Source organism: Mesoplodon mirus (genome assembly GCF_964341445.2).
Source record: "Mesoplodon mirus genome assembly, chromosome: 5".
Classification (NCBI taxonomy): Eukaryota; Metazoa; Chordata; class Mammalia; order Artiodactyla; family Ziphiidae; genus Mesoplodon; species Mesoplodon mirus.
This window is the reverse complement of record NC_138980.1, coordinates 15,765,299-15,909,477: the sequence shown is the minus strand read 5'-3', so window position 1 is coordinate 15,909,477 and position 144,179 is coordinate 15,765,299. Positions and strand designations below refer to the sequence as shown.

The following is a 144,179-nucleotide window of genomic DNA, read 5'->3' as shown; positions in this document are numbered from 1 at the left end:
TCGCGGTGCGCGGGCCTCTCACTATTGCGGCCTCTCTTGTTGCGGAGCACAGGCTCCAGACGCGCAGGCTCAGTAGTTGTGGCTCACGGGCCCAGTTGCTCCGCGGCATGTGGGATCTTCCCATACCAGGGCTCAAACCCGTGTCCCCTGCATTAGCAGGCAGATTCTCAACCACTGCGCCACCAGGGAAGCCCCATAACAAATTTTAAACAATAAAGAAAAACACGAAGAAGAAAATTAAAATCACCTCTTTTCCCACCACCCAGAAATAATATTAGAATTAGAATGTGAATGTGTTTCCTTCCAGTCATTTTTCTGTGCAGATATCTGTGCTTTCAGGGTGTCTGTCTTTCTCTTTCATGGTTTTTCTTTTATTCTTAAAACCACCATCTTCTTAAATCATTTTAAAAGTATGTATGAGCTACATACTTATGATTATAAAAATGTCACATTATTGTACAAGTATTATTTATCAGTGTATGCACATGCATACACATTTACATATACACCCACATACTTTTAAATACTTTTAAACTGTATATGTGCATATACAGTTCTGTGTTCATATACCTAGATGTTTGCTAGGTACTTGCATACATATCTACTCAGGTTCTCACCAAAAAGAAATATGTTTAAATGGATAAGAAAATAATACTGTGAGTAGAACAAATATGAAACCTTAAATAGAAATGTCAGGAAGTTATAGATCCCTGGGTAATGTATGAATCATCAGGGGGTGGATTGATATTTTTAGGCCAAAAGTTGACCAAAGAAGTTTACCACATCTTTAACTTCATGCTCTTAATTCCACTACACAAAATAATTTAAAGATACATTTTTTTAATGTATGTACATTACTCTCTTTCTAATTGTCCTAGTATCTCATAGTACTAAAATACACATCCTCTTAATTTGTTCTATGTGATGACTCTGCCCTATAGTTGATTGTTTTTCTTGTGTAATTTGTACACTGTGATTTCTGTGGGAGTATTATGTGCCCTAGGTTGAAGAAATGTCTTTGAAAACAAGTTTTATATTTGCTCTTTTTTGCTCCTGACTTTCCGATAGTCAAGACCAGTTTCTACAGTGTTTTCTTGGCTTGGGCTTCCTGTACTAATTGGATAGTATAAATTTAATCTCCACTCACTCACATGGTACAAGCTTGAGATTTCAAATTCTCCAGGGATACTTATGCATTTCCACCCAGAACCTGAAGTCGAGACCACATTTTGGTTGAGGTTTCTCCAGCTCCCTCCTATGGAGGGCTATGGCAGTCAGGAAAGGCAGGGTTATGCTTGGTAATAAACAAGCCCAAACTGTTTGTGGCTTAACATAACAACAAAGGTTTATTTCTTACTTATTCGCCATATCCATCAGGGATCAGCTGGGAATTCTGTGTCCTCATTCAGAGACCCAGGCTGATGGAATAGCCATCCCCAGTCTGGACAACCTGCACAGGCATTTAAATACTCTGGAAATATTTGATGAGCGATATAAGCAACCACTATAAAGGAAACGCCTTGCTGAGTTTCCTGCTTCATTAAGGCATCTCAGTTCTACCTGCCACCACATTCATGTCAAGCCCATGTCTCCTGTCCCAGTGGGGATTTCCCTTTATTTATTTTAAGCTCAGCTAAGTGTTTTTAATACCTTTGTTTTATATTATCCAGCACTTCTAGATGTTTCTGTTCATTGTGGTGCGGATGGAGAAGTGTCAGCTCAGTTTGCCATGTTGCCAGAATCAGAAAAATTTTTATCATGTCTCCTAGACTGGGAGTGTGCTGTTTTGTAACCCTCTTTCATCTAACAACAGATTATCATGATTTTCCCATAACCTTATATATTCTTCAGGAGTCCAATTTTCGACATTCTGCAGTAGTCTTTGAATGTACCACCATTTATTTAACCAATCCCATCTTCTTGGACACCTAGGTTGTTTCCAGTTTCTTCCTATTAACATTAGGGAGGCAATGAACATACTTATATGCAGGAGTGACTTTCAAAATATTTAACAACTGGGATGGTCTGGGCTTGGGCACCAACGAGTTGGAGTGCACAGTAGTCACAAATGTCTGGTTTGGCAGCACTGTGTATCCCCACTGTGTGTACATTTACCTTTGCACACACCCTGTGATTTCCCCTGGATACATTCTAAGAAGCAGCATTTCTGGGTGGCCCAAAGGATAAGGGAACCCTTTAAGACTTTGACATCTCCTTCTAAATGTCTCCAGCCTCATTCTCACTCTAGAAGAGATTCTAGAAGAATCTCCATTTTCCATTCTCACAGCTGCTCATCTCGTAATAGGTCAAAAAAGCGCTGGGATGGAATTTCTCACCAGAAACTCCCTAGTCAGCTGGGCTTGTGGTTCCCTATCAGAGGCTGATAATGCTCATGACCGATGGGGTATCCAAGGTCCCTGCAGGAAGCCCGAGGGAGGGAGATTGGAGATGTGAGCATCCAGTGAGTAAGTGCACCTCTGCCTCAACAGGGAGGGGTTGTGGGTCTGGAGGGGGTCCCAGCAGCAGACATGTCAGCTGCCCTGGGCTAAGAGCATCGTCGCTGATGTCTGGGCTCAAATCAGCTCCACAGCCAGCTGTGTGACTTTGAGTACGTCCATCCTCATGAGCCTCTGTTCTCTCATCTGTACTTTAGGGATGCCGCCTCCCAGGGTTGCCATGAAACATACATCAATCAAAATGATGTGCACGTCTCCCAGGCCTGGCACCTTGCAGCCAAGCTAAAGAAATGGTAGGGATGAGGTGGAGGTTGGTGGTAGCAGCTCTGCTGATGTGTGCAGACAGACTTGTGAGCTCCCATTTCTTTTCTCCTGCAGGCTGAAGAAGGAGGACACCTTCAGAAGGGAAGGAGACCAGGAAACCCGGACTAACCCAGAGAGGAGATCATGAGGTACACAGTACAAATCTTCCCACTCAGGAGCCACAGCACCTTGTGTTTCTACACAAGCATCTGTCCTTACCACGGCCTGCAAGGTCCCCCACATTCCAGCCCCTCCTCCCCCTCTGAGCCCAAGTCCTACCACTCTGCCCACCCTGCACCACCCCAGCCTTCCTGTAGTGCTTTGAGCACTCAAGAACCCTCCAGCCTCAGGGCCTTTGCACTTGCTGTTCTCCCCACCTGGAATGCTTTTCTGAATCTTTACAGGGTTCAGTCCCTTGCTTCATACAGGCCTCAGCTCACATGTCACCTCCTTAGAAAGGCCTGCCCTGGTCACTTCATCTGTAATGGCAGCCTGCCCCCTGCTGCCATCCTGTCCTTCCTTGTCTCTATTCCCTCACCCCATTTGTTTTTCTTTCTAGCACTTATCCTTACTTAAAATTATTTCGTACATTTCTTTCTTGCTTGCTTAATGCATCTCACCTCACAAATAAAATATAAGCCCCTCGGGGGCAGAGACTTTGCTTTGTTCACTGCTGTATCCCCAGAACTCAGAGCAGTGCCTGGCGCGTGGTAGATGCTGAACAAATACCGATCCCCTTTCATATGAGTGATTCCCTTTCCTTCAGTCCCAGTTTGGCCACTTCATAGCAGTGTGACCTTAGGCAAGTCACTTCTCCTCTCTGCCTCTCAGTTTTCTCATCCATACCATGGGGTTAACTAGCCATTATACATGGCGCAGCTGGACGGCCACAACACTAAGGTTGCAGAAAGGCCTGGTGCTGAGGAGACCAGCTACCGCGTGCCCCTCCCAATGCAGATCCTCTAGGAATAGGTGACGCGGGTCACTTCAGAAGGCTTTAGCTTAGCTCCCCCTGACTGGGGAGGGAACCGGCCTGGAGGGGCTGCCACTGGGTGAGGCGCTTCCCACTTCTTACCCCATCATCCCACCCTGCTCTCCAGCTGGGCTTTTTGCACAGGCTCCTTCAGGCCCCATGAATAATAGATGATGTGTGGGTCCCTTTCAGAGCCTCTCATAATCCCTGGGGAAAAAAGAAGTCTTTCTCTGTCTTGTTTTGATCCCCTGTCTTGGCCTCCCTCTCTGCACATGAGTCACCCTGTATTAATCCTGCAGCTTATCTGGGCGGGTGGCCCAGAAGCCTCACCTTGGAGTCCCAGAGGCAGGGCTGGGGAAAAGAGCCTCCTAAGAGTGTGGGTGGCCAGTGGGCAGATCAGGCCCAGGAGTGGTGCTCCCAGGCTGGCCTGGATCATTCTAGAAGCAATTCTAGCCCAACCGTCAGACACCAGGCAGAATCCCCATTCCTTCCCAGGAGGAAGCCTGTAGCTACTCTGAGGGCAAGCATGTGCCCAGGGAATGGACCATCTGTGGCCCCACTGGGAACCATGCACACTTCTTGGGCACTGGCCATGGGCAGGCATCACGCTGGACACTTCACATATCTCATCTTGTTTCTTCCTCTTGAACCTCTGGAGAGGTAGGGGTGGTTGGTCTCATTATACAGGTGAGGAGGCAACAGAGAGGTGAACTTGCCTAGGGTCACACAGCCCGCAAATGGTAGGTCTCTCTGCCTCTGCATCCACTTTCTTCCTATGACTCCAGAGAGACAACACCAAGAATTCAGGGTGAGCTTCTGGGATTTGCCCACCCGGGAGTAACCAGAAGCCTATCAGACAAGAGTGTGGAGCCACATCGGACTAGAAAGGGCCAAGCCCACCAGCATAATGAAAAGACATCCCAGGGGCGACCCCCCATGGCGCACACCCCACTCATCTCCACTTAGGAGCATTTACTCACCATCCCGCCCACCGCCCCCACCCTCCCCAACCCCCCCCCCCCCGCATGGATGTGACCTTCGGTGCAACAATTACGGCACTAAGCTGAGCACTCCCCTGGGAATTAACATCTTACATTCTACTGTCAGCCGGGCCACAGAGCTTCTGTGTGATCCAGGCAAGTCATGACTTTCTTGTTTCCTCGTTCGTGAAATAACGGCTCTTGTTCTTTGTTGGGAAATCCAGGTTCTAGAAGCTAGGATGCTCCTAGGTGATCTTTAAAGCACTGTGGTAGTTACACATCTTCCAGGACACATAGCCCAGCTCCCGTGTATGGACACGGGCACCTCAGTCCTCACCTATGTTCTACTGAAACTCACTCCGTCTTCCAACCTTGCAGGTGTGAGTGAAGGGTGAGCGTTGCTATAGCCTTCAGGGCACAGCATCCTCCCCAACCCTTGGTCTATGTGGCAGTCAGGGAAGTTGGCTGACCCCACGCCAGGGTTGACCTATGAGTGGCCTGGCCACTTAACTGCCCATGGATCAGCTGGCCTGACTGGCTCAGGGGAGGGCCTGGGACCCAAGATGACCTGTCAAGAATGAATCTCAAGGTTTTCCTGGAAACGCTAGACTAACTGCTTGTCCTTCTCTGCATGATGTGAATGAAGAAAGATTTAACTCTGGGCACTGCTGGCAGCCATCTTTAGACCACAGATGGAAGGTCTGCTTGATGCAGATGCCTTATGGAAGCAGCCAACCCACGAAGTAGATACGGAGAAACCCAAAAGTCCTGGATTGAACTACCCTTGGCTGTTCAATTACATGAGCTTTTTTTTCTGTCACATGCAACCAAAAGCATCCTAATGGATACTGACACACAGCAGAGGACCAATAAACGTTTATCAAATTGAAGTTTGTTTCAGAGTTCAGCACCATGATCTGATGCACAGTAGGGCCCTTGGTTTAAGAAAATATATCCTGAGGCTGATTGAGAACCCACTATATGCCGGGTACAGAGCATGGTCCGTCAGGTAAGAAAGTGAAGGCCCGAGAGGAGACTTGTCTCCAAATGCAGAGCTGGGTAGCGAGAGCCTTGGGTCCTAGTTGATCTGATTATTAATTCCACAGAAGTAGGGTAAGAGGGTAGTCCTATTTCCTGTGGTCAAGAGGCTTACTTCATATCTCAGTGCTCTCTTTTTCCCTCCTGGAAGCTGCCTCCAGACTGGCCTCTTCTGTCCGGGAGGTCGCTGGACAAGCTCAGATCTCCTGGGCCATCCCTCCCACCAGAGCGGCTCTGACAGGCCACTCCCCCTCAGACACCGACTAGCCTCCCTTCTGAGGCACCATTAAGAACAGAGGCAGAGTTCAGGATATCTGATATGGTGCCCAAGTGCCCAGGCGGAGATTGAAGTGCAGGGGCCCTTGCAAACACCTGCTGTGCACCAGGCAGCGGGAAAACAAGGAACAGGACAAAGGCAGGGCTGCCTCATGGGGCAAAGTCTAGTGACATCAAACAACAGTTACCCAATGTGCACAGCCGGCTCCAGGCATGCTTAATAACCCTACACACACATGTACACACAAGTACACACATACACAAATGTACACACAGTACACATACACATATGTATACACACAGTACACACACAAGTATGCACACACACATATATACACACGTGTACACAGTACACAACAATGAAATAGACAGTTTTGTGAGTACAAATAACTAGATAGCAATGCAGGGGAGAAGCTCTGTAAGGATCCACATCAAACTGCTAACAGTGGTTGCTGGAGATGAGGGTTGTCCAAAAGGACTTGAGCCTCCTCTATAGTGTTCATCCCCGGAGGAGAATGTATTCTTGTTTGATCTGTGCTCCTAAAAATTAATTTAGAAAAAAAGATCAAATCTGGGAACATAGTTAACTCATGATAACTGCCTTTTTCTGGTAAAAGCATCCAGGGTGCTGACCACTTGTCTCAAGACAAAGAGTAGAAGAAACACACAAGGGGGAGGGGACAGGCTCAACTGAAGGAGGAAGCCCAGAGGCCCCACCTCTCCCCACCTCTAATCACGCCTGGGATCGAGCACCCCCATCAGCCTGGCCCCCAGGGCTCGGGAATTTCCCGGAAGCCTGAGACATCCTGAGAAAACACATCTTCTCACGGCCTTTGGGCAAGTGGAGTTGGGTGAGTGTCTTTTAATTAGCATTTTCATCATTTTTCTGTATTTTACAAAATCCAACACATGATGGGGGTGGCAGGGGTGAGGCTTCAGAGAGGAGAGGTCAGGGTTTTACTAGGTCTGATACCCAGAAGAGAAATGTTTTCTGGACAAATCTAACCCCGGGGTCAAACAAACTTTTGACGATAATTTTAAAAATATTTTGTATTCCATGTTTGAATGACACAAGTAATATATGAGAAGATTCTCTTAAAAATTAAAACCGTCCTGATGAAGTTGAGGTTCCCTCTGCCCTACACTCCCCATCCAGTCCCTTCTGGAAAGTGACCATCCTACACGACTTGATGAATGCCCTTCCAGCACTTTCTTGAGGCCTTCATATATATATATATATATATATATATATGGACCTATTGACATGTGTCGTCCTGGCTTGGCTTTGTTTTTTAATAATTAGTAACATGCTGTACATATTCTTCTGCAGCTTTTTTTTTTCTTAACAAGTCTTAGAGATGTAAGTCAGTTCACACACATCTTTTTTGTTCTTTTTAAATACCACAAAGAACCTAGGTGTTGAGGTGGCATACATTATTTAACTATTTAACACAGTGATTATTTAAAACAAAACAAAAAATGTGTGTCAATTTATAAAGTAAAGAAAACTACGCCTCTCCCACCACCACACGTAACTCTGAACTTCAGTTTCCTCATCTATAAAATGGAGGCATCAGCCTACGTGATCTCTGTGGGCATTTGTGATTTGAAACATTTTCTCTGTCCCCTGTGGATGCCCTCACTGGGGGGTCCGCCTGCGGCACCTGGTTTCCTCTTCAACCATGGCTTTCCTGGGGTCTGTATGTGAGTCAGCCCTCCCCTCGCCCAGCCCCTGGCTTGCACCGGCCCCCCTGACCGACCTCTCAGGTTTGCTCCAGCTCCTCTGACAAGCCTGTGACAAGAGAACGCACACAGAGCGCCTGTAGCTGCCTTAAAATAGTAGGTTTGTCTCACCCCCATGCTCCTCCAAAGCAGTCACTCTTGGTTTTGTCTGGAACTGTCTGGAAATGGAGAAAATGGGCCCCCGTACACTGTCTCCAACTCTCAGAAGCTGGAGGCTTCAGGCAAAGGACCAATCCTTTACACCAAGGGTCCTTTCTGATCAGTGCAGAGGAGTGGGGGGCTCAGGCAGAAGCGGGAGGCTAGAGTGGACTTAACGGCATGCCCCACTTCGGCAGGGCGATGGCCAGCCCTCCCCTTGTCCTGGCTGCCCCCGAAGAGGGCTGCCCTCCTGAGGGACCCAGGTGGGGTCTGCCTCTGCACAGCTCTGTTCCCCATAAGACAACACCTGTGTGTTGTAAGTGCTTTTCATCCATAAGCTCATTTAGTGATGCAAAGACCCTATGAGGTAGGTTCTGCTATCATCCCCATCTGGCACATGAGGAGACTGAGGTCAGTACCCCAGGTAAGCACAGCTACTCAGTGGCAGAGCCAGGCCCAGGCAGCCTGTTTTCCAAACCATGACACTACAACTCGCTATGATCTCACCCTTTTGGAGGGGATGGGAGGAACTTTTCATATTGAGGGTGCTAGTAATAAGAGGACTTACCTCAGGGTGTATAATGGAAAAGTCATTTATGGAGCCAAGGAGACATGAGTTCCAACTGTATGCTCTTTCTCACCCCGGGACCTTTGCACATGCTATTTCCTGTGTCTGGAATATTCTTTCCATCCTACCCACCCTTCTGCTTATCCTCCTTTTACCTAACTCTTCCCATGGCTGATCCTTGGGAGGCTTATAGACCAGAGCTGGGCATAAAATGTTCAGCCAAGAGACTGGCGCATAGTAGGTCTTCAGTAAACAAAAGGCAGGCCTGAAGGAGTTATGATGAGGCACCACTAAGGACATGGAAGCGAGAGGGCTTTGTACCTGGGAGTGTACCGAGCAGGCAAAGGCACTTGGCTGCCTCCCCCACCCCACCCCCATGCTTCTGAGAGCCCTCTTTCCAAGGTGGTGAGAATAGAGACTAACTGCCACCTCCCTGAGCCATTTCACAGAAAAATTACTGCCAAACCTCCCAGCTCCTTAGCAGGGCCCAGGCTGCTCTGAGTTCTCCATGTTGTGGTTGCCATGGCAGCCAAGTGGGTTCTCACCTGCCCCAGCATCCTGTTAACTTCATTGATTCTCTCTGTATTCTCTGAGGCTACTCTGTGCCAAGGCCTGTGCCAGACCCGGGGCACACAGAGGAAATAAGACATTCCTGAGTCCAGAGAGAGCCCATTAGGAAGGAGCCTTGAAGGAGAAGATTGGTGACTTGACTGCACACACACACACACACACAGACATACAGAGAGGCATGCACATACACACTCTAGAACCTTGAGCACGAGCAAATGAAAAATCAAGGCATTCACAAGCTTGTGGGGGGCAGGGGAAGAGACATACACAGATTATGAAGTGATGCTCTGATTGTGATTTACAGGCCATAGGAGGACAACCCCTTGGGTGGGGGGCACCATGGTAGCCGCTGTTGTGTCCCAGCTGTATTAGTTATCTACTGCCGCATAATAAATTACCCCCAAACTAAGCAGCCTCAAACAAGAAACACTGATTACCTCCCACAGTTTCTAAGGGTCAGGAACCCAGGAGCAGCTGAGCTGGGTGGCCCTGGCTCTGGGTCTCTCATGGGGTTGCAGTCAAGCTGTCAGCAGGGCCGCAGTCTCTGGAGGGACTGGAGTGTCTGCTCCAAGCACACGCACGTGGCTGTTGGCTGGAGGCTTCAGCTCTTGGTCGTGTGAGCCTCTCCTCAAGGCTGCTCATGACAGAGCTTCTTCCAGCACAAGTGATCCAAAAGGAGGGTGTGCACGAGTGATCCACAGAGCAGCCAAGAGAGAAACCACAGTTTTCTATAACCCAGTCTCAGAAGTGTCATGCCACCTCTTCTGCCCTGTGCTATAGGTCACACGGACCAGCCAGCACAATGGAGGAGGAGACTACACAAGATATGAATGCCAGCAGGTGAGATCACTGGGGCCACCTTGGAGGCTGACTGCCACACTAGGTAATAACCTTTCTTCCTCCCTTGCTAATAAAACCCCAGTTTCAATCACGATCCTTCCTTATCTCCAAAGAGAGAATCTGATTGATTTGAGTTTATCAGGTAATCCCATATTCCTCATCTGGAAGTGGTTCAGAACATGCAGTTGATCCAATCCAGGCCAAGGGGACCTGAGGGACTCTTGAGAAAGCTTTTGCCCCCTGCTACAAGAAAGAAATGATCACATCTTCTCCAAATGTCATATGCAGATTTGTCTGGAGATGTGGCAGCCATTTTGCAACCCTGAGGAGGGTCATCACCATCAGTGAGATGGTAGAGAGGGAAAACCTAGTTGTGCCTAAATTAACCAACTCTGGAACTGTCTTATCTCTAGACTACTCGTTAAATGAAATGATGTTTCTCATTGCTTCAGCACCTTTTTATTGAGTGTTCTGTTTTGTTCCACCGAAAAAGTACACCAATAGAAACAGGCACCTTGCCAAACATTGGGAACTCAGGCAGGCTTCTGAGAGGAAGTGCCTCGATGAATGATTAGGAAGTCACCAGATTAACCAGTGGGAGAAAGCATTCTAGACAGTGGGAAGAACATGACAAACGCCCGGAGGTCATGGGGTCACCTTCCAGTTTTTATTTGTGTTTGAAATGTTTCCTAATAGAAAATATGTTTTAAAGCTCTCTAAAGAACCTCATGAGAAAGATATTCTAATGTCCATTTCACAGATGACGATGAAACACAGAGAAGTTCAGTTACTTGTCCAAAGTCACACAGCTAATTTGGCAACAGAGCTAGTATTCAAAACCAGGTCAGCGTGACTCCAGAACCCAGACTCTGTCTACAACACCAGTCACTAGGAAAAAAATGACAAGACAATAAAAAATCTGTGCAGATGTTCACAGAAATATATGTTTAGTCAAACAACTGAAAAATAACAGTTTTAAGAAGCCCGAGATGAAGTATAAGTAGAAGGAAAACATTTCCTTTCAATCATCAGTCTGGTGGAGGGGGAGAAGCCCTGCTCCTTTTCCTCGAGCCTGGTTCTCTTTCTCTTCCTCCGGGGTTTCAGAGGGTAGTAATAAACAATAATAGCAATAAATGGGTCCTATCTTGCCAACAAAGCTGACCCTTCTCTCCGAGTCTCCCAGAGACCCCCAGACAGGCCTGGGCACAGCACTGACCCTCCACAAAGGCTTCCAATTTGGTACTGGATGGAGAATGGGGGGACACATCATGGTTCCTCAATGTCCAACAGCTGGGGTTCAGATCCAGCTTGCCCCCTCCTAGCTGTGTAAACTTGGGCAAGTCACTCTCTCCCTCTGACCCTGGCAGGGCCCTTAGCACATTGTTGGGCAGGTAGGACTCACTGGAGAAGTGTTTCCTCTCCATCCCCAAGCAAGCCTTGCCCAGTAACATTAAGCATTAATCCAGCCCCCTGAGTGAAACCATCATAAACTGTGAATGAGTGAAAACCGACTTACTAAGCCTGGAGTTGAATCATGCCCTGCGCCTTCCGCATCCATGAGGGCTCACAGAGCAGAAGGCAGATGAATGGGCTGAGTATGCATCTTTGACTACGCAATTCTAGCATCTCTAAGCACGGCACTGCCACCAGACGACTCCCCTTTCACATGGAGGGTAAGGAAGGGGCTCACCTGTGTACCTGGGCACGGTCTCTCTAGAAGACTGGGTCCCCAGCGGGGTGCCTGGAATGGGCGTGGCAGTTCCAGCCAGAGAGAGCTTGGAGTGACTGGGCTGTCTGACCACCCATTTCAGATGAAGAAGCAGTCGACTGAGAAACAAATTAGAATCTGATGGGCTTGTCTGTCACCCAGGACTCTTGTCTGTCCACTCAAGGATGCTTTTAAGAGAGGTGACAAAGCCCTCTGGTGGCGAGTAAGCCACCTGCTGGAAGAAGTCCTCCCAGAGCACTTGGGGAATAAGAAAGCAGTGGCTGCCCCCATGTGGCAGGAGTCAGGAAGACAGGACTCTTGATTAAAGAGCCAAAAACCCCAACAGGCCCCAGCTGACATGACAGCCAGTGAAAGCTACCTTTTAATGAGCACCTACTATGTGCCGGGCTCTTTTCATGAGCCTTCTCATTTAATCCTCACCATAATCCTTCAAGGGCCCATTCAGAACACTGAGGCTTTAAAAGAGGTTTGCTGCTCCGGCCAGGGTCATTCAGTTACTCAGTAGGAGAACCAGGGTCAAACCCAGGCCCAAGAGCCCCAAAGCCCAGGTGCTATTTGCCAGATGGGGAAGAGAGAGGAAAAGGATGAAAATAACTTTTTTTTTTTTTTTGTGGTACGTGGGCCTCTCACTGTCGCGGCCTCTCCCGTTGTGGAGCACAGGCTCCGGACACGCAGGCTCAGCGGCCATGGCTCACGGGCCCAGCCGCTCCGCGGCATGTGGGATCCTCCCGGACCGGGGCACGAACCCGTGTCCCCTGCATCGGCAGGCGGACTCTCAACCACTGCGCCACCAGGGAAGCCCCGAAAATAACATTTATTGAGCGTCATCTGTGTCCCAGGCAGTGTGGCTCCCTGGTGATAAGAGCCACCAATACTTAAACTAAGTGCTTACTATGCGTCCAGTGTGTTCTGTTCTAGGGGCATTCCCCAAGCCAGGCCATTTCACCTTCACAATAGCCCTGGGAAGTAAGTTCTATTCGTATTTCCAGTTTATAAATGAGGCCCCAGAGAGGATACGTACCCAGGGGTGCACAGAGGTTAAGCTGGGCTCGGAGCCCAGGCAGTCTGGAGGCACAGCCTGTGTATATAACAGCTCTACTGTGCAGCCTCTCAGATGAGCGCTCTCTGTATCCGTCTGAGCAGGGAAAACTCGATGGCCATCACCCTTGGTGAAGATAATATGGGCCAGATTGCTTCATTGTACCCTAGTCCTCTTGTAATTGATAAGTGTAGGACAGCTCTGCAAGATCATGTGACAGCTCTGTTCAACAACATTTCATGCATGGGTTTTAACCTTCACTCATGATCTTTGCCTGAAATCAATTATTGGTTGCAAAATGGTGATTTTATACTTCTTTTATCCCTTCTAAATGTATTAGTTGATACTCTAAAAGACAGCTCTCTTTCCTCTTCTTCAATGTCATTATAAATTCATGGATTTTAAAAATTCAATATATTATAATCTATTCCCATTGCTTTTCTTTTTGATATTTAAATCTGTGCCTGAATTGACCAGTGGGAGCCCCTTCAAGCAGACTCCTGTGTCCTTTTTGTCCTTTCCTCTTGTCCTCATTGGTCTTTATGCTCCAGACTTACCTTGTACTCTCCTTACCTTGTACTCTCCTTGCCCCAACCCAGGAATCTGCCATTTGGTCAAAGAGTTCCTTTTGGTGAGGAATGGTATTTAGAAACCAACACCTAGGGGATAGATGTGCTCACTGCTGCTTTACTTCAGTTTTAGTTATTAGTTTATGATGATTGTCCCTATTCAAGTCCAACACCGCAGGTTTCTTTGGCACTTTCCCCCATTCTTATTTGCATCTTCCTTCTTCCAGAGTACGAACTCTGGCTCACAGTAACATCAATATATAACTCTGTTTCACGGTACACACAGACTACTACACCAATATCACTAGCAACAACAACTAAAACTCTACTAAGTAAAGGTCATGATTTATTTGAAGTTCTTTTCATCCTTAAAATGTATCCAATGGGGCTTCCCTGCTGGCGCAGTGGTTGAGAGTCCGCCTGCCGATGCAGGGGACACGGGTTCGTGCCCCGGTCCGGGAAGATCCCACATGCCGCGGAGCGGCTGGGCCCGTGAGCCATGGCTGCTGAGCCTGCGCGTCCGGAGCCTGTGCTCCGCAACGGGAGAGGCCACAACAGTGAGGGGCCCGCGTACTGCAAAAAAAAAAAAAAAAAAAGACAAGAAATACCAAGTGCTGGTGAGGATGTGGAAAAAGGGGAACCCTTGTACACTGTTGGTAGAAATGTAATTTGGTGCAGCCCCTATGGAAAACAAAATGAAGTTTCCTCAAAGAATTAAAAATAGGGACTTCCCTAGCAAACCAGCGGTTGGGACTCTGCTTCCACAGCAGGGGGTGAGGGTTCAATCCCTGGTCAGTGGAACTAGGATCCTGCATGCCGTGTGGTCCAGCCAAAAAGTTAAAAGAAAAATTAAAAGTAGAACTACCATACGATCCAGCAATTCTACTTCTGGGTATTTATTGGAAGGAAATGAAAATACTAACTAAAAAAGATAAATGCACCCACATGTTCACTGCATCATTATTTACAATAGCCAAGACACGAAATAACATAAGGGTCCATTGATGGTTCAATGGATAAAGAAAATGTAGTATACATATGTGTATGCATGTATATAGATATACACTGGAATATTATTCAGCCATGAAAACAAAGAAATCTTGCTGTTTGCGATAACGTGAATGGACCTTGAGGGCATTATGCTATGTGAACTAAGTCAGAGAAAGACAAATGCTGTATGATCGCACTTATATGTGGAATCAAAAAACAACAAAGAACAAAACATAAATACAGAGAAGAGATTGCTGGTTTCCAGAGGCAGGGTTCTGGCGAGGGAGCAAAAACGGGTGAAGGGGGTCAAAATTATCTTAAAATTTCCAGTTATAAGATAAATAAATCATGGGGATATAATGCAGAGCATGGTGACTATAGTTAATAATACTGTATTGTATACTCGAAAGTTGCTAAGAGAGTAGATCTTAAAAGTTCTCACCACCAGAAAAAAATTGTAATTATGTGTGGTGATGGTTGTTAACTAGACTTATTGTAGTGATCATTTGCAATATATACAAATATCAAATCATTATGTTGTACACCTGAAACCAGTATGATGTTATATGTCAATTATATCTCAATTAAAAAATGCATCTTGGAAACTACTCCATATCAGTTCCTAGAGATCCTCCTCAATCTATTTGAAAAAGTAATGTTTAATTACACAAGCAATAATGGCTGTCTTCTGGTTTTTTAAAAGCTGGACCTTGTATGTAAAGCTGAAGGCTCTCTCAAGACCCCTCCAGTCCCCACACCCCCGTGCAGCCCTCCCCAGAGTTTGGTGTTCATCCTCCCAGATCTTTCCCCACACATGTGTGCAGCCATATGCACACTTGGAGAAGGTTTCTTTATGTAGATAATAAACATCACTCTGCAGACAAGTTTTCTTGACTCAGCAGTGCATGGGGATTCAGCCATGTCACTAGGGAGCGTTCCCCCTTTCCTACCCAAAGAACTTCATCAGCCCTTGAAGGCCCAGCTCAAATGTCACCCCCTCTAAAAGCCTGCCACAGCACAGCAAGACTGAAGACATCCTTCCTACCCCTGGGCTCCCACTGCCCGTGGCTTAGCTTGACTTTATCCTGATAACTATAAAACACGTACAATCTGTGACACACAGCAAGCCCATAGCACAATTGTAGACACATAGCAGGTGGTATGAGAGCTCCTGAGAACAAGGCCCATGTCTTCGTTCAATATTCTTTCAACAAACATGAACTGTGGACCTACTATGTGCCAGGCCCTGGAATGGGCACTGGGCAGAGAGAGAAAAAAGGGCAGGTGCAGCCCGTTGGTCAATTTCGAATGCAGTATGAGGTAGTGGTTAATAGCATGGATTCTGCAGCCAGCTGCCTGAGTTTGGATCCTGCCTCGGCCACTTATAAGCTGTGTGACCTAGCTGATTCCATTTTTATTTAAAATTCTGGTATTTTATTCATCATAGATTTTTTTCTGCATTAATTTTGGTTTCTTTAAATATTGCATTTACATAGTACTTATTACTTATCTTGATTACTGAGGGTCTTTTGCCCCCCACCCCTTTAAACTATGCATCTGAGGCAAGTGCCTCACTCAGCTCACCCTAGTCCCAGCTCTGCCTCGTGAAAAGATTTAATTCCTTTGTGCCTTAGTTTCTTCATCTGGAAAATGGGAATAACAATAGCACTTCCCTCTCAGTGTTGCTGTGAGGATTAAATAAGCTAATATATGCACAGAACTTATGCCAGAGCTCAGCAAGTGTTAGGTAAATATTAACTGTCATGTGACCATAGTGCCAGGCACATGGGAACACACGGTTAATGTTGGCTAATAAATGAATACAATAGCTACCGCATGCTCGATATTTAATTCAGCCCCTCTTACAATCTTCATATCAAACGGGGGTTTTCCACAGTCCTCTGGAATATGTAATGTGTTCAGCGCTTCTCTCGCCCTGCAAAGATTTGTTTCAAATGTGATCTTACAGTTCTTTTCTAAAGGGTTAAAAGGTCTTCCCTCCAACCATCTCAGCATTCTTGAAAAACTCCATTCATCTTTGTCCATGATCATCTCTTAGTTTTCCTGCAGCAAGCTCTCCTCGGCTCCAGGACCCCTCCCCGGACCTGAGTCACTAATGCATCTCAATTGTCTGTCATCATTGCCTTCATGACCTTGCTCCCCGTTTGCGTTCAAGATACTAATTCATGAAGGACATTTACAAAACTGTTCTTCCATTGTCTGTCTTCTGTCAGAGCAAAAACCCAAGGAGTGCCCGGGGAAGCCCTGCCTCTCTCATTACTTATGATCTTTCAACTCACAGCCATCCATCTTCAACTCTTCCTTCTGTTTACGCCAGCCCCTTCCTGCACTAGCTGGCTTTTAAATGCAACTCAATTATTAATCTTTCTCTAATTGAATTGTTCCTTTTGCCTTTCTTACTCCATACATAGTCATTCTTTCCCCCCACTTTCCATATTATCTCTACTTGCTTTCTGTTCAGAATCGTGATGTTCTAGGCCCAACTCTATTTTCTGGTTTCCCAGCCTGTTCAAATTCAAAGCAATCAATATTGATCTCCATTTCTGTTTAGTACTTCCTGATTGTCCCCAGTGCCACTCAATGCATCCATTTGGAAAGCCTCTATCTTCCGGAATCCATTTCCCTTTTACTAATTAAGTTCACGATAAGGGCCACAGTCAAAACCACTGTGGTTCTGGCTCCACTCCCAGGAGGCTCTTCTACCCTGGCCTTTGTCCCCAGGTCCTCCCGCACCTCTCCATGCCTACAGAAAACTCCACTGTCTGTCCTTAACTCTGCTGAGAAAAGAAAATGGCCCTGGAGGCGGGGAAACTGGGGCCCCCCTAACCCCTGGGACACAGGCAGAAATGCCAACTGATTCTTCATCACAGTAAAAGCACATTTATTGATTTCCCCCTGGGTCCAAGATCTATTCAGGAGAACGTTTTTTGGTTTTGTTTTTTCCATTTCTAAGTAGTTTGGGTTTTTTCCTTTAGTTTAAACTTGTGTTATTCACATCTCATTTTATTGCTTTGTGAGCAAAGGGTATGGACAATACACTTTCTGCCTTTTGTGTTTAAAATAACTGTCCTTACTGGCTTCAAATAGGATCCATTTTTGTGCTTGGTCCATGGGCACAGTAAAAAAATTTATATTTTTTGCAAAGGACAAGATTTGGTGTGTCCATGAACTCCACTATCATTCTAATGGTAACAGTAGTATGAGCCACCATCCACTCAGAGCTTGCTGTGTGCCAGGCTCTGTGCTGAGCCCTTTCTAAGAATTTTCTCATTTAATCCCCCCAGGATCCTACAAGAAATGTCTCTTTTTTTGTTGTTGTTATTATTTTGTTTGTTTTGGGGTCTTTTTGTGTTTTTTTAAAATAATTTATTTTGCTTTTTAATTTTTTTATTGAAGTATAGTCGATTTACAATGTGTTAGTTTCAGCTGTACAGCAAAGTGATTCGGTTATACATGTATATATGTATATATTCTTTTTAAAAATTATTTTCCAGGGCTCCCCTGGTGGCGCAGTGGTTGAGAGTCCACCTGCCGATGCAGGGGACATGGGTTCGTGCCCCGGTCCCAGGAGATCCCACAGGCCGCGGAGCGGCTGGGCCCGTGAGCCATGGCCGCTGAGCCTGCGCGTCTGGAGCCTGTGCTCCGCAACGGGAGAGGCCACAACAGTGAGAGGCCTGCGTACCACAAAAAAAAAAAAAAAATTCTTTTCCATTAAAGTTTATTACAAGATATTGACTATAATTCCCTGTGCTCTACAGTAGGTCCTTGTTTTTTTTCTATTTTACACACAGTAGTCTGCATCTGCTAATCCCAAACTCCCAATTTATCCCTCTCCCCCTTCCCCTTTGGTGACCATAAGTTTGTTTTCTATGTCTGTTTCTGTTTTTTGAATAAGTTCATTTGTACTATCTTTTAGATTCCACATATAAATGATATAATATTTGTCTAAGAAATGTCTCTGTGATCCTCATCTCACCAATGAGGAAACTAAGGCTTAGAGAGGTTCGATACCTTGTGTAAAGGCACATCACCAGAGACGTGGAGCTGGGGTTCAAATTTAAGTCTGATTCCTACGTTTGGGTTCAATTATGATTAAAGTCTTCTGTATCAGGGATTCAAGGAGCTCCTGGCTGGTGGACTGAGCCCCTCAGATACATGTAAAATACTAACCTACCTCCAGATGTGCATTTTTCTGGAGCAAGAGTTCATCGAGCTCATTAGATTCTCCAAAAAGTCAAGAACTGATTCTCTGTGTCTCTATGTGGTTTTTACCTATTTGACCTACCAAAGAATGAGATGGGTGTTTAGACCTGCCCATCTCCTCTTGGGTTTCTTTTTTCTTTTTTTCCTTCTATTCTGCTTTATCTATTTTTTGCTGCAATGTTTTCCAGCACATCCAGGCTGACGATTCATATCATTAATTCAAATTGTAGCTCTTTCTCAACATAAAATGACTCTCTACAACTAAATAACGAGTTCTGGAATCCAAGTTTACTGCTTGCCAGTTATGTGACCTTAGAGCATACATTTCCCTTCTCTGAGCTTTAGCTCTATAAAGTGGGGACCCCCATACCTGCCATGGGGACCCTGGTTAGACTCAGCAGAGACCCCCCCCCAAGCCCATAAGGCCAGAAACACGTGCCTATGACTTTCTGTTTCCTCTCTGTGGACATCCCTTCCTCCCTGACGTAAGCTGGTAGCAGGCTCCGGGCTTCCTTGCCTCCTGGGAGATTTAAAGCAGGGCTTTTCCCTTCCAAACCTGAGCCCCCTGAGGAGAACAGGGTTTGAAGAAGAGGGTGAAAAAGGAAGAAGCAGGCCTGCTGGACGACAGCTAACAGCTGGCCTCTTGCTCCCGGCCAGGTTGTGCCAGTCTGTCCTGAACATACACAGTTTCCCAGAATGTCAGTGTCAGATAAGGACTCCTTGTGACGGTGATGGAGCAGAACAAAAAGTGAACACTCCTCCATCACACCCAAGCAGAGGTGAAAACAGCCAGCCTCAAGCCACCCCCACATGAGCAAACATCCCCCTCCTGCCTGACCCGAGTGACTGCTGCTCCATTTCTCCTGCCTCCTAGGTTAAAAGTACTGCCTGATCATCCAATTACCCCTGCTTCCTGACAGCACCCAACCTAGAACCAACCCTGGTTCTTCGAGCCCTCCCTTACACCCTCCAGCACAGACCCCAACCCCCTGACAAGCCCCTCCTCGTGCTCTCTCCTACAGATGCCCCAGCTCCCCATGGTGTGTGTCCCTCTTAAAGAGGCAGGTAACACACCCACAGGTGTGTCTTCCTACAGGTCTGTTCTGGGGTGCTTGGCTGGTGGGCATGAACAAGGAATTTCCCCCAGGACAAAAGGAGCCGTCCCCAGGCTTGGGAGGCGCAGGAGGGTCTGTAGATCTGAGAGCAGAAGGGAGCTGTGCCTGCTCCCGGACTGCACCTTGACGAGGACCCTGGAATTACCAGGGACGCTGGACCCCAAGCTTCCCCAGGGATCCCGTGCCCGTAGCAGGGTGTGGACCTGCCGTGCAGGAGACATGAAGGGACCATATGGGCCAGATCCAAGGGTGACTCGGCATGAATGGCTGGACATGATGAATGGAAAGAAAGCTACTGGGGCTTCACTCAGTGTGAAATCCTGTTAGAACCTTGGGAGGGGTTACCCCAAGAGTGGCTGAGCAGTTTGGAGGCAGGGTCAAAAATTAAGCTGATTTAAGAAAATTAAGAAATGATGTCGTTCTCGGACACCTACATCTGTGACCTGAGTTTCACACCTACTACAAGTAAAAAGAGGGATTAAAGGGACACTGGTGTGTATTAAGTAACTACAGGACAGAGATGCAGTGGGGCTTCTGGAAGGGTCTGACCCTGGCCTGAAAGGAAGCCAGGACTCTGTGTTCACCTCCCATTTCTGCGTCTCTCCACAGGTCTGTCTGATTCTTTTCTCTCTGCCATTTCACATGATCCACAATTCAGTCCCTGTGGCAAGAGGTGCCACTTCGCAGTTTCCAGACAGACCCCTCTCTCCCAGTCTGGGACCCTGGGAAAACAGAGCCCGAGGCCAAGGCAAGCACTTTGCTGGAGACGGGGATTCAGGGACGCTAGGAGCCAAGCAGGAAGCGACCTGATTGTATCCCCCCAGCTGTCTTCAAAACCACTGCAGCCTCCCTCCCTATCATCCTGGCTGTATCTCGGGAACACCTATACCTCTGTCTCTCAAGGTAAGCTTTGTAGGGTCTTTTGAGGCTCCCACCACTACTGAGACCCTTTTCTGCCCAGTCTCTGGCATTGGTCTCTTTGTGACTCTCCTTCAGAACCCCTGCTCTGAAGGTCCACCCCTCAGTCTCTTTCTGGTGGGAGTAACCAGGCACAGAGCCCTCAGAGGTCCCTTGTCCTGAGGAAGGGGGCTTTCAGGTAGCTCTAGCCCAGTTCCCTTCCCAGTGTGTGTCCTGCCAGGTTCTGGAAGTGGAGGCCATTGCCTCCTGAGCCCTGTCGCTTGGATCCGTTGTTCATAACACACCTTACCTTCTGACGTGCTGTACAATTGCCTTAGTTCTTATGCTTATTGCTTTTTAAAATTTTAAAATTACTTATTTATTTATTTTTGGTTGCATTGGGTCTTGGTTGCTGCACGCAGGCTTTCTCTAGCTGTGGCCAGCGGGGGCTACTCTTCGCTGCGGTGCGCAGGCTTCTCATTGCGGTGGCTTCTCTTGTTGAGGAGCATGGGCTGTAGGTGCTCGGGCTTCAGAAGTTGTGGCGCACAGGCTTGGTTGCTCCACGGCATGTGGGATCTTCCCGGACCAGGGCTTGAACCCGTGTCCCCTGCATTGGCAGGTGGATTCTTAGCCACTGTGCCACCAGGGAAGCCCCGTTTATTGCTTTTTGTTTGCCTTCCTTGCTAGAACATGAACGCCACAGGAAAAAGGATATTCCCCTATTCAGTTGACTGATGTATTCTAAGCACCTTGTACCGTGCCTAGCACATATTAGGGACTTAATAAACATCTGTTTGTATAAGTGATAAATACTTGCATACAAGTGATAGAAAAATACTAGTGAATACATAACTGGGCTCCCTGAGCTACCTGCCCTTTGGGGTCATGCTCTGATACACTTTATCTGAGTAGTCAAGGCTGAATCATAACCTTCATATCCGTTGGAACAAACTTATAGGGTAACTAATCACGTAGATTCATCTTGGAATGTTGGGTGTGGGAAGCACTGGGGATGATTAAACAGTCATTGTTGCTCCTATGGGTTGGTGGGGGCTTGGTGGGGGCGAGGGCGGAGTTGGGGGGGTGGTGACTGCAGTGGTGCCTTGGCGGCCATGACAGGCTGCCACCTTGTGGCTAAGTGAGGAAATGCACCCAATCTGACTTTGGGAAGCAGCTCAATTGCAGGTGACCTCTACTTTTTTAACACACTTAGTCTTTGCAAGTTTCTCCAGGCTCTGTGAACAAGATGAGAGTCACCAGGCCTGGTCCCTTCAGAGGCCTCTTGAGTATGTGCTCACTGATCTGAAATGTTAAGCCCAAACCTTTTTTGTGATCAACATGATCTTTCACACACTCATGCATTCATCCATCCATTCATCCACCCATTCATCGTTCATTCATTCATTCAACAAAGATTTGCTGAACAGTTAGGAGGGGTCAGACACTGTGGGAAAGAAGAGGTCCTGCCCTTCCTGTGGAGAAGACAGCCATTCATTAGTCAGCAACTATTTACTCAGAGCCTGCTGGCACCGTGTTGGCGTTGGTGGATAATAACTAATGAGACAGACTGAACTGCCCTCATAGAGCCAACCTTCTAGTTGAAGATAAATGAAAGGATGATGTGAGATCATAAAAAATATATATATTGGTCTCTGCCTGCGGCTTCTGGCACAGAGCTCCTAAAACCCTTGTAAATTCCTAAGTGATAAGAACACTACAAGCATCTTTTGTTCTAATGAGGCTATTCTGGATGGTCTCCTGAATGGCTCCTGGTTGGGGGCTGGTCACCAGAAAGACCAAGCCATCATGATTAGAAGCTTAGAATTTTCAGCCCCACTCCAATCTTCCAGAGAGGACAGAGGGGCTGGAAATGGAGTATAACTTATCATGGGGACTTCCCTGATGGTCCAGTGGTTGGGACTCCGTGCTCCCAATGCAGGGGGCCCGGGTTCGATCCCTGGTCAGGGAACTAGATCCCACATGCCGCAACTAAGGATCCTGCATGCTGCAACTAAGGATCCTGCATGCTGCAACTAAGGATTCTGCATGCCTCATTGAAGATCCTGCATGTGGCAACAAAGATCCCGCCTGCTGCAACTAAGACTTGGGCACAGCCAAATAAATAAATAAATATTTTAAAAATGATAATAATAACTTATCATGCCTACATGAGGAAGCCTCCATAAAATTACAATTGTAGGGAGTTCTTTGAGCTTCCAAGTTGGTGAACACATCCACACCAGGAGGGCGATCCAGCCCAGCTCCATGGGGACAGAAGCTCCTCTGCACAGGACCCTCCCAGACTTTGTCCTGTGTATCTCTTCATCTGGCTGTTCATCTGTATTCTTTTTTTTTTTTCCTGGTCTTATTGAGATAAAATTGACATACAGCACTGTCTAAGTTTAAGGTGTACAGCATGATGATTTGACTTACATACATCATGAAATGACTACAACAATAAGTTTAGTGAGCCTCCATCATTTCATATAGATATGGAATTAAAGAAATAGAAAAAAAATATTTTTCCTTGTGATGAGAACTCAGGATTTACTCTCTTAATTTTCATACATAACATACAGCATTGTTCATTGTATTTATCATGTTGTACATTACATCCTTAGTATTTAGTTTTCTCATAACTGGAAGGTTACAACCTTGTCTACCTTCATCCAATTCTCTTTACCCACCCCCAATCCTGATAACCACAAATCTGATCTCTTTTTCTATGAGTTTGTTTGTTTTTGAAGTACAAAAATTACAACACTGTGTTAGTTCCTGTTACACAGCATAGTGATTTGATATTTCTATACGTTTCAAAGTGATCATCGTGATAAGTCTACTTATGATCTGTCACCATACAAGGGTATAATATAATTATTAACTATATTCCCCCCATGACTCATTTATTTTGCAACTGGAAGTTTGTGCTTCTTTTTTTTTTTTTTTTTTTTTTTTTTGCGGTACGCGGGCCTCTCACTGCTGTGGCCTCTCCCGTTGCGGAGCACAGGCTCCGGACGCGCAGGCTCAGCGGCCATGGCTCACGGGCCCAGCTGCTCCGCGGCATGTGGGATCTTCCCGGACTGGGGCACGAACCCGTGTCCCCTGCATTGGCAGGCGGACTCTCAACCACTGCGCCACCAGGGAAGCCCAGTTTGTGCTTCTTAATCTCCCTCACCTATTTCTCTCCTCTCCCTTCCTCTGTGTTCTTTATCATATCCTTTAATAAACTGGTAGACATAAATAAGCATTTCTGTGAGTTCTGTGAGCCACTCTAGCGAGCTAATTGAACCTGAGGAGCGGGTCATGGGTAGCCTGGGGGCCTACTACTTACAATTGGTGTCTGAAGTGGGATGGGAGCAACCTTGTGGGACTGAGCCCTTAACCTGTGGGATCTGATACTATCTCCAGGTAGATAGTGTCCGAATTGAGTTAAATTATAGGACACCCAGCTGGTGTCACAGAGAATTGCTTGATGGGGCAGGGGGGAAACCTCCAGATATTTGGTGACCAGAAGTGAAGTGTTCTGTGTGAGTAGTAAAGGAGACACACAGGAGAGAAACAGTTGTAGGAGGGAAGAACTTTCTTAATACAGATGACAATGGTGATAAGTGCTGTGAAGGAAATACACGTGGGAGAGATATGAGGGGGGCTACTTAAGGAAGAACCACCAAAGAGATGACATTTAAACTAAAGCCTGAAAGACAGGAATGGGCCAGTTGAAGGAAAAGCATTCCAGGAGGAGGGAACAGCATGTGCAAAGTAGTGAGTGTTCTAGGAATGGAGAGAAGGCCAGAATGGGTGGAGGGAGTGTGCCAGGGGAGGGGCATGAGATGAGGGGAGGAGGTCAGCAGAGGCCAGATCCTGCTGGTCCTTGAGGTCTGGGATGAGGACTTGGCTTTTATAGATATTATCTAACTGGCCTTTTCTAAAGACCCATCTAGCTGGGGATAGAGGATGGCTTTACAGGGTGTCTTTGTCCTTTTGGGCTTCTGTAGCAGAATGTTATAGACTGGCTGGCTTATTTAAAAAAAAAAAAAAAATTTACTTCTCACAGTTCTGGAGGCTGGGAATTCCAAGATCAAGGTGCTAATTTAGAGTCTGGTCAGGGCCTACTTCCTGTTCATAAATGCCTGTCTTTTCACTGTGTCCTCACATAGCAGAAGGGACAAGGGAGCTCTCTGGAGTCTTATTTATTTATTTACTTATGAAATATTACATTTAATAATAAAAGAATTAGGAGCCCTTTATAGCTCATATACATCTAGATACAATGTAGTAACATAATGTTTCACTGTTAATTTTTGCAGCCTTGAAATTTTTGTTTTCACTGGGACTCCTTATTTTCAGTCTCTGAAGTTTTTGCCTTTGTATATTTACTGTAAATAATGAGCTCATGAATAAATGCAAACTGATGTTTTCTTTACATTTAAATTTATAAAAATGTTCCTTCATAAGCTTCCTTTTACATATATCTCATGACTTTTTGACTTTACACAATTTTTTTTAATTGAAGTGTAGTTAATTTATAATGTTGTGTTAGCTTCAAGTATACAGCAAAGTGATTCAGTTATACATATATATATTCTTTTTCAGATCCTTTTCCATTATAGGTTATTACAAGATATTGAATATAGTTCCCTGTGCTATACAGTAGATCTTTGTTGTTTACCTGTTTTATATCTAAGTGTGTGTATGTTAATTCCAGGGTCTCTTTTAGAGGGCACTAATCCCATTCATGAGGTCTCTACTCTCATGACCTAATCACCTCCAAGAGACCTCCCACCTCCAAATACCATCATATTAGGGATTTGATTTCAACATGAATTTTGGGAGGACACAAACATTCAGTATATAGCAGAGAGACACCTATTAATGGAGGGGAGTGGATACAAACATTTAGAAGCCACCAGCCCTTCTTCAAGGGGGCTCTGGCTTCAGTGGAAAGAACACAGGTCAAGCAGCCCAGTCATTCTGAGTTCACATCCCAGCTTCACCACCTTTCCATGCTATGACTCTTGGCACCTCCTCTAAGCTTGGTTTTCTCACATGAAAATGGGGAAAATAATTCTCACACTGCAGATTTTTTGGGCAAATTAGGGAAATGGATATGGAATGCTTGGTGCTATACATAACACTTGGTACGTGCTGGATAAAAGTTACATTACCACACACACAACTCTTCAAAAAGTAGGGAAAAGAGCTATATGCACAATTTATAAACACAAAATAGGGTGAGATGAAAGCAGTACTGAAAGGACCAGGTCATGGCGGCCTTGAATGCCAACCTAAAGCACAGGAACATCTGTGAGCAGTGGGAGCCTGTGGGGGGTTCTGAGCAGGGGAGCATCATGAACAGAGCTTCCTTTTCAGCGCAAGATCATTTTGGCTTCCAAGAAAGAGGAAGAAGATGGGAGGTGGGAGGAAGGAACTCATGATTGCCTTCTTGGCCCTGAGGTAACTTCACTCAACCTCTTCCCCACTCCTGGAGGCTCTGCCCTGCCGCATGGGCACCTGGAATTTTGCTTTAAGGCCTGCTTCCTTACAACCTATGACCTATTCCACAGGACCACATGTGCTTGGCCACTCGGTATTCGCAGGCGTGGCCGTGTTAATTACGAGCCTCTTGCCGTGCCAGCCAATCAGACAGCAGTTGGGGGTGGGGTGGGGAGGAGTCTCTTGCCAAGGCTCCTGCTTTGTCCTGGAAAGAATCCTGGTGCCTTCTCAGAGGCGGTTGACGGAGAGAAGCAGAAAAGGAGCAGGCCTCAGCTTCCTGTGCCTGGCTGTCCATCCTGGAAACTTGGGATTTGGGAAAGGTGCAGCCTGCCAGCCAGGCAGACACTAAAAATCACAAAAAGACCAGAACTTAATTCACGCTGATGGACTCAATGCTCCTCGAATGTGTAGCCCTCCTCCCAAATAAACCTGCCATATGGAATTCTGCGGTCCACTGGCTCTAGCATTGATTTTCTATGGTCTGTAGGTCTCAGACTTGCAAAGTGCACTTCTGAAACAGGAATTTAGAAGGATAAAGTCAGCTAAAGCAGCGGATTTACCATCTTCTCTACCCTGTCTGCTTCACACCACAATCAGGGAGAATGCCAGTGTTCCCAGAAGCAGTGTGGATAGAATGGAGCTTGGTGTGAAGACGTCTCTGGGGCACGGGTAGGGACAAAACAAGCCCAGCCTGGAGTTCTGATTAACCAGGCAGGTGAGGACTGAGTTTCGAGTTAAGGAGGTGGAGATGGGTTCATTCATCCTACAAGCATTTCCTCAGGGCCCCTCTGTGCTAGTCTGTGCCGATGCTGGGGAGATTTGAGACAAATAAGACCCATTCCAGCTCCTTGGGAGCTCAGAGTCTGGCAAAGTCATCAGTTACAGCCCAGTGTGATGGCTGCAACAAAACACAGTGTTAGTGAGGGAAGGAAGTGATATCTGGGAGGCAGAGGTTCCTGGAAGAAGTGACATTCAGGCAGGGCTTTGAAGGCTGAATAAGAGGTCACCAGCAGAGAAGGTGGGGAAATAAATAGCTTATGCCAAGGCATGTTGGTAGGAAAAAACAGAATATGTTTTCTTCTGGAGATGACAAGTCATTTCTATTGTTGGGACATGGGGAAAATGGAGACAACTGCTGGCAGGTGAGGTTGGGATATGCAGTCAGGGGCTAAAAAGAGGGTCCGGACTGGGAAGAGTGAATGTAGGTCAAGGCAGAGTCAGAATTAAAATTAGCTTTGGGATTTGGATGCAGGTTAAAAGGAGATATTTAGGGGTAACAGATTGGCTGGTAGCAAAGTAACAAAAATACACGTGCTTTACCTGTGTTATCTCATTTAGAGCTCAGAACAAGCCTATGTGGTCAGCGGCTATTATCCCATCTTACAGATGCGGAGATGGAGGTACAGGCAGGTCGACTTGTCCAAGGTCTCACACTTGGTAAGTGGTGGTTGCCAGGGGCTTAGGGAGGGCGAATGGAGAGTTCGTGTTTAAGGGGTACAGAATTTTAGTCTGGGAAGATCAAAAAATTCCTGGAGATGGTTGGTGGTAATGGTTGCACAACAGTGTGAATGCACTTAATGCTGCAGAACTGTACACTTACAAATGGTTAAAGTGGTAAATTTCATGTCATGTATATTTCACTACAATAGAAAAAAAGAAAAGAAAAAGGAAGGATGTGGAAAGATGCAGGTATTGTATCTGCGCTACGGGCAGGTTGGGGGAAGGTTAGTCTCCCCTGGCCAGGTCTGCCACAACGCAAGAGGTGAACACACTCGGGAGGGCTGGGGACTGGCTCTGCTGCTCAGGGTGCGACTTGGGGACAGGTCTCATTGCCTTTCTGGGAAAACCAAGGAAGCCGGCTGATTCACAGACTTCCTCTAGCGTCTGCCCTCTGTGGTTCTGCCTTATTAGGAGGGCTTGGCTCATGCAGAGGATTGAGGCAATAGGCACAGAAAAGCCAGGCCTTCAACATACTGGACATTTCCACACTCTTGGACTTGCAATTATGATTCAGAAGAAGGTGCCTTACAGGAGTTATATAAATGAGGGTCCCAGCATGAAAGAAATGCCACCCACAAACTGGGTCACAAAGGAAAGTTTATTAAAGAGTCCATTTATAAAGGTGTGGGCAGGGCTTGGGGAACCAAAGATGGAGGGTGCAGTATTGGCAGGACTGTTACCACCCTTAGAGGGAGCCCTGAGAGAGCCGGTATGGGGAAGGTGCCTTTGGCAGGGACAACCCAGCAGGAAGGAAGCTTGGGAAGTGAATACCCAGATCTCTCTCTTCTCCTGCCCTCAGTCTCCTGCCAAGGACCCCCACTAACCAAGCCCAGCAGGAAGCCAGAGGACAGGAAACCCATCAGTGAAATCCATACCGGCCAGCCTCCAGAACCAGAGCAAGGTAAAACCTGGCAAGAAAGTCAGAGGGGCAAGTAGTGGGGCAGATCCAAACGGAATCAGCACCACACTCTCCAGCGGCCTGGCCAGGGCTGCTGAAAAGCGTCCTCTCTGGATGACTCCCACCCTCTTTCAAAGACTGACCTTGGACCCAGGGTGGTAAGGGGCACTGGGCTCTTTCAGGCCTGGAGGGGAGCTGTGTGGTTTGTTGGAAAGAGCCCTGCTTACTGCTTATTAGTGTGAGAACACTGGCCAGGGGCCTAAACCTCCTATCCATGCATTATGTGTACACTCATTCAGATGTTGGCTCAGCCAGTACCACCTGAAAATGACTCAGTGCCCAGCCAGGGCTGTAGGAGGCACTGGATAAAGAAATGTGGAGCAGCTCTGGCCACCCTTAGTTTTTTTTATTTTTATTTTTGTGGTACACGGGCCTCTCACTGCTGTGGCCTCTCCCGTTGCAGAGCACAGGCTCCAGACGCGCAGGCTCAGCGGCCATGGCTCACGGGCCTAGCCGCTCAGCGGCATGTGGGATCTTCCCGGACCGGGGCACGAACCCGTGTCCCCTGCATCGGCAGGCGGACTCTCAACCACTGCGCCACCAGGGAAGCCCCCAACCTTAGTTTTAACTTGTGAAATATGCCTCGAGCCAGCCAGTGATGGGGTCCCTCCCCCAGCTCTGTGACTCCAGAGGCTGCTCTCAGTCATCTCCTCTGTCATATGGGTCAACCACCTTCCCCCGACCCCCCACCACCGCAGTTGTCCTGAGAATTCAAAGAGAAAATTTCAAAGAAAAGCAGGAGGCACTGCAGCTGGCATGGAGCGAGTGCTCCACATTTGGGAATGTGGCCTTGTTAACAGGCATCCACTGCCCCTCACTCATTCACCACCCTCTTACCCTGTTTTGCTGCCACTGTTGTCATTATATCATACTTGCATTTGTTGGGGGGCGGAGGGGGGCGGCTTTTCTTGCTCCTCCCTGAATCCCCATGGCTTGGGGCTGAGTTTACAACCGCCAACATTTATAGTGCCACCGACGTCACATGCACTTAATCCTGAGGACAGCCCTGGTTGGTAGGCTGTAGCACTAGGGCCATTTTACAGATGAAGAAATTGAGCCCAGAGAGCTTAAGCCACTTGCCCAAGGTCACAGAGTCGATTAGCAGCAGAGCCGGAGTTTGAACCCTGGAGTCTGGCCCTCACATCCGGCGCCAGACCGCGGGTATCAGAAGGAGTGAGTGCGGGAATGAATCCACCGGTCAATCAATCAGTGATCGCACGGCGGATGCACGCCCGTCCCCTCCCCCAGCCGCGGGGGCTCGCCGCCGGGACAAAGGCCCTGCCGAGGCCGGACGTGGGTCAGCCGGGTCCGCGCTCCGGGGGCGGGCGTGGGGGCCGGGCCCTTTAAGGGGGGGCGGGCCAACGACGCGGAGGGCGGGCCGGGGGGCGGGCCGGGGGCGGGCGGCGGCGGGGCCGGAGGGCGCGCGGAGCGAAGGGCGGCGGCGGCGGCTCGTGCTCGGACCGGGCTCTGGATCCCGCTCGGCCCCCGGATCCCGCTCGGCCGGCTGTTCCCGGCCCGGTGCGGTGCGCCCCAGCACCCCGCGTTCCCCGCACCCGCACTCGGCCCCGCGGAGGAGAGGCCATGCCGCCGCGGCGCAGCATCGTGGAGGTGAAGGTGCTGGACGTGCAGAAGCGGCGGGTGCCCAACAAGCATTATGTGAGTGCCGCGCGACCCCCACGCCCCCTTGAGCCCGTGCCCCGTCGGGGGCGACCTAGAACCCCCACGGCTCTGAAAACTTCTGCCTCCTGTTCTTTCTCCCCCACCTCCCCTCCTCTCCCCTCTCGGCACTGCTGCTGCGCGGCCCGGGTCTCTCCCGGCTCCTCCCTCTCTCCCCCTCCCCCTCCTCTCTTTTGCCCTGTTCCGCTCCTCCACCGTGTCCTCCCGCCTCGTCCCCGCCTCGTCTCTTTGCCGCCCCTCTCCCCTTCTCCGTCTGCTCCTTGTCCCCCCCACTCCCGTCCTGCCCATCCGTGGAAAAGTCTGGCCGGTGTAGGGGACAGAGAGACACAGAGAGGCGCCTGTTCTCAGGCCGCCCGTCCTGTCCCTCCTTGTCTGGAGGCGCTTAGACCCGCAGTGCCCAGCCACAGGTAGCCCCAGCAGGGATCGCCAAGTTGGCTCCGTCCTTTTGGAGGAGCCAGCCGGAGCGATAGAGATCTCTGAGAATGGATCCTTTGAGTTCCTGCACCATTAAAAAGTTTTTTTTAAAAAAGAAAAAAATCCCTGCCCCTTCTCTCCAATAACTTCTGTTTTAAAATGTATGAAAGTTTTCTCCTGGTATCTCCCTGGCAAAACGGGAATCTTGTTTAGAGCTGGCGGGGACTTGAAAAAATGGGCCAGTAGCCTCATTTTGCAGATGGGACCCTCAGATGGGCTGAGGCGCAGGGAGGCTTCAGGTTCTGGAACAAGGCGGAGCTGCATTCGGTTTCCCCTGCCTCTGGAAGGTGTACCTGGGGTAGATGGTGACCCGCCAGATGGGAAGTGGGTTCCACACCAGCCTAGGAGCTGAATCTGGGGGTTCACGGGGCCCTTGGACCACCTCAGAGGTTCTGGGTAGAGGGATAATGGGGCTGTGGGGTGTTGGGCCCAGGTGAGGCCTTGGGGAGGCCTCTCTGCAGGAGGGAAGGGGGCTATGGTGTCTCTGGTGGTGAGAAGGGAGCAGTGGCAGCGCCTAGCTGCAGAGAAGTTAACCAGGAAGGAAAAAAGAGCAAGAGGGAGGGAAAAAAAATCCTAACAAAGAAGTATAGAACAATAAAGAGCAAGGGGCGTTGGCTGGCTAAATTCAGCCTCTTGACCTCCCTGCAAGTCGTCTTTGGATCTCTTTTCTTAAGAGGCTCGTTCTTATAAAGCAGATCTACATGCCTTACACGAATAGTCTATACAATTCTGAAAGGAGATAGCGGGGAATCCACTCTGCACTCCCTACGAGAAAGGGTGTGCTGTGTGAGCCTGTATTGTTATTGGCTGGGCAACCAGTTATTCAGGCCTTAGCCAGGCGGTGGGAAGCTATTTCCTGGACCTGTGGCATCTTTAAATAGAGTGAAGTTTCCCTTGATTCCAGAGCTGGGCTAAATTGTCTCCCCCGCACCCCCTTTCTTTTTAACTGTTTCAAATGCTGCCAAATCTTGGTTTCTTGTTTGAGCCTGTTGAATGTATAACTGAGTTGCCTCTTTGCTATGAAGATAGTTTTTACCAACATGGCAGACAGGAGGAAGTCTGAAATTCCCCATGCTGCCTCCCACCGGATCTGTGAGCTGGGAACACCAGAATACATACAGCCTCCAAGAAATGGGCATCATCATCCACTCTCTCCTGTCCTCTCTCGTCACATGACTATCAGGCACAGGTTCTTAAGCCCATTTGACAGATGAGGAAACTAAGGCTCAGAAAGATGAGGTCCTATGCCTGAGGTCACAGTCAGGGCCAGAACAGGAATGTAAATCCAAGTATGTTCGACCCCAAAAAGTGTTACTCCACCAGGTCACACCACTTTGCAGATTTCATACCCCATAGTTTCCCTACACAAAGTCCTCTTAAAAACTGGGAATTTTGCCATCATTTGTGATCACTCTGAGGCTTTTCATTCTGTTTAGATCCCTCCCTGCCAGTTTTTTGGAGGTGCGGCCGCTTTGAGGGGCATCTCTGTAAGCCTTCAACCACTTTTTAGGGGCTCTTTCAGACAAGTCTCTAAATATTAACATGGATTTGGGTTTAAATCTTGGCGTCCAGCTTGCTGTGTGGCCTCTCTGACCCTCAGTTTCCTCATCTGTAAAATGGGGGTAATGGTGCCCACTTCCTAGGAGGAGGGCTCTTGTGACTGACAGGGTTGACATTCCATAACCGTTAGATGCCTGCCTCCCTGCCCTGTGGTATCCATGTTACTCTGACTGGGAACATGCCAAAGTCACATGAGGAGGGATTTCACCAAGAATTTATTTTTCTGCGTGTGGGTTTAGGCACTCCTGTGATTCAAGGGAGCCCCCTCCCTTCTAGCCAGCCTTTTGTGTTCATCAGATGAATAGGGGCAATGGGTTGAACTGAAGCCTGAGTCATCATCCACAGGAACAGAGAAAGTTAAGTGCTGTGTTGGCAGGAAACCCATCAGCAACTGCCAGTGACCCCTGCTCCTGTTCTCCAACCATACCTGCCCCTGCCACTCTAGAAAGAATGGGCATGGGGGGTAGCTGTTGGCATGGGCCTGGACTTTCTTCCCATTTGGTATATCCTCCTCTCTGAAGTTGGCCCAGCCACTCTGGAGAGATGGCATGAGCAGAGGAGTTGGACAGCCTTGGGCTCGGCCACTTCCTGCTGTGTGACCTTGAGCTGGTCAATTTACCTCTCCAAGCTGCTTCTATAATCTGCAAATTGTAAATAGTGCTGCGTCCCTCTAGGACAGAATTTCTCAGCCTCAACACTGTTGATATTTTGGGCCAGATCGTTCTTCGTTGTGGGGGGCCGTCCTGTGCATGGTAGAATGTTCAGCAGCATCTCTGGTTTCTACCCCCTAGGTACCACTATCATCCCCCTCCCTAACTGTGACAACCAAAAATGTCTCCACACATTTCCCCCAGGAGGGCAAAATCACACACACCCTGACTTCTAACCGCCCTGCCCCAACCACTGCACGAGATCATACAAGTTAGTTACAGAGGCTTCCCACCACCTGCTCCCTATTTACAGCTACTTCAGCCTCCACCTGTCTCATTACTCAGTTGCCTGGGAGCGAACAGGTCACAGGTGCTATAGATGTCGTTGGAGAGCTTCACCAGGATCTCAGGGCTGCCCATCAAGGCTGGGCCACTTGTTCCACCTTAAATGGCATCTTCTCCATGATTAGGGCAGCATCTTCATCACGCCTGGCCCCAGCCTCCTTCACCTGTGGGCAGAGACATCATCAGTGGGCCCAAGGGTAGAGCCGTAGGCCACATCTGGAGAATGCAGGGGCAGAAGCTCCCAGGGCCTCTGAGATCCCCATGGGTGGGTAGGGATTATTGTTGACCGTAATATCAACGGTTTTATCATCTGGAGAGAGCTTCCCTGGAGCCACTGCACTCTTGTCTGTTGGCCTTTCTCTGCCTGCATCTTTCCTTCCGTGGAGCCTAGGGCTTTCTAAATGAATGGAAAGGGGACTTTCAAGTGTGACACCCTGGGAGACCCTCCCCAGCTAGGTTATCTTCCAACTTGAGGGGAGGAGGAAGTGCTCCCTGTAGGTTTGGCAGGGTTTTTTTGGATCGCCCCATTTCCAGCACTGGAGAGGGAGGTACAGAAGCCTTGGGGTTAGAAAAACGTCTCCCTTAGCAGGAGCCAGGAAATACTGGCTTGCTCTGTCTTAAGATCTTTAGATGTTAAGAAGAGCAAGATGGGGGCTTCCCTGGTGGCGCAGTGATTGAGAGTCCGCCTGCCGATGCAGGGGACGCAGGTTCGTGCCCCGGTCCGGGAAGATCCCACATGCCGCGGAGCAACTGGGCCCGTGAGCCATGGCCACTGAGCCTGCGCGTCCGGAGCCTGTGCTCCGCAATGGGAGAGGCCACAACACTGAGAGGCCCACGTACCGCAAAAAAAAAAAAAAGAAAAAAGAAGAATAGCAAGATGCTAGAAGTAGTTATAGAAGCAGTAATCTTAACAGCTGAAATTTAATCCATTGTTGTGGGCTGGGCACTGGATTAAGCTCTCTGTGTATTTAGTCATCACAACAGCCCTTTAAAATAGGTACTTTCCCGTTACACTAATACACGATTTCAAATATACAGATACATAGAATAAGTTAAATATCTGTCAATCTACCATCCAGCTGTCAGATCTTTACCTTTTGCCCTATTCATTTCAAAGCATTTTTATTTTTATTTTTTAAGAAATGAAATATTGCACATGCAAAGCCCCCTGTGCACCCACTCCAACAATCACCACCCCCCGAAATAAAAACAGTATCCTACATTTGGTGCTTGTCATTCCCATGCACATTTTAAAAATAGACCAATAGATGTGATTTTTTTATTCAGTAGCTTTACTGAGGTGTGATTTACATACCATAAATTCACCCATTGTAAGTGTACAGTTGGCTGATTTCTTTAAATAAATGTATGGAGCTGTGCAGCCATCATCACAATCCAGTTTTATAACATTTCCATCACCCCCATAAAGATCCCTTGTGCCCTGTGGCAATCAGTCCCCTTCCCAGCTAGGCCTCATGTACCTTTTAATGTTTTTACCTTTTCAGCAGTCCCCAAGATCTTGTATTGAAAGTTTTAAAACTACACAACATGACACTTTTGAGATCTATGTTCGTACATGTAGCTTCAGTTCATTTTAACTGCTGCTTCATATTCCACTTATGAATATACCCCTGTTTATTTGAGCTCCTGTAGGAGATTTTTAGGATACTTTCTTGTAGCTGCTTTCTTGCACATACAACTGAGGCGGGATTGCTGGCGCTTGGGGTTTGTGCATTTTCACCTGTGCATTTAACGTCCCTGGGAGCAGTGTCTGTGGGTCTCTTTGCTCTGGCCCCTCGCTAACACTCCGAATTGTCAGACTTTTTAGTGGGTACGGAATAGTATCTCATGGCAGTGCTTGTTTGCATTTCCCTGCTTGCTAGTAAAGTTACATATCTTTTCACACCTTTGTCAGCCTTTTGAGCTTCCTCTTCTGTGAATTAATTGCCTGTTTTATCTTTTGCCCCTTTTTTGGGTATATTGAGCTATTGGTTTTCTATTCATTTATAGGATTTATTTATACACTCAGATAGGTACTTCAGATAGTTACGTTAGTGTTCTCGTTTTCCCCTTGAGACTGGAGGCTCAGAGAAGCACAGGCACATGCCTGAGGTCACACAGCAAAGAGTGGCAGCGTGGGGATTGGTGTAGGTGTATGCGGCAGCCCTGTGATCCCACCCCTGAGCCAGGTGACCTTGGGTGGGTCATTTAAGCCTCCAGCCACAGTTTCTCCATCCTGGCCCTTCCCTCATCTCACTGTTCATTCACTCAGCCTGGACTGATGAAGCACAAGCTGCCACCAACCCTTAGTCATTCTCACCCCAGGGAAGCTCTGGGTTGATTGTGCCTCTGGAGTGATGGGTTGGCAGGCCCTGTGCTGCTGGCCTTGAAACCTCCCTCTCCACCTGCCAGACTCTAAGAGCAACGGGTCTCTCCTCTGAGCAACTGACTTTTGCAGGATGGGTCACGCCCTTATTAGGCATTATTATCAACATTCTTGTTTCAGTCTGTGGGAGACCTCTGGCTGGCAGGCTCAGTGGTCTGGAACAAACTGAATCTGCTGCCCAAATTAGCTGCATTCTGTTTTCCAGCCTGCCCCATCCCCTGCTGCCCCCAGCATCCCAGCCATCCTGGCATCCTGTTTTGCAGAAACATGCATGGCAGGCCAACAAACTTGAGTGGAAAGAACTTGGGTATCAGAGACAAACATTCAAGTTCTGCATGGTCTTGGGTGACTGACTCAACCCCCAGCCTTAGTTTCTGTATCTGGAAAATGAGGACAGTGTCACCCTTCCAAGATGATTGTGTGCTTGTTTAGATAATGTATGCATTCATCCTATTCTCCGTCCCTCCTGCTGAGGGATAAGTGCCAGCTCCTAGCACATTTCTTATGGACGCACCATTACTTCATGAAGAAAGGACCTGGATTTGAGTTGTCTTCATGAGCTCCTGGGCTGGGTGGCCTTGCAGACAAGCTCCCCAAGGGTCTGTAAAATGGGAGCGGTAATAGTGCTTACCTACAGGTATAGGGCACTTCTCACACACTGCTGAGCCTGATGCCTTCTGTATAAAGGGCACTCAATCAGTGGTAGTCATGAAAACTAGCATTAACGATAGTAATAGCCATGCTCCACATCTCTGCCTCTCTCCTGCCTCCTGCCCTAGGGGCCTGCTATTTGTTTCCCATACTTTTTCATTCATGAGGCACTTCTGGGGTGGGGCCCCAGGCGGGACACCCTGCTGCCCTGGGACAGGCCCGTGAGCAAGGCAGAGCCCGCCTACCTCCTCTACAGGTGGTTCTTGTCCTGCACCCTGTCTGCGTCACACAGAGGTAGTACCCTCAGTAGGCGTTAAGGCCCCTCGGCTAGGTTTTTTTTTTTTAATGGCTCTTGCTTTCTTCTGACTGAAAAATGATGGACCTTGTCACCTGTGCTATGCCATCCTGTTCCCTCTGGTCCATGGTTGCAAGGAGCCAGGCCTCTCACCTCACCTGCCGGGTCATCCTCAGCCTGGGCTCTTACACTCTAGGCTCTTGCAGTTGTCTCAAGATCAAAGCGGGTGGGACCATCATATCTTAAGAGTTACTTAAATGTCCCTTTAGTTCAGACTTTGAATCTGTGCCATTCCTTGCTTCTGGTAAGCAGGGAAAGTACACCAAACAGCATGCGTTCAGATCCCTGCCCTGCCACCTACCAACAGTGTGACCTCAGACAAATTACTTACCCTTCTGTACCTCACCTGTAAAATGGGAATAATGATAGTTCCAATCTCATAGGGCTGATGTGAGGATTAAATGGGCCTGGCATAGAGTAAGGGCTCAATAACTATGAGCTGTATTAGGAGTGTACAAAGATAGTATCATTTATGGTAGTAGAAGTTGGGGGCCACTTAAACACACATCTGTAGAGAACAAGATAAATAAAACATACTATATCCACGAGCTAGAATACCATCGAGATGGCAAAAATTCCATCTTCTGTCATGCGAATATGAAATAGTAAAAGCTGGTGGCAAAACAACGTGCTCAGGTTGGCTCGCACCTGGTTACAAGTGAAGGCGTCTGTGAAAGCACAGAAACATAGCTGATAAAGTATATGTCACTTTTTTTTTTTTTTTTTTTTTTTGGCTCATCTGTGCATTGCATTTCTCTATTTTCCAAATGTTCTGTGGGGAACACATATTCCTGTTTTTAGTAAAACTAAAAAAAAACAGTGAATGCTCATTTTAAAAGAGAAGCAGTGCCAGGCCGTGGCGGCTCCAGCCAGGTTCCCACATCCCCACCACCTCATCCTGTCCTGAAGCAGCAGAATTCTCCAGCTCCTCCAAGAGCCTGTCCTCCCCAGATAGATGCTGGCCTCCGAGACTCTCCCCCAACTCCTGCCACGGAACCAGGGCTCTGGATGTGGCTTTCCAGTCCTCCAGCCCAAGAAGTGGCAAGAGATGAGTTTAAAATACCACGAGGGGAGGAAGGCCTGAGCAGATGCTTTTCTGGTTGAAATGCTCCTTGCTCAGTGGCCTGGCCCTCCCTCCTGTGGTGCTTATATCTGAATAGGTTGGAAAGACTTGCAGGCCGGAGTTCAGCAATCTGCACCCTGAGGTCATTCAGGTTAGAGCTGTGCCCCACTCCCCTGGGCAGATCATCCAACCGCTTGTCACCCACCCGGAGGTGCACGGGCGTCGGCAAGCGGCAGAGTTACCACACTGCCAAAAAAGGCTTAGGGGACCACTCCATGCATGGTACTACTTCTCTTCTGGGACACTCATATCCTGTTGCAAATCATGCGTGCTTTTTTCCTTGGAGAAAGAGCTCTGATAGGGTGAATGGCCTTGCTTGGTGTGACTCAGTTTTCTCCTTCCCCTGGGAGGCCAAGGCCAGCCGCAGGTCACTGCAGCTGCAGGAAAGGGAACCGCTAGATGAGCATCCTGTCGGCCTGGTGGGCGCAAGTGATGAGGCGTGAACATCCTTGGCCCAAGGAGAGAATATGAGGCTTCTTCAGTAGGCCGCATGGCCGGAGGGTTGTGAGCATGGCTTCTGCGCCCAGCAACTGGGCTCTGGTCTGAAGTTTGAATTTCAGAGAAACATGTAATATTTGGGACCTACTGTCATCCTCTCGCTGTTGGCCCTAAGCCTTCTCTTCTGGGAAGTGGGCAGCTTTGGTGGGGAAATTAAATGACCTTTTGTGCGGAATGCCTGAGAGGATGCCGCTGGGGCAGCCGTCCTTGCAGCTTCCTGGCCCCGGGGTACTGCCCAGAAACTGAGGCCCTGTGGTCCCTTCCACAGAGCCCTTGCCAGGGGGGTCATCCAGATCCTGGGTGGCAGAGCTGGCATCCCTGGCCCCTGCCGGGACATGGGGACTAGCTGACGTGATAGACTTGGGAGGCCCGGTGTCTCCTGCCAGGGGGCCAGTGGGCAGGGGCTGGTGTGGCTCACTCCTCAGGGACTCTGCCAGGGGCCTGCAAGCCCGAGCCTTGCTGCAAGCCATCCTTCTTCTGCCCCGTTATCCAAACTACAGGGCATTCTCTCCTCATACGTGCTGGCCCAGGTGCAGGCCTGCAGGCGGGCAATGAGCCCAAGCCCAGGGCCTTCTTTAAATGGTGAACGGAGAAGGGACCAGAGGTGCATCTGTCATGCGTGCGTGTGTGAGTGTGTGTGCACGCGCACGCCCGCACACAGAGCTCTCCCGCCTGCTTTTGCAGGCGTCTCCCCGGCCATCCCAAAACTTAGGGCTGCTAGATTTACCAAATGAAAATAGGATGCCCAGTGAAGTCTGAATTTCAGATAAACATGTAATATTTGGGACCTACTTATACTAAAAAATTATTCATTGTTTATTTGAAATTCAAATTTCCTGGGGCATCCTGTGCTTTATCTGGCAATGCTGCTGAGACTACCACTTTCAATAAAACAACAACCAAGAAACCTTCGTACTTTGTAATACTGGTAATGTTTCTTGAGAATTCACTGAACAAAGGTAAGTCCCTTTAGGGGCCAGGCACTTTTGAGCACAGGGATGATACACAGATATGCAAAGCGGGGATTCAGACCTCAAGGAGGTCAGTGTCCTGAGAGACAGGTAGATGGCCTTTCAGGGCTAGCCTGGAACTTGGGAATGAGCAGAGGCCTGTGCCTTAGGGTTTGGGGGAAGTTGGACTTGGAGAAGGCAACTCAGTGCAGGTGACCCAAGGCTGATCACAAAGCATGGGAGGGATGCTGTCAAGTAGAGAAGGGTAAAGGAATTTTAGGCAGACAGAACAGGAGGGAAAGGAAGCTGAAACCCTGGCATGTGGCGTGTTTGAAAAAAGCAGGAGAGATTTGAGTAATAGAGATGGAGCTTGACAGGTGGCTGGGGGCCCCAAGGATCTGGGGGCTTCTGACTGGGCCAAGCCTCGTGGGGGACCTAAAATCCCACAAGCCGCGTGGCGTGGCATAAATACATACATACATACATACATACATAAGAAAGCATAGACTCTACCCTCAAGAAGGCCACGCCTTCCCCCCACACACGAACACACACGTAGCTGGGTGGCCAGGGCTCAGGATCAGAGGTATCCACGATGGAAGTGGTTGGGAGGAACTGGGACTCAGGGGCACTCCCCCGGCTTGATGGGCTGGGGGAGCACCTTTCACAGGAGAGTGGAGGGGGCAGACACAGACAGACCTGGGAGAGAGAGAGCACCTGTCCACAGGAGGACTGTGCAGACAGTGAAGATAAACTTAGGGAGGGAGGGATGGGAAATATTAAAGAGGTCTACGATAGCCAGTAGGAATTCTGAAATTTGGGAGGGATTAAATAACTCCAAATTTGTTTTGTTCTCAAGACTTAACAATCATTTATTGTTGTTATTATTATTGAATAGCTATCGTTTATTTGAGTGCTTACTGTGCGCTCCAGGCTTTTCATGCTTTATGTCACTGGATCTGAGCAGTTCTGTGAGGTAAGGAGTATTAGGATGCTTGGGCTGCCAGTGACAGAAATGAACCTAACGAACTTAAGCCATAGGAAATGTATTGGAAAGATGGCTCTGGCAGAACGTGGCTCAGCCCCCAGTCACAGAAAGGACAAGGAGTTGAAACTGCTTGTGGGCTTCAGAGCATCAGCAGAAGCAGGAACCTGCTCCATCCCTCAGTCCCTTTGGCCACGCAAGAGTCCAGTTCCAGGAGGAGAGGATCTGATTGGCCCAGCCAAATCACCTGACCATCCTTTGGTCAGGCAAGGGCAGGATACTGTGATCCACAGTCCCACTGAAATTGCCAATAGTTGTAGGAGATTCAGAGCACTGTTGCTGGAAGAAGGGGGCATGGAGCCTGGACAGGTGGAAACAGCAGATGCCTGCTACATAGGTACTGTTATCAGCCCATTTCACAAATGTGGAAACTGAGACTTAGAAAGATGAAGTACTTTGCCCAGGATGACACTCGGCTCTGCTGCCTATCATTGAATATAAAGAAGGGTATAGTCAACTCACCCCCTAGATTTGAAGGGAAACGTTGCCTTAAGGCACATAAGAATAATATCTTCTACTCTGCTTAATTAAGCAGAATTGCATGGACCCCCTGCCTACTGCACTGGCCAAGAGAGCCAGAAACCCACTCAGTGGCGTCACCATTTCCTCCTCCCCAGCCAAGGTGTGAATCAGCAGCCTGTGGCTTCAGGGCACGATTGGCTGCCAGTCAATTGCACAGATGTGGATTTGTTGTGTGCCCTGGGCCAGGCCTGGCCCCAAGCCGAAGAGAGGCCGAGATGACCAGGCAGCCTTTGTCCTTACAGAGGTCACCATCTGTTTGGAACACGTCACCACGGCATAAGGGCTGTGGTGGGGCCTGCAGTGGGGCTCTGGGGACAGGGCGGGGGTCTGAAGCCTGGACTGCCCATTCCCCATTCCCTGCTGGACCAGAGAGGTGGCGCTCTGAGCTGGGGTCAAGAGGAGGTGGGTGCTCTGGAACAGGGAGAGCCAACTGGCAGAGTTTTTAATATGGGTAGAATTCAGAGGGTCCTTGAACTTGGAAGGGGGAAGAGTACATCTTTATTCTCACTAACCTCCAATAGCGGTTTAGCATTGCCTTCCATTATGAATGAAGGCCGCAACCCCCAGTGATATCAGTAAGACCTGTAGCTTTGTCACCAGTAGAAATTCACAGATATTTTCATGTCACTTTACAGTTGTTGCATTTATCCTCATCACTGCTTCAGAACTGTGATGTTATTCGACCCACTGCTGGATTGTTGTTATTTATTACATTAGTAAAAGTGTACATATGTTCATAATTTTATTTTTTGAAACATTTTTATTACAGGTCAGTATTTCATTTGGAATGCTATGTGCTTTAATTTAGTCATTTTTAAATAATTTTGAGAAGGGGACCATAGATTTCATCAGATTGCCAAAGGGCTCCGTGGCACAAAAAAAAAAAGGGTGAAAAACTTCTGGGTAGAAGTTTAAGAGCTTGGACTTGGAAATTAAGCATGGATTTGACCTGGCTTTGCCGGTGACCAGCAGAGTGTGTGACCTTAGTAAGTGGCTTCACTTCTCTGTGCCTCAGTTTCTTCATCTGTAAATTGAGGGTAAGAATAGTACCTACTGTGGGTTATTTTATGTAAAGGGTTTAAAGCAGTGCCTGGCACATAAAAGTACTGAATGAATAGTTACCTGTTAGTCTTATATTATCTTTACCATCATCATCTTTACCATTCCCTGACTAGTGATGCGCTTTTTTAATAAGCAACCTCGAATGATGTGACACAGGTCATCTGGAATGACCACACCTTGAGAAACATACTCTAAATGGACTAGTCCAGGATGCACCCCCCGCCTAAGATTTAAAAGCAGTCTTCCCCAGAGATTTGTATATTTGGATGTTTAGCAGTGTGGTAATTAAAATAATACTGAAAATGTTTATCATTGGAGGCATGATTAAATAAATGGACTACTAAGGATCCTTTAAAACTTTTGCTGAAAGAATTTTTAATGAACGGGGAAATGCTCACCATATAACACAGGTGAAAAAGATCATGTATATATACAATGTGATCTTAATTTCATAAACTACTTCAACATATAGAAAAAGGGTCTGGGAAGAAGTATAACCAAAGCTTCGTCTCTGGTGGTAGAAATGTGGATGCTTGTTAAGACCTCAGCCTCTGCCGTCAGACTTTATTACCAACTCTACGGAACAGGTTACTTCACATGCTGGGTCTTACTTTCCACCACTGCTGGGTGGAAACAGTAATACAGTGTAGCTTCATAGGAAACACATCAAGACCATTGGTGGTTGTGAGCCGTTCCATTGTTTTACATTGTATTATATGTCTATGTATTATCCCAGGTTTCTCTAGAGAGGAGAGGACGGTGTGGGACAGCAGAGTCAGGAAAGCTTCCTGGAGGTAGAGGGAGAAAGAGGGGACCCTGCTTCCCGTGTTCCCTTTATTCCTGTCTCATAGACTTGTGTATGAAGCGCAGGAAGCTGGCAGAAAAGTCCACATAGGGGTTCACATCAAGGCCGGGAGGAATAGTCTCTGCCAGATGAGGAGCCCGGCAGGGCATGGGTACAGGGGTGGCCAAGGAACCCACAGAACCTGACCATCAGGACCACATACGATTTCATGTGGGAAAAGGGGCTACTTGGCTGTACAAAGTTTGGAACCCACTTCTGCAGCCCCCCTACTTTATCTGGTGGAGGAATCCCTACTCCCCTTCTGATACCCCTAATAGATGGCTGTCCCCAGGGTTTGAGAGCTCAGTCCTTCTACATTCTCATCTAGTTCTTTTCTCCTCTTTCTTCATGTCCCCAAGCCCAGTGGGACAGGAAGACGAAGCTGCATTTATACAGAGGGGGCAGTTGTTTAGGGAGTATCCTAGAAATCCTAGTTGACCCCTTTCTGCCTGTCACCCAACCAGGGCACTCAGCTTTGATGCTGAGGTTCCTAGTGGACCAAGCCCATCATGGTGCTCATACATTGGATATGACTCTGTTGACGCGTCTCCTCCTCTCCCACCAGACCCTGAATCCCTCATAGTCTAAGGACAGGTGCCAAGTGTGTTCCTTGAATGAAACCATAACTTCTTGGGCTCTCTCCATCCCTGGGTCCCATGATTCTAGGATGATGGCCATTGATGATATCCTTCAGCTGACTCAGAATTGGATTCCTTGTGATGACCCCCCACTGACACCAGACGGAGCATTGTATCATAGTAGTTAAGGCACAGGCTTTGGAGGCAGCCAGACCTGGATGTAAATCCTGGCTTTGTCACTTTCTACCAGTGTGTCACTTAAGCTCTCAGAACCTCAGTATCTTCATCTGTAAATGGAGGAGTCATCCCAGTTCCTGACACATAGTAAACACTCAAGAGAAAAGTAACATTCTCAGTCTAGTCCAGTGGACATAGATATAATATTATAACCCCTTGGGATGCTACTAGGTTGAACCATATGAAATTGTCAATTTTTGACTTAACAAGTGGCAATTTCACTTAGTTCAACCTAATGATCTGGGTTTGATTTGGGCCTAAGGAAGTTACTTTTGCATGGAAGGGGGTAAAGGGCCACCGCTGTACCAGGTATCTTACAGACATTATCCCATTTACACTTTACAACAGCCGTGAGAGACAGGTAATACTATTCTAGTCATCCCCTGGTATCCATGGGGGATTTGTTCCAAGGCCTCTTATGGATACCAAAATCCACAGATGCTCAAGTCCCTAGTATACAATGGCGTAGTATTTGCATATAACCTTTGCGCATCCTCTCCAATACTTTAAATCATCTCTAGGTTACTTATAATACCTAATACAATGTAAATGCTATGTAAATAGCTGTAAGTACAACGTAAATGCTATGTAAGTAGTTGCTGGGTCACAGCAAATTCAAGTTTTGCTTTTTAGAACTTTCTGGATTTTTTTTTTTTTTTAATCTGAGCTTGGTTGAATCCTTGGGTGCCAAGAGCTGACTGTATTAGCATCCCCATTTACCAAATGGGGAAACTGAGGCTCCTAAGTAGCTTGCTCAAGGAAGTGGTGTAGCCAGGATTGGAACCCAGGTCAATCCAACTGAACGTCTGTGCTCTTTGCATTGCTGCTGTCTTGAGACTGGGCTGCCTGTTCCACATAGTGTGGCTAGAGAGTTCGCAGCATTCTCTTGGGCCTCCTCGCCCAGGAGCTGGCAGCTGTAGCCTGAAACTCCCCGAGACGCTGCCTGTGGAACCCCACATTTCTCGTTCTGGTTTAGACAGTCAGCTTCTGCAGTTTTCTTCTGCTGTGTCTTTGGCTTTGGTTGGGGGACTGGAAGGGGCATTCTGGAGTCAAACAAACCTGGGTTCAAGTTCTGGCATCCTCCACAAACAGCTGTGTGGCTTTGGACCGGCCCCCTGACCCCTTTGAACATCAGTTTACTATGGTGTGAAATGGGATGGATGGTAAGCTTCACTCCATAGGGTTTCTGAGAGCAGAGTGCTGGGGATTTCACAAGTGCTCATTAGTGTTGGTCCTCAGCTGGAGAACTCCTATGCATCCCTCAAGATCCAGAGCAGTTATTTTTTCATCTGGAAAGCCTCTCCAGGTGCCACCAGCAGAATTAGCCCTCATCCCCTCTGTGCTCCAACAGCAGCTGTAAAGCGCTTCTTAGAGGGCCTGTGGCCTATGAGAAGACTCTACTACTGTCTTTTCTGTTGAGGACCTACTGTGTGCCAGGCACTGTGCTGGGCCCTTTAGGTGTGAACCAAGACCCATCTGACCACATATGTCAGGCTTTTTTCACCATGTCCCACAGCCCTGGTTTATTTTATTTTATTTTATTTTTTGGCCACGCCACGTGGCATGCGGTATCTTAGTTCCCCGACCAGGGATCAAACCGTACTCCCTGCAGTGGAATCGCAGAGTCTTAACCACTGGACCACCAGGGAAGTCCCCCATGGCCCTGGTTTAGATCTTAGCTCTGTCACATGCTGGCTGTGTGACCTCGTGTGAGCCAGTGTCACCACATCCCGTGACGTAACATAAATGAAGGACTTAGCATAGTGCCCAATCAGCCCAATAAACGTGGCTCATTTTGATTCTTTTTCATTACTCAGACAGCTTTACTCCTACTGCCTGTGTGCCTTGCGCATAGTGGGTGCTCTCGTTGGCTGCCCAGTTCTCCCCCTAGGGAACCTGCTAACACAGGAGAGGCCCTCTCTCGGCTCCATTTCCTGCATTGCCCCGGGCTCCTCTGAGGCCTGGCAGCCTGGGAGATCTCCACGAGCCCTCAGTGCCTGCCTTGGAGGCTTTCCTAGAAAGCTAGCCTTCAGGTTGGTTTCGGCCGAGCCTGGCTCCAGCTGCCAGCACCTCTGCTTGCCATTGGAAAGTTCCCCGTGCCGCTTCGGGCCAGATGTGTGCAAGGCTGTGAGTTGGCAGCCAGAGGCCCCGGGCTGGCGCTGCACACCCAGTCCAGCAAGTGTTTCCACCAGCTCTGTGTCTCCATCTAGAAGAACGGAGGTGCTGCACCCGGCCGGCCCTGCAACTGGGTCATGCTGCTTGCCATCTGGATGAGACTCCGGCAGTCATGGAAAGATGGGCTCCAGGGAGAGGCAGTTGATTGGATTTCACAGAGCGACATTCGTGACTTTTCCCTTTAACTTAGTTCACCTCAAAAGATTTGAGTTGGCCGGCCTGAGCCACCAGGGCCTCACCTCTGTAATGGGGTTATCAGTGATTGCACTCAAAGCTTCCTGTAAGTCAGGCCATGTGCCAAGCTCCTGTCCAGCATTAGCCTGTTGAATCCTTAGCCAACCCTATGAAGTAGGTACGACTATTCTCTCCATTTTACAGACGAGAAAATAGAGGCTCGGAGCCATGAAATGACTTGTAAAGTCTCACAGCAGCTTTAAGCTATAGAGCCGAGAATCATACCTGGGTACCCTAAAGCCAGTGCCTACCTTCTTTTTTTTTTTTTTAATGACACTAAGGAGTGCTTGTTATTTTTAATTTTTGACTTACACGTGTGCAGGAAAATTCCCTTTTTTGGTATAGCATTCCATGAGCTTTTACACATGCGTAGGTTCTCATAACCACCACCCGAAACAGGATGCGGCATAATTCCATCGCCTCCTAAGAATTCCCTCGGGCTGCCCTGACTCTCACATGGTATGGGTTGCAGCCTCCACCTGCAGTTGGAGTTGCTCCTGCGCTGTTCTCTTTTCCTTCATCGCCTGTCCAGAGAGGTCTTGGGGTGAAACATGGACTTCTCTCCCAGGGCTGGGCCCTGTGCCTGCATTCTTCTCTGTAACAAAGCTGGTTCTGTTTCCAGCACCCTTGGCAGTTGAGCTGTTCACTCAGCCATTCCAAGAGCATTGTTACCCCAGACTCAGAGAGTCTTGAGTGAGGTCACCTTGATTTATGGGCGTGTGGCCCTGTCTTGGCTTTTTGTCTGTCTGCCCGCCTGTTGGTCTCTCACCAGGCAGTTCCTGAGAGCCCCGTGTCACAAGCACTGGACAGATTGTGGTGAATGAGACAGACCTGGCCCCTGCCCCTTGAGGGCTCCCAGGGGAGTGGGGTGACAGTCACGTGAACAGAACAGCACACCCAGAGGACTGTGCTGAGCGACGGCAGCCCTAGTGGCTGTGGGAACCCAGAGAAAGGAGGCCAGACCCAGACTGGGGGTCTCCAGTAAGGCTTCCAAGAGGAGGCAGCCTCTAAGCTGACACCTAGGAAGTGAAGAGTTGCTACCAAGGTGAACGGAGAGAAGATCCTCCCTTCAGAGGCAATGGCAGGTGCAGGGGCCAGAGGCAAGGGAGCACCTGGCCGGGTGCCCCGACACGCCTTTGTTGTCTTCCTCCACTACGCTGAAAGCTCCAGGTGGACAGGGGCTTCTGTCTTCCTCATTCACAGCCATATCCCCAGCCCTCGGAAGGGAGCCTGGTACACAGTAGGTGCTCTTGTCTGCATTTGCTGAATGAATGAATGAACGAACTGAGGTGTTTGAAGCAGAGGAGAGACACGATTCAATTTGTGCTTTAGAGAGACCGACCCTGTCTCCCACCTACTGGCCTGGCACCCCTCTGCCCCCAGGTACAGTCTGAGACCTCAGCTCCACCACCCACCTGAGTGGGCTGGGGACAAGGAGCATCTTCTCTGCCACTCACACCACAAGCACTTGTCTTTGGGCCCCATGCCAAGCAATCACTTAATTGAAAAGAGAAAAATTGGCAGCCGGCCACCCCTGGAGTGTCACTTGCTGTGGCCCCTGAGCTTGGTGATTCCTGATGCTGACTCGGGACAGGAAAGCTCTGGCCTGGGACCAGGAGAGCCGAGGCCTGGCCTTGGGGATCTGGAAGGAGGAAAAGGGACTTCAGAGGCTGAAGGAGCTGGGCTTGGAACTGAAGTCGCTTACTTCCCAACTGCGTGACCTCAGGCGTGGTGGCATCCTGGGTTTCCACCTCCCCAACCTGAGGGCGGACGCTGCTTCCTGCCAGGTGTTTCATGATGTTGGTAAACCTTGCATAGGGCCAGCGCATAGCAGCAGGCTCCCCAGCGTGGTTGCTGATGTTATCTCGGCCCCCCCCCCACCTTGGTCCTGCCCCACTCTGACATCCTAGGTTTCAAAGGCATCATGACACTCAGGTGGCATTCCTCCAGGAGTAAACTTAATGTACCTTCTTCAAAAAGATCAATATGCGTGTCTCAGCACTTCCGGTGGCGATGCTGCTCTGGGGTATTAGGAAATCAAACACACTACGGGTGTTGCAATTCCAAAAAGAGGTTGGGAGTGCTGACCTACATAGGCCAGATGCTGGGCAGACAGCTGGAGAGAGCTGACAGATTGGAACCAAAGGGAACGTGTGGTCTCCACGGGGAACAGCAGAATCATGTTTCCCATTCGTTAAGCCGGTGGAGCCCATCCAACTGCCTCTGCCCTCTCCTCACTCTCCCCCTCTCCTTGCTCTCTCCCACTCTCCTCCACCCTTCTCTCTTTCTCTCCCTCCCTCCTACCCCCCCACCCCCACCCCAGACTGTGTCCTCCACCGTAAGCCTGGGCAGCAGATAGCCAACGAGGTGGATCTGGAGCCCAGCCAGTCATTACCAAGCTGCTCCCAGGAACCCCCAACCCAGAAACCCAGCCAGTGTGAGAGCTTTATTGGGGTGGCCGGGGAGGTCACACTTAACCTTTTAAAGCTGGTTTCTTAAACCAGGGTTTATAGGCTCTTGGACTCCCTCGGACATATTCCCAGGAACCCTCTCTGCAAGAAGTGGGTTCATCTAGATCTCGAAACTAACACTGCTGCTTGATTTCAGGGCTGCACGTGTTTTTATATTTAATGAAGGTTGCTCTGGCTGCAGTGCAGGACAGCTTTAGTTATCCTGGGCTAAGGACTTGCTGCAGAAAATGTGTGATCTGTGAGCAGAAGCCATAGCCCCTCAGTATGCTGCGTGAGAGACAGAGTTATTTCTCCCTCTGGCTAAAAAAGGCTCTGCTGTTTCTCAGGTCTGAGAAACAGCATTCTGGAGTGGAACTCCTCAGCACCTCCCAAGAGGAGCCCTAGGTCTGGTTCCAACTCTCCTCCTTGCACGCTGTGTGGCCTTGGCAAGTCCCTTCCCCTCTCTGACCTCATAACCCCAACTGTAAAATGAGGGACGGTCTAGAGCAGGGTTTTTGTATATTTTAAAGTCTTGGAACCCCCTGCTGTGGGCTTGAAGCAGGCAAAGGAGGACTGTGGGCAATGGAGGAGCCCAGGCCCTGTCTAAAGTCTCCGCTGATGGTTGCCTTGTGGCAGTGCGGACCACAAGGTCTGGCGATTGGGCCTGCAGGCTGCCAGGTTACACCCTCTTCCATATATAGAAGAGCTAAAAGTGGCAGTGCCTAGTGGAAACCAGGATGGAGAACTCAGAGACCGACCCACCTCACCAGGAGCCTGGGGCTTCTTGCAGGACAATTTGACCGCTGGCCTAATCACCTAAGAACACTCCAGATTTAAAGTCCTCTGGGGGAGTCATTGTGCAGGAGGCTCAGAGGGGCATGAGGAGCTTGCAAGGAAATTTGGATACTGCCATGGAAGTAGAAAGAGTCCATAGCTAAGAGTGGAACCCTTAGTGAGTCGCTACACCCCTCGGTCCCTTTGTGTTTTGTTTTTGTTTTTTTTTTTAAACAGGACGAGACAAGGTGTAGTAAGTGTCAGAAGTCAGGAAGGGCTTTACAGAGGAGATGCTTTTTTTTTTTTTTTTTTTTTAAGAAGATGTTGAGGGTAGGAGTTTATTAATTTATTTATTTTGGCTGTGTTGGGTCTTCATTTCTGTGCGAGGGCTTTCTCTAGTTGTGGCAAGCGGGGGCCACTCTTCATCGCGGTGCGCGGGCCTCTCACTATCACGGCCTCTCTTGTTGCGGAGCACAGGCTCCAGATGCGCAGGCTCAGTAGTTGTGGCTCACGGGCCCAGTTGCTCCGCGACATGTGGGATCCTCCCAGACCAGGGCTCAAACCCGTGTCCCCTGCATTAGCGGGCAGATTCTCAACCACTGCGCCACCAGGGAAGGCCCCCTTGGTCCCTTTGTTAAATGGAGGGGTTGCTCTAGAATCAGGGATGTGTGCCGTACACATCCTCCCAGTCCCAGGTGCCCAGGGCAGACATTGCTAATGGAGCACGGAGCTCTGTCTTGCTGATGTTCCTTTCTCACAGCCCTTGCAGGAAAACAGCCCCAACTCTCTCTGTCCCACTGGTGCCCTCTCTTTAGATGTTTTCTTTGATCTCCCAGGTCATTCCAGGTTCCCCACCAGCACTGTAGAGCCAGGAGAGGGCTTCCAACTTGAGAAATGAGGGCTTGTTGGCCTGTAAACAACAGAGCTCCAGACAGAGTGAGAACGGCTAGGAGTTCACTGAAACAGCGCCGCCCTCAATGTTGATCATCCTACCGGCACCATCACAACGTTTGGCATAGCCACAAACCCCCTGTACTACATATTCTTAATTCAGTATTCTTCAAATTGACTCACTTCTTTACTTCATTTATTTTTAAAGGGAAACTTTAGCTGTCCACCATAAATGGAAAACCAGCAGCCCTCGCTAGAAATAGAAGGAAACTAAATAGAAAGGAAAAATAAAATCAGTGTTAAAGTTCCTCCTGGCAACTGTCGCCTGCCGTGAGGTCTTCTGTCCTTTCTTCAGGAAATGGAGACCAGCAAGTGTTGGAAGGGGTGTTGAAAAGCCACGATTGCCAACTTTCTGAGCCAGTCAGGGCGGGAAAGGAATGGCAGAGACTAACTTTCTCACTATGGGATTCCCTACAGTTTAGTGCCGAGCCCTGAATCACCTAAAACCAGCTGGTATGCCCGAGCTCCTGCATACCTTGAGACAGTGATCTAAGGACCATCACTTTGAAAAGCGCTTGGACCAGACCCTCCCCCAGATTTAAACCTCTGGCCACTGCAACCCAGATCAAAATGTAATCACTTTGTCATGTGACTAGTGCAGAAGCCACACCCCTTCTAATTAATATCAGCGGGGAATTACAGCTAGATTCTTTGCCAGCCCTAGAAACCCCACCATAGAGATTTGCAAAGCAAAGTGAGATTGGAGGACATTCCCCTGTGCCTCAGGGATCTTATTCACTGGGCAAAAACACCTTCTCATGTTCTCTAGTTCACGTGATGAAAGCATATGAGATCACAGTGCTCCCGAGGTGGGGCAACAGCTGTTTCATATCATCCTGCCCTGGGGATGGCATATCGATGGAGTTCTGGGGCCTTTCCAAGAGTTGCAGCCATGGGCAGAGGTGTGGGCCAGCGGGTCTGCAGGGATAAGGCATGTCAGTTAAGCAGAGCTGCCTGGAGCTCGCCTGTTTCTGTTACTTAGCCATGCCCAGGCCTGGCTCCAGGTGTTGTTCAAGGGCCTCTAAGCTTTGTTCTGTTTTAAATCTTTATTCATGGATGACCTGACCTTAGAAATGGAACATAAATTTCTGTGTGTCTAGTGGGGTCCCTCCAGGCCCTGGGAGCCCACACTCCATTGGGCTGGGTTGGACCTGCCAAAGGAGGTGACTGCGGAGGAGTTAGGAAGCATTTATGGAACATTGTCCCTCAAATCCCAGCCACAGGCAGAGATTCTAACCAACACAGATTCCATTTCTGGAGCTGTAAAAAAAATACCTCATTCGATCTTTGCCTGTGAGGTAGGAAGGCTGAGTGTCCTTATCCCCATTTTTCAGAGAACATAAAGGCGCAAAGGGGCAAAAGACTTTCCCGAACTTAAGAGTGAGGTCACGGCTGAGACACCCTCTGCCGACTCCCAGCTTCCTCCCGTCCCACACTCCCACCTCTGTCATCGGCTGTACCTGCACCCAGGAGGTGCTCCGTGATCTGGAAGGATGTTCCAGAGGAACGGCCCTGGGACTGAGCTGAGATAGTGAGGGAAGATGGGGTTCAACCTTGGTGTTCCAGGCAAGAGAGTGTGTCACAGACACATTTCTTCCTGTTCTCCTAGGAAAGTGACTTTTTCGTTCTGATTATAAAAGAAAATACACAGTAGAAAATCTGGAGAATACAAGAAAGCTTCAAGAAGAGAATTTTTAAAGTCTTAACATATTCCTACCAACCCAGAGCAAACCATATATATACATGTTTATATATATATATATATATATGTATGTATATATCAGTGGTTTATATACATACACACACACTTTACATACAGTATAGTCAATCCACATTATTTGCCGATTCCGTATTTGGGAATTTGCCTACTTGCTAAAATTTATTTCTAATCCAACATCAATACTTGTAGTGTTTTCCCGGTCGCTTGCAGTTGTGGGCATGTGCGTGGCAGCAAAAACTGTGTGGCCTGAGGTGCATGTTCCCAGCTGGGGTTGAACAAGGCAACCTCTGCCTCTTGTTCCAGCTCTTATACTCTGAACAACTGTCTTTTTCATGGTCTCTTTATTGCCACATTTTATACATTCTCGTGCTTTTTTGGGTCATTTCGCTGTTTAACGTGGCCTCAAACCTAGTGCTAAAGGGCTGTCTAGTGTTCCTAAGCTCAGGCTGTGATGTGTCTTTTGGAGGTGTTAAGTAAGCTTCGTTCAGGCATGAGTTACAGTGCCACTGGCCATGAGTTCAAGCTTAATGAATCAACAATATACATTAAATAAGGTGTCATTAAACAGAAACATACAGCAAGGCTGTGTATTGATCAGTGGATGAAAATGTTGTGATCAGAGGCTCACAGGACCCCAGCCCTCATTTCCCCTGGGAGCTTTGGTTCTGTATTCACTGTAATACACAAATGAAATATACACAAGCACACACATACACTTATATACTGTATACATAACTGTTTTGAGATTAGATTATGTTGTTTTAGACTGTTCTTTTACCTAAGATAATGCCTGAACTTTCCCCTATATCACAGAATTCTTTTAGTTGCACACTGCAAGCTTGCGAGGATTTGGGGGAGACCAAGACCCAGTCATCTGCCCACCTCGACCCCAAGCACCGTGGCGTGGCTGACTTAAAGGAAGTTTAGAAACCCAGGACTTCTGGCCCTGGTGACACAGAGGCCCTGTGAGAAACCCGGACCTGAGGAGTCTAGACTTTGCAAATCACGCAGGCCCTGATGCTGAGGTTGTGTAAGAAGGGATTTTGCTGGTGGCTAGTTCCGGTTTCAGGCCTCCTCCGTGGCCCTCGGACACCAGTGTGGCCTCTGTGCTTGCTCATTCCCAGAGGGAGGGGTTGTGGTGAAGCAGGACAGGGGCCAGAGAGGGCTTGACCTCCTAGCATCTTCGTGTCTTCCTCATTTTTTTCCCACAAAGTACAGATTTTCCGTTGTGCTCAGAGCTGGGCATACAGCATTCAGTGTATGTACAAGACAAGCATGGTTCCTGCTGTCAGCATTTGCTGTAAAGTGTAGTCGACTTTGTGATGGGGCAGTAGGTGCCAAGGGGACATGCACCAGGGAGACCCAACCTAACATTGGTGGGGCGGGAGCAGTCAGGGAGGACTTTCTGGAGGAGGTAGCACTTGAGCTATGCCCTAGGAGTAGACTTGTAGTCATCCCACATTCTGGATTTATCTGATTGTTTCCTTACGTGTCATTTAGTTTGCTTCTCTCCCTCGTGTACTTCGTATGAAGTGGAACTTAGGTCAAGAGACTTGAGATTCATGTTAAATATTTTGGTGACAATACTTGACAGAAGGTTTTGTATACTTCCTGTTGCGTCACCTCAGGGTCTAATTATCCCTCTTATTGGTCATGCTAGGTTTGATCACCTATTACAGTTGTGGTCGCCAGATCTTTCCATTGAAAAGGGACATTTTTCCCTTTGCTGCGAGACTAATCCCTGGGGTGATGTCTTCACCCCATATGACTCTTCTTTTCTCCAACAGCCTTTCACCTCATGGTTCAGCATCCATCAAGGATCTTTCCAGAGTGGCTATGCCATCTTGTTTTCCCCCCAGCAATGTCTGAGAGTTCCAGTGGTCCCACATTTTTGTCAGTATTTTTTTTTATCTTAGCCATTCTAATGGATGTGTGGTGATCCTTCATCATGGTTTTAATTTGCCTTTCTCTAATGGCTAATGATGTTGAATATCTTCTCATGCACTTATTTGCCATCCATATATCCTCTTTTTTTAAAAAATAAATAAATTTATTTATTTATTTATTTTTGACTGCACTGGGTCTTCGTTGCTGCATACGGTGTTTCTCTAGTTGTGGCGAGCGGGGGCTACTCTTTGTTGCAGTGTGCGGGCTCTAGGTTCGCAGGCTTCAGTAGTTGTGGCACGTGGGCTCAGCAGTTGTGGCTCGCAGGCTCTAGGTGGAGGCTCAGTAGTTGTGGCACACAGGCTGAGTTGCTCTGTGGCATGTGGGATCTTCCCGGACCAGGGCTTGAACCCGTGACCCCTGCATTGGCAGGCGGATTCTTAACCACTGTGCCACCGGGGAGGTCCCCACGTATCCTCTTTGATGAAGTGTCTATTCTGATCTTTTGTCTATCATGTAATTGGGTTGGTTGTTTCCTTACTGTTGAGTTGTGTTTTTTTGTTTTTTTTTTAATATATTCTGGGTATAAGTTCTTCTTCAGATATGCAGCATGTGTTTTGAGGGCTACACCAGGGAGAAAGTTATAAGTGTCACCTCCAGGGAGCATGACATGTACTATGTAAATCTCTGAAGGAAATCTGCTTATTTATTTATTTACTTATTTATTTAAATTGTGATAAAATATGCATAATATAAATTTTACCATTTCAACCTTTTTTTTTTTTTTTTTTTTGCGATACGCGGGCCTCTCACTGTTGTGGCCTCTCCCATTGCAGAGAACAGGCTCCGGATGCACAGGCTCAGCGGCCATGGCTCACGGGCCCAGCCACTCCGCAGCATGTGGGATCTTCCCGGACCTGGGCACAAACCCGTGTCCCCTGCATTGGCAGGCGGACTCCCAACCACTGCGCCACCAGGGAAGCCCCATTTCAACCATTTTTAAGTGTACAGTTCAGTAGCGTTAAGTACATTCACATTGTTATGCAGCCATCACCACCATCCATCTCCACAACTCTTCATCTTCCCAAACCCATTAAGCACTAACTCCCCATTCCCCTTTCCCCAGCCTCTGGCAACCACCATTCTACTTTCTGTCTCTATGAATTTGACTACGCTAACTACCTAGTATAAGTGGAATCACACAGTATGTGTCTTTTTGTGACTGGTCTTTTTCATTTAGCATAATGTCCTCAAGGTTCATCCATGTTGTAGCATATGTCAGAATTTCCTTTTTTAAGGCTGAATAATATTACACATTTTGCTTATCCATTCATCTATCAGTGGACACTTGGGTTGTTTCTGCCTTTTGGCTATTGTGACTAATGCTGCTACGAAAAAGTCTGCTTTTAATTCCTTAACACCAGGCCACTGAGTATTAACTGGGTTTGGGATATAATCCAAAAGCCAAGGTCAGATGTGTTAGGAATGCTTTGGTTGCAAGTAACAAAAACTAACTCATACTGACTTTAAATAAGAAAAAAGGTTTGGGCTTCTGTGTGTGGAATGTCCAGGATGCTGGGTCCAGGGGTTCAAGCAGTGTCACAGGACATGCCACTTTTCTCTCCCTCTGAGCTCTGCTTGCTTCTGTGCCTTCTACGTCTTAAATCACGGTGTAGAGTTCTCCCAGCTCGCCACTGCAGTGGGGAAAAGGGTCTCTTTCCTGATCATGCCATCAGAAGTCCCAGAATTGAGTCTCATCATCCTGGCTTGGGTGACGTGCCCATCCCTGAACCATTGTTGGGATCAGGGACTGGTAGATTCTGGTTGGCCAGGCTTGGGACACATGATACTCCCTATCACAAAGACTAGGGGAGGGAGAAAGGTGACCCTCCAAGGGAAATCAGGGGCTATTACCAAAAGGAGAGAAGAGGTACCAGATGAGGAGGAATACCGGATACCTGCCATGAGGGAAAAACGAACTGCACAGCTCATGTGTGCCGGGCATTGGCAAAGCCCTATGTACCTTAGTTATTGCAGTGAGTCCTCAGGGGAGATTGTTGTCCTCATTTTAGAGAGAAGGACACTGTGGCCAGAGAGATTGGTACCTTGTGAGTTTCACCCAACAGCAGGGCTGGCATTAGAACCCAGTGCATGGGCTCTTTCACCAGCCCCCAAACCGTGGGCAAGGCCAAAGCCCTACGTTGGGACAATTCTCATCAAAAAGTTAGATCTGTGCCTAAAAATGCAGGCATTGTGCTCAGAGGTTGATTCCAATAAACTAATTAGATCTGCTACAGAGTTCTTGTACCATAGGGACAGAACTTTAAAAATTGTAAACAAGGGCTTCCTTTGTGGCACAGCGGTTAAGAATCCGCCTGCCAATGCAGGGGACATGGGATCGAGCCCTGGTCCAGGAAGATCCCACATGCTACAGAGCAACTAAACCCATGCGCCACAACTACTGAGCCTGTGCTCTAGAGCCTGTGAGCCACAGCTACTGAGCATGTGTGCTACAACTACTGAAGCACGCCTAGAGCCCGTGCTCCACAACAAGAGAAGCCACTGCAACAAGAAGCCCACGCACCGCAACAAAGAGTAGCCCCCGCTTGCTGCAACTAGAGAAAGCCCACGTGCAGCAACAAAGACCCAACTCAGCCAAAAATAAATAAATAAATATATATTGAGAGATTGGGATTGACATATATATACTAATATGTATAAAATGGATAACTAATAAGAACCTGCTGTATAAAAAATAAATAAAATTCTAAAATGCTGGATAAATAAAATTTTATAAAAATTAAAAGAAAACTACAAAATATTACTGATAGAAATGAAAGAACACCTAAATAGAGTGATACACCTAAAAAAATAAATAAATATAACTAACTAAATAAATAAATTTATCTTTCTAAAATTGTAAACAAGAGATCAAGAATGAATTATGTAAGCAGAATTTTTTTTTCTGTTTATGGGTGTATGCTTTGGGTTGGTTTTAAAATCTTTGATGATCTTTTATTTTTTTCTTGTTTTTAATCCACATTGGCATTGTCCTTCACAGATAGTCATACAGACTTTGTTTATACATCCCCCAGGATGGGGACCTTTGGTAAGGTATTTTCTGGGGCTCCATTTACCCATCTGGAAGGTGGGGCCATTGGGTTGGCTGAGTTCCGTGGTCCCTTTCAGATATGGAAAAGCCCGCTTGCTAGTTTCCCTGCCCCTTTTCACAACCATTTTCTACACAGCAGCCAGAGGCATATAGATGGATATTTTTTTTAAAACATACATTAAATTATGTCAAACGCCTCCTCCCCAGGCCCCTGCACCCCTCAAAACTTCAATAGAATAAAAATCCCTCACCGTGGCCTGTAAGCCCTGTAAGACCCTCGTGATGCAGCTGCTGCTCCTCCAGGCCACATCCCCTTCCCTGACAGCTCTGTCCTGCCATAACGGTCTTCCGGTTCCTCAAACATTCCAAGCATTTTCCAGCCTGTGTGTCTTCATTTGTACTTTTCATTCTGTCTGGAATACACTTTCCTCAGCTCTTCCCCAAGCCAGCTCCTCATCCTTCAGGTCTCAGTTCAAAGGCTGCTTCCTCATAGGGACCTTCCCTTCCAAGAACACCCACCGCCACCATCCCCATCCTGCGCTACCACAGCAGGCTTTGGGGTCCTTCCTAGCACTTACTGTAACTTAAATTATATACATATTTCCTCATCTGCTGGTTTATTGCCCATCTTCCCACTGTTCAAGGGCAGGGTCCGAGGCTGTCCTGCTGCTCCTTGTAACCCAGCACCTAGCAGAGGGCCTGGTACACAAGAGGTGTTTAATAAATGTTGTAGAGTGAATGAAGGAACGAGAGCCATTCTAAATTGACATGCTGGAGCCTTGGTTAAGCAGAATTGATGTTTTCTTTCTCTCTCTCTCTCTCTCTCTCTCTCTCTCTCTTTCTCTTTTTCTTTCTTTCTCTTTGTTGCTGCACGTGGGCTTTTCTCTAGTTGCGGCTAGTGGAGGCTACTCTTCGTTGCAGTGCGCGGACTTCTCCTTGTGGCGGCTTCTCTTGTTGCAGAGCACGGACTCTAGGCGCGCGGGCTCAGTAGTTGTGGCGCACGGGCTTAGTTGCTCCACGGCATGTGAGATCTTCTTGGACGAGGGCTCGAACCCCTGTCCCCTGCATTGGCAGGCGGATTTTTAACCACTGCACCACCAGGGATTCCCCTGTTTTCTTTTAAATAAGACTAGTGACTATTCAGCTGGCTTTGGAGACAGCTCTTCCTGTCGTAAAATCACTTTTCCAGGGTGACTCTGCCTCCCAAAGGGTGCCCTGCCCTGTCTTTTGGCTCTGAGGTACCCAGGACTAGTGGGTACAAACAAGGCGGGGGAGGCGGGGTACCTGAATCCCTGGTGTTGAAATAGTCTGTCTTTCTGAACTGGGGCCGGATAGACACTGGGGACTCAGAGTGAAGGGTACTAAGATTTCTTGAACTTTTCCTCTCTGCCAGGCAAGGAGCTCAGAGCTTTACCTCCGATAATCATCACAATTCTATGTAAGATGGGCTCGATGACCCCATTTTACAGATGGAAACTGAGGCCCTGGGGGTTAGGAAATTCCGTGAGTCTAGAGTCCAAATGCCTTCCTTCCTGCCTTGCTTCGCTGAAATGAAATAGATGTTGGATTTAGAGTGGTTGTTCCTGGTGAACCCCTTAGCTGGGCATTCAAGGGCACCTCCCATCTTGTCTTGATTTGTCTTTACGTTTTTCATCTCTTCTCACCTGGAAAATCTTCTCCCATAAGTCCCTGGTGTTCACAATGGGCTCTGGCTCTGGCCCCCCGTAGCTCCTCCTTTTCCTGTTTTGAGTGAAGGTATCCTAGGAAGAACTCATTTGGGAAGAGACTTTGTCTAAAACCACTTTGGAAACCACTGCTGAGCTTGTCTTTGCTCCACCATCATCCCTCACCCCCGACGGTCTCTTCTTTCCTCTCCTGCTGTCTAGATCTACATGTCCTTCAAGGTACACCATGATGACTTCAAGCTTCCGAGATCTCTCCCACCCCCCTTCCAGCATCCATCAGGACTAAATTACATGTGTCAGAAACCCAACTTAAACTGGCTTCAGAAATAATCCCAGAGTGTGGGTGTTGCCCAGGATTTACTGGCTCAGGAAACTGGAAAGACAAGGAGTAGATTGAGCTACAGGCAAAGCTGGACCTAAGGGTCAGACTGTGTCATCAGGAATCTACTGATACTGGCCTCATTCTCAGGCAGGCTCCTCCCAAGCAATGGTGAGATGGCCCCCTGGCATCTCCACGTTGCATCCTAACAGCCTAGCAACCTCAAAGAAAGAGAGCTTATCTTTCTCAGGGGTCAGAGCAGAAGTTCCAGGGCTGATTCTTACTGGCTTTGATTGGCCCGGCGTGGGTCATGTGCTCACTCCTCAACCAATCACTGTGGACAGTGGTACCCACCTTGGTGTCTAAGGGACTGTGTTGAGGTAGGGAAGGAGGCTCCCAGGAGAAAAGTCAAGGCTCTCTGGTTGAAAGAAAGGTTAATCAGTACCGGGCAAAAAATAAGAGACGTCCACTGCGCACATGTTACTTATCTTCACTTATGCACGTGCTGTCTCTGCAGCTCACCCTCCACTCACAGAGGCAGGGGCCCTGCCTGTGTACCCCCATGGCCTTTTTAACAACACCTAGCCCCTCGTGTTTATACAGCATTTCTCTGTTTCCAGACAGCTTTCACATATGTATGTTTTAAGTGTCAGAATTACCCTGTAACCACAGATAATTTGTGCAAGCCAGGAATGGATGTGCTGATCCCTTATCCCCTGAGTATCCAGGTGGTGTCCAGGGCCACCAGAGCCCCCAGCCAGATGCTGTGACCTCCTGCTGCCACCTTGGTTTGCCCGAATTTGTTGTCAATGTATTATTTTCTGTGTGTGCTGTGACCTGTGACAGAGATTGAAAACATGGCCCTGTGGTTTATAAAGTGGCTCTCCAACCTCCGTCTTAATCGAATCCTCACACTATCCTGGGAGGCAGCGGAAACATGCTGTTAACCCAGTTTACAGATGGAGAAACTATCATGCAGAGGGAAAGGATGACTCAGCCCAGGCCCTAACTGGAGAAAATGGCGTGATGGCTTAGCTTATGAGAAATAGAAGAGAGCTAAGAGCCGCAGGTTGCTGTGCCTTCTGACAAGTCAAAGTTTTAAGAATGATGCTGACAAAGTAGCCAGCCCCGTGGCTCTCTGAATTGACTGGGGAGTAAGAAATCGTGAAAGTAACAGCATCTTCTGAGATGAGCAGGGTGCTTATGCTTTCCTATACTTGATTTCATGTAATCCTTTGCACAGCTCTCAGAGGTGGGGTTATTAGACCCATTTTATTGAAGAGGAAGCTGGGGCTCAGAGAGAGCAAGTAACCCATCCAAGTCATACCGCTGGTCAGGGGCAGAGCTGAGATTCAAACCCAGGTCTTTCTGACTGTGAACTGCTTTGGTCTTGAGTCCTGGAGATGGAAAGACCCCCTTGGTGTTAACGCCTGTCTCCATCCCTCTCTGCAGGTCTACATCATCCGTGTCACGTGGTCCAGCGGCTCCACGGAGGCCATTTATCGGCGCTACAGCAAATTCTTTGATCTCCAGGTAAGGATTTGGGGTCTCCGGTGAGCTGCAAGGTGGGAAAGAGTTTATTTGGACTTACTTTCCACTTTGACTTCAGAGCCACAGTGTTCTTGTTTAAAATGATGTCTGTGCACTCACCTCAGCAGCACATATACTAAAATTGGAATGATGTAGAGAAGATTAGCCTGGCCCCTGTGCAGGGGTGACACGCAAATTTGAGGAGCGTTCTATATTTTTCAAAAAAGGGTCCATCACTTTGGGGACATAAGTAATGGGCTGTATTGCTTTATGCTTTGATATTCAATATTGTCCAAATAAAAGAAAGGCTCCTGTTGACTGCTCTAGAACGGAGGCTAATCTGGAGATTGTTTCTGTTGGCTTTGAAGTGCAGATCTTGAACGTGTGTAATCGTGTTTGCTGGTGAGTTCAGTTGTTGAGTGTGTTCAGACCTCGTGGACCTGTTCTGCTCTCAAGACAGACCCACGTCTGTTGCCTCACCTTGGCCTCCTCTCCCCATCAGGCTCCTTGCTCAGCTCCTAAAATGCCTGCTGTGCTCTGAGGGCACCGTGCTCGCCTTCTCCTCTCCTCTCCTCTGAGGCCTTTGCATTAACTCTTCCTCACCTGGAATACCTCCTGCACCCTCCAACCCCCTCGTTGTCTCATCTTCTGGGAAGCCTGGTCCGACTTCATTCCCTGGCCAGCGAAGGCCACCTCTTCTGCACCCCACAGCTCTGCATCCCTCTGTCCTGACTCTGTATTGAAGTCGTCTGCCTGTCCCCCTCTAAACTAGGACTCTGATGGACAGGAACCACATCTTCACTATCCTCTCTTTCCTTCATGTTTTATTCAAGGACACTGTATGTATCCAGTCAATGTTTGGTGAATGAATGAATGAATGAATGAATGAACGAACAAACAAACGAAGGAATGAACTATAACCCCCCTGAGCACCACCAGTCTCACAGGGAGCCTATGTGGACAGCTCTGTGTAAGCCCCTCCCCAGGAGGGTAAAAGATCTCTAATCCATGGGTCAGCAGCATTATCCTGACGTCCCCAAAGGCCAGCAACTCAAAGCAAGTGTGTCATGAAAAGTCAAAGTGCCTGATATGACGTAACAAAGTTCTTTAGAAAACATAGACCTCAGGAGGAGATGGGAACTTGCCCGGCTTCCTGAATCCATGAGTGTTCCCTGCCACTTGGTGAGGGGCTCACATACCTCACAGGCCAATGTAAGGCCTCATCGAGATGACTGTCTTCTTTCCCTCTGCGTACCAGTTAGGATCCTTTGGTTGCAAGGGACAGAAACCCAACTCAAACTGGCCTAAGTAGATGGGGGGATTTAGGGGGCTGGTGTGACAGAATGTCCTGGGAGAAGGAAACTGGCAGGCTTCAGGTGAAGCTTGATACAGGGTTCTCCTGTGTCCTCTCACCCAGCTTCTTCCTCTTGTTCTGAATTCCCAGTTCCCTGATGTTGGCTTTATCCTCAGATCCCACATGGTTGCAAAATGCTCTGGGCTCACACTTAGCAGGAAAGAGTGAAAGGTCACTTTGCAGGAGTGCCAGCAAACACAGTGTTGTGTTTCATAGGCTCATCTCGAAGCCAGTCAGTATAGCTGAGCAATGTGATGGCCAGTGGGCTTATCCGGTCCCTGCTCTGCCCCTCAGTCAGGGGGTGGGGACTGAGACCTGGAGAGAACAGCTGTGATCCGATGCAGAGACGGCATTGTGGGGACATCAGGAGACAGCCCGGGTCCTCCACACACCAGCCTGTCTTTCTGCCTTCCATGTTCTCTCTGGAGGTGATATTAACCACCGTCATCCTTGGTTGAACAGACCTAATCTGTTCCTAAAAATGTCAAGTAGAGAATTTTCAGAGCCTGTGCTCCAATATTTTATTTTATTTATTTATTTTTATTTTTATTTATTTATTTTTTTTTTTGCGGTACACGGGCCTCTCACTGTTGTGGCCTCTCCAGTTGTGGAGCACAGGCTCCGGACGCGCAGGCTCAGCGGCCACGGCTCACGGGCCCAGCCGCTCCGCGGCATGTGGGATCTTCCCGGACCGGGGCACGAACCCGTGTCCCCTGCATGGGCAGGCGTACTCTCAACCACTGCGCCACCAGGGAAGCCCTGGGCTATATTTTAAAAGGGGGAGGGGAGATAATAATGTGCCCCTAACCTGTTTTCCCCAGTATCACCAATCTACATTATAAATTGCCAAGAGTCATTGCATACTGGACAGTAGTTGACACCAGTTACGTAATTACTTAATATGTAATGAACTCATAAGTGACGTTTTGTGTTCACCATGCAACAAACCAAACAGTATCATATACCAATGATATTTTTCTTCTGGTCCGCAGCAAACATGTACCAAATGTCAATACCCAAAGAGGCTCTATGTTAAAGATGTTAAGATACCATCTAAAAGGGACTTGGCAGGAGCAGACACGGGCATGGGCGGGGGAAGGGCTGACCCTGGAGGAAAGGCAGGAAAGATGAAAGCAGTAATGCCAACACCTCCGAACGTGGTCCTGCATGAGAAAGACAGAGATCCATACCCTCTTGCTCAGACGCAAGAGTGATTTATGTAGATCCATTTCGGCAGGTCTTTAGAACGTGGGTATTGGGTAAATATTTTTGCAAGTTGCTAGACTGATTTTTCATGCACCGAGGGTCTATGTTACAGGGGCAGTGGTGCTACCTATATTTTTGCTTTCCAAGGCCTCTTGCCTGCCTGATGCTTCCAAGAAGGAACAGGGGGGACAGAGATGAGTGACATGGGTGATTGCTAGCCTAGGGATTATTGGCATCCACAGAGCAGACACCCACTCAGCTAGCTTAGGCAGAGAGAAGTGGGGGTGGACTGATGAGAGGAGGCCAGTGTGCCCCCATGGAAACCAGAGCCAGGAGTACAGCCGGCCTCACAGGGGCCCGGAACCAGCAACAGAATGACCCACCGGAAGCCTGGCAGCTCCCGGGCCGTGTGTCACGTGGCCACAAGCTCTCCCATCGAACCTGCTCCCTTTCCCGCCAGCCCCTCTGGACCAGCTTCTTCCACTGGCCCGTTGGCCCGCATACCCCAGACAGCACCTTCAGTCCCCAAGTTGAAGTGCCCTTCCCTGTGTCGAGGCACTGGAGTTGGTGGGTTCAGCTCCAGTCTCTGGGAGAGAGCATCTGAGTGTCAGCATCCTGGGTCAGAGTCCACCCCCCGCCCTGCCCCCAGCCTGCTAGCTGTGGCCAGAGGGGTGGGGCGGGTGGGAGAGCATCATCTAGAGGAGGAGGTTCAGTGAGCAGAGGGTGGGGGGAGGCCCTGGTGGCGCGGATGGAAATGTCCACTGCTGCCCTTGGCAGCCTATGGGCCAGGCAGCGTGTGGGGAACTTGACTGTGTTACCGAGGTCCCTATTCCAGCCTCGCCCAGGGCTTCAGACCTTGACTTCTGGGGTTAGGCAAACCTGGGTTCATTCACATCTCAGCTTTGCCTTTTCAGGTCTCAGCGCAGTGTCACCGCTGTATGTTTCTGAGCCCCAGTGTCCCCATCCACATGCTGTATTAAGAGTGAAAGCACTTTGCTCCCACCTGTTGTGACAACTCAGTCAGTTGTGCCTTTGCTCAGTAAGCGTTAGCTGTCATCTGCTGTCATTCTGCTCCCGTGGGATCTGCCCAAGGTGACATTGTTTGGGAACGTGTTTGAGCCAGGGTTGGATCACAAGGCATCCTGGTCTGAAGCCTGCATTCCCTCCTCTCTCCTGTTCTAACTCAACTTTCTTATTTCTACCAGAACTTAAAAGTGAGGTTTCCTTCCCTCCAACCCCAGCATAATTAGTAAGAATTGGAGGTTTGCTGCAACATAAATAGCTGCCTTAGACTCCCCTCCTGTAACAAAGTCTTCTAAAGACAGGGCTTAAGCCAGCTTTAAAGAGTCCCAGATGGGCAACTGGAGTGGGAGAGTCCTGGAATTCCAGAGGGTCCTGCTGTCCTGGAAATGGCCTGCCCCGCCCTCCAGCCCCACACCTGAGAGAGCGAAGCTGGAAGAGGGCTGATCCCAAGGACCAGGCAAAGGAGGCTGGCCCGCGTGGGGCTGCGACACCCTGAAGTTGGATGATTTCATGATTCCCCCCTCCCCTCCCTCCCTGTCTGGCGAGTAGCCTTGGCTTTTGCAGCAGTAACTTGGCTCAGAGTATGGGGAGGGTCAAGCTTTCGTGGAGGAACAGCTCGGCCAGTGTGGCGTAATGGAAACAGCAGACGACTCAGTCAGGAGACTTGGGGCCCAGCCACCTGTTCTGTGTGGCCATGGGCACACCCCTTAACCCCTCTGTGCCTGATTGTGATTTCTTCATCGGTAACATGGGGGTGATGATAAGGAAACAGCTGGCATTCCTGAGGTACTGCCTGCTCAGCATCAAGATGTAGTGACTCATTTAATCCTCATGTCAAGCTTATCAAATGATACAGATGAAGAAACCCAGGCTCAGAAAGGTTAAGTCATTTGCCCAAGGCCACACAGCTGATGAGCATTAGAACTCAGATTTGAAGCTGGGCAGGCAACACCAGGGTCCACAGTCTTGGTCACTCTGCTGTGCAGTGCTACTCTTACAAGTGGCTACTTCACAAGGCTCCGTTGGAGTTAAAAGTGATGATGTGTGTTCAGAAGAGGCAAATCCATAGAGACAGAAAGCAGATTAGTGGTTGCCAGGAGCTGGGGGAGGGGGAAAGGAGAAGAGACTGTTAATGGGAATTGGGTGTCTTTTTAGGGTGATGAAAATGTTCTGGAATTAGATAGTGGTCATGGTTGCACAACCTTGGGAATATACTAAAACACACTGAATTGAACACTTTAAAAGGGTGCATTTTATGGTATGTGAAGTATATCTCAATTTCTTTTGGTAAAAAAGTGATGACGTGTGTGAGAGCAGTTTTTGGGCTGTCGAGCCCTGAGCTAATGTCAGCTGTTGGGATTATTGATAGGCGTGGGTTGCTGCTAGGAATTGGCATGAAGATTAGAGCAGGCGGTGATGCCAGTTTAATAGAGTGGTTAAGACCCTGGGCTTTTATCCAAATGCTGCCACTTCCTGGCCATGAGACCTTGTTTTAGTCAGAAGTGTTTTAGTTGCAAATGACAGAAACCCAGTCCATATGGATTATTCGAAAATTACATTGATTAGCTAAATGGAACTGAGAAGACTAAGGGTACTTGGCTTCAGGTATGGCTGGATCTAGGGGCCACAGGGTCAACCAGGACCTGCCTTTCTCCACTTCTTGGTCTCCTCTGTGTCCAGGCAGGGTGTTGTCTGGTATGGTGGCAGCCACAGCTCCCTGCTGTATCCAGTGGTCAGCTCAGTGACTTCAGGGAAAAAGAGAACACCCCAACGGTTTCAGCACAAGTCTCATTGGTTCATCTTGGGTAATGGCCAGGCCAGTCAGGGCCAGCCCAGGAACTGGAGTAGAATCAGCATCACATCCATGCTGACTAATAGAGGAGTAGGAGATTCCCCAGAGGAAATCAGAGACGTGCTGCCAAAGAAGGGAAAATAACCTGTAGATGACAAAAAAGTCAATGTCCCCTCTGGTGGGGGCAGGACACTCAGGCAGAGGAAGCAGTCTGCAGAGAGGCCGCTGGGGTAGAAGGAAGGAGCATGACTCAGGCTCCTTCATGGGAAGAGAAACTCACAGGCACCAGCAAGAAGGTCCCCTTTCTGACAGATCACCTTCTGATACGATTTCCCAACTCCCTTGTCTTAGGAAAACTGGACTCTGATAGTCTGGCCCACCCCTACTGGTTAACATCTGGCAACGTGTCTCACTCACGTGAGGGCACAGGCGGTAGAGCCCTGGGCTTGGAGTGGGAAGACCTGGCGTCAGGTCCCAGCCCTCTGTCTCACTGGCTGTGTGGCCTTGGGCAGGGCCCTCAGGCTCTCTGAACCTCCCTTTCCGCCCTCATCTGGGCACACTCTGGAGAGTCCATCAGAGTGTAACAGAGGGAGCTGGCCTCCGAACAGGGCACTGGGCGGGGACAGGAATGCCTGGAGAGCTGAGGGCAGCGCCTAGCGGAAATGTGGTTGGTTGAGTGATGTCATAACAATATCGGCGACTGTTTACTAAAATGCACTAGATGTCCATTTATACGCCATCTCATTTAGTCCTCAGTTAGAAGCCTGAAGTCAGTGTTGTGTCCACGTCACAGAAGGGGGAAAGGGAAGCTCAGAGCGGCAGAGTCACGTGCCTAAAAAGGAGCATGGCTGGACTCGGGCCCAGGCGTGGGTGAGTCTGAAGCCTGTGCTCCTGCCTCCTGAAGGTCCAGGATTGCCTTCGAATCTGTCTACTCTTAGAGTTCTGTCCTCTGAAGACAGCTGCCCTCTGAAGGCCCATTCGGCACCTCCCTGTGAGATGCAGGCATAGTCTATCCTGCAGAGGACTGCTCTGAGCAGAACACGAGCCCTGCACAGACACGCCTCGGATGTGTGACGGGTCCATGTGACCTTTGCCCTCTGAGTGTTCCCACTAGTTCATTGCATCCCCCAGGCCAAGGGTCATGGTCATCCCTGGAGCCAGGGCTTCCCTCACAGAGGGCACAGTGAAATGTTTGCAAGTGTTCAAAGAGTGTCCCCTGTGCCAGCCAGGGAACTCAGGCAGGGCTTGCTTCCTGGAGGAGGTGACGTCTGAGCAGGGTCTTGATAATGAGTAAGGAGTTGCCCCACTGACAGGATGGGGGAGGGCATCCCACACAGAGGAAACCATGTGTGCAAAGGTGCAGAAGTGTGAGAGAGCAGGACTGTGAGCTGGGCATCTTGCAGAATTCCGACAGCGGGGGTGGGGCGAGGGGGATGCACAGAGCCAGCTGGGTCACCCTGCCCGGCAGGGAGTTCTTGAGAGAAGCAGCAATGACATGTGTCCTGTAAGCAGGAACACTCCATGCTTAGGGGGCTGCTTCCAGGCACGGGGGCTTTCCGGGGGATCCGTTTCCCAAATGCAGCACATCATAGAGCTGAAGGCAAGCCGGAGGCGGCATCTTGATCTGTGCCTTTGTTTTTCCCCAGAGAAGGGAACCGCGGAGACAGGAGAGGCTGTCCCAGGTCACACAGCAAACATCATTTGTTTCCAGTTTCTGTTGAGATAGAACTGGCCTGTCCCCCTTCTGAGAGTTTCGTAGCCCCAGGTGCACTTAATGAGCTTTGGGGACTGTCTGCCCAGAAGCCCCCAGGCTCCACCGCAGAAGCCAAGGGGAAGGGAGTGTTTTCTCCTGTCTTTTCTGGGAGCAGGTGTAGGAGGGCTGAAGTTCTCACTCCCTAGGCGGGCCTTGCCCAGCTGGGAAGACATCCCAGCGAGCTCCTAGTCAACACCTGGCCTAGGATTACACCAACCATCTATACCCAAATACTGCCTTTGCTGGACCCTAAGACACACTCTTTTCCCCAGACATTGTCTTCTGAAATTGGGGTGTGCCTCCCGCATGTTTTATATGCTTAATGGAATATTTGTTCCCTTCCATCTGAAAAGCCGTTGCCATATTGATGGTATAGAGCTGAGAAAATATGGTAGCTGCCTTTTTTCCCACACAGCACAGTCATCCCTTGGTATCCCTGGGGGAATTGGTTCTAGCACCACCCCCTTCACGCCCCCCACCCAACAGGTCCCAAAATCTGACGATGCTCAAGTCCCTCATGTTAAATGGCATAGTATTTGCTTATATCATCCTCCTGTATACTTTAAATCATCTCTAGATTACTTATAATACCTAATACGATGTAAGTGCTATGTAAATACAAGGTAAATGCTATGTAAATGCTATGTAAATAGTTGCCAGCCATGGCAGAATCAAGTTTTGCTTTTTTGGAACTTTCTGGAAGTTCCTCCCCCCCGAATATTTTTGATCTGCCATTGGTTGAATCTGCAGATATGGAACCCAAGGATATGGAGGGGCCAACTGCAATTCTTTATTTGGAAAACAGAAAGAGGCAAGGTGTGTTGGTCAGTTGCGTCTAAGGCCCAATGCAGGTCCTGTTGCCGCCACCTGGAACATCATTTCTCCTCTCCTAGACAATGGCTGACCAAACCAGTTAACCACTTTTTCATTCATTTGTTCATCCATTGATTCATTCATTCTTTGCATAAATATATCCCAAGTGCCTACCACGTACCAGTGAGGCGGGCAGGGCAGGCCACAGGGCAGCCCAGTAAGGGGGTCGGGCTGAGAACATGCTGCCCTGACTGAGAGGGACGGCGAGGAGGAAAGAAGTGGACGGACAAGGAGGGGCGGCAGGCTCCAAGGGGCGTGTCCAGGGGTGTGCCGACATTTAGACAGAGCAGCTCATCCAGGGGACAGAGTCCCCAGAGACAGTCAGCCACGTGCTGTAGAGCAGGCCCAGGTATGTTGTCGGGTCCTGCTCCGAGAACCACACGACTCCCCTCGAGCCTGCAGCTGCCCACGATGGTCACCCCGGCCCTTCTGCACTGCCTGCTCTTGCTCTTCTGGGACGCGAGGCCTTTGTCATAGTGAGGGAGTGAATCCCTCCCAAGTCCAGTCTGCCGCTAACACAAACCACGTGTGGACCTCCACGCCAGCCTCCACGGTATTTTCCTTGGACAGCCTGTCTCCTCTCCCTCCACCACAAGCTGTGTCTTAAAAACTGCTGATGGAGGGTTCTCTCGTTCCCCTTGTGATGTGGCAGCTTGACGTGGCTCCCCCTCCCTTCCTGCCCCCCAAGACTGACTCACTTGCCTCCTCAATTTTCAGTGCTCCGTACCCTCAGCCCAACTTCCTTTTATTATCTGGGGGGAGGGGTGTGGACTTTACAGTTTCCAAAGATACTGTCTGCAGTTGGACTTTGCCCGGCATGCCTCTGGTCCTGCTGCTGCAGACATCCCGGGTCTGGGGGTCCCTACAGAGGGTCTGGAATGCCACCCATGTCTGTTTCAAAGCCTGTGAGTGCCAAGTGTGACAGTTCCCTGGATAGAAGCAGCTTGTGGCCTGTGAACCCAGACACACTAAGACCAAAAACAAAATAGCTCGCAGGCCTCTGATCACCTGTCCTTGCGAATAGCAGTCATACAGATTGCAGTTACCATTGACGGGATGATAAAATGAAATAAAGCTAGATATGGCTAAGAGAGGAGAATGAGTCCAGCCCTGTGCCACTAGTCACGTGAGGCTATTTAAATGTAAATTTAGGTTAATTAAAATTAAATAAAATTAAAACTTCAGCTCCTCGGTCGCAGGAGCAACATTTCAAGTGCTCAGTAGCCATCCAAGGGCTGGTGGCTGCCATAAGGGACAGCACAGATATAGAACATCTCCATCATCGTAGAAAGTTCTATTGGAAAGCCCAGCTCTGGCCACTGAGGAGACCTGGGTAGTCGGAGGAATTTTACCAACCTTAAAACACAGCCTCATTGTGGAATATTATTCAGCCTTAAAAAGGAAGGAAATTCCAGCACATATTATGAAACGGGTGAACCTTGAAGACATTATTCTAAGTGAAATAAGCCATACACGAAGGACAAATACTTATATGCAGTGCCAAGAATAGTCAGATTTATAGAGATAGAAAGTAGGATGGTGGTTGCCAAGGGCTGGAGGAGAGGAATGGGGAGTTAGTGTTTAATGGATATAGAGTTTCAGTGTGGGATGATGTAGAGGTTCTGGAGATGGAGGGTGGTGGTGGTTGCACAACTATGTACTTAATGCCGCTAAATTATACACTTAAAATGGTTGAAATGATCGATTTTATGTTATGTATACTCAACACAAAAACACACACACAGTCTCATTAAATACTGAAAATTTTCCCCCAATAATTCTCAGAATAACATGCATTGTGGGCAGAGTGCAAGGAGAGGGCATTTCTTGTTAAGCACCCAGTGCATCCCCACATACAGTTCACATACAACATTCATTTACACAACCACCCTGCCCGGCAGGCTGTGTCTGTCATTCTGCAAGTGGTGAATCAGACTCATCAGGCGAGGTCTCTCGCCAAGGACACACAGCTGGCCTGAGGAATCATTAGGATTAAACCCCAGGGCTGTCTGGTCCCCAGGGGTGATGTCTGTGGTTAGAGTTTGCAACGTTAAACCCACGTCTGCTGCCTCCAATTAATAACACTTGGGGGACACTTCAGCTCTTTGAGCTCCGCTTATTTGGATAGAAGCAAGTGAGGACACAGGATGAGAGAGTAACTCTAAGACAGAGCTGTGAAGACCACAGGGAAATACAGTACTGGGCAGGGCTTCTTTAGCCGGTGTGTGCACATTCAGATAGGGGCTCAGCAGGAACCTGGGAGAGCCCATATAAGCGGGGTACAGTGGACAGATTACTGGGGTATACCTTTAAAAAAAAACTAGTTCCCCTGAATGGTGTTCCAACATTGTCTTCACAAATAAAACTGAGAAGGAAAAAAAAAAGATAGTGTTAGGCCAAACCTATAAATCTCTAAAAAGATGCTGCAGCTAAGATTGATTATCACCCTGCTTTTAAAAAAGAAGCATGCTGTTTGCCTGTGCATGGAATAGGAAACTTAGCTGGTCTCAGGCTGATTTTTCATGTTCATGTGACACTCCGAAGCTGCCTAAGAGAGTGATCTTAGGGGAAAAGAATGGGATTTAGATTAAGATACTTGAACTGGCTGGACCACCACTTAGCTGTGTGACCTCAAGCAGTTCATTGTGTCCTGCTCCCCAGTTTCGCCATCTGTGACATGGGAGTTGTTCATTGCTTTCACAGGATTATTATGAAGGACAGATAAAATCATATGTCTGAAAAGGATTAACTGTAAACAGTCAAACCAGTTAGTAGTGGTTACTAATTATTCTTTAATATTAGTAATGTGAATATTATTAATCGGAGGTACTCAGCAAACATGTGAAGCTGCCCCCACCCCCAGATTTCACTCAGGTGCATTCATTAGTCTAGCCAATTTTTATTGAGTGCCTACTATGTACCAGCATTGAAAAGCTCCTGGATTCAAAAAGGAAGCCTCCCTTTCCAGCAAGGCCCACTGTGACCTCACCAGCTGCTAAATGATGGTGAACCAAGCATTTCCCCATCACCGCACAGCACAGAATAGGGGCCAATTGGAAATCACAAATAAAACCACAGCCTCATGGGCAGCCCTTTAGGGTTGCCAGCCAAGCTGAGTCTGACCCTCCTACGCAGGGGTGTCACATAAAACAGTGCTAAGGAGGCAGGGAGCTCCAGCCTGGATAAATGGCCCTGTTTCCTGAGCGCTGGGGAGCAATCCTTTTTTTTTTTTTTTTTTTTTTTTTGCGGTACACGGGCCTCTCACTGTCGTGGCCTCTCCCGTTGCGGAGCACAGGCTCTGTACACGCAGGCTCAGTGGCCATGGCTCACGGGCCCAGCCGCTCCGCGGCATGTGGGATCTTCCTGGACCGGGGCACGAACCCGTGTCCCCTGCATCGGCAGGCGGACTCTCAACCACTGCGCCACCAGGGAAGACCAGCAATCCTTTTTAATTGCCTTGGTAGCATCTCAGAGGCGGGTGATGCAATGGCAGAGAAGCCGTGGGCTTCTGTCTCTGGCCCTGCCCCTTGCTGGCTGCAGGCCCATGGCAGATTTCTTCACTCCTCTGGACTTCAGTTCCCTGGATAATAATGTCCACCTTGAATGGGGTATTCTGCAGATTTTGTGAGAGGATATGTCTAAAGAATCTAACCCGTGCTTGGCATGTAAACTTATTTTTCTTCTTTCCCACTTCAGGTCTCTCCTCCCTCCCCCTACACTATAGCTGTGCTTACTTCTCCAAGCTATTCGAAGCTGCTTTTATGCTGCTATCAGAGGGATACATCTTTTTTTTTTAATTGAAGTATAGCTGATTTACAATGTTATGTTAGTTTTAGATGTATAACATAGTGATTCAGTATTTTTGTAGGTTATACTCCACTATAGCTTATTACAAGGTAATGGATATAATTCCCTGTGCTGTACAATATATCCTTGTTACTTATCTATTTTATACATAGTAGTTACTGTCTGTTAATCCTATACCCCTAATTTGTCACTCCTCCCTTCCCTTTCGCCTTTGGTAGCTACAAGTTTGTTTTCTATGTCTGTGAGTCTGTTTCTGTTTTGTGTAAACATTCATTTGTATTATTTTTTAGATTCCACATATAAGTGATACCATATAGTATTTGTCTTTCTATGACTTACTTCACTAAGCATAATAATCTCTAGGTGCATCCATGTTGCTGCAGATGGCAGAATTTCATTCTTTATGGCTGAGTAATATTCCATTGTATGTATGTATGTGTGTGTGTATACATATATGTGTATACACACACACACACCACATCTTTTTTTTTTTTCCTCTCATGAATTTGTTTTTCTTTTTATTGCTTCTTAATCCAGGTGTCTATTGATGGGCATTTGGATTGCTTCCATGTCTTTGCTATTGTAAATAGTGCTGCTGTGAACGTTGGGGCACATGTATCTTCTTCAATATATATCCAGGAGTGGGATTGCTGGATCATATGGTAGTTCTATTTTTAGATTCTTGAGGAACCTCCATACATGGTGGCTGCATCAATTTACATTCCCACCAACAGTGCACAAGGGTTCCCTTTTCTCCACATCCAGAGGGACACATCTTGAGTGCCAGGGTGACTTTCTCCTTGAGGTAAAATGATGGGCAGGCCTCTCACATTCAGCCATCACTCCAGGAGGCTCAGGACTCCCTTTTCTTCTGCTTGAATCCTGGGCCCATATACTAATCAGGATGGGTTACGATATGCTGCTATGACAACTAGCCTCACTGTACACCGGGTTTATTTCTCACTAGGGCTACATGTCCATCAGAGATCGTTGGGGGCTCTGGACCGTTACTGGCAGAGAAGCCACACTCTGGAGCATGGCCATCACATGGCAGATGGAAATGAAGAGTGGTGAATCAAGCACCACTCCTAACTCTTCCATCCCAAAGTGAGCCATGTCTCTCCTGCTCACATTTAATTGGCCACGTCCCACTTCAAGGGGGTGGGGACATACAAATCTACCAAGCGCTCAGAAGAAGAGCCAGAAATCTGGTGACAGCATTAATGACCACACAGCCCAGCTTTAATCTGTAAAGCCATGTTGGCAGTTGGTATCATTACGGCCAACTAAGGATGAGGCCCGAGGTATGTCACTTCCCCCGACCGCAAGTAGCAGATCCTGGTGACTTTGTATATCCAGTCAGCTACTTCACATTTTTTCCTTAAAATGTCAGAGAGGCATTTATTGTCATCAGAAAACATGAAAGATTTTCGTTTTGGGGCCCCATCCCTGTGCTTCCTCTAGCCCCACAGCAAGCCTGCACCTACCTCTCTAGATGCTTCCTACACCACCCTGCAATGACCATTTTACTTTTCAGTCTCTCTCTAGACACTGAATCTTTTCATCGCTGCACCCCATGTGCCTGACACAGAGCCAGGCATGGAGCTGAGCCAGCCTGGGGAATTCTTAGTGGGGCGGGGGAGTGTCATGATCTCGCAGGTATAGAACTAACCAGGTTAATTGAGTCTCCGTAGTTTGTTCCTGAACACAGCCTGGCAGTTCTTAGGAAACAGGATAACCTGCCGTCTGTGGAATTCTAGGGGCTCTGGGGGTGTTGTTCACGCTTCAGGTCCTGTGGCTGGAGTGCCTGGGGAAACTGAGAATGGACTCTCCCGGCTCTGAGCCTTCACTAGTCTGGCAGCTGTGGACCTAGAGAATTGTTTGCATGGATATCCTAGGTCCAGTTGACACTGCCTTCCCCACTAGTTTGGAAAGCTGAACAAAGTGAGCTTGTATATATCGAATCACACAGTTCACATAATTCCTTTAAAACGTCAGAGATGCATTTATCATATTTTTTTGTTATTCTCCCCATTTAGATGCAGATGTTGGACAAATTTCCCATGGAAGGAGGACAGAAGGACCCCAAACAGCGGATCATTCCCTTTCTTCCGGGTAAGTGAGACACATGCTCTCAGATGGGGCCTCTGGGCTCCCAACACAGCTCTCAGATCTCTCCCCTCCTCCTCCCTGAGGCATTGTCCCAGTGACCAGACCTTAGTCATTTGTTGAAATCAGTGCCTAAGAATATGGGCTTTGGAGTTAGATGCTATGCTGTTTACCAGCTGCTTGACCTTAGGCAAGACACTTCACTTCTGGGATCCTTGGTTTCTCCCATCTCTAAAATGAGAATAATTCAAGGTCATACAGTTTGTGTAGTGAGTGGCATCTATTATAATGGCTACTGTATTTGTTTTCTTTCTTTCTTTTTTATAAATTGGGGTATAGTTGTTTTAGTTTCTACCGTACAACAAAGTGGAGTTCCCTGTGCTATACAGCAGGTTATTAGTTATCTATTTTATGCATGTCAGTGTATATATGTCAATCCCAATCTCCCAATTCATCCCAGCCACCCCCCACCCCCTGTATTTGTTTTCTGTTGTGCATAACAAATTACCACCCATTTAGCAGCTTAAAACGATACCCATTTATTATTTCACAGCTCTGTTGGTTGGAAGTCCAGACAGGCTCAGCTGGGTTCTCTGTTTAGGGTCTTAAAAGACCGAAGTCAAGATCTTGGCTGGACTGGGCACTTACCTGGAGGTTCTGGGGAAGAGTCTACTTCCAACCTCATTCAGGCTGTTGACAGAATTCAGTTCCTTGCAGCTGTAGAACAGAGATACCTGTTTCCTTCCTGGCTGTCTGTTGGGGACCCCCCTCAGCTTCCAGAAGCTACCTGTATTCCTCATCCATCTTCAAGCTGGCAACAGGGCACTGAATCTCTCTCCTGTGCTTGGAATCTCTGACTTCCCCTCCTGCCACCAGCTGGAGAAAGCTGTCTGCTTTTAAAGGCTCCTGTGATTACCTTGTACCCCCTTGGCTAATCCAGGATAATCTCCCTCTCTTGAAATGAATGGAGGCATATCATATAACATGATCCCAGGAGTGAGATTCCATTGTATTCACAGGCTCTGAGATTAAGGTGGGACATCTTTGGGGAGCCATTTAAGAAATTCTGCCTGCCTGCATACCCGCCTGAGTGGGCCAAGCACCTTCTGAGTGTCAGGCACTGTGGAGGAGTTAATGCAACCATGGCTGGTCCCTGCTCTCAAGACATTCAGTTTCCCTTTCCCCCTGAAAAAAATTCTTACCAAAGGGATAACATCAAGGCTTCAACTCAAAAAACTGGTTACCCAAACCAATGTTATAGCTTCAAGTAATAATAGCTACCATTCATCAGATCTCTACTGTGGGCCAGGAGCTGGGCTAAGTGCTTTACATTCATTAGCTTGTTTAATCCTTAGAACAATCCTGTAGGGCAGCCATTACTATGCCCATTTCACAGATGAGGAAATTGAGGCTCCGAGAAATTATAATCACTTGCATAAATGGCAGAGCTGGGATTCAGTCACAGGTATGGCAGGCTCAGAATTCATGCCCAAAGTCAGACAGCCCAGATTCAAATCCCAGTGCCCCTAATCATCTACTTTGTTCCCTTGGGTAAATTACTTAAGTGCATGGAGTTTCATTTCTACATTTGCACACTGGAAATCATAATGGTACTTAAATGATAGAGTTGTTAGGAGGATTAGGTAAGTGCCTGGTATGTAACTAGCAGCAATTCAGCACTTAGTAGTATATTTATGTACAGGTAATCGGCAAATTGACAGTCACCCTAAATCACAAATATGTAGAGCTGGCCAGCCCTTTAAATCTTTTTCGTAATGCAGACGAGGGGGCAGGCACTGAGATGGATCACCCAGGAGCCCATTCTCCCCTCCCCCACTCCAGGATCAGCACATCAGTGTGTTCTTCTGGATATTGTCATCATTGAGTGAGTTTAGAGACGGGGTAGATGTATTTGCCAGGCCCCCATTTACTGGGAGATCATTTGCCTAAAAAAACCTAATGTTTTTAGTTCTTCCATGGGGAGAGAACACTGGAATTTTTTTCCTTATTGGAGGAAAGCCGGTATGCCAGCTGCAGTAGCCACATCTCAGCACCCAAAGCATGTGCTTTGGAGTTCAACAGGCCCAGTCCTGTGACCTCAAGCATATGACATCTCCCCCGCACCTTTGAGCCTCAGTTTCTCATGTGTAAAATGGGACAGTGACCCCTGCTTCACAAGCTTCTCTCCCTGGCACATAGAAGGTTCTCAGTAAAGGCAGAAACAGGGTCCTGGGACATTCCTTTGGAATTTTGGGGCCTTTCATATCTTGGAGTCCTACTTAAATGATCAATCTGGATATTTAAGTTGAAATGGGCTCTAAATGTATATTTTTCTTCAAGGAAAAAAAGGAAAGCAGTGAGTTATAACTCTTTGCTGGTGAAAGGCAAAACCAGCTCTGGAAAAACTTCCCAGGACAGGGAAGAACTGGAGCCCACCCCCTCCCCAGCCCCTGAAAGCTTTCGTGGTTACGTAATCCTTTTCCACCCACGAATTCATGAAAATGCTGTTCTCAGGGACTTGGCTCTGTTGTCCCTGCTCAGGACACCCACTTGTAGCTTGGAGAGGCCCTGTTGGGCCCTAAGACCCCTGGAGCATCCCTTCCCAGCCCACCTCTTAGCTTTTCCTTGAGGCCGAGGCCAAGGGCAGGGACGGGTGGGAGAAACGTCCCCTCTCCTAGGGGTCAGTTTTCTGCCAAGACTGCCACGTCAGCAGAACAAAAGCGAGTTTCATGTTAGCACAAAGGCGGGGGGTGGGGTGGGGAGAGCAGCCCTGTGCAATTTTCCATCCCAGCAAGAGCTGGGGAAGCCAACTTGGCAGAGGATGCGGCTTGAAAAATAAGAATTACAGTTTGGCCTTCCTCCACTATGGAAAACAAAAGCCTGCTCGTTCCCACCAAAGCCTGTTCTCTCCTCTGAGCACCCTTCCCATTCCAGGAAGGCTGGCCTGAGGGGAGGGCTGGGTGCAGGCTCATGTGTAGCCCTCCTTCTCCATGACTCACACAGAAGCTTCACAGCAGGCGCACATCCTCATTTCACCTGGAGGCACCAGCCAGGGGGACGCTGGCCACTCTGCTCCGCCCCACAGCCCAGGGCCTGAGTGGTAACTCCACTCCGCTGTGGATAAATGATGAATTAGCCTGTCAGAGGCAGGTCTTAAGAAGCCAAGTTGGGGGTTGAGGATAGGAGAGGTGCTCTTCCTTGTAGAATATAAGGCAGTATCATGTAAGCTATTTTTTAAACAAAGTAATTACCCTTTTTCAAGCACCTAGGGAGGGCCAAGCCCTGTACTGGTGTATCACGGAGAGGACTACGAAGAGATAGGGGCTGCTCTTCCATTTTACAGATGAGGAGACTGAGGCTCTGACGGGTAAATGCATTTCCCAAGGCAGCACAGGAAGGAGTAGACCCCCCTGGGATTGGCTTGGGGCCTCGCTGACCCTGTGGAGCCTGCGGCCTCCCCTGCACGTGCTACTCCTGCGAGGGGACTTCCTGTCCCCACTGCTGGCAGGGCACCTGACATGTGCCCAGAGACTCACTGAGGCCACACAGGAAGAGGAGTGACATTATTGTGCCACACCCCCAGGAGACGCCTGAGTTGAAGGCGCCTGAGTTCTTTTTTTTTTTTTTAACATCTTTATTGGAGTATAATTGCTTTACAATGGTGTGTTAGTTTCTGCTTTATAACAAAGTGAATCGGTTATACATATACATATGTTCCCATATCCCTTCCGTCTTGCGTCTCCCTCCCTCCCACCCTCCCTATCCCACCCCTCTAGGTGGTCACAAACCACTGAGCTGATCTCCCTGTGCTATGCGGCTGCTTCCCACTAGCTATCTACCTTACGTTTGGTAGTGTATATATGTCCACGCCACTCGCACTTTGTCACAGCTTACCCTTCCCCCTCCCCATATCCTCAAGTCCATTCTCTAGTAGGTCTGTGTCTTTATTCCCACGCCTGAGTTCTTGGTCCTTTCCCAGCCCCTGCAGGCCGGGCCTCGTGCGAATTCTCTTGGGCCGTGGTGGCTCTGAGGTGGGCCTGTGCCAGGCCGGTGCTAGCGCCATGCCCATTGTAAATTTTTCGAGTCAGGTCACAGCCTTCTCAGTAAGAGGCCTGTACACCCCTCTCTCCACCCTTCCTCTAATTTTATAGAAGGGGAAATTATACCAAACTGGGACCAAAATGGTTTTGGTAGGCACCAAAATGGTTTTGGTAGGCACCCCTTCTCCCATTTTGAGAAATAGATTAGAGGGCAGGAAGCGTTTGCTATGTAGGATTTCTCTTCACAGGCACACACCTCTTATTTTTCCTGAAGGTTCAGGATTCTCCTAGGAATTCTGATCTTCAAGTGGTCCCACCCATGAGGGTGGTAATTATTACTCCCACCCAGGGAAGGACTGCCCCACCCAGGATGTCAGCAGGGGCCCTCCCTGTTGGAAAGCAGTAGTGCCAGGAAGGCAGGCCCCCAGTGCCTGCGCACAGAGGACTCACACAGAGCCTGCCCCTAGGGAGTGAATGAGGGAATATCATCGGTTCTGTGGAGGCCAGGTTGTAAACTCCTTCCCACTTTGCTGCATAATTTGCTTTTTTCGTTTTAAATGACATGAACATTTTCTGATTCCCAAAGCAATCAATGTTTATAGTAGGCACTTTGCAGAAAGTATGAAGAAGAACACAACAAGGCTTTGTCTTCTCCCCTCGGAGACAAGCACTATGAACCCTGTGATGCATTTTCTTCTAGATTTTTTTCTCTTCCAACAAGTGTGGTGTATCAGAAATTTGACTCACTCATCAGAATTCAACCCATCCCCATTATAAAGAAAAGAGATCCTTTTTATTAAGGAATATAAGGAATATGTATTTCATCTCCTTGTGGGTTCTTTTTTCATTAAATGGAAATGAACAAAAAAAGGATTACTGTTAGGTTGACCATATCTGCTTCATTTCCTGATTGTGCCTTTTCGCCCCAGACCACGTTGTCAGATTATTTTAAATGTGGTCTTAACCATGTGGTCTTTTGGGTACCAATCTCCCTGACCACCTTGCACTGCAAATCTTTTTTTTTTTTTCTTATTTTTGCGGTATGCGGGCCTCTCACCGTTGTGGCCTCTCCCGTTGCGGAGCACAGGCTCCAGACGCGCAGGCTCAGCGGCCATGGCTCACGGGCCCAGCCGCTCCGCGGCATGTGGGATCTTCCCGGACCGGGGCACGAACCCGTGTCCCCTGCATCGGCAGGCGGACTCCCAACCACTGCGCCACCAGGGAAGCCCTGCACTGCAAGTCTTTAAAAGTCAATAGGTTGTTTGCCATCATCCCTTTCGATTCTGTCCTATGATGAAAACTCTTTATGGGCCTTTCCTGCCATCTTGTCCCTGCTCACCCAAGGCTGACCCGTGGCGACAGCTGTCTCACCAGCACCATCTCAGACCAGTGGTTAACCTCTCCTCACCGTGCCAGCCTTGGAACCCAAATTCTTCTCCAGGACCTACCTCCTTGGACCAGAAGTAGGTGAAGTTCTTAGTAGGTCTCCATGCTCTGCAGTCTGGAGAGCTGTGGTCTCCCTGTGCCTTCCTTTTTGACCCCTAGAGACCTCCTGGTCGCCCCGCATGAGCGTGGCCGGGGGCTCGTCTCCATCCCCCACCTCTTTGTCACTCCTTGATGTCTTATTTCTGATTTTCCGGCCCCTGCCTCTGTGACAAATCCAGAATGGTGTGGCCGTGCTGTCTGGATCCTCAGTACATGAGCTTGGCCACCATCTCCCCATGAGAGGATCTCCTTTAAGACTCTCGGGAACCCGCTGATTTGCTTGAAACAAACCTCACCCATAATGTTTCAGCATCTTGGATATTTCCTGAGACCCTCAGTGGCATCATTTATATACTTGTCTTTGCCTGTGACCCATGTCCTCTGCCCATATGTCACACTAGAGGTTCTGGTACCACACCCCAGGGCTCAGATGTCACCCAGCAGGTAGTGAATGGACTGTTAGTATTCGGTGTGGTAGGAAGGCTTGGAGCCCTCTGTTACAAACACTTATTGGCGAAGGAATTGAAGGGATTTGTCGTCCTGGCAGGTGGAATCCACCTTCACGCATTGATCAAATGTGAGTGCCATGTGGCAGGGGCAAAAAGTTGACTAAAGCCTAGTCAATCCCTATTTGAGCGGAGCCCCATGACTAGTAGGAAGGAAGAAGACATGTAAATCGACAATGTGATGTGTACAATCAGAGACAGGAACTCTTTCTTTTTTTTTTTAACTTTATTGAAGTATAGTTGATTTACAATGTTGTGTTAATTTCTGCTGTACAGCAGAGTGATTCAGTGATACATATATATATTCTTTTTCATAGTCTTTTCCATTATGATTTATCACAGGATATCGAGTGTGGTTCCCTGTGCTATATAATAGGACCCTATTGTTTATCCATCCTATATATACTAGTTTGCCTCTGCTAATCCTAAACTTCCAATATTTCCCTCCCCCCGCCCTTGGCAACTGCAAGTCTGTTCTGAAAGAGACAGGAACTCTTAACCCATTTGAAGTGTGTAAGAGTTTCCCTGCAGGGGTAGTGGGTGAGGTTGGATGGGGAAGGTATTCCAGGCAGAGGGAAAGGCACAGAATTATGAGAGAGCATGGAGTATTGGGAAAACATCAGACTAGAGCAGAAGGTATACAGAGAAAGAGGAGGGAAGGAGACTGAGCTGTTGGGTGAGGGCATATCTGAGTGTTCGCTGAACTGCTCACCACCTCTGAGAATCTTATAGTTGGACCGGGGACCTCCGATCATCAGGTCTTCCTTCCTTGGTTTGATTCCAGCCTCCCTTATCTCACCAAAACTTATCCACTGAGCCCCACTCCCTCAAGCCCTTGCACTAGAGCTGTGAACAGGGCTTTGGAGGACCAAGCATGGGGTCATCCAGGCCCTGTGGATGTCCAGCAGCAGGTATGGATGGCAGCCAGGAATTTAGGTACCACTCAGGCCTACCAGAGGCAGCCACATCCTCATCCTCCCAGGTTGCTGAGAGCTTGTCAGTGCTCCCTTACAACGCTGTATGCACTCTCATCTTCTGCAGGCAAAATTCTCTTCCGACGGAGCCACATTCGGGACGTGGCCGTCAAACGCCTGATACCAATCGATGAATACTGTAAGGTAAGTCTGAGAAATGCCAACACTTCCCTGTGTCTCGTGTCTTCCCTGTGGGTAGTTTTGGGGTTTTTTTGTTTGTTTGTTTTGTTTTTCTCTTCCTTTTCTGACTACAGGATGCCCGTTGTGAAAGATCTGTACAGGTGAAAAAAATGTAAAGAAATTAGAAAAACCAATCACCCATGATCCTTCAACTCAGAGGCAAAAATTAGGAAGGTTTTTACGTATTTCCTTTCTCTCCTTTCTCTCTGCGTGCATTTCTTTATGGTGTTGAGATCATCCCCTATGTGTTATTTTTGTTGCTCTTTCTCTTTTCTCTCATATTAAAAGAATTTCCCCATGCTATTAAAAGAACCTCCTTGAACCTGCTTTTAATGGTTGCGTAGTATTCCATTGTGCGTGAATGTTCTAGAAGTTATTCAGCCAACCCCTGTTGGACAGTGCAGATGGCTTCCAATCCCTTAAATGTTCTCAACCACAGGGGCCTCCCTGCCTTTTGGTTATGTTTTGTTTGATTTGAGGCTGAGGTCAAGAAAGAAGCATATTTTTCTTTTGTTTGGCTTCCCTAATCTTTAGTATTTATTCCTCTAACTTAAAATCACTAGCAGTTTGATTGGAGAAGGGTAGGAATAGAAAAAATGCCTTAAAAATGGAGCAGTGAATGCTTTCTCCCCCTAAGATCAGGAGCAAAAGCAAAGTATATTTGCTCTCTCCACCTCTGATCTATATTTTACTGGAGATTCTAGCTGGTGTAAGCAGGCAAGAAAAAGGAATAAAAGGCATACAGATTAGAAAGGAAGAAGTAAGACTGCCTTGATTCACAGATGACATGATTCTACTGTAGAAAACCATAAGGAGTCCACAAAAAAACCTGCTAGAACTTATAAATGAACTTAGTGAGATTACAGGATTCAAGACAAATATTAAAAAATCAGGGACTTCCCTGGTGGCTCAGTGGTTAAAAATCCGCCTGCCAATGCAGGGGACACGGGTTTGAGCCCTGGTCCGGGAAGATCCCACATGCCGCGGAGCAACTAAGCCTGTGCGCCACAACTACTGAGCCTGCGCTCTAGAGCCCTCAAGCCACAACTACTGAAGCCCGCGTGCCTAGAGCCTGCGCTCTGCAACAAGAGAAGCCACTGCAATGAGAAGCCCATGCACCGCAACAAAGAGTAGCCCCCACTTGCTTCAACTAGAGAAAGCCCAGGTGCAGCAACGAAAACCCAATGCAGTCAAAAATAAATAAATAAATTTAATTAATTAATTAATTAATTTTAAAAAATCAATTGTATTTCTATCTACTAGTAGGGAACAACCCAAAAATGAAATTAAGAAAATAATTCCACTCACAATAGCATCAAAAAGAATAAAATAATTAGGAATAAATTTAATAAAAGAAGTACAAGGTTTATACACTGAAACTACAAAACATGGTTGAGGGATGTTAAAGAAACTCTAAATGAATGGAGAGACATTCCATACTCATGGATTAGGAGACTCAATAGTGTTAAATTGGAAATTCTCCCCCAGTTGATACAGAGTCAATGCAATCTCTGCCAAAATCTTAGTAGGCTTTTTTGTAGAAATGAACGACCTGATCCTAAAGTGTATGGGGAAGTGCAAAGGGCTCAGAATAGCCAAAACAATTTTGAAAAAGAAGAACAAAATTAGAGAACAAAATTGTACTACCCATTTTCCAAACTTCTTATGAAGCTACAGTAATCAGGACTGTGTACTGGTGTAGCACTTCCCTGGTGGTGCAGTGGTTAAGAATCCACCTGCCAGGGGCTTCCCTGGTGGCGCAGTGGTTGAGAATCTGCCTACTAATGCAGGGGACACGGGTTCAAGCCCTGGTCTGGGAGGATCCCACATGCCGCGGAGCAACTAGGCCCGTGAGCCACAACTACTGAGCCTGCGCGTCTGGAGCCTGTGCTCCGCAACAAGAGAGGCCGTGATAGTGAGAAGCCCGCGCACTGCAATAAAGAGTGGCCCCTGCTTGCCACAACTAGAGAAAGCCCTCACACAGAAACGAAGACCCAACACAGCAAAAATAAATAAACTAATTAATAAACTCCTACCCCCAACATCTTCTTTAAAAAAAAAAGAAAGAAATCCACCTGCCAATGCAGGGGACATGGGTTAGATCCCTGGTTGGGAAGATCCCACATGCCGTGAAGCAACTAAACGCATGTGCCACAACTACTGAGCCTGCGCTCTAGAGCCTGCAAGCCACAACTACTGAGCCCACGTGCCACAACTACTGAAGCCTGCGCACCTAGAGCCCATGCTCCGCGCAAGAGAAGCCACCGCAATGAGAAGCCCTGTGCACCGCAACAAAGAGTAGCCCCCCTCACTGCAACTAGAGAAAGCCCATGCACAGCATTGAAGACCCAACACAGCCAAAAATAAATAAGTAAATTATTTATTTATTTATTGGGGGGAGAAAGAAAAGACTGTGGTACTGGTATAAGGATAGGCAGATGGACCACTGGAAGAGAACTGAGAGTCTAGAAGTAAACTCTTCAGATTTATACTCAACTGATTTTCAACAAAGGTACCAAGAATTTCAATGGGAAAGGGTAGTCTTTTTAACAAATGATGGGATCGTGGGATATCCATATGCAAAAAAATAAAAAATTTTTAAAATTGGACTCTGACCTCACACCATGCATAAAAAATCAGCTCAACTCAAAATGGATCATAGGCCTAAATAGAAAAGCTAAAACTTCTAGAAGAAAACATAAAAGAATCTTCATGACCTTGGTTTAGGCAAAGAGTTCTTAGATATAACACCAAAAGAGAAAAATTGATATGTTCGACTTCATTAAGCTTACACATTTCTGTGCTTCAAAAGATATCATGAAGAAAATGAAAAGACATGCCACAAATTAGGAGAAAATATTTGTAAGTCATATATCTGAGAAAGGACTTGTGTTGAGACTATATAAACAACTCTTACAACTCAAAAATAAAAAGACAACCCAGTTTAAAAATAGACAAAAGAGGGCTTCCCTGGTGGCGCAGTGGTTGAGAGTCCGCCTGCCGATGCAGGGGACACAGGTTCGTGCCCCGGTCCAGGAAGATCCCACGTGCCGCGGAGCAGCTAGGCCCGTGAGCCATGGCCGCTGAGCCTGTGCGTACGGAGCCTGTGCTCCGCAACGGAGAGGCCACAGCAGTGAGAGGCCCGCGCACCACAAAAAAAATAAAAATAAATTTAAAAAAAATTTTTTACATAGACAAAAGATTGAATAGAAACTTCACCCATGAAGACATACAATGCTTAATAAGCACATAAAAAGTTGTTCAACATCATTAATCATCGGGGCAATGAAAAATAAAACCATGATGAGATGCCTACACAGCCTCCAGAATGGCTGTAATCAACAAGACACACAAGAGGTGAGGATGTGAGAGAAAGTGGAGCTCTTCATTCTGCTGGAGACCTATGATGGAAACCACTTTGGAAAACAATTTGGCAGTTTCTTCAAAAGTGAAATTTATCATACGATTACTCTCAGGTACATACTCACAAGAAGTGAAAACTGTCCACACAAAGAATTGGATGCAATTTTTCATAGCAGCATTAATTCGTAATAGCCCCAAATTGGAAGCAATCCATATGTCTGTCATCTGGAGAATAGATAAAGAAAATGTGGAATAGGCATACAACAGAATATTGTTCTACAAGTGAAATACTGATTAATGCAGCAAGATGAATGAACCTCAAAAACATGATGCTATGCGAAAAAAGCCAGATGCAAAAGACTATATATATTGTATGATTCCATTTACATGAAATGTGCAGAAAAGGCAAATTTAGAGAAAGCAGGTCAGTGGTTTCCTGGGCCTTGGGGCAGTGGAAATGGAGATTGACTGCAAATGAGGTCGGGGACATTTTTGAGGTGATGGGAAAGTTCTAAAACTAGAATGTGGTGATGGTTGCCCAACTCTATAATTTGAATTTGAATCATTGAATTGTGTACTTATAATGGGTGAATTTTATGGTGCATAAATTATACTTCAATAAGTCTGTAGAAAAATTTTGAAGGGGGAAAGTGTGGGGATAGACGCCCCTCTCTTGGCAGGAGATGTCGTGGAAGGGCAGAAAATCACTCCTGATTGAGCATCTTCTCTTTACCAGACATGACCACGTTTCATCCCTCCAATAACATGGAGGACGTGTTCTTTTTCCCTTTGTGTTGGTGAGGAAATGGAGGCCCAACAAAGCTACTCACAATAACAGTATTCGAGACTTTGAGAGATGAACCCAGCCCTTTTAGGACGTGGCACTCGCATACCACTTATGGCCTCTCTAAGAAAGTACAAATTCAAGAGGCCAAAGTAGTTAAGCATGTGTTTCATAGAAGCAGTTAGACTCAAACTCTTCTCTCTCCTAAGGATACCCTTAAAAAAGGGATGGGGATGAGGGGCAGGGCTCGTCACTCAGGCAAAAAGACACCACTGCTGCCTTCCAGATCTCAAAGGAAAGTTCAGATCTTTGCTCTTTGTCCTTTCCCAAACCTCTAGAGCCTAAAATTCCTTTGTCCAGGCCCTGCTGGCAAGAACTTTGAACCCTTGGGGTCACCTTAGCCAGCTGGCAAGTTCCACCTGGTACCTTCCCAGAAACCTCAGCCCAGGTGTGCTCTCCTGCTGCTTCCCCAGCCCACCCAACTTCTCTCCAGTCACACCTTCCTCTCACCCAGGGCTTCCCGAACCCCTGGACATTTGATTTGGAAAAGGAAATATAAAATCTTGGAGGGATAAGGGACAGCAGCAGCTGCCTGCATCTGGCTATGCTTGGAATGGTCCAGAGATCATGAATTGACCTGGATTAACCACAGGGAAGAAACTGCTTATGTTCCCTTATGTTACATGAGCCGCATGGAAGTTACCACCCCTGCTATTAATGCACCATAAGAAACAGAGCAGTTATTTGGGGGTTTTAGTGGCCAGATTCCCTGGGCTTAGCTTCAAGGGAACTGCCCTCCTGGAAGGAGATGAAACCATCCCTTTCGTTACAAGGCCTGTGAAGTCTTCTAGAGACTGCATAGACCTTTATGTAATGTTTGGTCTCTGTTATTGACATTGTTGTGAGCCGATTTAAGCCAATTTGATCTATCACTGTCAGCCTTATCTTGGTAGAAATTGGTAGTTTCCAATAGGTAGAGATAGAGGAAGGCTGTAGATGTCCCCAAACCTAGCTACCAGCTAGGAAGAAACTTTCTGCTCTACCAGGCCTATCATAAAGTTACAGTATTTAACATAGTATGGTGTTGGCACAAGGATAGACAACTATTGGAACAAAATAGAGAACCCAAAAACAGACCTATGTGTATTTGGACACTTTGATACTAACAAAAGCAGCTTTGTAGATCACTGAGGAAAAGTAGGATTCCTCAGTAAATGGGTATCCATATTGGAAAAAACAAAAAAGATAACTAACCCCTCCTGCCTTGCACACACATGGAATCATTTCCAAGTACATTGAAGACCTAAATGTAAGAGGTAATGATAAAAGGTTTTAGAAGATAAAAATAGGAAAATATCTTCCTAATCTCTAGGTATAGAGGGACTTCTAAAGACACAAAAAGTACCAAGCATAAAAAGATTGATTTATTTGACTACAGTACATTTAAGGACTTCTGTTCATCAAAAGACACAACGAAAATGCAACTCAGCCAAATCCTGCCACACATACAAGCATTTGTTATCAAGCAGCTCCCTAAACAGACTCTCAAGTTGTTCTATAAACTCAGTGAAATACCAGCTGTCTTGTCTGACACTGCTTTGCATGAAAGTTTCCTTACGACAGATGCAGTGGTATCCTAGTGGAAGGATCAGCTAATCCTAACCACGGTCTGACAGTAAAATCTTCAAGAAGAGATAGAACACAGAGGATTCAGAATCCTAGAACCAGGGTACCATGAAGGAGGATGTATAATGCTGGACTCGCCGTGTTCTGTTCAGGCAAGGGCCACCCCACATTTCACCAGTGAAGAAAATTATTTCTAACAACTGTTATGCTAGTAAATACAGGCTATAGTGTTGGTCAGAGGTGAAGATAGCTGCCGCCCCAAAGTAGCCTTTTCTGAAATGAGAACTAATGATTAGTCTCCTACTTGCTGAAGTGTTCATTCCCGATGAGGGTACTTTAGATATTAACTCACCATTATTAGAGTGTAGGTTAAATCTAACACACACACACACACACACACACACACACCTATGAACATGTGAGTGTGTATGCCCGTGCTGTAGTATTTTATTTTTTTATTTTTATTTTTTATTTTATTGAAGTATAGTTGATTTACAATGTTGTGTTAATTTCTGCTGTACGGCAAAGTGACTCAGTTATATATATATATTTTTTCATATTCTTTTCATTATGGTTTATCATAGGATATTGCATATGGTTCCCTGTGCTATACAGTAGGACCTTGTTGTTTATCCATCCTATATATAATAGCTTACATCTGTTAATCCCAAACTCCCAATACTTCCCTCCCCCACCCCCTCTACTGTGCTGTAGTATTGGGTTGACCAAAAAGTTCATTTGGGTTTTTCCATAACATCTTACGAAAAACCCAAACAAACATTTTGGCCAACCCTAAGGTTTTAAAGTAAACTCTATAGGCAGTATAACAGTAGTGTTTACCAGACTCCAGTCCCTTGAGACCTCCCCTGAAGATTTTTACCATATTCTACTACCTATATTATTATTAATATTTTTCTTTATATTAATTCACTTTTTTAACTTCTTTAAAAATATATATTTTAGAGAAAATTTTATATCACAACCATAATATAAAACTGGTATCACGTACCCTAAAAGTAAAAATAAAAACAGTGATGCAGCAGCAACAAAAACTTTTTAAATCTAGCCAGCTTCTGTTGCTTACTACCAGAGGAAGCTCTGCAGAGCCTGGTCATGCTCGCGGGAAGCAAGTTGGGGAAGTTCTTTCTTCTAGGAATTTTATAGTTTCAGGTCTTATGTTTAAGGCTTTAATCCATTTTGAGTTGATTTTTGTGTATGGTATAAGATAAGGGCCCAATTTCATTCTTTTGCATATGGATATCCAGTTTTCCCAGCACCATTTGTTGAAGAAGCTGTCCTCTCCCCGCCGTGGTATTCTTGGCACCTTTGTTGAGGATCAGTTAACCATATGCATGGATTTATTTCAGAGCTCTTGGCAATGATCTCATGGATATGACACGAAAATCATAGGCAACAAAAACAAAAATAAAAAAGTGGGAATACATCAAACTAAAAAGCTCCTGCACAGCAAAATGAATAATCTATAGAGTGAAAAGGCAAACTACAAAATGGGAGCAAATATTTTCAAATCACATATCTGATAAGGGGTTAATCCCCAATATATCAATATGTAAGGAACGTATACATCTCAATAGCAAAAAGAGCTAATAACCCAATTTTTAAGTGGGCCAAAGGCTTGAATAGACATTTCTCCAGAGGAGATACACAGATGACCAACAGGTATATGAAAAGTTGCTCAATGTCTCTACTTATCAGGGAATGCAAATCAAAACCACAATATGATATCACCTCACATCTGTAAGGATGGCTAGTGTCAAAAACAATAACATGAAGTGAGTCAGAAAGAGAAAAACAAATACCGTACGCTAACACATGTATATGGAATCTAAAAAAAAGTGGTTCTGATGCACCTAGGGGCAGGACAGGAATAAAGACTCAGATGTAGAGAATGGACTTGAGGACATGGGGTGGGAGAGGAGGGTAAGCTGGGACAAAGTGAGAGAGTGGCATGGACATATACACACTACCAAACGTAAAATAGGTAGCTAGTGGGAAGCAGCCGCATAGCACAGGGAGATCAGCTCGGTGCTTTGTGACCACCTAGAGGGGTGGGATAGGGACGTTGGGACGGAGGGAGACACAAGAGGGAGGGGATATGGGGATATATGTATACATATAACCGATTCACTTTGTTATACAGCAGAAACTAATACAATGTTGTAAAGCAAGTATACTCCAATAAAGATGTAAAAAAAAACAAAACAAGACAACAAGTGTTGGTGAGGATACAGAGAAACTGGAAGTCTTGCACACTGTTTGTGGGAATGCAAAATGCAGCCACTATGAAAAACAGTATGCAGGTTCCTCAAAAAATTAAAAATAGAACTACCATATAGTCAAGCAATCCTATTTCTGGATATTTGTCCAGAGGAATTGAAATCAGGATTTGGAAGAGACGTTAGCACTCCCATGTTCATTGCAGCACTGTTTACAATAGCCAAGATGTAGAATCAACCGAAATGTGGCCTGTACATAAAATAGCATACTATTCAGCCTTTAAAAAGAAGAAATTCGGCAATACGCAACAACATGGATAAACCTTAAGGACATTATGCTCAGTGAAATAAGCCAGTCACAGAAAGATCAAATACTGTATGATTCCACTTACATGAGTTATCTGAAATAGTCAAATTCATAGAATCAGAGAGTGAAATGGTGGTTGCCAGGGGCTGGGGGGAGGGAAAAATGAGGAGTTACTAATCAACAGGCATGAAGTTTCAGTCAAGCAAGAAGGAATCAGCTCTAGAGGTCTGCTGTACAATAGCCAACAGTACTGTGCTATGCACTTAAAATTTTGTTGAAGACACAAACTCTCTCTCTCTAGCCGAGGCGTTGTGATTGAACTGAATCACCTTGCTGACTCTAAAATCGTCCCTGGAAGCAGCACACTATTTTTTAAGTAAACATATATATATATATATATATATAATATTTATTTATTTATTTTTGGCTGTGCTGAGTCTTCGTTGTTGCGCGTGGGCTTTCTCTAGTTGCGGTCAGTTGAGGACTACTTTGTTGCAGTGTGCGGGCTTCTCACTGCGGTGGCTTCTCTTGTTGCAGAGCACAGGCTCTAGGTGCACAGGCTCAGCAGTTGTGGCACACGGGCTTAGTTGCTCCAGGGCATTTGGGATCTTCCCAGACCAGGGCTTGAACCCGTGTCCCCTGCATCGTCAGGTGGATTCTTAACTGCGCCACCAGGGAAGTCCCGCAGCACACTATTGTACTTGGTACAGTCCAGAGAGCCAGAGGGTTAACCGAATGTTTATCATGCAGCTAGTATATGATGGAAACCTTACAGCCACTTGCTCACTTGTTCTGTAGCACAACCCTACAGGATGGGTGTTAGTTATTTCCATTTTACAGATGAGCAGACTGAGGCTCAGAGGCCATAGGACATGGCTAGAGCCAGAACCAGGAGCTGGATCTTTCAGTATTACACAGGCAAGCAGGACTTGCCCTCCTCACCTCTCCTCTTGCCTCTGCATCGAGCAGCCACATCTGTCCAAAGGGCCAGGATTCCATGTGGAACAGAACCAGAGTTTTCTTGGAACTGCGGTTCTTTGTCATACTGACCAAACACGAGACAATTCTGGGGTATTTCAGAAGCAGAACTATTGCTGTGCCCCAGGTCATGTTTTTGCTGTTAGCCCGTCGTTCCAAAATGAAAGGGGCAAATATCAAAGCATTCGGTGCTTCCTTTTATGAGTAGCTTGGCTTTGTATTATGCTTTAGGGGTTTGGTTTGGCTTTTACCTCCTAGGATTTGCTCAAAACCTAAAGAGAACTTGGCAGTGTCGGGAGGTTTCCATGGGCCCCGTTGTCCCTTCTGCACTGGTCCATTCGGGGTCTCTGCCCATTTCAGCAGAGAGGCTCCCTGTAGGCAGAAACCATGGCCGCCTCAGGGCTTACCCAGGGCCACGTGGCCACGGCCAGGCCTCTTCCTCACATCATTTATCCAGCAGATACTTTCAAGCAGGCCTCAGCGTCCTCCCAGCACTGTCAAGGCATGTGGGAAGGTGCAGGAGGAAATCCTCTGGATTTGGGGTGGAGGAGCTGGGGGGCTCAAGTCCTAGTCACTTCCCCAGAACCTCTGTTTCACCGTCTCTAAAGTGGGCCAGCCCTTTCAGGATGACATGACATGATGCAGACGAACACATTTTGGGAGCCATCAAGTGCTGAGCCAACATAAGGGAATGTTGTGTTTGCAGTCTCGGGGGAGCCACAAGATTTCTGCCCACGAAGCAGCCAGGACACACCACGGTCCAGCATATAATCAGCCCCTTCATTATGTGGTTCCAACTGCAAGAGCTGCAGGATTTCAGAGGAAAGAGCCACCCACAGGGAGCCCCAAGACAGCAGGAAAATGAATACTCACTGCTCCAAACCAGAAAGAGAAGGGGGTCAGAAATGGGAAGTGGGATGTATCCACTCTCTCCCTCTTGGGCTCTCTGCCTCTGGCCTGGAAAAGGCTGGTCCCTGGGGATTTGCTACAGAGCAGGAGATACTTCAAGGCTAATAAAAAAAAATCAATGAGCCACAAATACCAGGCCCTTAGGTCAGCATCCTTCATCCTATCTTTATCCAGCATAGAAAGTAGACAGTGACCAGGGAAGGCACCCTAATAAAACATGTCCACTTGCCTTACAGATTTCCCCACTTTAGTTTTGGGCCAGGTCATACATCAGGAGAGGGGAAGTGGCTTAAAGTCAGAGCCTGACTCAAAGGTCATGTCAGGTCAGCAACCCAAATGGCTACCAAGGGGTGAATGAATAACCAAAATGTGTTGTATACATGGGATGGAATGCTATTCAGCCTTGAAAAGGAAAGACATTCTGACACATGCTACAATGTGGATGAACCTTGAGGACATAATGCTAAGTGAATCAACCAGTCACTTAGAGGGTAAATACTGTATGATTGCACTTATATGAGGTACCTGGAGTAGGCAAATTCATACACACAGAAAGTGGAATGGTGGTTGCCAGGGGCTGGGGAGGGGGAGTGGAAGGTTGTTGTTTGATGGGTACAGGGTTTCAGTCTTACAAGATGAAAAGAGTTCTTGAATGAATGGGCAGTGGTGATGGTTCCACAACAGTGTGAACATACTTAATGCCACTGAATTGTACACTTAAAAATGGTGAAGACCGGGGGCTTCCCTGGTGGCGCAGTGGTTAAGAATCCGCCTGCCAGTGCAGGGAACACGGGTTCGAGCCCTGGTCCGGGAAGATCCCACATGCCGTAGAGCAACTAAGCCCATGCGCCACAACTACTGAAGCCCGTGTGCCTAGAGCCCATGCTTCACAACAAGAGAGGCCACCACAATGAGAAGCCTGCGCACCGCAACAAAGAGTAACCCCCACTCACCGCAACTAGAGAAGGCCCATGCGCAGCAATGAAGACCCAACGCAGCCAAAAATAAATAAATAAATATTTTTTTTAAAAAGGTGAAGACAGTAATGATCTATGTGTATTTTACCACAATAAAATTTGTGGTAAAATTTAATTTAAAAATTAAAACTTCTTAAAAATTGGAAAAATAGATCATACAGGTCAAAATACCTCTGAAAGCGTTGTAGAAGGTACCACATTGGAGACCCCCATCTATCTTTCCATTAGTCCATCATAACCCAATGGCAGGGTTGGAAAAATCACTTTGTGAGGGGGTAGCTTTTAGAGGCTTCTTCTACAGAAGATACAAGACATGTCTCTTCCACTCCAGACTCAACACTCAGCATGGCAAGAAGGCATATGAGAGGCATCAGGGAACTGAGCCCTATCTGCGGAGAGAGCAGGGTCCCGCCTCACTCCACAGCACGCCTGTGTTGTTTAAATTCATGCCTCTGCACTAGGCTTCTCCATGCACAGAAGTTTGTAATAGAGTGTATGCACGAAACAACCCTACTGCGCTCAGATTTGCATCCTCAGAACCTGTGCCAGAGGGGGGCTTACGTAAACATTTGTTAAACTAAGCTCTTTATTCATTTTGGAGCCATGTCTTTGTTTCAAATCCTTTCATAATGGGATGTACCCTATAATTCTGTCCTGTGTCCACAGAAATCAGTGCAGTGCTGGGCATAAAGAAAATGTCTATTGAATCACTGAATGAATACCTGTTAGTAGAGAAACCAGCATAATAAATGCCTGGGCCCACTTCGTGCCCCTCACCACCTCCTCCAGCCCATTGGCAGGGACAGATGAGGCTCCTGTAACTGATGAGCCGAGGGGGCAGATTAACATGGACTTGGGCATTGGGACATCCCGGGTGTTTCAACCTTTTGTTAACCTGGGAACTTCTAACTTCTACCCAAATCATAAAACAGTCCCTTCACTTTAACACTTCAGATCCATGAGTTGGGGGCTTCCCTGGTGGCGCAGTGGTTGGGAGTCCACCTGCCAATGCAGGGGACGCGGGTTCGTGCCCCGGTCCAGGAAGATCCCACATGCTGCGGAGCGGCTGGGCCCGTGAGCCATGGCCGCTGAGCCTGCGCGTCCGGAGCCTGTGCTCCGCAACGGGAGAGGCCACAACAGTGAGAGGCCCGCATACCGCAAAAAAAAAAAAACAGATCCATGAGTTGGGACATGCAGACATGTCGGAAATAACCTAAATGTTCACCGGTAAGCAGCTAGTTGAATAAAACATGAGATTTCTATCTAATAGACACCAGTATCCAGTAGAGATGGTGATGTAGAAGAACAATGACATGGCATGAAGTTCACAATTTTTATTTTTAAAGTGTAGTTGATTTACAATGTTATATTAGTTTCTGATGTACAGCAAAGTGATTCAGTTATACATATATATATTCTTTTTCATATTCTTTTCCATTATGGTTTATTATACGATGTTGAATATAGTTCCCTGTGCTGTACAGTAGGACCTTGTTCACAATTTATTGCTTTGTCTAAATATGTACATATTATTTGTCCAAATATGCCTGTAATATATATGTGTGTATATATACTGTGTGTGTGTGTGTGGTCCCCAAACCAGCAGTGGCAACATCACCAGGGAACTTGCTAGAAATGTACATTCTCAGGCCCCACGCCAGACCTACTGAATCTGAAACTCTGGGAGTAGGGCCCAGCCCCCCGGGTGATCCTGATGCCTGCTCAAGTCTGAGGACTCCTGACTTAACGGCATTCCTGACACCCCTTCCCTTCCTCTGGGCTCACCTGTGTGTCTCTTCTCCAGGCCCTGATCCAGCTGCCCCCCTACATCTCTCAGTGTGATGAGGTGCTGCAGTTCTTTGAAACAAGACCTGAGGACCTGAATCCCCCCAAAGAGTAAGTTGGTTTGTGGATCTCCTTAGAGCATACTCTCACAGCCAGCCCCAGGAGGAATGGGAGGATAGCTAAGTAAAAATTAAACTAGATTACATCAGTGGAGCCCCTGCCGGGCCTCACTTCACGTAGCCTTTGTAGTGACTGCAGGTAGCCATAGCTGAGTTTTACAGGTGAAGGAAGCTGGCTGAGTGCACTACTGAATTCCCTAATGCCCTGTGTTTACCCACCATACCTGAACAGGGGAGACGGTGAGCCCTCGAGGCAGAGACTGTGTGCCTTGTCCTCAGAGGTAGATGTGCCCAGGACCATCAGGGATGTGAGTGCGTGACTGACTGAGACCTGCTCAAGGTCCCACCGCTAGTGAATGACGGGGCCAGGGTTTGATCTCACTTCTCCCCTCAGTGGACAGGCTGCGCTCCCAGATGCCAGGCAGTGCATCTCCCCAGCCCCACAATGCACATCGCCCAGAATCTCAATACCACCCGCCTGCTGGCCTTTACACACCAAGAGTTGATGGCATCAACAGCCGTGCCAGCGTGAAACGCTGACTGATGCATGATGCTTTTTTAAAAGACCTTTTCGGGGAAAGTCATCATATACGTCTGCAGAAAGAAAGGGTCTGTCTAATGGAAAAATCACAGTGGGGGAGGAGGACACAGACCACAGGTGCTGGGCTGTCCTGAGTCACAGGAGCAAGAGCTGGCAGGGTTAGGGGTCCACTGGGGCCCCGTCAGGAAGGGCCGAGAAGTGCCAGCCAGGCGCTGTTACGGGAGAAGTGTGAACTGGTCCGCTTAGTTCTGAGTGTAACTCACTGCCCAGGACAGCAGTAATGACCCAGGCTTACATCGGTTCAACGTTCACGTGCTAAGCACTTTATATAGGTTGAGCTAGAAAAACTCATGTTGCTTTCTAGAAGTGAATCTGGTGAACTCACAAAGCTTACTTTTTAAATAGACCTTTAAGGAGAAAGCAGCAAAGAGCTTTAACACATGAAATCAGGCCATTTATATATATACACGCAGCTACATGCAGAATCAAGTTCGGAGATCACAGAGGGTGAGCTGATCGCTCAGGACTAATGGTTTAACTACCACACAGATGAAACTTTCTACAGTCAACATATTGCAATAAACACCATTTCCTGTGACAAGCATGAAGTAAGTGAATACAGCTTCTCAGAGCCAGCACACAGAAGCATGGGAATGACATTCCATAAGGGACCACAGTAAATCTTTTGAATCAAAACATCACAAGGGAACGTCTTGCCAACACATGAATTTTTTTTGAAAAGATACAGAATAAGTGTAAATCTGCTAATGGGCCTGCAGCCCATCCTGGCTAATATTTCTGTTCTTGGTGTCTTTAGCATTTGTGCCTGGTAAACAGTCCCCAGCGTTTATGGACATAACAAGACATGGTGATATATTCTCAAGGAACTGTTGTCTACAGTGCTCCCAGGCAGTCAGGGTTAAACTGCTAACTCAGGCTGGTAGCCCCTGGCTTTGATTCTAATTTCTAGGTGAAGTGAATCAAAGAATATGGAGCTTAACGTATTCAGTTTCTACTTCATTCTATCACAAAACTGCCAGGTAGGAGCTGTTGTGCCCATTTTACAGATGAGGAAGTTGAGGTTCAGAATAAGGAAAGAGACTTGCCCAGGGTCACACAGGTTGGAAGAGGCGAGGTGGATCTTCCCCAGGTCTGCCTGAGTCTTCACGTAAGCTCTGTGTGTGTGCCTCCCACAGAAGGGACAACTGGGCTTAAGAGACAGAGTCTGGGTGAGTCTGGGTTTGCATTTGGGTACATCCAGGTTCAAATCTCACCTCTACCACTCATGGGCTGTGTAGCCTTGGGCCTCGATTTCACTCCTTGTGAAATGGGAATAGCAGTGAGCCTTACGATTACAGTGATGATGGAATGGCTGCCACAAGTAAAAATTCCAGGAACCTGCCAAGCGCTCAGAAAGTGGTGGCCCGTGGTATTTTTCCCTCTCTGGATACCCAACTGTAGCTGTTTTTACTCCCAGAGTTGTTCAAGACGTCCAGTTGATGGGCTTTCACAAGGAAGGATGCTTGGCCACTTTTAAGCCGAGTGGTTCTGGGCAGGCTGCTTCTCACCCCTACGCCTGTCTCCTGTCTCGTGGTGACATCTAGATTTTCTTCTACCTCGTCTCAGCCTCCCAGAGATCTTAACTTTGGGGAGGATCGTGGACCATTTGGAGAATCCAATAAAAGCTTTCTTCCTTCTCCTGAGAAAAATGCCCCCTGTTTCAGGAGGTCCTCAATTGTGCCAAATCCCATTCAGGGACTTGAGGTTAAGAACCGCCGCCCAGGCGCCCCTTCTGAATGTTAATGCTCAGAGGTCTTTGGCCTCCTGCCTGGCAAGGGTGGTGAGTGGGTCCCCAGCTCCGAGCAGGCATCAGCCCAACTTATCGACAGAGATGGGAGGGAGCCAGGTCAGGGGCAGCCCGCTGTGCTTGAGAAGAGTCCGGGCACCTTCGTGCAGGAAGGAGGGACACTGGGGAACATAGGGTGGGAGCCAGCCCTCTAGAGGAGCCGGCATGTCAGGGAGGCTGTTTGGGAGCTTTGTCATGCTCTCTGGTGGCCACAGCCCGACGTTCCCCACTTGCTGGCTGCCTTGGGCTTGTAGAAGGAACAGAGGACTGGGAGTTCTAGACCCTGTGCTGTTCCCGGTCCGGAGCACCAGCATTGTTCATCCGTTCAGGAAATAAGGCCCACGGGCTGGGCACGGGGAAACAAAGAGATGACATGGAAGATGCAGTCTGTGCCCACAGGGAGCTTCCAGTCTGCTGGCCAGGCAGCCAGCTATTCCACCCGGGCAGAGCAATCCCCTCCCCTCCCCTTCTGCCTCGCTTACTTCATCTGTGAAATGAGACCACGTCACCTGCCCCACCCACATTATGGGGTTATTGGGAGACTGAAATGAAATAATGGTGGGAAAATTAGGACATGCTCAGCAGCTAGTTTTCTGGAGTTTGGGGGCTGAAATCGTGGTGAGCCCCCCTGGGTCTTATGCTTGATAATTCAAAAGATAGACCTGTTCCCCAGTTTCCTGGAGTTAGAGTTTTGTTCTTATACTTTTAAGGTAAATCCATTTCTTCACTTCTTCAATGGGAATAATAGTATAGTCATCCCTCATTACTAGCAGGGGGATTGGTTCCAGGACCCCCCATGGAACCAAAATCCACGGATGCTCAAGTCCCTTATATAAAATGGCATAGTGTTTGCATATAACCTACGCACATCCTCCCATATACTTTAAATCATCTCTACATTACTTATAATACCTGATACAATATAAATGCTCTATAAATAGTTGCCAGGCACACAGCAAATTTAAGTTGTGTTTTTTGGAACTTTCTGGAATTTTTTTCCTGAACATTTTCAATCTGAGGTTGGTTGAATCCATGGATGTGGGACCCACAATCACTGTGAGGCTTGAATCTATGTGTGTGAAGTGCTGAGCACAGTGCCTGACACATAGTAGGTACACAGTTTTCACATCTCCTTGGCTGCCAGGGCCAAGATGCTTGGGTTCTGTGATCTTTTATGAGATGGTAAGAGAGAAGCTAATTGGTCCGTTTGATTGTTGTACATCACTGGAAGAAGTGGGTACCATGTGGAGATGCTTGTTCTCATATGGGAGGACCAGAATCTTTCATCTCAGGCCTTCCAAATGGCTCTCCCTTCCCCCACATCTCTGGGCAAAAACCAGCAAAGACAGGGTCAACCATTCAAGTGTGTTAACTCCCCAAACATTTCCCACAACTGCCACCCACACTGAAAGTCCAGAAAAACAAGCCTAGTTCCTGCCTTTGGGGTCTTGGGGGCCAGTGGACATTTTTTGAGCTATTTTTATTATTGATTTGTACAGGCTGTTTATATAGTAAGGAATTAGCCTTTTCCGTATTTGTGGTAAATATTTGTCCCTTTTATTGTGCATTTATATCTTGTTCCTGGATTTTATGATGTATATAAGTTTTATATTTTTGTGAAGTCAAATCCGGTGACCAATTTTTTAGTTGTGGTTTCTTTCATTTGCTTTCAGTCTAAGAAGGACAGTCACCATTCAGACACAAGATAGTTCCCTTAATTTTTTTCTAGTTGATTTATGCTTTGGGTTTTCTTTTAATATTTACTCATTAAATCGATTAGAATTCATTTCAACATTTGGCATGTGGTGAGAATCTAAAGTTTTTTCCTCTGGTTAGAACCTTTTGACCGGCTAGAAGAAATCTTATTTCTCCATTTATTTAAAAACAAAAAAGACCACAATCTATAGTGTTTAATGATCACTTCCCTTTCTTCCTTCAGGAATAATACAAGAGAAAAACAGCACCTGCCCTCAGAGGGGCTTCTATACTGGTGGGAAAGGCCACGTGAACATGTGGATACGTGTGGCCTGTGCGCACACAAACACACGCACAAATAGAACATCCACTAAAAATACAAAACACAGCCTAGACTGTACCCCAAGAAAGCACAAAGTAACAGCTGAGATAAGCTAACCAGCATCCTGCTGAAATAGATGTATTTAGTTCCAAGAGGCTTCCTGGAAGGAAAGGGAAGTTTTCAATCTCTTTGTCTGTTCCCCTCTGTGTGACCTTGGACAAGTGACTTGACTTCTCTGAGCTTCTCTTTCCTCATCAGTAAAGTGGCCATGGCTAACCTTGCTCTCATCTTGGTTAGGCAATATCCTGCTCATAAAGGGTAGTGATAGTGTCAGGCACATGGCAGGTGCTTACCTAGTGATGCCTTCCTGTCCTTAAGCCAGACTTTGAAGGAAAAGGGAGGGAGGGAAGGAGGGAAGGAAGGAGAGAGGGAGGAAGGGAGGGAGGGAGGGAAGGAGGGTGCTGAGAACCCCAAGGGTGGCTTTGGGGCCACAGGAGGCAGCTTCAGCTGGGCCTCGGTTGTTTAGGCAGTAATGAATGGTGAGGGCAGGTGCTCCGTGAGGTTGGTCCCTTGGTCAGGATTCTGATGCTCAGACCTGAGTTAGGGCTTGTGATGGAGACTGGGAGTCTTTCCCAGCAGTTTCTAAGGAAAGAAATGAATGGTGCCCTTAGAGGAGCACCATTTTCGCTACCATTCCTGGGTAAACTTGAGATCACCCTGAGCGTGTCGCACAGAAAGTAACGTGCCTGCTTGATCCCACACAAGCTGCTGCTTGAAACCGAGAGCCCCCAGCTGCCCCTCACCCCCGTGCTCCAGCTAGGACAGCGAGACAACTGGCAGGGGTACGCGGTAGTGTGGGAGCTGGGATTTCAGGTATCCCAGACTGTGGCTCAGGCCGCAGCCTGGATGGCGACGAGGGAAGAGGGCTTTACACGGAAGCAGACTTAAGAGACCTTTGCTGGTGTGTCCTGGAGCCAGCAGCTAAGAGGCAACTTCCCCCACAGGACAGTCCAGGGTGTGGTCAGGAGAGTGGGCTCCAGCCAGGCTTCCCGGGTTCCAGTCCTGGGAGAGATGCCTCACCTCTCTGGCCCTCAGTGTCTCCACGTGCGAAATGGAGTGACCCTCAAGGGTTGACGTGAGGATTCTGCGGGCCAGTCCAGGTACAGCATTCTGACCAGGACGCTGTCCATAGTGAGTGGCAGGAAATGTGAGCTGGGATATTCCACTGTCACCCTCTCCCTCCCCTGCACAGGGGAGTGACACTGAGCGTCACTGGGTAATGGCTGTCCAGAGGACATCACTACTGACTGGCCCAGCCCATCCCCTCCTTCCAGACACACAGGAGGGCAGCCCCAAGCTCCGGGGCTTGGCTTAGCTCCCTGCTCCCCCACTTTTGAGGTTACCCCGAAAGCATTATTACATGGTGGTTAAAAACCCAGACTTTAAAATCAGACACTGAATAGACATTTCTTCAAAGAAAATACAAAAATGGCCAAGAAGCATATGAAAAGATGCTCAGCGTAGCGTCCTTAGCCATCAGGAAATGCAAGTTCCAACCACAGTGAGATACCACTTCATACCCACTAGTGTGGGTAGAATCAAAAAGATAGATAGCAACAAGTGTTGAGGATGTGCAGGAACTGGAACCTCCCGATGTTGCTGGTGGGAGTCTACAATGGTGCAGCCACTGTGGAAGACAGCCTGGCAGTTCCTCAGAAAGTTAAGCCTAGGGACTTCCCTGGCAGTCCAGTGGTTAGGACTTGACCTTCCAATGCGGGGGATGCAGGTTCAATCCCTGGTCGGGAGCTAAGATCCCATGTGCCTTGGGGCCAAGAAGCCACAACATTAAAGCAGAAGTAATATTGTAACAAATTCAATAAAGACTTTTAAAATGGTCCACATCAAAAAAAAAAAAAAAAAGTTAAGCCTAGAGTTACCATATTACCTAACAATTCCATTCCTACATCTATAATCAAGAGAAATAAAAATATATGTCCATACAAAAACTTGTGTACAAAGTTCATAAAAGCATTATTCATAATAGCCAAAAAGTGGAAACAACCCAAATGTCCATTGGCTGATGAACAGATAAAACGTGGTTTATCCACACAGTGGGATATTATTCAGCCATAAAATGGAATGAACACTGATAACGTGCTACAACGTGGATGACCCTTGAAAACATGTTACATGAAAGAAACCAGTCACAAGAAGCCACCTATTATATGGTTCCATTCATACTAAATGTCCAGAATAGACAAATCCTTAGAGATAGCAAGCATATTAATAGTTGTCAAAGGCTGGAAGGAATAGAAATGGAGAGGAACTGCTAAGGGGTACAGGGTTTCTTTTGAGAGTGATGAAAATTTTCTGGAATTTGCTGATGGCAGTGGTTGCACAACTTTGTGAATATACTAAAAAACAGTTCATTCTACACTTTAAAAGGATGAAATTTATGGTATGTGAATTATATTTCAATTTTTTTTTTTTTTTTTTTTTTTTTTCTTTTTGCGGTATGCGGGCCTCTCACTGTTGTGGCCTCCCCCGTCGCGGAGCACAGGCTCCGGACGCGCAGGCCCAGCAGCCATGGCTCACGGGCCCAGCCGCTCCGCGGCACATGGGATCCTCCCAGACCGGGGCACGAACCCGTATCCCCTGCATCGGCAGGCGGACTCTCAACCACTGCGCCACCAGGGAGGCCCTATATTTCAATTTTTTAAAATGGAGATAGGCCTGGGTTCAGACCTTGGCTGTGCTTCTTGCAAGCTGTGTGACCTCGGGCAAGTTACTTAACTTCTCTGTGCCTCATTTTCCTCATCTGTAAAATGGGCACCAAGAGAGTACTTATTTCCTGTGGTTATTATGAGTATTAAATGAGTGGACTAAAAGTGCCTAGCGGGGTCCTAGCACAGGGTGATAACATTGATTAGGAATTTTGTAGTATTAGCTAATGTTACCTCTGCCACAATATCTATCTCAACCCAGCCATCCTATCACCTCCCTTTACTTTTTATAACATCAGAAAGCGTTTGACTAATGGGATAATTTACTTAAAGGTATGTCGTAAAACCTGATTTGTAACATTTTGTTCATAATGCAGTTGTGTGTATAAACTCTGACGTGGTTGACACGCGTATGGGAGCGATGACTCATTCTGTATGGATTCTAGCCCATAATAGTGTCCTCTGTGTCACCGTGAGGGAGATGTGCTGGGTTCACTGCTAGCCAGATGTCTCCCCGGTTTTAGTGTATCCCACTCACCACCGAGCACTTCCTACTCCAATTGTACAGCTCAGGGCACTGCTCATAAGTGGGGCAAGGCCTCCACCGTGCCTGGTGAGGTGGGCGTCAGCCTCAGTGCAGTGTGAGGTCCTAACTCCTGTTTTCAGACTGCATACCCACCTCTACCCACTGCCTATCAGCTCCTCCCCAGAGCCCCCTACTCTACCAATAGAGTGGAGATGCTGGTCCCCAGGGCACCAGAGCACTTATCAGGCAAAGGGAGAAAATTAAAAGGAATTCTTTTTTTTTTAAAGAGTCTAGGTCCCTGGGACTGGCTTGGATTTTACACTCATTAACTGGAGATGTTGTGGGATGGAAAATCTCAGTTTCCTAACGGAATAACTCATAACAGTACAGAAAAGATACTGACTCATTACTCTTTCCCACCCCTATTCTTTCCTGTACAGGGAACATGTTGGGAAAAAGAAACCTGGTAAGAATATTTTCCATTTTCTCCTACTCATTGGATGTTTAGCATACCCCTACTGAGCGATGTCCAGGCCCTGGGCACTGCATGGGGGATACAGTGATGTGGATGGATGGCTGGCTGGACGGATGGATGGATGGATGGATGGATGGATGCCAAAGGACATTCGGGGCTGAGGGGACGGCGTGCAGGCTGGGAGGTGCAAGCATACAGTCGATTTGGGCCTGATCCATTCGCCAGCCTCGGCACCAGGCCTGGCTCTGTGCTTCCTTCGATCAGCCACTGATCTGGGCAGTGACAGCTGCTCTTGCAGGCAGCTCTCATACTCACTTCACTCTCCCCACAGTCAATTCTCTTCCTAACACCCTTTCCATTCCCTGGACAGCAGGACCCTTATGTCAGAAAAAGAGAAGGTGAGAAGTTGAATATGCCCAGAGGAAAGATTTGAGTTCTCACAGGCCTGGGGTTGATAAGCTTAGATTCACAATCGCCCAGCTTTGTCCTCCTGCAACCCAAGAACATCCTGCACATCTGCAAAGGCCCTAGCCCATACCACATCTGGAGCCAATGTGGTCTTCAGAGCTTTCTGGAATTCTAAATTCTTTATCTAGAACTCCAGGAAGTTTGAGGGGGTTGATAAGGATGGGTGGAGAGGAGGCCAAGCAGAGATTCCAAAAGTGGGAAAGGATGCCTTCTCTCATGGGCCTCAGTTTCATCATCTGTAAAATGGGCATAAGGATAGTAATCTACCTTGTAGGAGTATTATAGGATTCATAATAATATGTATAAAGCACTTAGAACAGTGCCTGGCATGTTGAAAGAGACACATGTTTGTGCTGTTTTTATGCTACTGCTATTAATTCAGAACACACAGGTGTTCTTGTCCAGCATCAGTAACAATTCCAAATTCAACAACTCTGGTCCCTTTACTGCTTCCTGGGTACAAGGCCTGTGGTCAGCTTTATGGGCCCCAAGGCCATTCCTGCAAGGAAGAGTGGAGAGGAATTGGATTTCTTCGTCTCAAGGTATGGCATCTGGAGTGAACTCTGGTCTTTTCCCAACCAGTCTGTTTACAGCTCTGCTTTCTAGCTTAATAGGTACTGGCCAGAGCCGTGGCATCCTGCTAAAGCTACAAATAGCCCTTGAGCCCCGAGGATAATGATATGTTTCTTAGAAAAGAGCAGAGAGGAGAAGAGAAGCAGACAGTCTTCGTCTGGTCACAGAGTTTCTGGCTTTGAGTGTGCGGAGACTTTCCCGGAGGGGACGGGTGGGAGGGAGAGAGGAAACAGACAGCTCTGGTTTGTGAAAACAGAAGTATTCAGTCAGGACAGGCTTGATGAGGGGACTGGTCTGGAAAAGAGAAAAGCTCTAATTTGTGGTGACCACTGTTACATCATTCACCTGCAATGATGGGGGATGGATTTATTTATAGTTCAACTGGGTGGAAAATAGCATCTTTCTTCATTCAGACTAAGAACCCATGCTGGGACTTGCCTTATTTTTTTATCTGACCTTTGAAAACTTCCTTTATGTTAGAACAAGCCTCCTTGATTAAATTGAAAAAGGATTTAAGGTTGACAGCCCAAGCCCTGAAATTTCTGTGTGAGAATTCTGAGTTGAAGAAGGCTTATCTCTCTCCAGAATTTCCCTCTGGTGGCTGACTGCCTGGCTGGTTCCTGCAGACTTTGGCTAATGTGGTCTCAAATTCTGCTCATTCTGCAGGAAAAAAATCTTCCCACCAAAATTTCACAGATCACGTGATTATTTAAGGAGCACCTTTTCTTCCTGATTTTTCTACCCTTTACTTATTGAAATATTCTCTTGTTTACTGGCTCTTTCAGCAAGACTGACAGTGTAGTGAATTTCTAGGAAGAAAGCCCTCTTTTACCATTACTCATCATTTTAAAAATTCTGTGGTAGATGAGGCACTTTACCTTTGGCGAATATTTTATGTTTCTTTGGGGGTTTTTTGTTTTTGTTTTTTGTTTTTTGGCCACGCTGCATGGAATGAGGGATCTTATTCCCCCGACCAGTGATTGAACCTGAGACCCCGGCAGTGGAAGTGCGGAGTTTTAACCACTGGACCACCAGGGAAGTCCCATGAATATTTCATAGCACTTCCTTAATGATAAAATCACCCTTCCACTGTCAAAGCTCCTCCTTTCTCTTGGCCTTTTCCTTCCCTCTTATTCCCTGCTGGACCACAAGAATGACATTTCTCATCTAGGAATACTTTGATTTCACACTTGTAGCTCCTAGAACTTAGTTCTATCTGCATCAACTTTTAGGTACTGCAATTACTATGCATTATAGAGCCTGGTTGCAGTATCACACTCCACCAGTAGATGTCTCCACCTAACACCTAAATGGTCTATGTAGCCTAGTTTGAGACTCCTAGTAGAATAAATGAATGGTGTTTTGATAAGTTGAGTGCTCTGGATAAAATGAAGGCAACCTGCCCTGGAAAAACTGGTCCTGAAAAAGCAACTCCATGCACTCTTTTCTGAGCCACTTAATGGCAGGAAACTAGTCTAAAAGCTACTGTTGGACTTCCCTGGTGGCTCAGTGGTTAAGACTCCGCCCTCCCAATGCAGGTGGCCTGGGTTCAATCCCTGGTCAGGGAACTAGATCCCACATGCATGCCGCAACTAAGAGTTTGCATGCCACAACTACTGAGCCAGCAAGCTGCAACTAAGGAGTCCACGAGCCACAACTAAGGAGGCCGCCTGCCACAACTAAGACCTGGCTCAACAAAATAAATAAATAAATAAATATTTTTTTAAAAAAAAAACAGTGCTAACGCATTCTTATAAAAAGTAAATAAATAGAAATAAAAGCTACTGTCATAGAAGAACAGGAAGGATATGTAAGGCTCAGACCTGGCCCCTGAGCAAGTCTTGGAAGAAGTGCCAGCCCTGAGCTCTGTGCCAGCACCTGATGTGCTCGTGCCAGCCTAGAGTCCTCAGCCCTGTTCCCAGCCCTCCTCATTTCCTGGCTTCATGTCTTGTTCGCAGTGAGTCCCCCAGTTCCCTCGGAACTGATCCTGTCCCTGCTCATAGTTAGCCCAAATCAGTTGGCAGCCTGGTTAGGAGAGCTGGTGCAGAAATGAATAGATCAGCCCATTGATCAGAATCCTGGAAACTGTATGTGGTACAACTGGGCCACCATCAGTTGTTAAAACCGGGTAGCAACAATTGAACTTTTTGGACAGAGTAACCTGGCTTAAGTGGACCTTGACTTATCCAAAGTCTCTGTCCCTTCTTACAGGCAAGAAGTAGTCTTTGGTTGCTCATAAGATAGACAGGTACCTGCCAGTAACTCAGCACTGTGTGTTCTCAGGAGGAGGCCTGAGCAGTGTAGGGCAGGAAGGGTTTCTAGATGTCTCCATTCATCCTTTGTTCATTCACGCCACAAGTGTTCATTGAGCCTCTGTGCTGAGTGAACAAGACAGACACAGTTATTCATTCAATGCTTATTAAGCACCTACTGTGTGCCTGACATTGTTCTAGGTCCCCGGGAAATGCAAAAGGTGTTCCCCACCATGGGAACACCATGTGGGAAGTAACCTCACAGTCTGGTAGAAAAGACAGATACGTAAACAAAATTAAATGTTGTAAGTGCCGTGAGAGAAGGCATTTGAATGTCTCCCTGAGGTTGGAAGTCATTTAAAGCTGTTTTAAAATATTCATTCTTTCATTCAGATATTTATTGAGCCTTTGTAGATGCCATTCGTGTTCTAGTCCAGTGGTTGGCAAATGTTTTTGTCTCTAAAGGTCCAGATAGTAAATATTTTAGGCTTTGCAAGCCCCATGCAGACTCTGTCACTAATAATAATATTTTGTTTCCTCTTCCTTTCATTCTCCTTCTTATTCTTTACAAATCTTTAAAAGTATAAAAACACATTCTTAGCTCCCCTTGCACAAAAATGGACCATTTTTGTGACTTCTGAGCAAGCTCTCTGGCTGCAGTATGGAGGATGGACTGGAGGGGCAGGATGGAGACCAATCACGGGGTGTCCCGCCTGCACACCCCGGGCCACAAGAAGCCTTTCTCAGACCCTGGTGAAAAGGATGTGGCGTAGTGAGGATGTGGGTGAAGCAAGGTGATGGAGTGCTAGCAAGAAGGTCCTCCCACATCAGACCCATGGCTCTGCGGGAGGGAATCCTGACGGCTGCCACGAGGGACAGCAGAGAATCCCCACACCTGAACACAAGACACCTCCTGGCGCCTCCAGCCCACTGCCCGCCTGCCTGGGAAACCTGGGCTGTCTCTGGCCACTAACCCGGGCAGCAGGCTCAGCTTCCAGCCTGACTGTGAAGTGGGTGCTTCTCTCCCCTCTCCAGTTCTTTGTCTCCAGTTGAGGCACAGGGAAGCATGGCTACCTGGATACAGCCCACGTGAGGTTAAAAAAGAAGGGCAGAGGCATTCTTGGGGTTCTGAGCCCTGAGGCAGATTATATTCTGGGATAAAAACTGTGGACCCCAGTCTCTACCTATTGCATTCACTAGGGAATGTGTCCCCAGCTCACAATGACCAGGACAAGTAGCCAGGAGCCTCCAGCAAGCCAGCGTCTGCCTTCACTCATTCACATAAGAGTACCTCTTAGAAGCACAGTGCCGGGGGGTTAAGGAGACAGTCAAGAGATCACTGTCGGGCTTCCCTGCTGGCGCAGTGGTTAAGAGTCCACCTGCCGATGCAGGGGACACGGGTTCGTGCCCCGGTCTGGGAAGATCCCACATGCCACGGAGCAGCTGGGCCCGTGAGCCATGGCTGCTGAGCCTGCACATCCAGAGCCTGTGCTCTGCAACGGGAGAGGCCACAACAGTGAGAGACCCACGTATCGCAAAAAAAAAAAAAAAAAAAAAAGAGATCACTGTCTAGAGGGACAGCAGAAAGGGGGCGGTAACCAACCTGCTTTGGGGCCACTGAAAGATGTAACCGCTGAAGTAGCCGGGCTGTCTTGGGCAGTCTGTCATGCTTGAGGCTGGATGCAGATCAGCTCTGTGGCCTGACCTGGGTGGGAGGTGACAGAGGAGGAGAAGGCTGGCAGTAGTGAAGATAACCCTGGGAGCTGCAAAGACATGAGACTTGGGGGGCGGTCATGGGGACCTGTGGGGTAGGAGAGCAAGATCTCAGACTACGCTTCCTTCCTACCATCTTTTCCTTCCTCACCTACTGCCACCAGGTGGACCTGGTTCAGATCTGGCCTTGTCACCAGGTAGCGGTGAGATCTAAGGCAAGTCACCTGATATGTCTGAGCCTCTGTTTCCTTGTCTATAAAATGGGGGTAGTAATACCCACCTTCCAGGGCAGTTGTGTCGAGGTAGTTTATGCACAGTGTGTAGCCTGTGATAGGCATTCATGTGGGGCTACTTCCCTCCCAGTCTACTTCTGAACCTTCATCCCACATCTTCCATCTCTTTTTTCTCCTCTCTTTCTCTCTTCTCATGCTTTCTCCACCCAGGGTACAAGGGGCAAGGTTGCCCTGGGGCCCTCCCATTTCCCTCCGTTACCCTCAGCCTGGGGGGGTGAATGGCCAGAACATAGCCACAGAGCCAAGAAGCGGTGACCCTTCACCCGGCTGCAACGCCCTGCTCTGATTTTCCGCATCAGAAGTGGAGAACGTGTGGTTCTAACAGAGGGCTTTTGTGCTGCTTCTAGATGCCAGAGGCTGGGGTGCAACGGTGTGCTGGTAAATACCTCACAAGCAGCTCTCTGATGGGAAGCCCTGCTTTGTGTCATTTGCCATTTTCCGTGGTGTAAATACTCCCACCATGGCCAATTTCAATAAGATACTACCCAACAGAGTTGGGAACAGATGCACAAAATCGGCTAATTATGGGTGTATTTGGACACAGAAATGTATAAATGGATATTTTCAGTGGTTTATGGAAACAATAGAAGGGAATCCTTTGAATCAGGACTTTCAGAAAACCAGGGCCCAGTGGCCACAAAAGCCAGACTGCCTTCCCGTCACATTCAGTCTGCCGCTCTAAAAGTGCTGCCCCCTCTCTCTGGAGTGTCTGAACTCAGATGTCCCTTTACATCATCCATATTCTGTGATATCTTTTCATTTACTTATCAGATATGTCCTAGTATTTAACCAGGGCCACACAGCACTACATCCTGTGGAAATGGCCTCCACATGGGCTCCTTTCCCCAACTGCCTCTGCCCTGGTCCAAAGCTACCATCATCTCTTGTCTGCAAACACCATGTCCTCCATCTGGTCTCCTGCTTTTTTTCTTGCCAGGCTGTAATCCAGTCTCCATGTGGCAGCCAGAACTGTCTTTTTAAAGATGTAAATCTTGTCATTCCCTTCTTTTTTTTTTTTTTTTTGCGGTACACGGGCCTCCCACTGCTGCGGCCTCTCCCGCCACGGAGCACAGGCTCCGGACGCGCAGGCCCAGCGGCCATGGCTCACGAGCCCAGCCGCTCCGCAGCATGCGGGATCCTCCCGGACTGGGGCACGAACCCGCGTCCCCTGCATCGGCAGGCGGACTCCCAACCACTGCGCCACCAGGGAAGCCCTGTCATTCCCTTCTTAAAGCCCTTCAGTGGCTTTCTACTTCAGGGTTTCAAAAAATCCGAACTTCTTGCCTTGGTGCAGCATGTCCTGCCTGCTCTGGCCCACGCCTGCCAGGGTGATCACAGGACTGCCCTCTGCTCACTCCTGGACTTCAGCCACCTCCTGCCAGTTCCTAGAAGGCTCCAGGCCCTTCCCCATCCCACAGTCTGCCTGCACCGCTCCGTCCCCATCCTCCTCATACCTCCTTGCCTCAGAGGTCTTTGCTTTATGTCACCTCCCTAGAGGGGTCTTGCTGACTGCTCCATTTAACGTAGCCTCCTTTTCCCACTCATTCTTTGTCTGGCATCCTGGTGGTTTCCAGCAATGCGTCAATCCAAAACTAGTATTATCCTGTATCCTTAGCGATCATATGTACTTGTGTACGTGTCTCTCTCCCCAACTAGACTGAGCTACTTGAGGCTAGGAGTCATGTCTGTTTCACTCACTTTAGTGTGCCCAGCATCTAATAGAGTGTTTGGAACATCACTGGTGACTTCGTGAATTAATAGACGAGTGATTTTGGATGGATGGATGGTAATGGATAGCTAGACAGATGGATATTTGGTTGGATGAATGATGAATGGATGTTTAGTTGGGTGGATGATGATGGCTGAATAATGGCAGATGGATATGAATGGGTGGATAGATATGAATGAATGAACCTTCCCACTATGGTATCAGCTTCTTCAGGGCAAGTACCACATCAACGCTGAATCCTTAGTGCCTAGCACAGTGCCTGCACAAAGACAGGCACTTGGTAAATTTTGGTGGTTGAGTGAGCAAATGAATGAAAGAGTAAATGGATGAGGTGACCCTGAGACAAGTCCTGTCACAGCTTTCTCTATTTGGAATGTCCTCCTGACCCACCCTACCCGCTGACTCCTGTTCCTTCACACATGGGTTGTGTGATGGCATTTTGTATCCCCAGGGGGCGACCTAACCTCGGTGGACCCTATGGTCCTGGAGCAGTATGTAGTGGTGGCAGACTACCAGAAGCAGGAAAGCTCGGAGATCAGCCTCAGCGTGGGGCAAGTGGTAGACATCATCGAGAAGAACGAGTCAGGTAGGAGACCTAGACCACCTCCCTTCCACCCTACACTGTCACCAAGCCTCTGGGACAGGAAACGCTTGGGAGTGCAAAAGCTGCAATGGCCAATCCAGGCTGGTCAGTTTCCACGGATCTGGTTGATGCCCTCCTAGAAAGCTGGCCTTGTTTGATCACAGTGCCTGAGTACTCCACTTGGTCACAGCTCACCACTCACAGCTCACAGCTCACAGCTCACAGCTCCCGTTGGGTCAGATGTTATCGACTTGTCCTGAGGTTCACATTTTATGAACATTCCTTCTGGTTTCAGAGTACTTGGAGACATGGAGTCCAGCACTCCACTGGAAATTTGCTCTGTTGATTTGCCTTTGGCTACCGTGGGAGTCCTCAAGAAGGTTCTGTCAGCTGTGGGCTCTGGTGGGATGGACACACTGCCTCAGCCCACCTGCCGTCACAGGGACCACTGGTCACATACAGGCAGACCTCAGAGATATTGTGGGTTTGGTTCCAGACCACTGCAATAAAGCGAGTCACATGAATTTTTTGGTTTCCCAGTGCAAAAAAAAGTTACATTTATACTATACTGTAGCCTATTCAATGTGCAGTAGTCTTATGTCAAAAAAACAATGTACATACCTTAATTTAAAAATACTTTATTGCTAAAAAATGCTAACCGTCATCTGAGCCTCCAGCAAGTCGTAATCTTTTTGCAATAGTAACATCACATATCACTGATCACAGATCAGCATAACAAATATAATAAGAATGAAAAAGTTTGAACTATCAGGAGAATTACCGAAATGTGACACAGAGACACGAAGTGAGCAAATGCTATAGGAAAAATGACACCAATAGACTGGCTTGATGCAGGGTTGCTGCAAACCTCCAATCTGTAAAAAACACATTATCCATGAAGTGCAGTAAAGCAAAGCACGGTAAAACGAGGTCTGCCTGTACACTGGCCGGGACAGAATGTGATGTGACTGAGACACTTAGCCTGGGTTTCGACCTGAACTCCGCATTTCACAGCCATCCAGGTCACTTCGCTGAGGAGGCTGCTTCAAGGATTAAACGAGACAGTACATAGACAGTGCCTAAGCCTGTGTGTGGCACATAGGTACTCAGAAATGTGTTGCCTTCCCTTTTGCCTTCTTTAGCCTCAATAGGGCATTGGTACCATTGAAGACAGAGAGCAAGGAGCAGGGGATGAGTGGATCCTCTCCAGGAAAAAGTGGCATTAAACCCCCACTGGCTTTGTTGTAGCTAAAATGTGACATTCACTAGCAATATTAGTGGGCCAATCTCTGTGATATCTCAGTGGCTAGTTAAGGTCCAACGAACAGGGAAAGACTGTTTCCGGCAGCCTCTGGAGCATGTTCCCATTCGTCAGGAGATGAACATTAGCCAACCAAAACTTCTTGATTACACAGTACAGCAGTTGTTATCCCTGCTTCACAGCTGAAGACACCAAGACTCCAAGTGACTCAGTCACTCGCCCCAGATCTTGTGACGGGTTGCCGAGCTGGAGTTCCTAACCAATTCCAGCTGGCCCCAAGACCATGTGACGTTCTAATTCCTAGAAATGAGTACAGGCAGTCTGTGGGTATGACTGGGATGCTGCGTGGGGATGGAAGAAGGGAGCACCCACCCACCCCCACCCCGCTTTGCTTTGCCAGCTTGAGCGACGTCAGGAAGAACATGTTGCTGGGAGAAGGGGAGGAGGTAGGATGGGGTGGGGGCCAAGCCTGGTGTGTCCAGAGGACAGCAGGGAAAAGGCATATGTCCAGATCTTCAAGTGGCCAACAAACTCAACATTTGTTTTCAATTACTTTTTACTTATCCAAGTAATATATGGATATGTTTTTCTTGAAACATTAATGATAAAGTTAAAATCTATTTTTTTCCACTAGCTTCAGGCCTAGTCCCCTTTCCAAACCCAGATTACCCTTCTGTCAGTTTGGGGTGAATGCTTCTTGCTAACTGTATACACACATGTGTATAAATATGTGTACAGGGAGAGGACTTCCCTGGTGATGCAGTGGTTAAGAATCCACCTGCCAATGCAGGGGACACGGGTTCGAGCCCTGGTCCGGGAAGAGCCCACATGCCGCGGAGCAACTAAGCCCTTGCGCCACAACTGCTGAGCCTGCGTGCTGCAACTACTGAAGCCGGCACACCTAGAGCCCGTGCTGTGCAACAAGAGAAGCCACCGCAATGAGAAGCCCACGCACTGCAACAAAGAGTAGACCCCACTCGTCACAACTAGAGAAAGCCCGTGCGCAGCAACGAAGACCCAGCATGTCCATAAATAAATAAATAAATTTATTTATTTATTTATTTTTAAAAAAACTCTATACAGGTATATATGTATGTACACAGTGTACACATTTGTACACATGTGTGTATACATATATGTGCACATGCGTACATATATATAACTGTACACACATACATACACATCATATTTCATGCATCTATATATAATTTTGTAGGTTTTTTAAGTCCAGTGGTGTATCATTCTATACATTTTGACCTGCAACATGCTTTTTCTTAAGTCAACATTTAGCTCTTATTCTTTTAACATCTGCATACTATTTGAAAATATGGCATACTATAAGCCATATCTTCCTTTAGTGTGAACAGTATATCTGTGTGCACATTGGTGAGTGTTTCTTTAGGTTAGATTCGCAGAAGACTGCTGGACCATAATATACACATACTTTAAATGTTAAGATACAGCCAAATGACCTGCTTCCAAACTGTGGCCATACCAATTTACTCTCCATCCAGCAATGCATGAGGCATTTGTGCCAGTAGTTAAGAGCTGAGGCTGTGAAGCCAGATGGCCTGGGTCGAATCCCAGCTCTGCCACTTTCTCTGTGACCCTGCCCCTCTCTGAGCTTGGCTTCTCCATCTGTAAAATGGGGCAGTAATAGAATGCGTCTCACAGGCTGCTGTGAGGGCTCAGCCAGTCAGTAGTAGATGTGAAACACTGAGACAGTCTGGCGCATCTTTGTTGTCATTGCTCTTGTGACACGTTCCTTAACCCTGCACAGATACCTACAAATAGGAGTCCTTCGGAAGGCATATATGGCATATTTCTGATTTCTGGTCTTCTGCAGGTTTAACTAACACACACACACACACACACAAGCCACCAAAACGTGTATTTTAAAAGGTGCATCCAGTCAAGTAAAGCAGAAGGTGGCTTCTACCTCAGGGAGCTCAAAAGCAAAGGCCTCCCTGTAAGACCAGGAAGCTAGTCCACAGTCTGCCCCTTCCTTCTCTTCTCCTTTGGGGTCTCCAGGGCCTGGAGGTTTGTGATCTTGGGGAGCAGATCCTACTTTTCCATTTATGCTGTGCAGAGTCAGCTGGGCCCTGTATTAACTTCCTGTGGCTGCTATAACGAATTACCACAAATTCAGTGACTTACACCAACACAAATTTATCATCATATGGTTCTAGAGGTTAGAAGCCCAAAAACGGGCCTCAGTGGGTGAAAAAAGAGGTACTGCTGGGGCTGTGTTCCCTTCTGCAGGCCTGGGTAGCATCTGCTGCTTTGCCTTTTCCATTCTCTAGAGGCCAGCCACATCCCTTGGCTCGTGACCCTTTCCTCCACCTTCAGAACCAGCAGTGTTGCCCCTCTCTGTACCTTTCTTCCTTAGCCACATCTCCCCCGACCCTTCTGCCTGCCTTGTCATTAAACTGGGCCCACCCAGATAAGCCAGGATAACCTCCTATTTAGGAGTTCAGCTGATTAGCAACCTTAATCCCATCTGTGACCTTAATTTGAACTCTTTGCCATGTGCATTGTTATTCTGCCTACCACAGGCTCCATGGGAGCCCTTTCTCTCAAATGGGAGGGCCTGAGTCTCAGTGAACAGCCTCTCAAACTGCTACATCTGCAGCCAGATTTACCTTGACATGAACAGATGCAAAATCAGTGTCTCAGATAAGTTTTTAGGGCAGTGGTTTCAGTATCAGAGAGCCCTGGGTGCAAGTCGCAGCTTGGCCGTAAGCCGTGTGAACTTGTAGGAGTCTTGCCTCTTGGAGCCTCAGTTTCCTCATCTGTGCAGTAGGGGTGATAATGTGAAGATGATATAAGATAATGCAAGTAAAATGATTAGTGCCTTGCACACCTTAGCGAAGGGAGCTACGTTCTTTATTCTCATCCTTTAGGACAACCTTTCTCCTCACCCCCATCCCCAACTCCCCTCCACAGCCCCGTCCCAGGCTCAAGAGCAGGTTTCCTGTTAGCCTGTCTCTAGCAGTTAGCAGTCAGCTAACATGGGTAGTTGTGTTCTACTAATAAAATGGTAACTTTTGAGCCTTACGCTGCGCGTTGGCTCCTGTAGCGGCTGAATCTAATATTATATTCTGACGCCCGGCCCTCACACCTGACCCAACTAATAACAGTCTGCACTCTCATTTTCCCAGGTTGGTGGTTCGTCAGCACCGCTGAAGAGCAAGGCTGGGTCCCTGCAACCTGCCTCGAAGGACAGGATGGTGTGCAGGATGAGTTTTCCCTACAGCCTGAAGAAGGTAGGAAGCAGCCAGGGCCTCAGGCTCACTGGGGAGACCGTGAGGGCCGGTGGCACCCAATCCCTTCCCTTCAGCCTCTGCCTCCCAGCCTCAGTGGCTCACAAGCTCAGGCCCTAGAGCCTGTGGACATGAAGCCAGGCCCTGTGGTTGGGTCAGAGCAAGCCCACCCTTTCTTAGGGGCCTTGGGGAGCCAACCCTGGTGAGCCTGGCTGGAGCTGGGGCCCTGATACCTCCATGGGACCTCAGTGGGGCCCAGCCAGATCACTGTCAACACCTCACTCTTCCTCCCTTGAACTATCCTGGTGGCCAAGGTGCTGGGGCTGCTCCAAGCTCATGTACAAGACATCTGAAGCCATCCGTAAAGATCTCTGCTTTGTCTGCTTTCTGTGTTGGTTTAACGGCCCTGACTGGGAGTCAGGATCAGAGCTGACCCTCTCCACTCACCCACACACACTTCTGTTTCCCAGAGAACTTTCCCTACAGGTATCCTAAAGAATGGTTCCCGCTGTGTCAGAAATCTTAAGGCCCAGCCAACTCCCCTTTCCCCCCAGGAGCATTCCTAAATCTAGAGTATGAGTTCGCTTTAGCTAATAAACAGGAGGGTTTTGGAGTCAGACCTGAATTTGACTGTCACCACCGAATTTGAATTTGTACCACTTACTGGCTGAGTGGTCTTGGGCCAGCAACTTAACCTTTCTGTGCTTCAGCCACCTCCTCTAAAAATGGAAACGATGGTATCTATGTCATGGGATTTTTTTTTAATTAAATGAGATCCCACATGCAAAGCATTTGGCAAAGAACCTAAAACAATGACTAACTGGGAACAGTTATTATCATAGAGCTATGCCTTACCTAAGGTTGAATATTTGGGGCTTTTAGTTGACTGTTTAGAAAACACAAGGCCACTTGAGTATGTATTTCACAGAAAAGAGGGTAAGGAGAAGGGATATTTCTATGCTCAAAGGTTAGCAAAAAAGAAAAAAAAATGCATATGTGGTTTGCATTTAGTTTTATTGCAGCCAGCACCCACAGAGTAAAATGCCTTGTTTTGCTCTGCGTTTGTGGGGCCCACCAGGCTCTGGGGGCGGCGCTCATGAGGAGAAAGTGCAAAAATCAACTCAGATTAAGGGGTAGTCATGTGCTGCCTGGAAACTATAGCTCCCTTAGACAGTTAATGATTCCTGCCACGGGGCATGTCTCTGTAAGGGACTGACGATTGTCCCCATTTTACAGATGAGAAAAGCTCAGAAAGTAGAGACACTTGCCCGGGGTCACACAGCTAGAAGATGGGAGGGAGACCACATTTTCCTAAGGGTTTGTACATTTCTTCCCCCTGCCATGAGGGCTTCTGTTAGTGCCTCTTTATAATCATGCTGGGAATAGCATTGTGTCTATTGGGTGGCTCTTCACTCAAGTTCAAGGTTAGTACTCAGGAATTTGGCCCTTCTGAGACACCTGGGGCGTGGCATAGACGCAGAACTAATTGCTCCTAAGTGGGAGCACGTGCTTGGTGCCGCCTTTGCCTCAAGACACTGGAACTGCTTTCTTCTTACCTCTGCCTTCTGACCTTCGCCTCCACATGCTGCCCATCCAGTCTCATGGAGATACTGGTCTCTGCCCCAGCCCACGGGCCGCCGCCGGACTCTGGGGGACCTGTATGCCATCAGCTGGCGTCAAGGTGCCTACCTCAGAGTTTTCCTCCCCGCTCGGTATTCGGAACTGGGTCCCTGCATCTGCATGCTCTGGGACTGCCCTTGCCTGTTGCATGTGAGAAACGGTGATCTGGTCTGTACCGTGTGTGTTGGCATGTAGGTCTGGGAGGAGGGAGCTTAGGGTGTTTGTCAGCCTGGGGCCCTAAAGTTTCCCAGGGTAAAAAAATGATACCTGGGGGCCCCTGTAATGCTGAGCCAGTGACCTGTTCACTTCATCAGGTGCATTTGAGTGCCCAGGGAAAAGAAACCGACGTCAAACCAGCTTTAGCAAAAGGGAAGTGTATTGACTCATGTCATTGAAAACCCTAGGGTAGGGTCAGCTTCTAGCATGGCTGGATCCAGGAGCTTGAAAATGTCTGACAACTGAAGAAAAATGCCCAACCTAGAAGTTGTGAGTTAAGTTTTATACAGGCACCTTACTGAGGACTCTAGCCTGGGAGACAGCCTCTCAGATAGCTCTGAGGAACTGCTCCAAAGAGGTAAGGGAGGAACCAGGATACATAGGAGTTTTTGGCTGGAAAAGCAAAACAAAACGAAACATGTAGTCTAACATCAAAAGATTACTGCTAATCCCAAAAAACAGATATCTTTTTTTTTTAAATAAATGTATTTATTTTATTTGTTTTTATTTTTGGCTGCGTTGGGCCTTTGTTGCTACGCACGGGCTTTCTCTAGTTGCAGTGAGTGGGGGCTACTGTTCGTTGCAGTGCGTGGGCTTCTCATTGCACTGGCTTCTCTTTGTTGCAGAGCACAGGCTCTAGGCACGCGGGCTTCAGTAGTTGTGGCTCACGGGCTCTAGAGCACAGGCTCAGTAGCTGTGGCGCACGGGCTTAGTTGCTCCGTGGCATGTGGGATCTTCCTGGACCAGGGCTTGAACCCGTGTCCCCTGCGTTGGCAGGCGGATTCTTAACCACTGCACCACCAGGGAAGCCCCAGATATCTTAAGTTAATGATTTTAGTGCTTTTCTATGAACGGAAAGATGCAAGAATCTGGTCTCATTGAAATTATTCCTTAGATGTGCATCTGAACTATCGAAGGCCAGAATCCAGAGCACAGAATGCTTCCTGTTTTTATCCATCCCAAATTCCCCTCAGGGTGCACTGTTAGGGGTGACTGCCATGGCTCATGGCTTGATGGCAGGCAACATTCCCTTTCTACCTGTCCTTGGCACCTGAGGCTTATTCTCGCCACCTTCAGCTCCCACTCTCCACCTTGCTGGAACCATTGTCTCATGGTGACAGTCGTTCCAGGCACCCTTCAGGGGCACCCACCAAAGAACATGCTTCTCCTTCAACACGATCAGTTGGTTCCAACTGACCCAATTGGGTCATGTGCCATCCCTGAACTAATCACGGTGGCCAGTCACTTTGGCCAGGCCAGCGTTATGCACCCTCCCCATCCCTCTGGGTGGTGGCGAGGTCAGCCTCACCCAAACATGTAGCTGGAGGCTGGCAGTGCCACCAGAGGAAGGGCAGATGGATGGTAAGCAGGCAGTGTTACCCACCACGCAGTCTACAAGCTCTCCCACTTCCCTTTGTTAGGGAACCCTGAGCATCCTACCAGAGACCAGAGAGGGTCTCTGGTTGCTAGAGAATCCCCAGTAGTCCAGGGCCTGTAGTACTGACAGTACTTAGTCCGGGACCCAGGCAGTGTCCCTTCTCACCTGGCCAGACAAAACTTCTGTGCATCCATGGGGTTGAGTTGCCCCCAGCACCCTTCACAGCACCCACACCCCAGCCTGCATCTGTGAGTGAGGAGAACAGATGACTGCGCTGTATACAGGATGTGTGCAGCTTGAGTCAGCTCAGCCCCCACAGAGCAGGTCAGGGGGCTAGATCAATAAATAAATAAACGCCCTGTGTGTTTTCCGCCTCCCTCTGCACCAGCTGGGAAGGCCACAGACAGCCTGTGGTGTTTTCCCAGTGAGAGAGAGAGGGAGGCAGCCCGGACACACTAACCATCAACGTCAGCCCACAGCTGGCTCAGTCCCTCCCTGCGGGCTGCAATGTAACCAAAACAGGAAAGCCCGCTCCTAGCCTCACTGGCTCCCCTGGGACACTCATCTGTTATCTGTCTCAGCAGTCACTGCTGACAGTGTTGGGGATGGGAGCTATGCTCTTGCTCTCTGGAGGGCCCTGCCTGAGGGTGACAATGAACAACCCTGCCAGCGGGGCCCTGCAGGCGGTCGGGGGTACGGTCCTGCTGTGGGAAGGACACAGCCCGAGGCAGCTCTCTTGGCTTTGGGGGTAGGAGCAGGGAACCACTGAGAGTGGGATGGAAGGCACCCCAGTGGTGTTAATGAAAACAGAAGCAGGCAATCATTTCATGATATATATCTCAAATCATTAACTTGTACACCCATAAGTCGATTATATCTCAATTAAAAAAATAAATTTTTAAAAATAAAATTGAAGCTTCAGGCGTGGTTGGATCCAGGGGCTTGAAAACAATGAAAAATGGAGATCAGCTACCAGCTAGGTAATGAGCATTGCTAGCTGTCTCCTCCCTGGTAGTGATTCCACCCCAAACCATATGTTGCCAGATAGCTTGTCCCTGACCCTCCACCACTAAGAACTGCAGAGGAGCCACAGAGGGTTGTTTTTTGTTTTTTTTTTTTTTTTTGCGGTACGCGGGCCTCTCACCGCTGTGGCCTCTCCCATTGCGGAGCACAGGCTCTGGACGCACAGGCTCAGCAGCCATGGCTCACGGGCCCAGCTGCTCCGCAGCATGTGGGATCCTCCCAGACCGGGGCACGAACCCGTGTCCCCTGCATCGGCAGGCGGACTCTCAACCACTGCGCCACCAGGGAAGCCCCCACAGAGGGTTTAACATCCACCCCACCCCTGCTGCAGCATGAGCAAGGTGACTCCCACCAGGCCTTCGGGACTTGTTCATTTACTAAACATTGACTATTTTACTAAATAGTTCCTAAATATTCCCAGTACCGTGCCCAGTGCTAGAGATAGAGGAATGAACAAGACAGACTCAAACCCCTGCTTTCCTGGAGCTCTTACTCTAGCGGGGGAAACAGACATGGAACATAATATAAGTAAATTATCTGGTATGTTAGAAGGTAATTCCTGGTAAGGGGGGAAAATAAACCCGGGTAAGGGGGATGAGGGTGCCATGGGTCTGGGTATTACATAAGGCAAGGTCAAGGAAGGTGACCTTGAGGCACAGATTTGAGCAAGGTGAGCGCAAATGTATGATGCTGAGGGATTTCAGAGGAACTGACCTGCCGTTTGTCCTGTGTCCTGTTGCTGCTTGCACAGGGTCATCCAGGGCTAAGTGAGGGTCACTTATTGGGGGCCAGGGGTGGGGTGGTGGGAACAGAGATGGTGCACAGAAGTCTTTGGAGGAAATCCCTCCTTACGAGGGCATCTCTCAGATCACAGCCTTGGCCATCAACATCCCGGGGCTTATATAGTGCCCTTGACTTACCCCAACATCTGTTTGTCCCCACAGAGGAGAAGTACACAGTCATCTACCCATACACAGCTCGTGACCAAGATGAAATGAACCTGGAGAGAGGAGCTGTGGTGGAGGTCATCCAGAAAAACCTGGAAGGCTGGTGGAAGATCAGGTACCCTCTGCAGCTGGGTGGGTTTCAGGTCATATAGGCTCCAGCTGCACAGATATCTGTAAGCAGTTGCAGAGGAGGTGAGGTTTCAGCCTGAGCTATAAAAGGATGCTTCTCCTCTGTGCTGTTTGGCTTCCTTTCCTACCCATATCCTTCTCTAAAAATCCATTATAAGCAAAACCGTCTCTAAACACACTGAACCACCGAAAGCAGTAACCCAATTGAGCAAGACTGGTCTCCACCTCCAGATGTCTCGTAATGAGTAAGTGGAGGCTGAAGCTGCCCTGTGTGAGCGATTTCCCACTCCAGCCCCGCTCTGAGAGCAACAGGATGCTAAACACCACATGGACAGTAGCCCATCCTAAAGCTGATCATTTGCCGTCATGTCTCAGAGTCCAGTGGAGACCGGCTTGCCAAACACTTTGTCACAGCTCTTTCACCTATGTGATGGAATTGAAAGCTCATAGGCAAAGGTGGCCAACTCATCTTGCTCTGCTTGGGACTTTCCCAGTTTTAGTAATGATTTTTAGTAATGAAAGTCCGGGGAACTCCCTCTTTGGTTACCCGGGCGGGCAGGGTGCAACCTCAGGAAATTAGGGCAAGAGAAGAAGCTTGAGGTCCCTGCCACCTGGTGTCTGTGCCGTGATGTGAGGCCGGACAAGAGGCAGGAGGACATTGGGACCACTCACATGGGGCTGAGTGTGTGACCCTTCATTCATTCAGCAAACCTACACCAAAATCTATTTTGGGCCAAGCTCTCTACTGAAAGCTAGTGAGTCAACAGTGAGAAAGAGACGGTAGCTCAGACCCACAGGCATAGGAGACAGACTCAGACACAAGTACAGGGCAGGGAGGCGAGGGGGGTGTAGGAGGGCTGCACAGGGGACTTTGGAGCACAGAAGAGGGCTCCTCAGCCCGGGAGTCAGGAAGACTTCCTCAGAACTGAGGTTTGAAGCCGGAGGAATGACAACGATAACTCACGTATCTGGATTATATGTGTTACCTTGCTGTATAACAAATTATCCCAAAACTTAGTGACTCTGGAATTCAGGTGGCTCGACTGGGCTCAGGGTCCCTCATGAGGTTGCAGTGGATGTTGCCACGGTCATCAGAAGGTTTGACTGAAGCTAGAAAGTGACCGAGCCAGGTTTTGAACCCATACCTTTCTGACCCCAAAGCCCACTCAGCATTGCATGTGTTGCCTCTCTGCTTATGGCTTTGTGCCCCCAAGTGATGAACTATCTCATAGTGATGCCCGGATTGTGTGTAGTCTGACGTTTTCCAATTAGCACAAGATTTAGTCCGTCTCAGAGGATATTTTAAGATTGATAGACACCAAACTGCAGATTTCTGCCTCCTTTTAAGTTTGCTTCTAGTTACAAAGGACTTTTTTTTTTTTTTAATTGAAACGCAGTGCTATTTAGTTCTTAAGGTGATTCTTGACAAGAGATGTGACCCTGCCATATATCATCTCCAGGCTGTTAGATGTCGTCCCCAAAGGTGTGGGCACCTGTTTTGTGGTTCAGACCAGTGGGGTGCTGGCAACTTTAACAGCCAGCTCTCCAGGGGAAAATGCTCTTGAGTTGAGGTGTTTGCCAATTTCCGTGGTGTAAATACGCCCACCGTGGCAGATTTTAAGCTTCCAGTTGGGAAGAGAGATGAACAGCTGGCTGTCACAAGTGGTGTGAGCTGACTCCAGCACACCTCTGGTCCCAATCAACCCCTCTGGTCATGCTATTCAACCGAGTTCCATAGTGCAGAGAATTAAATGATTGTTACATTCATTCAATTCCCTTTGGAATTCAGTGAGCTGGTCTGTCAGGGTCTCAGTCACTCCGAAGCTCAGTGACCTGTGGTAACCCTGGAACCAACCCCCGACCTGCTTCGTTCTCATCTCAACGCGTGTTTAATCTACTCGTTAAGCAGTATGACTGGAGGCCTGCCTGTGCCAGGCTTTGTGCCGGGAGCTGGGGCTTCTGGGAAGAGGCAGCAAAGCAGCACAGACTCTGGTGCCAGCTTTCTAGGTCTGAATCCGTTTCTGCCAACCCCCAGGTTGGATGGATGAACTATAGCAATAGCTGTAAAGTGCTTGGAACAGGAATGACATGGAGTAGGTGCTCACTCAGTGTCACTTATCCTTATCATCATTGTCCCAGCAGTGATGACTGTACAGGGACAATGGCTGTAGCAGAACTTTGTGGCTGCTCACCCTTGCCAGGTCCACTGGCAATTTGTCCACTTGTCCCCTTTTTTCTTCACTCAGCTCACAGGGAGCGAGGGCCCTCACACACAGAGATGAATCATCCATGATCTTCGCCCCCAGGAGCTCGAGTTCTAAGTGGGGCGACAGGACCATCACAGTCAAGTGTCACTGTGTGTTATAGGTGCTGGGATTGTGGGGTGTGCAGGAGACAGTGGGGGCACCGTGGAGGGAGGTTCGGGAGAGGCTTGAGACGGGGCGTGGTATTAAGCAGAGCTGGGAAAGAAGAGCACAACAGAGAATGGGACTGGGCTTCCCTGGTGGCGCAGTGGTTGAGAGTCCGCCTGCCGATGCAGGGGACACGGGTTCGTGCCCCGGTCCGGGAAGATCCCACGTGCCACGGAGCAGCCAGGCCCGTGCTGCTGGCTGCTGGGCCTGCACGTCCGGAGCCTGTGCTCCGCAACGGGAGAGGCCACAACAGTGAGAGGCCCGCGTACCGCAAAAAAAAAAGAGAGAGAGAATGGGCTTTCCAGGCAGAGGGTCTCTAAGAGCAGGGGCAGGGGGGTGAGAGATGGTGGAACTTCTGGGCGCAAGCTGTGTGGGGTGGGCGGGACATGGGGGTTGCCGTGAGAGCCAAGGCTGGGGAGGTAAGGAGAGGCCAGATTGGGGAGGCCCAGGTGAGGGCTTAGGCTTCATCAGGAGGCAGCAAGCGGTGACCAGCCTCTGGCCCCGGGCAGGTCGTGGTCCACCGTTCCTGCCGTCTGGGACCCGAAGTGGGACTCACAGTAGGAGCGCAGCTTCTCCCCATGGGCCTGGCAGAGCAGCCTGACGGGCATCCTTCCCCCTCCTCCCAGGTACCAAGGCAAAGAGGGCTGGGCCCCAGCCTCCTACCTAAAGAAGAGCAGCGGGGAGCCTGTACCCCCAAAGTTGGGCCCAGGCTCACCTGCCCACGCGGGCGTCCTCGAGCTGGACGGCATCTCCCGGCAGCAGAACTCCGTGGGCCGGGAGAAGGAGCTGCTCAACAACCAGAGGGATGGCCGGTTTGAAGGCCGCCCGGCGCCCGACAGTGACGTCAAGCAGAGTAAGTGACACCCACCCGAGCTCCCGGCAGCTGGGCACCTACTACGTGCCAGGCTCTGTACCCAGAGGTCCTCACATGTTGTCCCTCATCCTCACAGCAGCCCTGCTGCCCGCCATCCTGTAGGTAAGAAAACAGGCTCACAAACCCCAGGTCACTCGTTCCAGATCATTCAGCCAGCAAGTTGCAGAACCTGAGTGGAGAGACGTGGCTTTCCTACTCAAACCATGTTTCTTCCACCGTCTCATATCACCAGAGCTCCTGTTTCTCAAGCCCCTACTAGGTGCCAGGAATCTTATAATCAGTCTCACTGACTCCTTGTAACAACCTTTGAAGGACCTATTCCTTTTATTTTACAGGTTAGGAAACAGAGATGAAGGGGTTTGTCCAAGGCCACCCAGCTAGTGCACAGTGGAGCCAGGACTTGAACCCAGGTCCCTCTGACTCAAGTGCCAGTGGTCTCTCTGCAGGGCCTCATTTCTGAGCCAGGGGAAGAAAAAGTGGACCCTGTGTTGGGTTTATTCCGAAGATAGTTCTTTACTCATCCTGCTTTTCAAAGCTTCCTTGTATCTATTTTACCATTTAATGTTCCCAGCACACCTGAGAGTAGGTTCATTATTGTTGTCTGCTGCATACCCAGGATGCCAGCCTCAAGCATGTGACCCTGTACAGGGCAGAAGCAGTCTGTCTGTTGGGAAAGGACTAAAAACTAGCCACAAGGATGCAGTCACTTGCCCCTCGCTGGGCTTCTCCAGCTGTTTAAAGTGACTCTTATGGTCAGTGAACTTCTTGAGTCTCTCAGTTGTTCTCAGCACTCTGAGAAAACACTGACATGCCATGGCAGGAACCTATCATGGCCAAGAGCATAGGAGGATTCCTGTTAACACTAGAGGAGCGAGTGAAAATCTGAAAGCCCGTGTCTCTGTTAGGATATATAGGTTCAGATGCTCAAGCAAAGACTCCCCACTGCTATCACACACATACACCCAATAATGATGGCTCAAGTAATTTAGATGCTTATTTCTTTCTCACCGAGCAGTCAGGTATATGTCCAGAGCTGCTGTGGCAACTCTGTCCAGTCACGAGTCTTGTTATGCTGTATCTATCTTGTGTTGCCCTCATCCTCCTGGTCCAGGAGGGCTCACCACCAGTCCAGCCAAGGAAAATGAGGCAGGGAGAAGTGGAAGACTGGACTCAGAAGCTACAGACTTGTTACTCTCTCACATCCCATCGGCCAGAACTTAGTCACATGGCTGTACCTAGCTGCAAGGGAGTCTGGGAAATGTAGTCTTTATGTAGGCAGTCAAGTGTCTGGCTAAAACTCTGTTGTGACTTTTTTCTAATAGAAGACAGGAAAAATGGGTATTTAAGAGTTTAGGGCTTCCCTGGTGGCGCAGTGGTTAGGAATCCGCCTGCCAATGCAGGGGACACGGGTTCGAGCCCTGGCCTGGGAGGATCCCACATGCCGTGGAGCAACTCAGCCCATGTGCCACAGCTACTGAGGCTGTGCTCTAGAGCCCGTGAGCCACAACTACTGAGCCTGTGTGCCACAACTACTGAAGCCCGCACACCTGGAGCCCATGCTCCGCAACAAGAGAGGCCACCGCAATGAGAAGCCCATGCACCGCAGCGAGGAGTAGCCCCCCACTCGCCACAACCAGAGAAGAGCCACGCACAGTAACGAAGACCCAACACAGCCAAAAATAAATAATTAATTAAAAAAAAAAAAGTTTAACAGTCTCCTCTACACGCCAACTACCAAACTACACCTCTGTGTAGACCCACGCTAAACCAGCTCTGACAGCATGTGGGGTGCCTTCCTCAGTGTTCTGCCCTTAGCCGGGAGCCTTGGACCACTGCAGAGCCATCCTCTTCTTGACCCTTAGACCCAGAGCAGGGGCAGCCCAACTCCAGAGTAAAAACCCCTGAAGTCCTCAGTCCAAGTTTGTTTGGCTCTGTTTATGCATTGTTTAATTTGGGTTTGTTCCAGAGCACAAAGCCAGGGGCTGTACCATTAATGCATGCTTGCCACATGCCAAGAGCCTCACCTGTATTGTTGACTTTCATCTCCACCACTGCTTCCAGGAGGCAGGCATTATCACCCCCTCTCCAGAAGAGGACCATGCGGCTCAAAGTCACATGACTTGTAGCCTCCCACCTCTGCGTTACTCTGAAGCCTGCACTTGTTGCCTTTGCTGGAAAGCTTTCCATCACTCCAGGACTGGGCACCATCCCCTTGTTGATGGAGAGTCCTGAACCCAGTCTGAGTGTCCCCTTTCTAGTTGGGCTCTCCCACAGGAAGCATCGCAGTCGCTCGCTGATGCCTGTGCTGAATGTGATGCCTAATCTCCTGCAGGAGAGAATAGATCTCTCGTGGTGTCCACCTCAGGAATTTCATCTGTCATCTCTTTATAGGATCACCCAAGATGAGACAGAGACCCCCTCCTCGCCGGGATATGACCATAGTAAGTGGACCCTTGCAACTGGGGAGCCAGACCCTGACCTGAGACTAGACCCCTGACACTCACCTCGCCTTCTCCAAGGATGCAGTCTTTCCTGCCCACCCAGCAGCCTTGTGAAGCTAATCCCACTGACAGGTGGAAAGACTGAGGTCCAGAGAGATCAAACATTTCGCCCATGGCTTTGTGACAATTAGGTCTCAGGATGTACTTTCTGCTTCCTGAGCCCACTCGGCTTTATCTTAGATAAGTCTTCTTGAATAGTGTAACTTGAAACCAAAATAGGATAAGGCACACGTTTCGCTTGTGGTGCCATTCTGGTATTTTACTTTCATACTCCATTTTTAACTCTGTAAACAATACTTTGAAAATGGGCTTTCTTTTTTTAATGTCTGCCATTTATTGAGCACCTTTTGGGTGCCAGGCAGTATGTCGGAGTTTCACCACGTGAACTCATTGAATGCTCTCCGTGACCCCACCAGGTAGATCCTGTTATTACCCACATTCTACAGGAGATAAAACTGAGGCCTCCAGGAGGGGAAGGGATTTGCCCAAAGTCACACCAATGGGTCTGACTCGCAAACCTGTGTTCATTTCACAACCCTTGTTGCCTCTTAAGTTCAGAGAATATTGTCTTGCCTCAAATTTTCATGATTATAGGCAAATGTCCCATGTTTTTTCTCATTGCCCTAAAGCTGAAAGGCCAGTGACCTATCTAGAAGACGATGATCTGAGTGGTCCCCTTTGTTTTGTCCTAGAATCCAAATGGGTCCGCCAGCGCCCCCTTGAGGGTGATTGCCCCAATCCCTTAGCGCCTCCCATTCAGCACCATGGGAATGGACTTATAGTAGATTTAACACTGTGTTTAATTGTACCAGCCTCGAGGTCTGCCCAAGCCTCCCATCCCACCCCAAGTGGAGGAAGAATATTACACCATTGCTGAATTCCAGACCACCATCCCTGACGGCATCAGCTTCCAGGCGGGCCTGAAGGTCGAGGTGAGTGGACGTGGTCTCACCTTGTCTACCTGTGATTCTCTTTGTTTTTAATTTATTTTTTTGAAGTATAGGTGATTTACAGTGTTGTGTTAATTTCTGCTGTACAGCAAAGTGATTCAGTTATACATACATACGCATTCTTTTTCATATTCTTTTCCATCATGGTTTATCCCAGGATATTGAATATCGTTGCCTGTACTATACAGTAGGATGTTGTTGTTTACCCATCCTATATATAATATATAATAGTTTGCATCTGCTAATCCCAAATTCCCAGTCTGTCCCTCCCCACCTACCTCCCCCTTGGCAACCACAAGTCTATTCTGTCTATCTATGAGTCTGTTTCTGTTTCATAGATAAGTTCATTTGTGTCATATTTTAGATTCCACATATAAGTGGTATCATATGATGTTTATCTTTCTCTTTCCAACTTACTTCACTTAGGATGATAATCTCTGGGTCCATTCATGTTGCTGCAAATGGCATTATTTCATTCTTTTTTCTGGCTGACTAGTATTCCATTGTGTGTGTGTGTGTGTGTGTGTGTAAACACACCACACTTTTATCCATTCATCTGTCAGTGGACACTTAGGTTGTTTCCATGTCTTGGCTATTGTAAATAGTGCTGCAGTGAACATTGGGGTGCATGTATCTTTTTGAATTAGAATTCTGTCCGGATATATGCCATTTTCATATGGCAACTCTATTTTTAGTTTTTTGAGGAACCTCCACACCGTGCTCCATAGTGGCTGCACCAACTCACATTCCTACCAACAGTGTAGGAGGGTTCCCTTTTCTCCACACCCTCTCCAGCATTTATTTGTAGATTTTTAAATGATGACCATTCTGACCCATGTGAGGTGATACCTCATTGTAATTTTGACTTGCATTTCTCTAATAATTAGCGATGTTGAGCATCTTTTCATGTGCCTGTTGGCTATCTGTATGTCTTCTTTGGAGAAATGTCTGTTTACATCTTCTGCCCATTTTTCAATTGGGTTGTTTGGTTTTTTGTTGTTGAGTTATATGAGCTGTTTGTATATTTTGGAAATTAAGCCCGTGTCGGTCGTATCATTTGCAAATAATTTTTTTCAGTCCATGGGTTGTCTTTTCGTTTTGTTTGTGGTTTCCTTTGCTGTACAAAAGCTTGTACTACTTGTGATTTTTGATTCTAGGCACCATCTCCTATTTCTGTGTTCTTTTTTTTTTAGTAGCAGCTTTATTGAGGTATAATTCACATACCATATGATTCAGTGATTTAAGGTATAAAATTCAGTGTTTTGGGGCTTCCCTGGTGGCGCAGTGGTTGAGAGTCTGCCTGCCGATGCAGGGAATACGGGTTTGTGCCCCAGTCCGGGAAGATCCCACATGCCGCGGAGCGGCTAGGCCCGTGAGCCACAGCCTCTGAGCCTGCGCGTCCAGAGCCTGTGCTCTGCAACGGGAGAGCCCACAACAGTGAGAGGCCCATGCACCGCAAAAAAAAAAAAAAAAAAAAAAATCAGTAGTTTTTAGTTTAATTACAGAGTTGTGCAACCATCACCACCATCAACATTAGAACATTTCATCACCCAAATAAGAAACCCTGTACACATTGGCAGTCCCTCCCCACGTCCCCTCAATCCCTCTCAGTGCCCCTGCCCCAGCCCTAGGCAACCACTGATCTATTTCCTGTGTCTGTAGATTTGCCTCTTTTTATCACCTCCTCCTTCCTTGATTGCCTCTCCTCTCCCCTTTACTTCCCACTTCTTTGCTTGTCTACTCTGTTGCCTACGTAAAGGGCATCATAAATCCTTTCTCCCCTCCCATTTCTCTTTTCTTTCTCATGGGGCTAGTGCTTGAAGGTGTTTCCCATGTTTCCAGGAAAGCCCGTAAGTAATGGGATAGCAGTTAGGTGCCGGCCACTGCACTAAGCACCTCACATGCCATATCTTGCCTAATCATATCGTCATTTACTCTTGTGAGGCAGGACTATTACAATCCCCATTTTTCAGAGGAGGAAGCTGTGGCTCAGAAAAAAGGCGCTGTCCAAGGTCACACAGCCAAAAGGTGGCAGAGTCAGGATTTGAACCCATGTCTGTCTCCAGATTAGAACCAGGGCTATTGACAGCCTGCTGTTTATCTGCCCAGTATTTGGGGATCTCAGGAGGATGGAGATCATATCTGTTTTTTACTTCTGTATTCCCACACCTAGCACAGTGCCTGGCACGTGATAGATATGCAATAAATATTGTTGAATCAATGAAAATCCATCTCCCCACTAGCCTCCTCCTAACACCCAGAAAACCAGGGAGTGTTTTCTTCTTCATTCTCATCTCTAACCCTGGCCTTGGGACTGGTCCACAGTAGGTGCTCAGAGAGCCATTCCTTTATGAATGAATGTTTGAATGAACGAAGGAAATAAAGAGTGAACAAATGATTACTGAGCCATTGCATAACTGTGGCACATATCCTAAGGGTCTTTAGTCACTTCTCTAGGCCTCCAAAGAACCCGCCATTTTCCCTCCCGCTTTGACACCTCCTGCCCAACCCCCCCCCCCTCGAGTCCCAGGACAGCTGCCCAGTGAGCCCGGGAGGAGGTGACTTCCCGAAGGTGCATCCAGGGTCTCACTACCACTGATTCTGCCCAAGCCTCTCTAGAAAGTTCTCCTCAAGCCAAGTGTCCTTTAATCCATGCAGACAGCAGGAGGGCTGTCTGCCGGGGTGTTTAAAGAACCTGGGTTGAAGCCTGTCAAACCAATTTTTTTAAATGCAAATCCCAGTCCTCACAGAGAAACTGAGGGGACGGTGGAAATACCTCCAAGGCTCTAAAAGGCTTTTTATCTGCTCCTTTTTTTTTTTTCCTCCCAATCTGTTCTTTCTAACTTCAAATCCACAGAGAGAACTCACAAGGCATCTTGCTTGTGCTTCAAGATAATTCTGTGCCCAGTTCCCCCATTTTGCTGTTTAAAACATGTATGTTATGCTGACATGAAACATATGCCTGTCTCTTAACATCTTTCCACATCAAGGGCTGTTCTTCCTCCCATTGCTATTCAGCCTTATTTTCACTGCTTTCCTCTGAACCCCACTGGTTCAGCTGGCCCTTCCTCACCTCTCTTGCTCTCTCTGCCTTTAACCTTCCTTTAACCCAGCTCCTAGCCCACTACCTGTTTTCTTATACGAGGCTGTCAAGGCCATTCTTAGAACTGAACTTGGCATATCAAAATCCACCTCATTCTTCAAATCCCTGCCTCCTCTGGGAAGCCTCCCCGGGTTCACACTGGTGTCCCTTCCCTACCCTTCCGTTAGCTTCTATGGGACCATACATCTCAATCCTTAACAGGCCCTCATTTGTGTACATAATGCTTTCTTGACATTATGAAAAATATTCTCCCCTCATTCTTCAGTGACTGAGTTTTGAATTCCAGTCACCTTCCCTTGGCACTTTGAATAGATTGTCCCATTCTTTTCCTGCATCTAGTGTTGCTAGGAAGCAGCTACTATCCATCTGGTCCTTGTTCTCTTTTTCATTAACTGTCATTTCTCTGACTTTCTCAGGAGCTCCTCACTGTCTTTAAAATGCCGCCGTTTCACTAAAGCATGTCTAGGTATGTTTCTTTATTTTTATATCCTGCTCAGCATGTGGTGGGTCTTTTCAATCTAAGGACTCAGGAGATCTTCCTAGAAATTTTCCCACTTTTACTTCTTTTTTTTTTTTTTTTTTTTTTTTGTGGTGGGGGTGGTAGGGGAGCTTCCTGATAAGGGATCAAACCCTTGCCCCCTGCAGTGGAAGCACGGAGTCTTAACCACTGGACCGCCAGGGAAGTCCATCACTTATACTTCTTTAAATAATGACTCTCTTCACTCTTTTTATTCTTTCCTTTTGGAATGGTTATGAAACAGTATGAGAGCTTCTGCCCCTATTTTCCATGTCTCTTAACGTTTCTTTCATATTTTCCACCTTCATCCCTTTGTACTGCATTCCTAGAGCATTCTGCTTCATCTTTTAGTCCAATAATTTGCTCTTTAACAATTCAGTCTGTTTCTTATTTTATTTCAACAGCTGTCATTTTTATTGCCAAGAGCACTTATTGATCCTTTTCATAGTTACGTGTTCTCATTTCATAACAGCCTGTTCTTTCATGATGTCGATGCCCTTCTATATCTGTCTAAGGATATTAAATATGTTATTGTTCATGATCTCTCTCCTCGGTTGTAGATCCTTCACAGTGGTGTTGGTATTTATTTCAGTTCTTTTCACGGTGTTAGGACTTGTCTTGGGCAGTACAAGAAGAGGAAGCAGTCAAACAGCCCAGTTGGGGAGTGTACGCAAGGGGCTGGTTGACTTCCACTGGCTTCAGTGCCAGATCGGGGACTTCTGAGCCAGCCACTGAGCAGTGTCTTGTCTCTGACCCAAGCTCATTCTTTCACTGTTCCACTCCTGAGCAATCACCTCCTTCACACCACCTACCCTACAGGAATGGAATAAAGGGCATAGAGGGGTCAACCAGCCTTGTTGCTTCTGCCGTGGTATCCCAGTTAATCCCCTGTCACTTGCCCCTGGGCCTTCCTAGTCTCAGATTCTACCCCCTCAAAGTCTGGCAGGCCTCCCACTGCTACTACCTTTTGCAACAAAACCCCCTGCAGCTGTCCTGGGCCACAACCCCCCTTTGCAGCTTCTGCCCGTCAGTGATTCCTCACAATTCCTAGTCCACTAACTTCTCCCCTTCCTCTTTCTGCGCTTGGCTTTGTACTGATATTCATTTGTTTCCTGGCTTTATTGCATTAAGGGGAAACTGCTGTTCATTCCATCTCCCATCTTGAAACCAGAAGTCTGGCTTGCATGTTATAAAAGTTTTTTGTTTGTTTGTTTTTTCCCAAGAGCACTGAAGAACATGATAAAACCTTCTTCTCCTTTAAGACAATGAGTTTCCAGCATTTTGTACAAACACACGCCATTGTTTCAGCGTGCTGGCAAACAGGGCATTTGCCAATACACACCAGCACTCCCTGGCTCAGAGCATTCCGAAATCCACCTAGGGCAGCTCAAGGTGTTCCGGACAATGCACTGAAGCTGAGGGCTGACTCTGGGTGCAGTAGGAAGTAAATGGATCCCTGGGGTCTTCTGGAGGTGCTGGGGAGTCTCCCTCCAAGGCTGCACCCGCACTTCAACCAGAACCATTCCCCTGTCTCGTTTCTGGCTTTTATTCTGTCTGCTTTTGCTAAACCTGAGCCAATAAATAGCTCACATACCCAGCATTCTTTTCCAGGAAGCACAAATGTAACCGATTCTTGAAACTTCGCTGCTTTATTATTGTTCTGTGATGTCAGCATAGGTTCTGCTAGTGATGACTTGAAGGACTTGAGTGAGAAATAGTTGACCCTACAGTTTTTGGTTTAACCAAGAGTTCTTATGATAAACGCTGTATCCTTTGTTTTCTTCTCCTCCAGTTTTGCTTCCTGGTTCAGTTCAACATCATCTTAGTGTTCAGAATTCATCAGTGGAACCACAGTATTCTAGCAGTGGAACTACAAGGAATACCTTAGTTCCTTGCTTGGTCTGTGTATCTTCAAAACATGTTTTACTAATGATGATACGATGATAATGATGATACAGACACTTATGTGTGCCAAGTACCTTACGTCCTTCATAACTAATCTTCAAACAAGTCCCAAGAGGTCAATATATTCAGCCCATTTTATTTTTATTTATTTGTTTGTTTGTTTGTTTTTGGCTGCGTTGGGTCTTTGTTGCTGCGCGTGGGCTTCCTTTAGTTGCGGCGAGCGGGGGCTCCTCTTCACTGTGGTGCGCAGGCTTCTCATCGCGGTGGCTTCTCTTGTTGCGGAGCACGGGCTCTAGGCACGCAGGCTCAGTAGTTGTGGCGCACGGGCTTAGTGGATCTGTGGCTCCGCGGCATGTGGGATCTTCCCGGACCAGGGCTCAAACCCATGTCCCCTGCATTGACAGGCAGATTCTTAACCACTGCACCACCAGGGAAGTCCCCAGCCCATTTTACAGATGTATCTGAGACAAAGAGAGGTTAGGTAAATGTCCAAGGTTACATAGCTGGTAAGTGGTGGAGCTGGGATTTGATCCCAAATCTCTTTGGTTTTAAAGCCCAGGCTATATTCTTTCATCTCCATTCTTGTGACTTTGCATTTGCTTTTACAGGCCAACCTAGGACATATTGCAGGTTCAGTTCCAGACCACCCCTATAAAGCCAGTATCACAATAAAGCAAGTCACATGAATGTTTTGGTTTCCCAGTGCATATAAAAGTTGTGTTTACATTATACTATAATCTATTAAGTGTGCAATAGCATTATGTCTAAAAAAATGTGCAGACCGGGCTTCCCTGTGGCACAGCCCGTGTGCCACAACTACTGAAGTTCGCACACCTGGAGCCTGTGCTCCACAACGGGAGAAGCCACCACAATGAGAAGCCTGAGCACCTCACTGAAGAGTAGAGAAACTAGAGAAAGCCGCAACTAGAGAAAGCCTGCGCACAGCAACAAAGACCCAACATAGCCAAAGATAAACAAATAAAATGAAAAAATTTATTTAAAAAAAAAGTGCAGACCTTAATTAAAAAATACTTAATTGCTAAAAAATGCAAACCATCATCTGAGCCTTCAGCAAGTTGTAATCTTTTTGCAATAGTAACATCAAAGGTCACTGACCACAGATCACCATTACACATATAATAACAATGAAAAAGTTTGAAATATTGTGAAAATGAGCAATTTGTAAAAAAAAAAAAAAAAAAACGCAGTATCTGCAAAGCACAATAAAGTGAAATGCAATAAAATTAGGTTTGACTGGGGACTTCCCTGGTGGTGCAGTGGTTAAGAATCCACCTGCCAATGCAGGGGACACAGGTTCAAGCCCTGGTCCGGGAAGATCCCACGAGCCGTGGAGCAACTGAGCCTGTGCGCCACAACTACTAAGCCTGTGTGCCACAACTACTGAAGCCCACGTGCCTAGAGCCCGTGCTCCACAAGAGAAGCCACCGCAATGAGAAGCCTGCGTACCACGACGAAGGGTAGCCCCCGCTCACTGCAACTAGAGAAAGCCCTTACTCAGCAACGAAGACCCAATGCAGCCAGAAATTAATTAATTAATTAAAAAAATTTTTAAATGAGGTATGACTGACTGTATTCATAATAGCTCTTAGCTTCTATCTAGTAAATGAAAACTCCCATACATCACAATTAAGGACACAAATGTTGAGAGCTTCTGCCATAGTACATAGTAGAGTGTAAGCTTAGCAAATCCTCATTGATAGACTTCATTTTGATTATTGTTCTATTTTCATTTGCTCATGTACATACTTAGTCTTACAGTTGTTGAATTCACGGATGTGCTGACAATGACTTGTATGCCCAGAATCACCTTCAGTCATGACCAGAGCTACCAAGTGTTGATAAGATGGTGGTCACCAGCACGTAAAGGGCTTCCATTTATCAGTACCCTTTCCTGGAGAGACTCCAGTGGGACGTGTTAAGTATATGCCTGCCACATGCCTGCTGCGTTCTCAGTGCTCTCCCCTGTAATTTAATACTAATAGGTAACATTTTCCTTTCAGCCTTTACCAAGTGCTGTTGTACGCATTAGCTTATGTGGTCATCATGGAAACCCTACAAGTAGGCTTTACTGTTCTTACCATCCTCTCTGTTCTGTGATGTGGCATCTCAGGCCTGTGGCTTACCCAGGGCTGTTGAGGCAGCCAGAACCAGAACCCAGGACTGCAGCCCCAGAGGCCAGCCTCTGCTCCTGCACTGGGTCTGTGGCTGCCTTTCTCTCTGATCTGGGTGGCAGAGTGCAACAGCAGAACCATACCCACAGCCCTCAGCCCCTACCGCTTTCTCACCTCAGGCACGGCTCCCCCCACAAGCAGTGTCCACTTTCCACGGCAGGGCTGGGTAGTATAGGCTCAGGCTCTGGAGCCCACCAGGCTGCCTTTGACTCCCGCCTCCACCACTGACTTTCTGCGTGACCCTCTGCGAGTTCCTCAGCTCTCCTGAGGCTTGGTTCTGCATCTGTACAATGGGATGACAATCCCCATCTCATCAGGTGGTTGTAGTCATTAATCAGCTCTCCTGTGCACAGAGCCTGCTGTGGTATTGCTGTTTATTAGTTTGCTCAGGCTGCCATCACAAAAGACTGGGTGGTTTAAACAGCAGAGGTGGATTTTCTCATGTTCTATAGGCTGGATGTCCAAGATCAAGGTGTCAGCAGGTTTGGCTTTTCCTGAGGCCTCTCTCCTTGGCTCACAGCTGGCCACCTTCCCTCTGTGTTCACACGTGGTCGTCCCTCATTCTGAATGTTCTGTGTGTCCTCATCTCCTCTTATAAGGACGACAGTCATATTGGACTAGGGCCCACCCTAATGACCCCATTTTAACCTAATCACCTCTTAAAAGGCTCTGTCTTCGAATGCAGTCACAATCTAAGGTACAGAAGTTAGGGCTTCAACATATAATCTGGGGGGGACTCAATTCAGCCCATAACATGCAGCGTGTGCACCTTTCACCCGTGTGAATTTAGCCACATGGTACTAAACAAAAAGGAGACAGGAAACGTAAGATATTAAATAACATGAGTGATTCCACCCACCATTCCAGTCAACGGGTGTGTATCCCAGAGGGAGAGGGAGATGAGATGAAAGTTTGTTGTACCTCCATCAGCATCAGTTCCCCTGTACCTAAACATGAGCTAGGTGTGATCCCCACATTTAAGGATGCACATGTTTCATACAGCATGGCATATAAACACCAGCCAACTGCTTTGTCTGGTGCTCAACCAGAGGAGCAGCGATCAAGGGTAGTTTGGGCTGTATCGGGGGTTTGCCTTGAACTTCTTCAGAATTTTAGCAGACACCGCTGGTGGCCTGCCCCGTATCCCAACCCCGCGACTGCTTCCCACCTCCTATGCCCGCCTAAGGGCATCACCCAGAGAGGGGGAGGGTTCATGTCTTGGGGAGGGGGAGGGACTAGGGGTCAGGAGATAAGTGTCCCCACCCCCAATGTCTGATTCTGCACAGTCTCTCAGAGGATCCCTTTTAAATTAAGCCCCAGGGCTTCCCTGGTGGCGCAGTGGTTGAGAGTCCGCCTGCCGATGGGGGGGACACGGGTTCGTGCCCCGGTCCGGGAAGATCCCACATGCCATGGAGCGGCTGGGCCCGTGAGCCATGGCCGCTGAGCCTGCGCGTCCGGAGCCTGTGCTCCGCAATGGGGGAGGCCACAACAGTGAGAGGCCCACGTACCACAAAAAAACAAAAACAAAAACAAAAACAAATTAAGCCCCACTGGCCCAAGAGCATTAACCTGCTCCTAACTGGCTCGCCCTTTCCTCGGTTCCTCACTTGGGCTTCCTGGAATCATCTCTCAAATTAACTGCCTACACCCAAGTTCATATCTCAAGGACTGATTTTGAGGCAATCCAAAATTACACGAGCGCCTACCCCCACGTAAGATGTTTCTGATACACAGCAGTCTCATAGATGGTCCCCCATAAATATTGTCGGGGAATCTGACGAATGTCAAATCCCTGATTCCAGCACCCCAGCTGCATGTGGGTGCTCCCAGCCCATCCTGGCCCACTGGCCCTGACACCATACCTACTCAGTGCTTTCCTCTGGCCTCCCTTCCAGGTGATCGAGAAGAACGTGAGCGGCTGGTGGTACATTCAGATTGAAGATAAGGAAGGCTGGGCCCCAGCGACTTTCATCGATAAGTATAAGAAAACCAGCAATGCCTCAAGACCCAACTTCCTGGCTCCCTTGCCCAATGAGGTGACGCAGCTCCGGTTGGGAGATGCAGCAGCAATGGAGAACTGCACGGGCGGTGAAGCCGTCGGCCCGTCCCGGCCCCTACCCGATGCACCACATGGGGCTGTGGACTCCGCCATGCCATGGTCCAAAGACTGGAAGGGTGGTAAGGAGGTCCCAAGGAAGGCGTCTTCAGACACGTCCTCGTGTGCAGGCTACGAGGAGATCTCGGACCCCGACCTGGAGGAGAAGCCCAGCCTCCCTCCCCGGAAAGAATCCATCATCAAGTCGGAAGGGGAGCTGCTCAGAGGTTCTTCCCCCAAGCCTCCTGGCATGATCTTGCCAATGATTCCAACCAAGTACACGCCTCCAGCCCGGGACAGCAGGAGACCAGAGCCCAAACCTGACAAAAGCAAGTTGTTCCAGCTGAAAAATGAGATGGGGCTGGAGTGTGGCCACAAAGTATTGGCCAAGGAAGTGAAGAAGCCCAACCTCCGGCCTGTCTCCAAATCCAAAGCTGACCCACCGGAGGAGAAGCCGGAAGCTGTTCCCCAGAATCCCTTCTTAAAGTCCAAACCTCAGGTTAGGCCCAAACCAGCTCCTTCCCCCAGGACAGAGCCACCTCAGGGCGAAGACCAAGTGGACATCTGTAACCTCAGGAGCAAGCTCAGGCCTGCCAAGTCCCAAGAGAAACCCTCGTTGGACGGAGAGAGCAGCCCCCAGGCTGGGGGAGGCCAGGATGTGGCCAGCAGCCGTGGCTTCCTCCCAGGGGAGGGGCCTGGCCGCACCCAGGACAGGACGAGCAAACAGGATGGGCTCAGCCCAAAGGAGACGTCCTGCAGAGCCCCTCCCAGGCCGGCCAAGACCGCAGAACCTGTGCCTAAGAATGTGCCGGTCCCTCTCCAAGAGGCTTCCCAGCAGAGACCTGTGGTCCCTCCTCGGAGACCACCACCTCCCAAGAAAACCTCCTCGTCGTCCAGGCCCCTTCCAGAGGTCAGAGGGCCCCTTCCAGAGGTCAGAGGGCCGCAGCGGGAGCCCACCGAAGGCAAGGCAGCTCCTGTCCCAGGCCGGGCCCTGCTTGTCCCCCCAAAAGCCAAACCTTTTCTCTCCAACTCCTCAGGGGGGCAGGATGACATGCGAGGCAAAGGTGGGCTGGGGCCACGGATGATGGGCAAGATGGGAGAAAACAAGGAGAAAGTGGCTGCAGCCCCCTTCCCCAGTGCAGACGGCCCCAAGGACTTGTATGTGGCCGTGGCCAACTTTGAAGGAGACGAAGGTACCAGCGGCTTCCAGGAGGGGACGGTGTTCGAGGTCCGGGAAAAGAACAGCAGCGGCTGGTGGTTCTGCCAGGTGCAAAGCGGGGCCCCCTCCTGGGAAGGGTGGATTCCTTCCAACTATCTCAGAAAGAAGCCCTAGCCTGCTCCCTTCCTGCCTGGAAGTCCTGCACGACCCTGCCGGCTTTACCTACATATTTAATATGCCTCTTAATTTATCATCCTCCACACAGCTTCAAAGGAAGGAAGACTGGAATACTGTGGTTTCTTCCCTTCTCTGGGTGGAGAGGGATCCCTCCCATCACAGCGTCCCCTGGAGGCTCAGAGGCCACACCCCTTTCTCTCTACTCAGCATCCCTGCCTTAAGGCCAGTGGCATTGCCACCCAGCTTCCCTGCCCACCCAACAGCTGGACCATGACTCTCTAAGGCCTCTAGGACCGGAATCCATCATCTGGAGAAACTACAGGAAGGGTCTCTTGTTGCTCGGATCAGGCAGAATATGGGAAGCCCCCCCGACCCCGACCCAGCACCCCACCCAGTTCATTCATGTCAAGCAACTTGATTCATTCAGTTTCCAAAATGCCTGGTCCCAGAAAGAGCTGCATCCTGTAGAAGTCAGCTCCGTTGCCAGTTCCAGGGAGGTGGTGTCTTCCCCGAGGCCTCAGGTCCATGGGCCTCTCAGGTTCAAGCAGATGCAGCTGCCCCAGGAGTGGGCCTGGAGGTCCTCCCAGCCACACTGCCCCCCTTCTGTGCTGGGACGCTGATCAGTTCTAAAGGAATGCTTCCAGCTCCAAGCATGCTCCACTTTTCCTGCTGCAGGCTGTGGTCCAACCCAGGGCTTTTAAACAAGAATCCCCAGCCTGCTTTTGGGGGGGCCTTTCACTTCTGCCTACCTAGAGCAAGAATCTCAAGGTTTGTTTGAATAAGGGGACCGTTCACAAGCCACGCCCCTTGGGAGCTCCTCTTTGCTGAGTAGCTAGTAGGTGCCCAACTCTGTACTTGGCACTTTACATTCATGCTGAACCCTCACAGCAGCCCTCTCTGATGCTATTATACCTGTTTTATAGATGAGGAAACTCGGGTTCAGTGGGCCCAAGGGCACACTAGCTGGGAAGAGGAGGAAAGAGGATTTGCATCCAGGCTGGCCTGACTTCCATGCCTGTGCCCTTCGCCCTGTAAGAGGCAAACCAGGCGGGGAGAGGGAGACGCCAGCTGGCTGCCCTGGGCTGTGCATGTGGGGGCCGGGTGGCTGCTCCCACACCCAACACTCCTCCAACCCATTGTAGCATCTACTGAAGGCTGCCCTGGACCCCATATGGTTGCTCCACACAGAGGCTGCCCAGGACCCCAGTGCTGCCACAGAGCCCTGTTTCCTGCTCCTATGCTAGTGCCCACCCCGGGGGATAGAACTTACGGAGCAAAGGGAGCCAAGGTGGTCTCACATGCCAGCCTTGAGGGACCCTGGTGGCGCAAGGGCCAGCAGCTGAGTCTCCAGCAAACTGGGCAGAGTAGGCAGTAGTCCCATAAGGAGACGGGGACCCGAGGGCCAGGCACAACCTCCTGTCTCTGCTGCTGCTTCCTGCTCCTCTCTGGCACTCGAAGAGTAGTTTTCTTTTTTTTTTTTTCCATGCACTCTCCCTCTCTGTGGTCTCACTGGAAGGAAGCCAGGGCAGCCCTTGCACCCATTTTGACTGATGTGGTTCACTGAGTCACGTAGAGACACAGCTACACTGGCAGGACGAGAATCAGGACCCAGGGTTTCTGGCTTCCAGCCCAGAGCTCTTGCCTGGGGTCCAGGCTGCCTTGGTGGGGGGAGAATGCAGCACCCCTCCTCATCCCACCCTACTCTGCAGGACAAGAGGAAGTGGCCCTCTGGCCCTGCCCCCAGAGATCTCTGATGCAGAGTAGTCATCTGCTGCCATGCTTTCGGGACCACAAGGGCAGCTTTCCCAGGGATGCTCGCCATCCACCTGCAGTGCCAAAATTTATGTGCAAACAGCTCTCCCACTCTCCCTACCCTCCCCACCCCTCCTCACTGCCACATGGGCTCTGGATGCTTCTCCCCTGATCCACAGTCGCATCTTTATTCCTTCCTTCAGTAGGTCTGTAAATCCCACACCCCGAGAGTCTCGGGACAGGGCCCTGAGGTGCCCTGCCGCACCCACTTGCCCCCAGGCCTGTTCCCAGAACCTTGGGGGGAAGGTGGCAGCCAGGGGCAGAAGGGAGAATGGGAGAGGGCCATCCACCCTCCAAGGTCCCCTCGGGAGGAGGCCCCACAGCACGTTTTCCTGAGTTTTTGACCCATTTTGGTTTAAACACCATTCGTGAAGCTGTCACGCAGGATTTGACTACATTTCAAAAGACAAAACTCTAAATTTTTTTTTTCTGATTATCTCTCAGCTTTCATTGACCTTTTCTAGTATTTTGTGAGTGCCTACTATGTACTAGGCGCTGGGTGTAGACCAGGCTGCGGGCGGCTCCGTGCCTGGCTGTGAAGAACTTTGATTGTTGTGTGCAGATTCCACTGAAGGCGTTTGTCTTTGGCTTCATTTCCTCCTCCCAAGGGTCAGCTGGGTGGGAATGGACTAATTCCGCCTTTTTCTGGATAGAAAATTTTCCCTGCACATGAAAAAGTAATCAGCCTTTTTATTGTTATTATTCTGGCATGAACTGAAGGTACTAAAGCCACATTTCTCTCTGTTCACTGTTCTTTCCTCAGGACACATCTGTGGCCTGAGGACTCCTCTCTCCAGCTCCTCCTACCACGGTGAGGGCACTTCCCCAGGCAGCTGCAAGGGACGGTCTTGATGGCCAATGGCTCTCCCTAGCTGTCCTCATCTGGGGGCTTAGGTTGATACCATCCAGGACTGTAGCCACCATTGTGTGCGCATTTGATAGAGCAGATGCAAAATCCCCTGGAGTCACCACCGTGGTAAATGTCCAGGGCCATAGGAATAACTTTTGTGCCAGGCTCCGGGCAGGTTACCGGTGCCTACGCACACTCCCTCCTTTAATGTCATCCTCACTTCAACCCTGTGAGGTGCCTAGGGTCAGCCCCAATCTGTCATGAGAGCACTGAGGTTCAGAGGATGAAGTCAGCGTCATCCAAATATTGACCAAGCTGAGACTTGAATCCAGTTTTTTCTCCCCAGTGCTCATGACATTTCCTCTGCCATCAACAATGAAATGTTGATGGTGCTTCCAGGGAAACAGGTGACCCTCCCTCTTAATTTAGGTTTTTCCTCTCCTGACCCCACGATCACACATGTCAGTAGGTCACAGGCCAAATGCCAGCCCAGAAAGGCAGTCAAGGATGGGTTTTATTCCTTTCCTCACCCCTGCATACTTTCTTGGGATGGCTATTTTATCTTACACCCTAGGGCAAAACTACAGCTTGTAGTCATAACACCAAATCTTTGGAAAATCTGCATTATAGGACCACCACTTGATAAAATAGGCCTTTACTCAAGTTTTTTACTCAGAATTTCTTTGCCATTTGATGGGTTTATGTCCTTGCCCCGGGATGAGACTTGGGGAGCTGGGCTGCAGCTCAAACCATTTTTAATGCCCTGCCCTGCCGGGAAGTTGCTAGAACCTCACCAGGTTTCCAGTATTCATGTTACGCGTCCTCCACAAAGCCCCTCCACATGATTGATTTCTTAGACAAAGTTCTTGGCCTTAAAACATATCTGGGCCCACAGGGGATTTCCTTACCAGGTAGAATGTAGGAAAAGAAACTTGCCATATTAAAGGACAGATGCCAAATCTCCCCAAGGTTGGAAGACCCTACTCTTAGGCTGAGGGATGGACAGTCTAGTATTTATTTAGTTTGTACCGAGTACACGGCCCTGAGTGGGATGAAGGAGAAATCGCTCCTGGCCTCAGGTAGCTGGCAACTCAACATCATCAAGAACGAGAACATTCGTGGCTCGGCTTGGCTCCCATCCACTGTTTCTGAGTTTTTAAGTGTTGGGTCAGGTCTTGCCCTTCACTTTGGGCTGTGACCATGTATACGTAACAGCCTGAGTCACACGTGGCAGTCTAGTCCCCTCCTTGGTTGTCAGGCCCATCCTTCAGGGCTTTTGCTGCAAACCACCATACCAGACCATAGACCGAAGATTCCCTATTGTCAAACCGTGTGGCCTGAATGAGTAGGAAACTGGCTTGCATTGAGGTCTGAGGGTGCTGCAAGCCCTCCTTTAGCCTGGAGGAATTGCTCCTAACGTAGCTAAGCTTCTAACGTACCACCTGCTGAGGACCCTTCTCACAGACTTGACTGTCCAGCCCCATGGGGTAACGTCTGCTTTCTGGTGCTACCTTGTGGAGTTTTCAAGCCACCCATTGTGTTTCAACATTCCACCTTTCCCGTTTTTATCGTCTACTCCCAAATAGGCCTTGGCTCCAATCAGGAACAAGGGACTCAACTTCTGTTGTCCTTGAAGAGGCCAAACCCAGTGCCACAGCCAGTAGCCTTCACTTTCAGGTCTTTATAGAAGACCTGAACGTCTTCAGCCTATAAACGTACAAGAGGAGGTGCACCCACCAGGCTTATGATGGCAATAAGCAATCCTGACACAACTAAGGTGTCCATATTTTACCCCAGTGTACACCCGTCTGTGACATTGTGCCCATGTAATTGTTAATAGCAGCACCCCTTTCACTCACGGGGTGATAAACTGGTCACCTTGGCTACAACCCACATTCCCTGCTTCAGGGAGCCACCAAGTAGGCCATTTCTTGCATCCCTCCAGGAGCAGTGGGCTCTGACAGCATTGCCCCACCACCTTGCGTCTGCTCACAGGATGATGCTGGAGATCTCTGGACATCTCGGCACTCCTCATACCCTTCGCAAGCTGACACATTCTGGTGGTGTCTTGTTTCCTTTTAACACACACGAAAAATACATGAGGATGTATAATGTGAGGGGGGAGGGGTGATGAACATTGAATTAGCTGTAGCATGTATAGACTATACCATTAGATGTTTTTTTTTTAATAAAAAAAAAGTGCTTGACTGGTTTCAAGCTTCATTGTGAAGATGTGTCTATGTATTTTATTTGGTTGAAGAAAGGGTGAGTAACTTTGTGCCCTGGCATCTTGGCCTGGATTTGGGGATCAAAAAACAGAAGCCTGTGTGAGCTAGGTTTGGGTATTGCTCAGAAATAGGGATGACTCCTCTCTCTGGGCCCTAGTGTACTTTGATTCTTTTAACTACAATGTCCGGAAACCAAGAGAAAGCTTCCTTGTATTCACTGGGTATCTCCCACATCTTCACTCTGTGCCAAAAGGTGGAAAACTTTACATGTCCAGGGAGTTTGAACCTCTCGTTGGCATTGCCTGATGGGCAGGGAAGTAGGAGGGTGCAGCCATGTTTGGGCCACAGGGGCTGCCCAAGCCGCCTGCTCCCAGGAGGTGGAGAGCATTGCCTGATGTTTTATTACTTTCCCAAAGGCAGCGCCAAGGCAAAACCAACCACCGCTGCGGAGCCTCCTTGGTCCCAGGTGAATCCAAAAGGACACCACCACCCCACCTTCCTAGGAAGAGAAGAATAGAACCAGCAGAGTCCCAGCACAGAAGTTCAAAGGGGAGGATTTAGATACAATATTCATCCCACCTTGGAGGAAACAAGTTTAAAGCAATGATCTTTCTGGTGCACCTTACTTAGGAATAATCTTCCTTCATATATTAAGCTCTGTTCCCATAAGAAAGGAAAGTCATTATGTGGTTTAACGCCACCACCCGTACCCCACATACCCCGGGAGCATTTTGTCCGAAATCTCCTAAACCAGGAGTGCTTAGTCTCAAGAATACATCTGGTAATGACCATGGCATGGGCTTCCCGGGGCAGGCGTGCAGGGGCCCCTGAGCCTCGTGGGATGGGATGGGAACTGGACCGCGGTCAGCAATCAACCTGACTTTGTGTCTCTGGGGTCTCTTGCCCTCTAGCTTCCTTCAGTTCTGACTTGGAACCGGACTCAGCACTGCTATCCTGTTCCAGGAATGCCACACCAAGCACGTACCCCCTCACACACCTGCAAACTCCCTTCTCTAAGGGGTCATGGTGAATTTGGGGGTCCAAAACTCATATCAAGGGGCCACTCTTCTCCCGGTCCAGAGTGTTTAATGTCCACTCCTTCTCTAGTTCATGTCTATCTGATCCAGGTGTGCCTCCTCACCATCTGGCAACCCATGCCTCCCAATCATTTGTTCTCAAATTTCAGTGACCAGAAGATTCAGTCAGGGAGCTTGCCAAAGTGCACATTCCTGGGCTGCATCCCCCAAAAGTCAAAATCAGCAGGAATCTGCATCCTTAAAAAGTACATTGTGAGGAAATGGTCTGCATGCTCCACTCTGAAGACATGGCCAAACTCAGCTCCTTCCTTACCTGGCATAGTATGTGTTCAAAAATGGTGCTTCAGGGGCTTCCCTGGTGGCGCAGTGGTTGAGAGTCCGCCTGCCGATGCAGGGGACACGGGTTCGAGCCCTG

General features: G+C 48.1%; 1 protein-coding gene across 2 annotated transcripts; it reads left to right on the top strand.

The window, feature by feature from the left end:
* The first annotated feature begins 29,842 nt into the window (after positions 1-29,842).
* On the top strand, positions 29,843-142,685 carry SH3PXD2B (SH3 and PX domains 2B). Of its 2 annotated transcripts, XM_082623859.1 has the most exons (14): positions 29,843-30,055; positions 60,113-60,193; positions 74,038-74,113; positions 81,180-81,256; positions 94,278-94,369; positions 102,471-102,496; positions 109,985-110,119; positions 114,539-114,643; positions 119,822-119,939; positions 122,991-123,217; positions 125,630-125,679; positions 126,552-126,671; positions 136,302-137,768; positions 142,445-142,685. In XM_082623859.1, the coding sequence occupies exons 1-14, from the start codon at positions 29,981-29,983 to the stop codon at positions 142,628-142,630; spliced, it is 2,835 nt and encodes a 944-aa protein (XP_082479985.1). In that variant the 5' UTR covers positions 29,843-29,980; the 3' UTR covers positions 142,631-142,685. The 2 variants fall into 2 exon arrangements, with proteins under 2 accessions (XP_082479985.1, XP_082479984.1); XM_082623858.1 differs by having other exon boundaries at positions 29,844-30,055; positions 136,302-142,470.
* Positions 142,686-144,179: the final 1,494 nt, after the last annotated feature.

Coding starts and splice junctions, on each gene's coding strand:
- SH3PXD2B (XM_082623859.1), top strand. CDS start 29,981: ATGCCGCCGCGGCGCAGCATCGTGGAGGTGAAGGTGCTGGACGTGCAG. Junction 60,194..74,037: donor GCAAATTCTTTGATCTCCAG/GTAAGGATTTGG, acceptor CTCCCCATTTAG/ATGCAGATGTTGGACAAATT. Junction 119,940..122,990: donor GAAGGCTGGTGGAAGATCAG/GTACCCTCTGCA, acceptor CCCTCCTCCCAG/GTACCAAGGCAAAGAGGGCT.